This window comes from Mobula hypostoma, chromosome 22 (assembly GCF_963921235.1).
Source record: "Mobula hypostoma chromosome 22, sMobHyp1.1, whole genome shotgun sequence".
In the NCBI taxonomy this organism is placed as follows: Eukaryota; Metazoa; Chordata; class Chondrichthyes; order Myliobatiformes; family Myliobatidae; genus Mobula; species Mobula hypostoma.
In genome coordinates, this window is record NC_086118.1 from 59,652,195 (window position 1) to 59,796,373 (window position 144,179).

Here is a 144,179-nt window from a genome sequence, read left to right on the forward strand (position 1 = left end):
GGGCTGCTTTGTTCTGGGCAATGTTAATCTTGCCGAGCTGCTGACACTACATTCACCCCGGCCAGTGCAGTGAGACACTGAGTGCAATGAACTGCAGCCTCCCGTGTCAATGACCAACAGCCCGAGGACTGTGCTGAGGGCAGCCCGCAATTGTCGTCGTGCTTCCAGCACCGACATAGCATACTCACAACTCACCAACCCGAACCTGTACGTGCTTGGAGTGTGGGAGGGAACCAGAGTACTGTACCAGGAGGAAACCCACAAGGTCGCAGGGAGAACCTACCAATTCATTAAGATACAGAGGCTGGGATAGGCTTTGTTCGCACTGGAATGAGTCAAGTACATTTATTGTCAAAGAACCTTGAGATTTGCTTGCTCACGGCTAGTCACAAAGCAAGAAACCCAAAAGAAGCCAGTTAGAGAAAAAAAATAAAAGACCAACACTCATTGCACAAGAAAAAGAAAAAAAAACAAATTATGCAAACTATTGAAGTGAACAACATGTGGTTTTACCTACATCCTTAGGCTGTGTTGGTAGATAATGCAAATGATGCATTTCACTGTATGTTTTCATGTACAGGGGATAAATAAATTATTTTTGAATCTGATCATTGACACTGTAAAGTGTTACACTAAATACTACACGTGCCCTGTGGATGGTGGAAAGAACTTGGGGTTTCTGGAGGGGGTTATGCACTGTAGGACCCTAAGCCTCTGACCCATTCATGTGGCTGTTCTGGTTGAGTTTCTGGTTACAGGTGATTCCCAGCGTGTTGATGGTGCAGACTTGAGAATGATAATGGCAGGTGGCTAGACCATCTCTTGTTGCAGCTAATTATTGCATGGCATTTCATGGCAGGAATGTCATCTTGCTATTTATCAGTTCTTATGTGAATGTCTCTGGGACTCGCTGCGAGCAGCAGGGGTTGCTACATCTGCTGAGGTGTGAATGGAACTCAACACTGAACATCCCCAGAGCCAAGAGGTTGCTGTTGAACACCCAGACCTTGGGGTACAAGTACATTATTCACCAGTGAAGAAAGCTGCCTCGCAGGCTGGCCTTGTTTGGACTAGGCACTGTGTATAGGAGTTGGGATGTTACTTTATTCTATATCCATCCTTCAGCCTCTAACTTTATTAGATTTTATATATACAGTAATTCTTTATTTTTATATAATGCTTTTTCTTTATAATTATTGAACATTATTTTTCGTTGCATGACAGAAGTTTGTGTAGGGAACAACTAGTGATCACAATGCCATTAGTTTCAAAGTAAATATGCAAAAAGGTAGGTCTGGTCTATGGGTTGACATTCTAAAGTGGAGAAAGACCAATATTGATGGTATCAGAAATGATCCGGCAAGTGTGGATTGGGACAGAAAAAGTACAGTTGACGTTTCAGGCCAAAACCCTTCGGCAGGACTTTTTTCCATAGATGCTGCCTGGCCTGCTGAGTTCCTCCAGCATTTTGTGTGTGTTGCTTGGATTTCTAGCATCTGCAGATTTTCTCTTACTTGTGGATTGGGACAGGCTGTTTTCTGGCAAAGGTATACTTGGTTAGTGACAGGCCTTCAAACGTGAAATTTTAGAAGCAGAAGTAGGCCATTCAGCCCATCAAGTCTGCTCAGCCTTTCAATCATGGGCTGATCCAATTCTTCCAGTCATCCCCACTCCCCTGCCTTCTCCCCATACCTTTTGATTCCCTGGCTAATCAAGAACCTATCTATCTCTGCCTTAAATACACCCAATGACTTGTCTCCACAGCCACTTGCAACAAATTCCACAGATTTACCACCCTCTGACTAAAGTAATTTCTCCGCATCTCTGTTCTAAATGGACGTGCTTCAATCCTGAAGTCGTGCCCTCTAGTCCTAGACTCCCCTACCATGGGAAATAACTTTGCCATATCTGATCTGTTCAGGTCTTTTAACATTCAGAATGTTTCTATGAGATCCCCCCTCATTCTCCTGAACTCCAGGGAATACAGCCCAGGAGCTGCCAGACTTTCCTCATATGGTAACCCTTTCATTCCTGGAATCATTCTCGTGAATCTTCTCTGAACCCTCTCCAATGTCAATATATCCTGTCTAAAATAAGGAGCCCAAAACTGCACACAATACTCCAAGTGTGGTCTCCTGAATGCCTTATAGAGCCTCAACATCACATCCCTGTGCTTATATTCTATACCTCTAGAAATGAATGCCAACATTGCATTCACCTTCTTCACAACCGACTCAACCTGGAGGTTAACCTTTAGGGTATCTTGCACAAGGACTCCCAAGTCTCTTTGCATTTCTGCATTTTGAATTCTCTCCCCATCTAGTCTGCCTGTTTATTTCTTCCACCAAAATGCATGACCATACACTTTCCAACATTGTATTTCATTTAACACTTCTTTGCCCATTTCCCTAAACTACTTAAGTCTCTCTGCAGACTCTCTGTTTCCTCAACAGTACCCTCTCCTCCACCTTTTGAGAGTCCAAAGCTTATATGTGCCTTTCAGAATGAAAGGTAAGGATAACAGATGTAGGGAAGCTTGGTTTTCCAGAGACAATGAGGTCTTGGTTAACTAAAAAGAGGTGCATTGCAGGTACAGGCAGGTAGGAGCAAATGAGGTGCTTATGGGGAAATGCACGAGAATACTTAGACTGACCATGATGAAATCGTAGAGTAGACTCGATGGACCAAATATCATCCAAATTTGCAGGTGATACTAAGATTGGGGGTGTATTGGACAGCAATGAAGGTTATCATGGCTTGCAGTGGGATCTAGATCAGGTGGAAAAATAGGCTAAAAAATGGCAGATGGAATTTAATGCAGACAAGTGAGATGTTACACTTCGACAGGACCAACCAGGGTAGGTCTTGCACAGTGAGTGGTAGGACACTGAGGATTGTGGTAGAACAAAGGAATCTGTGAATTCATAATTTATTGAAAGTGGCATCAAAGGTAGATTGGGTCATAAAGAAAGCTTCTGGCACATTGGCCTTCATAAATCGAAGTATTGAGTACAGGAAACACACATAAAAGTTGCTGGTGAATGCAGCAGGCCAGGCAGCATCTATAGGAAGAGGTACAGTCGAGGTTTCGGGCCGAGACCTTTCATCAAAACTGGTGGAAAGAAGATGAGGAATCAGAGTGAGAATGTGGGGGGAGGGGAGGAAGAAACACAAGGAGATAGTTGAAACCAGGAGGGGGAGGGAGGGGTGAAGTAAAGAGCTGGAAAGTTGATTGGTGAAAGGGATACAAGGCTGGAGAAAGGGATACAAGGCTGGAGAAAGGGGATTCTGGAAGACTTCAGCTTCTCTCACTTCCTTCAAACAGAAGGTGTAGCTATGGGCCCTCACATTGGTCCCAATTAGGCCTGTCAGCTCCATGGAACAGTCTGTGTTCCAAGCCTACGATGGTATCACTCCTCAACATTTCCTATGCTACATTAATGACTGCATTGGTGCTGCTTCCTGCACCCATGCTGAGTTTGTCGACTTCGCATCAACTTTGCCTCCAACTTCCACCCTGTCCTCAAATTTACTTTGTTCATTTCCAACACCTCCCTCCCCTTTCTCAGTCTCTGGAGACAGCTTATCTACTGATGTCTATTACAAACCCACGGACTCTCACAGCTACTTGGACTATACCTCCTCCCACCCTGTTACTTGTAAAAACGCCATTCCCTTCTCTCAATTCTTCCATCTCTGCCGCATCTGCTCTCAGATTTCTCTTTTCATTCTAGAACGAAGGAGTTCACAAGATCACAAGACAAAGGAGCAGAAGTAGGCCATTTGAACCATCGAATCTGCTCCGCCACTCCACCATGAGCTAAACTATTCTCCCATCTGGTTCCAAATTCCAATTTTTTCCCCATATCCCTTGGTACCCTGACCAATTAGATACCTATCAATCTCCTCCTTAAACACCCTCAATGATTGGGCCTCCACAGCAGTATGTGGCAATGAATTCCATAAATCCACGACCCTCTGGCTAAAAAAATTTCTCCTCATCTCTGTTTCAAATGGGTACCCTCTAATTCTAAGACTGTGGCCTCTTGTCCTGGACTCACCCACCAAGGGAAACAGCCTTTCCACATCTACCCTGTCCAACCCTTTCAACATTTGGAATGTTTCTATGAGATCCCCTCTCATTCTTCTACACTCTAATGAATACAGTCCAAGAGCCGACAAATGCTCCTCATGTTAGCCCCTCGATTCCAGGAATCATCCTCGTAAACCTTCTCTGAACTCTCTCCGACATCAGTACCTCTCTTCTAAGATATGGGGCCCAAAACTGCACATACAGATGACCCTCCTGCTTCAAAGAAAGGGGCTTCCCTTCCTCCACCATCAATGCTACCCTCAACCACATCTCTTCCATTTTGTGCACGTCTACCCTTACACCATCAATCTCATCACCCCAGCGGGGGTAAGGTTCTTCTGGTCCTCACCTACCACCCTACCAGCCCCCATGTCAGCACGTAATTCTCTACAACTTCTGCCATCTCCAACAGGATCCCACCACCAAGCACATCTCTCCCCCACCCCACCTTGCTGCTTTCTGCAGGGATTGTTCCCTATGTGCTTCCCTTGTCCATTTATCCTGCCCTATTGCTCTATCTCCTGGCACTCATCAATGCAAGTGGAACAAGTACTGCACCTGCTCATATACCTCCTCCCTCACTACCATCCAGGGCCCTAAATAGTCGTCCTAGGTGAGGCAACACTTCACCTGTGAGTCTGTTGGGGGTCATCTACTGTATCCAGTCTTCGGTGTGTCCTCATATATATCTGTGAGACCTGATGTAGATCGGGAGACTGCTTTGCCGAGCACCTAAGCTCCGTCCACCGGAAAAATGTGGGTCACTCATTTTAATTGTAATTCCCATTTCCATTCTGACATGTCAGTCCATGGGCTCCTCTACTATCACGACAAGGCCATAATCAGGTTGGAGGAGCAACACCTTGTATTCCGTCTGGGTAGCCTCTGACCTGATGACATGAACATCAATTTCTTGAACTTCTGGTAATGCTCCCCCTTCACCATTCCCATTGCCCTCCCTCACCTTCTCTCCTTGCCTGCCCATCACTTCTCTCTGGTACTTGTCCCCCTTTCTTTCTTCCATGGACTTCTGTACTCTTCTATCAGACTCCCCTTCTCCAGCCCTGTATCTCTTTCACCAATCAACGTCCCAGCTCTGTACTTCACCCGCGCCCCCCCCCCCGGTTTCACCTATCCCCTTGTGTTTCTTCCTCCCCTTCCCCCACATTCTTACACTGACCCCTCATCTTTTTTTTCTGCAGTCCTGATGAAGGGTTTCCGTCCGAAATGCTGACTATACTGTTTTCCATAGATGCTGCGTGTCCTGCTGAGTTCCTCCAGCATTTTACACGTGTTGCTTGGATTTCCAGCATCTGCAGATTTTCCTTTGTTGGTGATAGAAGACAGGATGTTATGTTGAAGCTGTATAAGACATTGGTTAGGCCAAATTTGAAGTGTTTGGTCACCTACCTACAGGAAAGTTGTAAACAAAGTTGAAAGAGTAAGAAAATTTACAAGGATGTTGCTGGGTCTGGAGGACCTGAGTTATAAGGAAAGTTTGAATAGGCTAGGACTTTATTCTTTGGAGCGTAGTAGATTGAAAAGAGATTTGATAAAAGTATACAAAATTATGAAGGGTATAGTTAGGGTAAGTGCAAGCAGGCTTTCCCCTCTGAGTTTGGGTAGAACTACAACTAGAGTTCATGGGTTAAGGGTGAAAGGTGAAGTTTAAGGGGAACATGAGGGATCCCACACCTAAACATAAACAGAACAATATTGTATATGCTATCCAGTGCAATGAGAACTGCACAGGTCTGTATATTGGCGAGACAAACAACCACCTCACAAACGGACGGGCCAACACAGGAGGGCTAACACCTCAGGTCAAGACCCAGCTGTAATTCTACCCCTAAAGGACAATGGACACTACTTTGATAACAATGTGCACATTTTGGACAGGGAGGACAGGTGATTTGAAAGAGGGGTTAAAGAAGCATTCTTAATCAAATGGGAAAACCTATCCCTGAACAGAGGGGGTGGGGTACGACAGCACTGATCAGCTACTTACAATATAGTTCTTAAATCTTTACCCAAGTGTCTCCACAACAGTTCACACCTTCATTCATGCAAAGATAAGACTAATGACCCTTGCATCATCTCTACAACTGTTAACAACCTCATGTGATTGCTATACCTTTAAACAACTCACAGACTTTATAAACCGGAAACTACCCACCATGTATTAGAATTGAAGAAGCCTCTCAGATGAGTGGAGAAATGTCTTGTAGACAACACAGGAAGTCCAGTTGCTTTGATTTACTACCGCTTGATATGAGGGAAAACTTCTTCACTCAGAGGGTCATGAAAGTATGGAACGAGCTGCCAGCATAAGTGGTGCATGCGAGCTCAACTTCAATGTTTAAGAGAAGATTGAATAGGTACATGGATGGTAGTGGTATGAAGGGCTATGGTTGCAGTGTAGGTCAATTGGAGTAGGCAGTTTAAATGGTTCGGCACAGACTCGATGGGCTGAAGGGCTTGATTCTGTGTTGTACTTTTCTATGACCCTCTATTGCACCCTGACCAACACATTACAGTAGATTCCTAACACATGTCAATGTATAAGGGAAATAAAGTTGGTCCTTGTACAAAGCATTGATACGACTGCACTTGGAGGAAAGTGCAGAGTTTTCGTTGCCACAGTATAGGAATGACATGACTGAGCAGGGGGGTGGGGGGGCAACAAGAATGTTGCCTGATTTAGAAAGCTGGAATTATCAGGAAAGATTGGACAGACTGGGATATTTTATCCCTGCTGTGAAGGAGGTCAAGAGTTGACATGGCATCCTCCATGTCTGGGGTATCATGCCTGCATTATCTCGGCTTTCTCTCAATCTACTGCCCATTAGGGTGTGCTGTGGCAGGAGTTATAAAGCTAACAGCACTTACTTGTTCTGTGCCTATATAATCCTGCAAAGTTCAGAAAATACAAATACACAAAATGTATTTTTTAAGTCAGCTGCAGTCTGTTTTATTGAGATACACTATGTGTACGTAGAAAATATGCAACACATTCGCAGTAAAAGGCAGACGATATTGATTCCTTACACATTACACAGACCTACAATGGGAGTTCAATAATGGCATGAATATGAATTAAACTTACAACCCAGCATTGAAGCAGAGAGTTTAACATTTCTGAGCCATAGCAGAGAGCACTGCCACAGGCACACACCCTCTCTATCAGTGGTTTGATCATAATGCAGTTCAGTTAAAACATTAGCAGTGCAGTTTCAAGTACAGTGGACCATCTCTGGTCAGAATTGTCCACATTGCATCAATATTAGAGCATGCCAGGGGATCTTGTTTTCTAAATGGCAGCTGTGGGACTTAAGGCTGCTGTCACCCTCCAATGTCACAGAATGATTGCACAGAATTTCAACTTAACACTTGTCTGAAGCAGGAGCTTACCTTTGCCGAATGGGCCTCCCTGGTAAGCCCCATGTGCACAGTACCTGCAATACAAGGTGTGCAAACACTCCACGTTCACAGTTTCACCCACCACCTTTAAGCTACGAGTCCCATTGTCCCAAATGTTCCCAAACCAGCCTTCCAAATTCACATAGGGACCTGAGAAGCCCAGTCAACCAGCAATCCAGGGCACGCTGATGTAAAAGCCTGTATACAGCAGAGGTTTTTAGCTAGTCTATGACTGAGCCACAGGAACTAGTTAAGTATAGAAAATGTACACATACCGACACAGCATACTGTACATAGACACCAGGTCCAGCAGTCATTGTAAACTCAGTAATCATTTCACAGTTTATGATCACAGCAGCTGGATCAGGAATATAAAATCAGAATACCCTGTCCATAAAACATTGGCATACACCAATCTATACCAAATAAACCACAAATCTGTACACACAATCCTGATTAAAATAAGAAAACTGTTCAGAAGCCAGCATCTCAGAAACATCACAAGCTCACTTGCAAGCCCTCCTTTTCCTCCATGTATGACCAATGTTGTGAGGATCCCTAACAGCAGTTAGTGAACCTGTGCCCAGCAAGCACTCGTGGATTGAACCTTGTGCAGTAGCTTCCCATTTCCACTAGACAGCAATGGATAGAAAAAATCCATTCCCTCCCCCTGGCTTGGAAAGCACACACAAAAGGCAGTGATTCACTATGTCTGAAGATACATGGCACACGCACACACACAGACACGCATGCACACACTCTCTCAAACATAGACACGTGTGCAAACGCACACTCATGGACACAAAAATGTGTACATGCACACACACTCCCTCAAACACAAAGACACATGCACACACACACACAAAGATGTGTACACACGCGCGCGCACGCACGCACACACACACACGCACACACACACTCACACTCACGGACTCATATAAAGACACATGCAGCAGATTGAACTGGCATCAGGGCATGTGACAAGGGGGTCGAGGTGATACCGCTGGGGTCGCAGAGCTGAATCTAGGCACCTTTAGAGGTACTTCTACCTAGTGTGTTCCATTACTTGCATCCTCTTTTGTAGCCGACGGTTTCTGAATGAAAATACCCTGTTCTCTCGCTTGGTCCGTATTTCCCAGGCTAATTCCCTGGGTTTACCTTGTGTGCTCCATCATTTGGTGATGACCAGGGTGACTTTGGAAAATAATGTAAAGACTAATGATTCCTCCACTCTATCAACAGGGCTAGATTCCACTCCCACCTCAACAGAGCAAACCCCTGCTGAAGTGCCACTGCCCATACCCCCTTGAGCGAAATACCCCATTAAATTCCTTACTCCCTCCCAGCACCTAGTAGAGTAGGGATCCTTTCTGTAATTCGAGTTGTATGAGCTTAGTAATTTCACTTAGCGAGCAGAGTTTGTTAAAAAATACCATCTAGATTTCAGTTTTGACAAAAAAGCACCTTTGAAATCTAAACAAAACCATTGAGGTATTTGATGCAGCACACAGAGCCAGTGTAACAGAGACACATACAGGTTCACACTCTGCTGGTTGGACTCACCAAGTGAGAAGCTGATTCACAAACCCTCACCCCACTCCCTCTAAACAATACCAACTGAGGACAGGTAGCAAAGTCTGCAATTCAGATGATGTTGTAAGGGAAAAACAAGAGACTCTGCAGATGTTGAAAGTCCAGAGCAACACACACAAGATGCTGGAGGATCGCAACAGGTCAGGCAGCATCAATAGAGGGGAATAAACAGTCGACATTTTGGGCTTGATGAAGGGTCTTGGCCCGAAATGTCGACTGTTTTTTCCACTCCATAGATGCTGCCTAACCTGCTGAGTTCCTCCAGCATTGTGTTTGTGTTGATGTTGTAAGGGTTTCCCCACTGCAGGGTGAATGATGACCAGATTTTTATCTCCTTTGGTAACACTCCTGGCATGCGCCTGAACTGGTCTCACACCTTCCATAGCACAGTGAAGGTTGTGAGTTGAGCTGCAGCCTGTATTAGGATGAGGAAGAAATTGTTCAATGACAATTAGACTGAGCTCTGCAGTCAGCCCAGAATAACTTGCCTACCTAACTTGCTGCAATTAAGAAAGAGCCACTTTCCAAAAATCTGTTGGCTGCCTATAAAAACATACTTTCATACTGTTGGGAAAAGTTTTCACAAAATGTAAACCATTTATTATTTAAGTTTAGTTCACTCTTTCAGTTGATGTGGTAGGAAAATCAAGTTCTAATGCCCAGCTTAGTGTACAAAGCCGAAAAGTGTGGTGGAACCCACAGGAGACAGCCAGAGAGAACAGGCTGCTGCTCAGTTACAAAAATGAGGTAAATCAGAATCTCTCCTGATCAACAGTCTGATGACAGCTTCAGTTAACCCACTGCCTTGGTAGCAGAGATCTGCAGAAACGTGGCTAAACAGCTTCCACATATGAGAGTGGCTTGCTGCCTGTCATCTTGCAAAGAATCATCAATCAGAACAAAAGTGCTTTTGTTGTGTTCCTCATTGCCAGCCTGTCGCTGGAACCGAGAGAACCCAATTTACAATACTGTTCATGCACACTACACAACCCTGATGGAGATTCTCAAAAATCCACCCCCTTCAGCAGCCCATGCTGCTCCCAGAAATATAGTATCAATTAGTCTGTCAGCAGCGAACATATTGTAAAGAACAGCTCACCCAAAGCCCTTCCCCAACAACTGAGCAAGTCTAAGGTTTTCCAATGAAAACCGAGGTATAAAATGCCACACTAAACTGGAATGTATCAGTTTGATTTTCAGTGGAGGTTTGAGTCAAACTGTATAATGCCCACAAGACCACAAGTCACTTAGTTATTTATAAAAAGGATACCCTGCAGAATTGTTTGTGTTCATTTCAGCCCTCGCATTATTCACTGCGCTTCACTTTCCAAATACAAAATTCCACAGAGCACAGTGAAACCTAGTCAATTGTGTCCATGTCCACATCGTTGAGGAAAGCTGATATCTTCAAGCTCCATTACATTGGTGGGGGAGAAAGTAAATTGCGAAAACAAATGTGAAGAGCAAACCGAGAGGATCCCTACCTACCCAACAACCACTGCCACTCACTGCCCATCAGCCTCCAGGCAACAAGTTTGTGTTCACTTGAAGCTGGAGGTTGTTTGAACATTTGTGGCAGCTCCTCTCAGCCTGCTGCCACGAAGGGATGTTTGCACCCAATGTCTAATTCACCAGTTAGCTCCGAAAGCACACGGGCTAGAAGTCCTTCCAGATGGGCGATGCAGGGCTGCGGTACAGGTATCTCCAGATGGCGTAATAGTGCACTGCTGCAGCCAGAGCCACAAAGATGTGCCAGATGGCGTGGGCAAAAGGAATGATCCCATCACTCTTGAAAAACACCACTCCCAGGCAGTACAGCATGCCGCCCCACATCAGTTCCTGGATCCCCTCGGTGTTGGGCTGCACAAGAAAGACATGTCATTAAACCCACCTTTATACATAGCACGTACTAGATCCATCAAGTACGCATAGATTGACAAGGTGCGTAAGGTAGTATATGGAATATTGGCCTTCGTTAGCCGGGGGATTGAATTCAAAAGTTGCGGGAGGGAAGGGTTAGGTTGATCTTGGAATAGGTTATAAGTTTGGCACAATATTGTAGGCCAAAGGGCCTGGGCTGCACCATTCAATGTTCTTCATTCATATGCCATTGTGGTCATCAACTGATGAAATAAGACCATAAGACATAGGAGCAGAATGAGGCCATTCAGCCCAACAAGTCTGCTCCACCATTCCATCATGGCTGATTCCAGATCCCACTCAACCCCATACACCTGCCATCTCGCCATATCTTTTGATGCTCTGACCGATGAGGAACCTATCCACCTTCACATTCTGTGGCAAAGCATTCCACAGATTCACAACTCTCTGACTAAACAAATTCTTGCTCATTTCTGTTCTAAAAGTGGTATGAGAGAGGAGTTGGCCAAAGTAAATTGGAAGGAGCTACTGGCAGGGATGTCAGCAGAGCTGCAATGGCGTGCATTTCTGGGAAAAATGAGGAAGGTGCAGGACATGTGTATTCCAAAAATGAAGAAATACTCAAATGGCAAAATAGTACAATCGTGGCTGACAAGGGAAGCCAAAGCTAATGTAAAAACAAAGCAAAAATTAGTGGGAAGATAGAGGATTGGGAAGTTTTTAAAAACCTACAGAGAGCAACTAAAAGAATCATTAGAAGGAAAAGGAAGTATGAAGGCAAGCTAGCAAGTAATATCAAAGTGGTAGTGAAAGCTTTTTCGAGTATATAAAAAAATAAAAGAGAGATGAGAGTGGATATAGGACTGCTAGAAAATGATGCAGGAGAAATAATAACAGGGGACAAGGAGATAGCAGATGAAATAAATGAGTATTTTGCATCACTGTGGAAGACACTAGCAATGTGCCAGATGTTGTAGTGTGTGAAGGAAGAGAAGTGGGTGCAGTTACTATTACAAGGGAGAAGGAGCTCAAAAAGCTGAAAGACCTGAAAGTACGTAAGTCACCCGGACCAGATGAACTGCACCCTAGGGTTCTGAAAGAGGTAGCGTCACTCCACACTTTAAGAATGGAGGAAAGCAGCAGAAAGGGAATTATAAACCAGTTAGCCTGACCTCAGTGGTTGGGAAGATGTTAGTGAATTTTTAAGGATGAGGAGATGGAGTGCTTGGTGACACAGGACAAGATAGGACAAAATTAGCATGGTTTCCTTAAGGGAGAATCCTGCCTGACGAACCTGTTGGAATTCTTTGAGGAGTTTACAAGTAGGGTAGATAAAGGGGATGCAGTGGATGTTGTATATTTGGACTTCCAGAAGGCCTTTGACAAGATGCCACACACGAGGCTGCTTACTAAGTTAAGAGCCCATGGTATTACAGGAGAGTTACTCAGATGATTAGAGCATTGGCTGACTGGTAGGAGGCAGCGAGTGGGAATAAAAGGATCCTTTTCTGGTTGGCTGCCAGTGACTAGTGGTGTTCCACAGGGGTCGGTTTTGGGACCACTTCTTTTTATACTGTATATAAATGATTTAGATGATGAAAGATATGGCTTTGTTGCCAAGTTTGCAGATAATATGAAAATTGGTGGAGGGGGAGGTAATGGTGAGAAAACAGGTAGGCTGCAGAAGGACTTAGACAGATTAGGAGAATGGGCCAGAAAGTGGCAAATGAAATACAGTGTTGGTAAATGCATGGTCAAGCACTTTGGTAGTAGAAATAAATGTGTGGACTATTTTCTAAAAGGGGAGAAAATCCAAAAATCAGAGATGCAAAGGGACTTGGAAGTCCTTGTGCAGAACATCCTAAAGGTTAACTTGCAGGTTGAGTCAGTGGTGAGGAAGGCAAATGCAATGTTAGCATTCATTTCAAGAGGTCTGGAATGCAAGAATAGGGATGTGATGCTGAGGCTTTAGAAGGCACTGGTGAAGCCTCACATTGAGTATTGTGTACTGTTTTAGGCTGGCACTGGAGAGGGTTCAGGGAGGTTCACAAGGCTGATTCCAGAAATGAAAGGGTTATACAAGGAACGTTTGAAGGCTCTGGGTTTGTACTTGCTGGAATTTAGAAGGATGAGGGGGCTCTCATTGAAACCTTTTGAATGTTGAAAGGCCTAGGCAGAGTAGATGTGGAAAGGATGATTTCTATGGTGGGAGAGTTTAGGACAATAAGACACAACCTCAGGATAGAGAGGCATCCTTTCAAAACAGAGGCGGAGAAATTTCTTTAGCCAGAGGGTGGTGAATTTGTGGGATCTGTTGCCACGTGCAGCTGGGGAGGCCAGGTCATTGGGTGTATTTAAGGCAGAGATTGATTGGTTCTTGATTGGGCATGGCATCAGAAGTTACGGGCAGAAGACCAGGAAATGGATGGGTTGAGGAGGAGAAAAAAAAAGGATCAGCGATAATTGAATGTCGGAGCAGATTCGATGGGCCAGATGGCCTTATTCTTCTCCTATGTCTTATGGTCTTAAAATGGTGCCCCTCAATTTTGAGGCTGTGCTCTCTCGTTCTGGATACCCCCACCAGAGGAAACATCCTCTCCACATGCACCTTATCTAGTCCTTTCAGCATCCTGTAGGTTTCAAAGAGATCCCCATGCATTCTTCTGAATTTCAGTGAGGACAGGCCCAAAGCTGCCAAACACCCCTCATATGTTAACCCCTTCATTCCTGGAATCATCCTTGTGAACCTCTTCTGGACTCTCTCCAATGTCAGCACATCCTTTTTGAGATATGGGGCCCAAATCTGTTGGCAATACTCCAAGTGTGGCCTGAATAGTGTCCCGTAAAGCCTCAGCATTATCTCCTTGCTTTTGTTGGAACATAGAAAACACACAGCACAATACAGGCCCTTCGGCCCACAAAGCTGTGCCAAGCATGTCCTTACCTGAGAAATTACCTAGGGTGACCTATAGCCCTCTATTTTTCTAAGCTCCATATACCAGTCCAGGAGTCTCTTAAAAGACTCTATCGTATCTGCCTCCACCACTGTCGCCAGCAGCTCATTCCATGCACTCACCGCTTTCTGCATTAAAAAAAAACTTACCCCTGTATCTCCTCTGTACCTATTTCCAAGCACCTTAAAACTGTGCCTTCTTGTGCTTGCCATTTCAGCCCTGGGAAAAAGCCTCTGACTTTCCACATGATCAATGTCTCTCATCATCTTATACACCTCTATCAGCTCACCTCTCATCATCTGTTGCTCCAAGGTCCTATAGAGCTGCAACATTACCTCTCGGCTCCTAAACTGAGTCCACGATTGATGAAGGTCAATGCACCATATGCTTTTTTAACCACAGAGGCAACCTGCATAGCAGCCTTGAGTGTCCTATGGACTCAGACTCCAAGATCCCTCTGATCCTCCACACTGCCAAGCGTCTTGCCATTAATACTATTATTTTCTATTCCCCTTAAAATAAAGGCCAACATTGCAGTTGCCTTCTTTACCACAGACTCAACTTGTAAATTAACATGCTGGGAATCTTGCACGAGGATTCCAAATCCCTTTGTAATTCTAACATTTGAACCTTCTCTCCATTTAGATATTAGACTTTTACCAAAATGCATTATCATACATTTCCAAGCATTGTATTCCACTTGCTACTTCTTTGCCCACTCTTTCAGTTTGTCCAAGTCCACAAGACCATGAGATATAGGAGCAGAAATAGGCCATTTTGCCTATCGAGTCTGCTCTGCCATTCAATCATGGGCTGATCCAATTCTTTCAGTCATCCCTTCACCCCATACGCTTTGATGCCTTGGCTAATCAAGAACCTATCTATCTCTGCCTTAAATACAGCCAATGACTTGTCCTCCACAGCCACTCGTGGCAACAAATTCCACAGATTTACCACCACACCTCTGACTAAAGTAATTTCTCCGCGCCTCACTTCTAAATGGACGTCCTTCAATCCTGAAGTCGTCCCTCTCGTCCTAGAATCCCCTACCATGTGAAATAACTTTGCCATATCTAATCTGTTCAGGCCTTTTAACATTCAGAATGTTCCTATGAGATCCCCCCTCATTCTCCTGAACTCCAGGGAATACAGCCCAAGAGCTGCCAGACTTTCCTCATATGGTAACCCTTTCATTCCTGGAATCATTCTCGTGAAGCTTCTCTGAATCCTCTCCAACGTCAGTATATCCTTTCTAAAATAAGGAGCCCAAAACTGCACACAATACTCCAAGTGTGGTCTTGTGAATGCCTTATAGAGCCTCAACATTACATCCCTGCTGTTATATTCTATACCTCTAGAAACGAATGCCAACATTGCATTTGCCTTCTTCACCACTGACTCAAGCTGGAAGTTAACATTTAGGGTATCTTGCACAAGGACTCCCAAGTCCCTTTGCATCTCTACATTTTGAATTCTCTCCCCATCTAAATAATAGTCTGCCCATTTATTTCTTCCACTAAAGTGCATGACCATACACTTTCCAACATTGTATTTCATTTCCCACTTCCCTTTGCCCATTCCCCTAAACTATCTTAAGTCTCTCTTCAGGCTCTGTTTCCTCAACACTACCCACTCCTCCACCTATCTTTGTATCATCGCAAATTTAGCCACAAATCCATGAATACCATAGTCCAAATCATTGACATTGCTTCCCCAGCACTACCTACTCCCCACCTATCTTTGTATCATCTGCAATCTTTGCCACAAAGCCATCAATTTCATTATCTAAATCATTGACAAACAATGTGAAAAGTAGCGGTCCCAATATTGACCCCCTGATGAACACCACTAGTCACTGGTAGCCAACCAGAAAGGGCCCCTTTTATTCCCACTCGCTGCCTCCAGCCTGTCAGCCATTCCTCTATCCATGCCAGTGTCTCTCCTGTAATGCCATAGGATTTTATCTTGTTAAGCAGCCTCATGTGTGACACCTTGTCAAGTGCCTTCTGAAAATCCAAGTAATTGACATCCATTGCCTCTTTTTTTGTCCACCCTGCTTGTAACTTCCTCAAAGAACTCTTAACAGATTTGTCAGGCAAGACTTCCCTTTACAGAAACCATGCTGACTTCGACTTACTTCATCATTAGTCTCCAAGTACTCCGAAATCTCATCCTTAATGGTGGACTCCAACACTTTCCAACCACTGAGGTTAGGCTAACTGGCTTATAATTTCCTTCTTTTGCCTTCCTCCTTTCTTAAAGAGTGGAGTGACATTTGCAATCTTCCAGTCAGCGGGTTGAGAGGGTGAACAACTTTAAGTTCCTTGGCATACACATCACCGAGGATCTGATATGGTCTATACATAACGGCTGCGTGGTGAAAAAAAGCACAACAGCACCTCTTTCACCTTAGACGGTTAAAGTAGTTTGGTATGGGCTCCAAATCCTTTCTACAGGGGCACAATTGAGAGCATCCTGACTGGCTGATTTCTCATAAAAGCTGCCGGTGAACGCAGCAGGCCAGGCAGCATCTCTAGGAAGAGGTACAGTTGACGTTTTGGGCCAAGACCCTTCGTCAGGACTAACTGAAAGAAGAGCTAGTAAGAGATTTGAAAGTGGGAGGGGGAGGGGAAGATCTGAAATGATAGGAGAAGACAGGAGGGGGAGGGATGGAGCCAAGAGCTGGACAGGTGATTGGCAAAGGGGATATGAGAGGATCATGGGACAGGAGGCCGAGGGAGAAAGAAAAGGGAGGGGGGAACCCAGAGGATGGGCAAGGGGTATACTGAGAGGGACAGAGGGAGAAAAAAGGAGAGAGAGATATAAATAAATAACGGATGGGGTACAAGGGGGAGGTGGGGCATTAGCAGAAGTTTGAGAAGTCAATGTTCATGCCATCAGGTTGGAAGCCACCCAGACGGAATATAAGGTGTTGCTTGAATTTCCAGCATCTGCAGATTTCCTCGTGGCTGCATTACTGCCTGGTATGGGAACTGTACTTCCCTGAACTGCAGGACTCTGCAGAGAGTGGTGTGGACACCAGGTCATCAGACTGATTAATTCATGCTGACACAATTGTATGTCTATGTTATATTGACTGTCCTGTTGTACATACTATTGATTATAAATTACTATAAATTACACATTGCACATTTAGACAGAAACGAAACGTAAAGATTTTTACTCCTCGTGTGTATGAAGGATGTACATAATAAAGTCAAATCAATTCAGTTCCCCAGGAATCATGCCAGATCAAGTGATTCTTGAAAGATCATGACCAATGCATCCGTTATCTCTTCAGCAACCACTCTCAGGACTCTGGGATGTAGTCCATCTGGTCCAGGTGACTTATCCACCTTAAGACCTTTGAGTTTACCTAGCACTTTTTCCTCACTCCAGAGAGCACTCAGTCCTGTTCTCTGACACTCACGGACCTCTGGCACACTGCTAGTGTCTTCCACAGGCGAAGACTGATGCAAAGTGCTTATTAAGTTCATCTACCATTTCTTTGTCCCCATTACTACCTCACCTGCATCATCTTCAGGTGGTCCAATATCAACTCTCACCCCTCTTTTACTCCTTATATAACTGGAAAAAAAGTTAGTACCCTGCTGTAGATCATTGGCTAGTTTGTTCTCATACTTAATCTTTTCCCTTCTTGTAGCTTCTTAGTTGCCTTTTGTTGGATTTAAAAGCTTCCCAATCATCCAACATCCCACTCACTTTTGCTACCTTAAATGCCCTTTCCTCGGTGGTTCTTAACTTATCTTGACAGCCACGGTTGCCTATCCCTGCCATTTGAGAACTACTTCTTCTGTGGGACATGTATCCACAAACTCAGATGTAACCCGTCCCTTTTGTACAGGTCCCATCTGCCCCAGAAGAGGTCCCAATTGTCCAGAAATCTGAATCCCTGCTCCCTGTTCCAATTCTTCAGCCAAACATTTATCTGCCACCTCATTCTATTCCTATCCTCATTGTCACGCGGCACAGGCAGCAACTCTGCAATCACTACCCTTCAGGCCCTGCTTCTCAGCTTCCTTCCTAACTCCCTATATTCTTTTTTCAGGACCTCCTGCCTTTTTCTACCTATGTCATTAGTACCAATATGAACATTACTTTTAGCTGCTCACCCTCCCTTTTCAGGATATTGTGGACGCGTTCAGAAACATCGCGGACCCTGGCACCTGAGACGCAAACTACCATCGTGTTTCCTTTTCCTAGCCACAGAATCACCTAATATGGAACACTAGGTGACGAATAGTGATCGGAGGGGGACAGGGAGGAAATTGACAAGAGACCTTGGTCCAATAAACAATGCAATGGTAAGGAGTTAAGAAAAGATTTCAAATCAGGTGAGGAAATCATCAAGATACGAGTCACCCACCAGGTAAATGTACAGAATTAATGTACAAAATGTATATTCAGCAACATGGAAGTTCACTAAAGGAATCTGTATAGGATGTAATCATAAGGCAGTTAAGGAGGTTCATATGAATTTTTAGAAATATACTGTTTCTGAAAGAATCTAATGTTTTATGTACATGGATGTTATTTAATGCTGAACTACCTGAGCTGGAGAATTACACTTAGGGAATGAGATAGAATTATTTGGGACACTTACCATTGATGCTACGACCACAGCTGGAGAAAATCCCATTGTCAAGTAAAACAACAGTTCAATAATCTTGTACCTGTGCAAAAGAAACACAAATGCACCTGTAAAAGATACAGCTGCAAGAAAAAGTTTATGAATCCTTTGCAATTACCTAGTTTTCTGCATTAATTACTCATAAAATGTGGTCTGATTTTAATGAGTCACAATAATAGACAAACACAATCTGCCTAAACTAATAACGCAAAAACAATTGTACTTTTCATGTCTTTATTGAACATATTGTTTAATCATTCTCAGTCCAGGCTGGAAAAAGTATGTGAACCCTTGTATTTAATAACTGGTAGAACCTCCTTTTGCAGCAATAACCTCCAAACTTTTCCTGTACTTGCTGATCAGACTTGCACAACGGCGAGGAGGAACTCTAGACCATTCCTCCACACAAAAGTGTTTCAGTTCATGAATATTTTTAGGATACCTTGCATAAATAGCTCTCTTCAGGTCATGCCACAGCATCTCAGTTGAGTTAAGGACTGTACTCTGACTTGGTCATTCTAAAACATAAACTTTCTTTTTAAATCATTCTGTTGTTGATTTACTCCTGTGTTTTGGATCATTGTCTCATTGCATCATCCAACTTCCATTAAGCTTCAGGTGACGGACTGCTACCCTGATATTCTCCTGTAAAATGTCTTGGTACAATTTTGAATTCATTGTCCCCTCAACAACTGTAAGCTGTCCAGGCTCGGAAGCAGCAAAACACCCTCAAACCATGATGCTCCTTCCATCACGCTTCACAGTTGGGATGAGGTTTTGATGTTGGTGTACAGTGCCCTTTTCCCGCCAAACAAAGTGGTGTACATTTCTGCCAAAAAATTCAACTTTTGTCTCATCTGTCTACAGAACACTGTTCCAGAAGTGTTGTGGACCATCCAGGTGGTCTTTTGCAAACTTGAGACTTGTAGCAATTTTTTTTTTGGAGAGCAGTGGTTTCCTATGTGGTGTCCTTCCATGAACACTATTCTTGTTTAGCGATTTTCTTAAAGTGGACACATGAACAGAGATTTTAGCAAGTTCTAGACATTTCTGCAGGTGTTTTGCTGTTATCCTTGGGTTCTTTTGTTTTTACCTTCTTCAGTATTGCACATGTTGTGCTCTTGGGTGGGATCTTTACAGGATGCCCACTCCTGAATTTCCATCATTTGGAGACAATTTTTCTTACTGTGGACTGATGAATACTTAGGTCCTTTGGTATGGGAGCTTATCTTGTTAAGCAGCCTCATGTTGTGGCACCTTATCAAATGCCTTCTGAAAATCCAAGTAAATGACATCTACAACCTCTCCTTTGTCCACCCTGTTTTTTTGTTACTTCTTCAAAGAACTCTAACAGATTGTCAGGCAAGATTTCCCTTTAAAGAAACCATATTAACTTTGACTTATTTTATCATTAGTCTCCAAGTACCATGAAAGCTCATCCTTTAATAATAGACTTCAAAACTTTCCCAACCACTAGGAAGAGCAGGCCCTGTCAGTAACCTGACTTTGTGTGTCTTTTTATAGGGCAGGGCACCTCTACAACCTGGACCTCCAATCTCATCTCATTGTTGGAAGACTTGACTCCAAATAGTTTTTGTAGAAGGCATTACCCCAGAGGTTCACATACTTTTTTGAACTTCGACTGTGATTGTTTAAAGGACGTACTCAGTATTGATGAGAAGAAATACAATTGTTTGTGTGTTAATAGTTTAGGTAGTTTGTCTACTATTGTGACTCAGATGAAACTCAGACCACATTTTATGAGTAATTAATGCAGAAAACCAGGTAATTGCAAAAGGTTCAAATACTTTTTCTTGCAACAGTACTTCAATCATGCATCAAATGAAATCAGATCAGCGAGGATTGTGCTGGGCAGATTACATATATTACCATGCCTCCGGCGCCAACACAGCATGCCCACAACCTATGAACAATAACCCTTACATCTCTGAAACATGGTTGGAAACCAGAGCACCTGAAAGAAATCCACTTGGTCACAGACAGAAACTACTAATCCCTTACAGGCAGCGGTGGAAATGAATCCCAATTGGCGATTGGTGGCACTGTAATCCTGTTACGCTATCCGTTATGCTACTGTGCAACCCTGTTTTCTTTAAATGCCTATTCTCTGCATGAGTATTGTTGGCAGGACCAGGATTTATTCCACCGACAAAAGCAGATCATTACAGATGCTAGAAATCTGAAATTAAAAACACAAAATGCTCAGCTGGTCAGGCAGCAGCAATAGAATTAGATTTCAGTCAATGAGTGTTTATCTCTGCAGCTGCAGGCTGATTTGTTGAACTTTTCTGCTATATTCCATTTTTATTTATTGTCTATCAATAATTGCGATCGGGAATGCGATTGTGAGCTGTTTCCTTGAATCACCAAAATGCAGTTGATTAAGTTACTCCTGGTGTACTTAGTAGTTAATTCCAGGATTTCGATCTAGCAACTATGAAGGGATTGTAAGGATGGAGTGAGACTTGGAGGGGATTGAAACTGATACTACTCTCTCCCACTCCCTGTACTTGAACTTGTAGTGACAGGGGTCTGAGATTCTGCTGCAGGACCTGCCAAGTTATTGCAACCCTGCAACCTTGGAGTACTGAAGAGACACCAAACGTTCAAGCTGACCACTTTGCCCTAGTTGGAGATAACTTTACTCAGAAGCTGCTTACTGTTCATGGTATAAAAAGACGTAGATGGTGCCAGCAGCTGCCATAATCCAAATGAACCAACGCATGTGAGATGCCAGGGGCCCAAGCTCTCGGAGATTTAACCTGCAAAGGATATGACAGGGAATTGTAAACAGAATATGGTCAATGATGGGGTTCACGGTTCCTCTCTCCATTTGAAAGCAAAATCTGTTGAGTTATTGTAGTTATTATAGACCTTTAATACTTTACAATGGTGACAATTCTTCACCCATTAACTTCAATAGCACCTAATGTCTGCAGGGGAAAATCAGAGTTAAGCTGCTTCCAAGTCTCTCTGGATGTAGCCGCAGTGTGGTACTTGGACTGCGCGTGCAGCTGACTGGATGTAGCTGCAGTGTGGTACTTGGACTGCGCGTGCAGCTGACTGGATGTAGCCGCAGTGTGGTACTTGGACTGCGCGTGCAGCTGACTGGATGTAGCCGCAGTGTGGTACTTGGACTGCGCGTGCAGCTGACTGGATGTAGCCGCAGTGTGGTACTTGGACTGCGCGTGCAGCTGACTGGATGTAGCCGCAGTGTGGTACTTGGACTGCGCGTGCAGCTGACTGGATGTAGCAGCAGTGTGGTACTTGGACTGCGCGTGCAGCTGACTGGATGTAGCCGCAGTGTGGTACTTGGACTGCACGTGCAGCTGACTGGATGTAGCCGCAGTGTGGTACTTGGACTGCGCGTGCAGCTGACTGGATGTAGCCGCAGTGTGGTACTTGGACTGCGCGTGCAGCTGACTGGATGTAGCCGCAGTGTGGTACTTGGACTGCGCGTGCAGCTGACTGGATGTAGCCGCAGTGTGGTACTTGGACTGCACGTGCAGCTGACTCAGAACCAAGTGCATATGGCACTGACAGCTTTCTCCTTCAGTCACCCATGTCTAAACACTTCACGTGTACCACCTCAGCTGACAAACTTTGTTGCGGCCTGTTGACATACACCAAATGTCAGCAAAGAGAAGTCAAACTAAAGGTTATGTTGTGAATTTCAATTCTCCAGTTACACATACAAATTAATTTTACACTGCTGTGTTAAATTGTACCAGCCAGAGGTGGCACAGTAACGTGCTGCATCTTCAGTTACCTCTCACAGCTAGCAGGAGGCCTCCATCATCCCTTAAACTACCAGTTCGTTCAGCTCCATTACGGTTAATTGTGATCTAGGTCTCTATATTGTTAACGAACAAATTGGTTCTGTGCTCTCTTCAAGGTCCAATGGACGGAAAGATGCTTTAAACACTCACCATGGTGCATAGGAAGATGCGATGAAGAAATAGATGACAATTCTGTCACACATGTGGAAGCACTGTTCCATCGTTCTGTCAACAGGACAAAAAAATGGTCACTAATAATCTAATCCAGTCAATTCACACACACATCAGGCAGAACTGTCAGCAGGGGACAATGCCACACACGAGTACAATTTCACACACACATTAGGTGGGTCAGTGGTGTACAATGTCACAGACACGTCGGACAGGTCAGTAATGTACAATATCACAGACGCGTCGGACAGGTCAGTGGTGTACAATGTCACACACACATTAGGCGGGTCAGTGGTGTACAATGTCACAGACACGTCGGACAGGTCAGTAATGTACAATGTCACACACACATTAGGCGGGTCAGTGGTGTACAATGTCACAGACACGTCGGACAGGTCAGTGGCGTACAATGTCACAGACACGTCGGACAGGTCAGTGGTGTACAATGTCACAGACATGTCGGGCAGGTCAGTGGCGTACAATGTCACAGACACGTCGGGCAGGTCAGTGGCGTACAATGTCACACACACGTCGGACAGGTCAGTGGCGTGCAATGTCACAGACACGTCGGACAGGTCAGTGGCGTACAATGTCACACACACGTCGGGCAGGTCAGTGGCGTACAATGTCACACACACGTCGGACAGGTCAGTAATGTACAATGTCACACACACGTCGGGCAGGTCAGTGGTGTGCAATGTCACAGACACGTCGGGCAGGTCAGTGGAGTGCAATGTCACAGACACGTCGGACAGGTCAGTGGTGTACAATGTCACACACACATTGGGCAGGTCAGTGGCGTACAATGTCACAGGCATGTCGGACAGGTCAGTAATGTACAATGTCACAGACACGTCGGACAGGTCAGTGGCGTACAATGTCACACACACGTCGGACAGGTCAGTAATGTACAATATCACAGACACGTCGGACAGGTCAGTGGTGTACAATGTCACACACAGTAGGCGGGTCAGTGGTGTACAATGTCACAGACACGTCGGACAGGTCAGTGGTGTACAATGTCACACACACATTAGGCGGGTCAGTGGTGTACAATGTCACAGACACGTCGGACAGGTCAGTGGCGTACAATGTCACACACACGTCGGACAGGTCAGTAATGTACAATATCACAGACACGTCGGACAGGTCAGTGGTGTACAATGTCACACACACAGTAGGCGGGTCAGTGGTGTACAATGTCACAGACACGTCGGACAGGTCAGTGGCGTACAATGTCACAGACACGTCGGACAGGTCAGTGGCGTACAATGTCACAGACACGTCGGACAGGTCAGTGGCGTACAATGTCACACACACGTCGGGCAGGTCAGTGGCGTACAATGTCACACACACGTCGGACAGGTCAGTAATGTACAATGTCACACACACGTCGGGCAGGTCAGTGGTGTGCAATGTCACAGACACGTCGGGCAGGTCAGTGGAGTGCAATGTCACAGACACGTCGGACAGGTCAGTGGTGTACAATGTCACACACACATTGGGCAGGTCAGTGGCGTACAATGTCACAGGCATGTCGGACAGGTCAGTAATGTACAATGTCACAGACACGTCGGACAGGTCAGTGGCGTACAATGTCACACACACGTCGGACAGGTCAGTAATGTACAATCTCACAGACACGTCGGACAGGTCAGTGGTGTACAATGTCACACACAGTAGGCGGGTCAGTGGTGTACAATGTCACAGACACGTCGGACAGGTCAGTGGTGTACAATGTCACACACACATTAGGCGGGTCAGTGGTGTACAATGTCACAGACACGTCGGACAGGTCAGTGGCGTACAATGTCACACACACGTCGGACAGGTCAGTAATGTACAATATCACAGACACGTCGGACAGGTCAGTGGTGTACAATGTCACACACACAGTAGGCGGGTCAGTGGTGTACAATGTCACAGACACGTCGGACAGGTCAGTGGCGTACAATGTCACAGACACGTCGGACAGGTCAGTGGCGTACAATGTCACAGACACGTCGGACAGGTCAGTGGCGTACAATGTCACACACACGTCAGACAGGTCAGTGGTGTGCAATGTCACAGACACGTTGGGTAGGTCAGTGGCGTGCAATGTCACAGACACGTCGGGCAGGTCAGTGGCGTACAATGTCACAGGCACGTCGGACAGGTCAGTAATGTACAATGTCACAGACACGTCGGGCAGGTCAGTGGCGTGCAATGTCACAGACACGTCGGGCAGGTCAGTGGCGTACAATGTCACAGACACGTCGGACAGGTCAGTGGTGTATAATGTCACACACACGTCGGACAGGTCAGTGGCGTACAATGTCACACAAACGTCGGGCAGGTCAGTGGCGTGCAATGTCACAGACACGTCGGGCAGGTCAGTGGCGTACAATGTCACACACACGTCGGGCAGGTCAGTGGCGTGCAATGTCACAGACACGTCGGGCAGGTCTGTGGCGTGCAATGTCACAGACACGTCGGACAGGTCAGTGGTGTACAATGTCACACACACGTCGGGTAGGTCAGTGGCGTACAATTGTCACAGACACGTCGGGCAGGTCAGTGGCGTACAATGTCACACACATGTCGGACAGGTCAGTGGCGTACAATGTCACACACACATTGGGCAGGTCAGTGGCGTACAATGTCACAGGCATGTCGGACAGGTCAGTAATGTACAATGTCACAGACACGTCGGGCAGGTCAGTGGTGTACAATGTCACACATAGTAGGCGGGTCAGTGGTGTACAATGTCACAGACACGTCGGACAGGTCAGTGGTGTACAATGTCACAGGCATGTCGGACAGGTCAGTAATGTACAATGTCACAGACACGTCGGGCAGGTCAGTGGTGTACAATGTCACACACACAGTAGGCGGGTCAGTGGTGTACAATGTCACAGACACGTCGGACAGGTCAGTGGTGTACAATGTCACAGACACGTCGGACAGGTCAGTGGCGTACAATGTCACAGACACGTCGGACAGGTCAGTGGCGTACAATGTCACACACACGTCGGACAGGTCAGTAATATACAATATCACAGACACGTCGGACAGGTCAGTGGTGTACAATGTCACACACACAGTAGGCGGGTCAGTGGTGTACAATGTCACAGACACGTCGGACAGGTCAGTGGTGTACAATGTCACAGACACGTCGGACAGGTCAGTGGCGTACAATGTCACAGACACGTCGGACAGGTCAGTGGCGTACAATGTCACACAAACGTCGGGCAGGTCAGTGGTGTACAATGTCACACACACGTCAGACAGGTCAGTGGTGTGCAATGTCACAGACACGTCGGGCAGGTCAGTGGCGTGCAATGTCACAGACACGTCGGGCAGGTCAGTGGCGTACAATGTCACAGGCACATCGGACAGGTCAGTAATGTACAATGTCACAGACACGTCGGGCAGGTCAGTGGTGTGCAATGTCACAGACACGTCGGACAGGTCAGTGGTGTACAATGTCACACACACGTCGGACAGGTCAGTGGCGTACAATGTCACACAAACGTCGGGCAGGTCAGTGGCGTGCAATGTCACAGACACGTCGGGCAGGTCAGTGGCGTACAATGTCACACACACGTCGGGCAGGTCAGTGGCGTACAATGTCACAGACACGTCGGGCAGGTCAGTGGCGTGCAATGTCACAGACACGTCGGACAGGTCAGTGGTGTACAATGTCACACACACGTCGGGTAGGTCAGTGGCGTACAATTGTCACAGACACGTCGGGCAGGTCAGTGGCGTACAATGTCACACACATGTCGGACAGGTCAGTGGCGTACAATGTCACACACACGTCGGACAGGTCAGTAATGTACAATATCACAGACACGTCGGGCAGGTCAGTGGTGTACAATGTCACACACACGTCGGACAGGTCAGCGGTGTACAATGTCACACACACGTCGGGCAGGTCAGTGGTGTACAATGTCACACACACGTCGGACAGGTCAGTGGCGTACAATGTCACACAAACGTCGGGCAGGTCAGTGGCGTACAATGTCACAGACACGTCGGGCAGGTCAGTGGCGTGCAATGTCACAGACACGTCGGGCAGGTCAGTGGCGTACAATGTCACACACACGTCGGACAGGTCAGTGGTGTACAATGTCACACACACGTCGGGTAGGTCAGTGGCGTACAATTGTCACAGACACGTCGGGCAGGTCAGTGGCGTACAATGTCACACACATGTCGGACAGGTCAGTGGCGTACAATGTCACACACACGTCGGGCAGGTCAGTGGCGTACAATGTCACACACACGTCGGGCAGGTCAGTGGCGTGCAATGTCACAGACACGTCGGGCAGGTCAGTGGCGTGCAATGTCACAGACACGTCGGGCAGGTCAGTGGCGTACAATTGTCACAGACACGTCGGACAGGTCAGTGGCGTACAATGTCACACAAACATTGGACAGGTCAGTGGCGTACAATGTCACAGACACGTTGGACGGGTCAGTGGTGTACAATTGTCACACACACGTCGGGCAGTTCAGTGGCGTACAATGTCACACACACATCGGACAGGTCAGTGATGTACAATGTCACAGACACGTCGGACAGGTCAGTGATGTACAATGTCACAGACACGTCGGGCAGGTCAGTGGCGTACAATGTCACACACACGTCGGGCAGGTCAGTGGTGTACAATGTCACAGACACGTCGGACAGGTCAGTTGTGTACAATGTCACACACACGTCGGACAGGTCAGCGGTGTACAATGTCACACACACGTTGGGCAGGTCAGTGGTGTACAATTGTCACAGACACGTCGGGCAGGTCAGTGGTGTACAATGTCACACACACGTCAGACAGGTCAGTGGTGTACAATGTCACACACACGTCGGGCAGGTCAGTGGCGTACAATGTCACACACACGTCGGACAGGTCAGTGGCGTACAATGTCACACACACATCGGGCAGCTCAGTGGCGTACAATGTCACAGACACGTCGGACAGGTCAGTGATGTACAATGTCACAGACACGTCGGACAGGTCAGTGGCGTACAATGTCACAGACACGTCGGGCAGGTCAGTGGCGTACAATGTCACACACACGTCGGACAGGTCAGTAATGTACAATGTCACAGACACGTCGGACAGGTCAGTGGCGTACAATGTCACAGACACGTCGGGCAGGTCAGTGGCGTACAATGTCACAGTCACGTCGGGCAGGTCGGTGGCGTACAATGTCACAGACACGTCGGGCAGGTCAGTGGCGTACAATGTCACACACACGTCGGACAGGTCAGTAATGTACAATGTCACAGACACGTCGGGCAGGTCAGTGGCGTACAATGTCACACACACGTCGGACAGGTCAGTAATGTACAATGTCACAGACACGTCGGACAGGTCAGTGGCGTACAATGTCACAGACACGTCGGGCAGGTCAGTGGCGTACAATGTCACAGACACGTCGGGCAGGTCAGTGGCGTACAATGTCACACACACATTGGACAGGTCAGCGGTGTACAATGTCACACACACGTCGGGCAGGTCAGTGGTGTACAATGTCACACAAAAATTGCAGATGGTTTTGCTTTAGTTCTGCCCTGTCCTCAAGGTTTCTTATTCAGGCAAGTGGGCATTATTGCATCAATTTTCCCACTTGTGCCTTATAGATGCTATAAAGCACAGTGATGTAACTCGCTGCAGAATACTCAGCCTCTCATCTGCATTTGAAGCTATGGCATTCATCTTGCTGGTGAAGTTGAGTGTCTCGTCAATGGTGAACTTCTGGGTGCTGACAATGGATGTTTGTTAAAAATAATGGCACTGACTGTCAAGGGTAGGACCCTTTTTGAAGATGGCCATTGTCTGGCACGGTTGTGTCAGCATTGTTACCTGCCCCCTTTCAGCCCATGCCTCAATGTTGTCCAGGTCATGCTGCATGCTGAGAAATTGTGAATGGAAATGGACATTGCGCAATCAGCACACATTCCCTCTCCTGACCTTCTAATGGAAAGATCAGAAATGAAGATGAAATAATGGATGAATCTAGGACAGCAACTTCAGGAACTCCTCTGGGTCCAGGGGCTGGGATGACTGATCTCCAACAAGCGCAACTGAGTGGAAGTGTGAGAAGAGGCGAATGAGATCGGAGGTTAAGTTGGGCATGCAGAAGAACTGAAGTTACATGGAAGCCAACTCACAGAATGAGAAATTAGTGCATTGTTTAGAGATGGTATTTGAGTGTTTTAATCACTAAACAGGATTACTACAGCGAACAACATACACCAAATGCTGGAGGAGCTCAGCAGGTCAGGCAGCATCTATGGAAAAGAGTAAACAGTTGACGAGTTGGGCCAAGACTCTTCTTCGGGACTGAGAAGAAGAGGGAAGATGCTGAATTAAAAGGTGGGTGGAGGGGAAAGAGGTTAGCTGAAAGGTGATAGATGAAGCTAGGTGGGTGAGGAAGGTCAAGGGCTGGAGAAGAAAGAATATGATAGGAGAGAAGTGTGGATAATAGGAGAAAAGGAAAGAGCCGGGGGTGGGGGACCCAGAGAGAAGTAATAGGCAGGTAAGAAGAAGTAAAAGGAACATATCATTTGTTCATCTGGTTGTAAAGGAATTAGTTATCACACTTTCAACATCAAATTTATCCTCAACTCAAAAAAAAAGCTTGGTTGATTCATGGTACCCTTATTCAAGAAGAGCAGCTGGGATAATTCAGGCAATTACACACGTACTGTATCTGTCTATCAATGGTAGGGCAATTACAGATAAAAATCCAAGACAGAATCTATACTGGAGATAGTTAGTATGGAAGATCCTATCTGACTACTTTGACTGAATTTTTTTTAAAGGTAACCAATGTACCAATGGAAGCAGTGTGGATATTGTGGTGTACAAGGACAACATGGTAGTGTAACGCTTTACAACACCAGCTGTAAGATTGTGGTTCAATTCCTGTCACCGTTTGTAAGGTTATATGTTCTTCCCGTGACCGTGTGGGTTTCCTACTGGTGCTCCGGTTTGCTCCCACATCCCAAAGACGTACGGACTAAGGTCAGTGAGTTGTGGGCATGCTACGTTAGCACCAGAAGCATGGTGACTCATGCATGCTGTCCAACATAATCCTCACTGATTTGATTTGATGTGAACAATGCACTTACTAAATGTTACTATGTACTGTACATGTCACAAATAAAGCTAATCTTTATCTTTACGTGGAATTCATTAAGCCCTTTGACAAAGTTTCATGTGGTCCCAATGTCCCATGGCATGTTGATAAACTGGATCCACAACTGGCTTGGTGAAAGGAGGCAAAGTGCGATGGTGAAGGGTTGATTTTGTGACTGGAGGACTGTGACAAGTGCCATACCACAGGGTCTGATGCTAGAACCTTTACTGTTTGTCGTCTACATTAATGATTTGGAGCTGTGATTAGTAAATATGCCAATGACACAAAAAAAGTGTTGATTTTGAAAAGATTGGTATAAGATTCAGGATGGCAATGACCAGTTGGTAATGTGGGCATTGCAATCACAGGTGGAAGTTAAGGTTTAAAAATGTGATGTAATATACTTTCGGAAGACAAATAAAGGTAAGAGTACAGACTGAGGAATCTAGGCAAGTACTAGAGCTGGCCAGGCTGCAAACCAAATGGGAGTAATATATGTGAATCTTGCCATCGATATGGTGGCCTTTTTTATTTGCTGTATGACTCCCCTGGATCTATTATAATGACCATCCTAATTTGTTCTGAAAATGCTAAGCAGGTCCACTGATCTCTCTAGCAACACAGACAGAATGCTGGAGGAACTCAGCAAGTGTACGGAGGGGAATAAGGAGTCGACGTTGGTGTTTATGGTTGATGTTCTCCTTGCTGATTTAGGGCAGGTCAGTCATAGTGTCATCATGATGCCAAAGAAAAAGGAGACCACCTGGAATTCCCACTATCACTGTGACGATCACACGAGGATAGGATCTGCTTAGGTGATCGTTTACAGGCAATGTAGCAGAGTGGTGTGTGGCTCCTGTAACCAGTAGATGTACAAGCAAATACTGACCCCATTGAGAAACTGGAGAATGTTAGCAAACACTACCTCAAGTGACTCTTCTTCCATGCAATTATGTGGAAGAAAGTGGAGACGATGAACAATGCACATAGCCCCACACCGTACATCCAGGCAGTAATCTTCTCCCACCGGTCATCTGATAGCCTATGAAGCAATGTGCTGCCAACAATTGCTGGAACAATGAGAAACTGGGAAGAAAAGATAAACCAATTCAGCAGTTTATACACTTTCTCACTTCTCTGATGGCTACCTTTGCTATTGGGGCAGGTTTCTTTTACCTCCCTGGGAGGTGGATTTCTGATTCCGCTAAATGGAGTCTGGTGACTTCACCTGGACACTGCAATGCTTGTGTGTGAGACGAAGATAGCACTGGGTTCAGCTCAAATCAATTGGATTGTTTCCTCCAGATGCTGAGGTTGAGGGAGACCTGACAGGTTTATAAAGTAATGAGAGGCATAGACAGCCAAAATCTTTTCCCCAGTGTAGAAATGTTGAATACTAGAGAAGTGAAGGATGTAAAAGGGACCCATGGGGAAGCTTCTTCATGTGGGGGCTGGTATATCTAGGGAATGAGCTGTACAAAAAGGTGCTTGAGACAGGTTCCATATCAACATCCAAAAGCTTTTTGGATGAGTACATGCATGGGAGGTGTTCAGAGCGTATGGGCCAAGGCAATTAGGACTAACTTGGTGTGCACCACAGTCAGCATGGAAGAGTTGGGCCCACTTTGGCTATAATAGGATGAAAGGGAAATGTATCAGGAGATAGTGTAGACTCCTCAATCCTGTACTGGCATTCAATATTGTGATTGATCTTTCTCTCAACTCTCCTTTCCCTCCTGATCTCTACATCCTTCAATTCCCCTCATATTCACAGGCCCATGGATCTCTGTGTGAATAGACTCAATTACTGAGCCTTCTGAAGGAGAATGTTCCAAGCATTTACAAAGTCTCTGAGTGAAGGATTTTTAAAAATCTCAGACCTTGATGCTGACTCTTTGCGATACAACAATACCCCTTCGTTCTGGAGCTTGTTGCCTGAGGAAATGTACAAACAGAATCTTCGAAGTATAGAGAGCGATAAGGATTTCCTGTCAGAGAATTCCAGGATTACTCTCTGCATCAGGGTGGGCTGCACACATGGAACTGTAATCTGAGGCTTTCCTCAAACAGAAGGGGATATAAAGATGGCTATTCTTTTGATCTCAGATAGAAATGCCCGGAAATCTCATCTTATTCCTGAGAGACTCCTCTTCCATCTCTTTTTCCCCCAAGGAAAAGCCCTGGCAGAAAAGGAAATACTTACTGCGTGTGTATAACAGTTTGCAGCATGTTCATAGGCAGTGGGCTGGTACCGGGAATTAGCCGGAGGTCTGTTATTCATAAACCTATAAAGAAAAGAGCTAATTAAATCAGTGAGAGTTTACTGTGCTAAAATTGGCTGTCATATTCCATACATTTCAATATTGATTACACTTCAAAAGCACTTCACTAGCTGAACAGTGCTTTGCAAAACTGTGAAAGGCCATGAATCAATTCAGCTTGTTTTTTAAAGAGTGAGCTTTTTTCAGTGGCTAGTATTTCAAGGCAAAGACAGTCAGAAGCAACAAAACTTTACCTGTGTCAATTCAAAGTTCAAAGTAAATTTATTATCAAAGTACATATATGTCACCATATACAACCCTGTGCAAATACAAAAGGAAAGAATCATAATATTAAATAAATAATCAATATATATCGAGAACATGAGATGAAGAGTCCTTAAAAGTAAGTCCATAGGTTGGGAACATTTCAAAGAAGGGGGCAAGGGAAGATGAGTGAAGTTATCCCCTTTGGTTCAAGAGCCTGATGGTTGAGGGGTAATAACTGTTCTTTGTAATTCAAACATTACTAATTTCAAAAAAAAAAATTAGCTGTCAAATATGATTCCAGCAGCCTGGAGGATTCTCTTCCTATTAGGCAGTCTTTCAGAATCAAGGATTTCTGTGGGTCTTGATGGAGTTGGAATGCCTTAAACAGGATCAGAATCAGGTTGATTATCACTGGCATATGTCATGAAATTTGTTGTTTTGCAGCAGCGATACATTGCAATACATAATTTTAAAAACTATAAATTACAGTAAGTATGTATACGGAAAACAGATAAGTAGTCCAAAAAGAGAGGGAGGTGATGTTCATGCATTCATTGAACACACACAAAGTGCTGGAGGAACTCAGAAGGCCAGGCAGCATCTATGGAAAAGAGCAAACAGTCAACGTTTCCGGATGAGACCCTTCATCATGATGAATTCATGGATTCATAGTCTGTTCAGAAATCTAATGGCGGAGGGAAGAAACTGTTTCTGCAACATTGAGCATGTGCCTTCAGGCAACCTGATGGCAGCAATGAGAAGAGGGCATGTCCAGGGTGATAGTTGTCCTTAATGATGGATGCCACCTTCTTGAGGCATTGCTCCCTGAAGATATCTTGGGTGCTGGGGAGGCTAGTGCCCATAATGGAACTGGCTGAGTTTACAACTTTCAGCAGCTGTTTACAACTCTGCAGTGGCTCCTCAACACCAGACCATGATGCAACCAGTTAGAATGCTCTCCATGGTACATCTGTAGAAATTTGCAAGCGTCTTTGGTGACAAACCAAGACTCAATAAGACCAGAAAACAAAGGAGCAGAAGTAGGCCATTCGGCCCATCGAGTCTGTTCCGCCATTTTATCATGAGCTGATCCATTTTATCCTATTTAGTCCCACTGCCCCGCCTTCTCTCCATAACCTTTGATGCCCTGGCTACTCAGATACCTATCAATCTCTGCCTTAAATACGCCCAATGACTTGGTCTCCACTGCTGCCCGTGGCAACAAATTCCATAGATTCACCACCCTCTGACTAAAAAAATTTCTTTGCATTTCTGTTCTGAAAGGGCACCCTTCAATCCTGAAGTCATGCCCTCTCGTACTAGACTCCCCCATCATGGGAAACAACTTTGCCACATCCACTCTGTCCATGCCTTTTAACATTCGAAATGTTTCTATGAGGTCTCCCCTCATTCTTCTAAACTCCAAGGAATACAGTCCAAGAGCGGACAAACGTTCCTCATCTGTTAACCCTCTCATTCCCGGAATCATTCTAGTGAATCTTCTCTGTACCCTCTCCAACGTCAGCACATCCTTTCTTAAATAAGGAGACCAAAACTGCCCACAGTACTCCAAGTGAGGTCTCACCAGCGCCTTATAGAGCCTCAACATCACATCCCTGCTCCTATACTCTATTCCTCTAGAAATGAATGCCAACATTACATTCGCCTTCTTCACTACCGACTCAACCTGGAGGTTAACTTTAAGGGAATCCTGTACGAGGACTCCCAAGTCCCGTTGCATCTCAGAACTTTGAATTCTTTCCCCATCAGATTCCTAATGAGATATAGCCACTGTTGTGCCTTCTTTGTAATTGCATCAATATGTTAGGCCCAGGATAGACCTTCAGAGATGTTGACACCCAGAAACTTGAAATTGCTTACCCTTTTTACTGCTGGTCCCTCAATGAGGACTAGTGTATATTCCCTTGACTTCCTCTTCCTGATGGCCAAAATCAATTCTTTGGTCTTACTGATGTTGAGTGCAAGGTTGTTGTTGTGACACGACTCAACCAGCTGAACTACCTTGCTCCAGTACGCCTCCTCATTATCATCTGAAATTCTGCCAGCAATAGATGTGTTGTCAGCAGATTTGTAGATTATATAGCTGCGCCTAGACACACAGTTGTGGGTGTAGAGAGAGAGTAGAGCAGTGGGCTCAGCACACATCTTTGAGGTGCACCAGTGTTGATTGTCAGCTAGTAAGATTCGTCATTTCCGATCCACACAGACTGTGGTCTCCCAATGAGGAACTCAAGGATACAGTTGCAGAGGAAGGTACAGAGGCCCAGGTTTTGGAGCTTGTTGATTCGATCTGAGGGTATGATTGTGTTGAATTCTGAGCTGTAATCAATAAACAGCAGTCTGATGTAGGTATTACTATTGTCTAGGTGATCCAAGACCCAATGGACAGCCAGTGAGACTGCATCTGCTATACACCTATTGTGGCGAGAGGAAAGTTGCAGCAGGTCCAGATCCTTGCTTAGGCAGGAGTTGACCAGTCTCTCAAAGCGTTTCATCATAGCAGATGTGAGCAAAACTGAGTGAGTCATTGAAGCAGCTCACCCTGCTCTTGAGCATTGGTATGATTATTGTCCTTTTGAAGCAAGTGGGAACCTCTGACTGCAGCAGTGAGAGATTGAAGATGCCCTTGAACATTCCCGCCATTTGGTTGGCACAAGTTTTCAGAGCCCTACCAGGTACATCCTCAGGGCACCATCATTGGAGTACATCTCCAAGATTAGGGACATAGATGGGTGAATGCGCACAATCTTTCCCTCCCAGAGTTGGGGAATCAAGGAGCAAAGGACATAGCTTTTTCCACCTACAAGGTCCATATCTGAGCTGTCAGAGGAAGTGGCTGAGGTAGGTACATTAACAAAGCATACATGAATAGGAGAGGTTTAGAGAGGGATTTGCCCCTAATCGGGCAGATGGGGATACCTTGTTTGGCATAGATCAATTGGGCCAAAGAACCTATAACTGCTATATGAATCTAAAGGTATCATTAAGGAAATAACAAGCAGGCTAGACAAAGGAGTGTCAGTGGATGTTGTGTATCTGGATTTCCAGAAGGCCATTGACAAGGTGCCACACATGAGATAGCTTAACAAAATTAGGGCCCATAGGATTACAGGAAAGATATAGATAGAAAATTGGCTGACTAGCAGGAGGCAAAGAGTGGGAATAAAGGGGGCTTATTCTGGTTGGCTGCTGGTGTCCAGTGATGTTTCCCAGAGGTCTGTGTTGGGACTGCTTCTTTTCATGTTATATATCAATGATTTGGATAACAGGATTGATGGCTTTGTGGCCAAGTGTGTGGATGATACGAAGACAGGTAGAGGGGAACATAGAACAGAAATCTACGGCACATTACATGTCCTACAGCCCAAAATGCTGTGTTGACCCATGTAACCTACTCTAAAAACTGCCTAGAACCCTACCTCATAGCCCTCTATTTTTCTAAGATCCATGTAACTACCTAAGAGACCCTATTGTATCTGCCTCCACCACTGTCGCTGGCAGTGCATTCCACACCCATCACTCTCTGTATAAAAAACTTAACCCTGACATCCCCTCTGTACCTACTTCCAAGCACCTTAAAACTATGCCTCATTGTGTTAGCCATTTCAGCCCTGGGAAAAAGCCTCTGGCTATCCACACAATCAATGTCTCTCATCATCTTATTCACCTCTATCAGGTCACCTCTCATCCTCCGTTGCTCCAAGAAGAAAAGGCAAAGTTCACTCAAGCTATTCTCATAAGGCACGCTTTCCAATCCAGGCAACATCCTTGTAAATCTCCTCTGCATTCTTTCTATAGTATCCTCATCCTTCCTGTAGTGAGGTGACCAGAAATGAACACAGTATTCCAAGTGAGGTCTGACTAAGCTCTTATGTAGCTGCAACATCACCTCATGGCTATTGAATTCAATCACACGGTTGATGAATGATGAAAGCCAACACACCATATGCCTTCTTAACAATACTGTTAACCTTTGTAGTAGCTTTGAGAGTCCAAGATCTCAATGATGAACTGTGAGTCGTACAACTAATACTATATTCTGTCTTCAAATTTGACCTACCAAAATGAACCAATTCACACTTATCTGGGTTGAACTCCATCTGCCAGTTCTGCATCCTATCAATGTCCCACTGTAACCTCTAAAAACCCTCCTGCCTATCCACAACACCCCCCCACCACAACCTTTGTGTCATCAGCAAACTTACTAACCCACCCTTCTACTTCTTTATCCAGGTCATTTATAAAAATCACAAAGAGGAGGGGTCCCAGAACAGATCCCTGCAGAACACCACTGGTCATTGACCTCCATACAGAATATGAACCATCTACAGGCAAGCCAATTCTGGATCCAAAAATCAAAGTCTCCTTGGATCCCATGCATCCTTACTTTTTGAATGAGCTTGGCATGAGCTTATCATATGCCTTACTGAAATCCATATACACTACATCCACTGCTCTACCTTCATCAATGTGTTTTGTTACATCCTCAAAGGAAGATAATGTTGAGGAAGCAGGGGCTCTGCAGAAGGACTTGGACAGATTTGAAGAATGGGCAAAGTGATGGCAAATGGAATATGGGAAGTGTATGGTTATGCACTTTAGAAGAAGGAATAAAGGAGTAGACTATTTTCTAAATAAGGAGAAAATTCAAAAATTAGAGATGCAAAGGAACTTGGGAGTCCTTATGCAGGATTCCCTAAAGGTTAACTGGCAGGTTGAATTGGTGGGAAGGAAGGCAAATGCATTCATCTCCAGAGGACTAGAATATAAGAGCAAGGATGTAATGCTGGAGCTTTAAGGCATTGATTAGACCGTATGGAGTATTGTTTGCAGTTTTGGGTCCTTTATCTAAAAAAAGATGTGTTGGCATTGGAGAGGGTCCAGAGAAAGTTCATGAGAATGATTCCAGGAAGGAAAGGGTTAATGTATGAGGAGCTTTTGGCGGCTCTGGGCCTGTACTCGTTGGAGTTTAGAAGAATGAGGGTGAATCACATTGAAACGTACTGATATTGAAAGGCCTAGATAGAGTGGATGTGGAGAGGACGTTTCCTTTGGTAGGGGAGTCTAGGACCAGAGGGCACAACCTCAGAATTGAGAGATGTTCTTTTAAAACAAAGATGAGGAGGAGTTTCTTTAGCCATGCGGTAGTGAATCTTTGGAATTCATTGCTATAAAGGCTGCAGAGACCAAGTCAATGGGTATATTTAAAGCGGAGGTTGATGGGTTCTTGATTAGGCAGGGCGTCAATGGTTCTGGGGAGAAGGTAAAAGAATGGGCTGAGAGTGAAAATGGATCAGCCACAATGAAATGGCAGAGCAGACTATATGGACTGAATGGCCTAATTCTGCTCCTTTGTCCTATGGTCTTATGCTGCCTAAGTTACTGAGTTCCACCATCATTTTGTGTGTTGGAATCTAACCAAGTTCTTTGTGAGGTGTTTGTATCAAATTAATAGCTGTTCAGTGGGTAAGCCCTGCCTACCTCATTCTGTTAGACATGTTATTCAATGGGTCACTGTACCACATTCTTACTGGCAATAGGAGGTGATTTCAGATTTGGAAGCTACTTAAATGCCACAAAGACTGCGTGACTGCATGAGGTAATATCTTGTGAAACTTAGGGCAACACCTGAGGTATACTCACAGCAACAAGTCCAGGCACTCAAACACTAGTTGTGTCACCAGTCTAACATGAAACAGAGATGTTCACAAAAATATCCAATTGCCTGCAACAAAACACTAATTTAAATTCCCATCAGGTGCCTTTAGTGATACCCAAGAAAATTTCAGGACATTCAAGAAAATACTCAGGGAGTCAAGTATAAATATCTCAGTCATGAAATCAAGTCAGAAAATGCCAGGAAGACCCCAGTTCAAATCCCCTTTTCACCTGCCATAACAAATCTCAGCTGGGAGAGTAAATGGATTGTACAACTAAAGGAGGGACAATAAAGAGTGGAGGCAAGCTGAAAATCAAACAAAACCGCAGATGCCTAAAATCTTAAATTTAATGAAAAATTGCTGGAACAATCAGCATTCTGTGCAAAGAGCAACAGTTAATATTATAGGAGCAAGATCATTTTGTCAAATCCTGGGAAAAAAGCAAACAGGTTAGTTTTCAGTAGCAAGGAAGATGTGGAAGGAATGGATAGAAGAAAGGGAATTTGTACTGGAAAACCATGGCCTAATTAGTGACAGTCCTCAGCTTTGTGTGGGGCAAGTCATGTCTTATTAAATTATAAGATTTTCAAGTCGGTGATGAAAGTGATTAATGAAGGTGGGGCCATGGATGTTGACTACATGGATTTCAGGAAGGTGTTTAACAAGGTCTCACATGGTAGGCTCATTCAGAAGATTAAAATGTCTTGGCTGTTTGGATTCAGAATTGGGTGCTGGTGGGACTTATTCTGGTTGAGGTCCGTGATTAGTGATGTTCTGCAGAGATCTGTATTGAGACCAATGATGACTTGGAAGAAAATGTAGCTAGCTCCGTTAGTAAGTTCACAGAGCATATAAACATAGAAACATAGAAAATAGGTGCAGGAGTAGGCCATTCGGCCCTTCAAGCCTGCACCGCCATTCAGTATGATCATGGCTGATCATCCAACTCAGAACCCTGTACCAGCCTTCCCCCCATACCCCCGATCCCTTTAGCCACAAGGGCCATATCTAACTCCCTCTTAAATATAGCCAATGAACTAGCCTCAACTGTTTCCTGTGGCAGAGAATTCCAGATTCACCACTCTCTGTGTGAAGATTTTCCTCATCTCGGTCCTAAAAGGCTTCCCTTTTATCCTTTAGCTGTGACCCCTTGTTCTGAACTTCACCAACATCGGGATCAATCTTCCTGCATCTAGCCAGTCCAATCCCTATAGGATTTTATACGTTTCAATAAGATCCCCCCTCAATCTTCTAAATTCCAGCGAGTATAAGCCTAGTCGATTCAGTCTTTCTTCATATGAAAGTCCTGCCATCCCAGGAATCAATCTGGTGAACCTTCTTTGTACTCCCTCTATGGTAAAAATGTCTTTCCTCAGATTAGGGGACCAAGACTGCACACAATACTCCAGGTATGGTCTCACCTAGGCCTTGTACAACTGTAGTAGAACCTCCCTGATCTTGTACTCGAATCCGCTTGCTATGAATGTCAGCATACCATTCGCCTTTTTCACCGCCTGCTGCATGCCCACTTACAATGACTGGTGTACAATGACACCCAGGTCTCGTTGCACCTCCCCTTTTCCTAATCGGCCACCATTCAGATAATAATCTGTTTTCCTGTTCTTGCCACCAAAGTGGATAACCTCACATTTATCCACATTAAATTGCATCTGCCATGAATCTGCCCACTCACCTAACCTATCCAAGTCACCCTGCATCCTCTTAGCATCCTCCTCACAGCTAACACTGCCACCCAGCTTCGTGTCATCCGCAAACTTGGAGGTGCTGTATTTAATTCCATCATCTAAGTCATTAATATATATTGTAAACAACTGGGGTCCCAGCACTGAGCCTTGCGGTACCCCACTAGTCACTGCCTGCCATTCTAAAAAAGTCCCGTTTATTCCCACTCTTTGCTTCCTGTCTGCCAACCAATTCTCCATCCACATCAATACCTTACCCCCAATACCATATGCTTTAAGTATGCACACTAATCTCCTGTGTGAGACCTTGTCAAAAGCCTTTTGAAAATCCAAGTATACCACATCCACTGGTTCTCCCCTATCCATCCTACTAGTTACATCCTCAAAAAATTCTATGATATTCGTCAGACATGATTTTCCTTTCACAAATCCATGCTGACTTTGTCCGATGATTTCACCGCTTTCCAAATGTGCTGTTATCACATCTTTGATAACTGACTCTAGCATTTTCCCCACCACCGATGTCAGGCTAACCGGTCCATAATTCCCTGGTTTCTCTCTCCCTCCTTTTTTAAAAAGCGGGGTTACATTAGCCACCCTCCAATCCTCAGGAACTAATCCAGAATCTAAAGAGTTTTGAAAAATTATCACTAATGCATCCACTATTTCTTGGGCTACTTCCTTAAGCACTCTGGGATGCAGACCATCTGGCCCTGGGGATTTATCTGCCTTTAATCCCTTCAATTTACCTAACACCACTTCCCTACTAACATATATTTCCCTCAGTTCCTCCATCTCACTAGACCCTTGAGATATAAAGATTGGTGGCATCGTGGATAGTGTAGAAGACTGTCAAAAGTTACAACGTCTTCAGTAAAAGTGTGACTATGGGGAGACTACATACTCTTAAAGATCATCAGGGCCGCCTACGTGTGGAGCCATGGGTGTCGGTCTTGATTTTTAATTTCTCTTTCTCCTTGAAGAGCATTAAGGTGGGCAAATCCCTAAATCCTGATCAAGTGCACTTCCAGACCTTAAGGGAAGCCAGGCTAGAAATCTTGGATGCCCTTGTAGAAAAATCAGCTTCGTTGTTAGCCACTGGTGAAGTTCCATAAGGCTTCAGAGTGGCTAATATTGTTCCATTGTTCAAGAAGGGTAGCAAGGACAGACCAGGGAACCACAGGCTGGTAAATCTGACTTCACTTGTATGGAAGTTTACTGGAAAGAATTTTGAAGTCAAGGGCTAAATCAGGAATAGCCAATATAGTTTATTTTGCGTGGGATGTCAAACCTGATGAATCTTTTGGAGTTTTTTTTTGCCTCTGCTGTCGGCCTATTGTGGAAGTAGACAAAATGCAGAGGGTCGAACCCTTGCTTAGTCAGAGTTAATTTTAGCCATGACCAACCTTTCAAAGCACTTTATCACAGTAGATGTGAATGCAATGTACTAATAATCATTGAGGCAGCTCACCCTGTTCTTCTTGGGCATTGGTATGATTGAAGCCATTTTGAAGCAGGTGGGAATCTCCAACTGCAGCAATGTGAGACTGAAGATGTCCTTGAACACTCCAGCCAATTAATTGGCACAGGTTTTCAGTGCCCTACCAGATACACCATCAGGGCCTGTAGCCTTCCAAGGGTTCATCCTCTTGAAAATTGATTTGATGTCAGACTCTGAGACAGATATCACAGTATTAAATGAGCAAATACTAAATGTTGTAGGAATTTGTATAGGTGTAGAAGGTTCTCCCTTTCTAAGCACGGATAAAAGGTGTTGAACTCCTCTGAGAGTGAAGCATCACTGTAGCCCTCAGCAGACTATGAACCTCACAGTTCATCCACAGCTACTGATTTGGGTATGTCCGGTATGTTCTCAAAGGCACACACACATCCACACAGCTCTTGATGATGTCAGTGACAACTGTGACAGATTCATTCAGATTTGAAGATGAATCCCTGAATATGGTCCAGTCCACTGATTCAAATCAGTCCTGTAAGCGCTCCTTTGCCCCCTTTGACCATACTTTATGGTTCTCACCACAGGTGCTGTGGTCTTTAGTCTCTGCATAAAAGCCAGGTGTAGAAGGTGGGCCAAGTGATTGGACTTGCCAAAGTACGGAAATGGGGTGGTGCAGTAAGTACTCCTGATGGTGGTCGAGTGAGGCGGCTCCCTTGGTTCCACAGGTGAGACGTTGGTTGGTGATAGTTGGTCAGAGACTTCTTCAGGCTGGCCTGGTTGAAGTCCCCCACAAAGATCTGGAAGGCACCAGGGTGAACCATGGCAGAAAACCCGTGAGAGTTCTTAGAAAATGACAGGCATAGATATTGTAGATAATCAGACTCTTTTTTCCGGGATGGCAATGTTAAATAATATAGCACAAGGTGAGAGAAGAAAATGTAAAGGAAATTTACCAGGTAATATTTTTTAAAAACAGAGTGGTAGACATGTGAATGGAGAGATATCAAAGATCCAGACAGTGAGATTAGTTTAAATTGGCATAATTTTTAACACAGATATTATAGGCTGAATACTCTGTTCCCATGCTGTAACTGTTCTATGAGTGAAAATGATGATAGGAAGAAATAGTAAAAATCAGAAACAGGTTCAATATCACCGGCATATGTCATGAACTTTGTTATCGTTATGGCAGCAGTACAATGAAACACATGATATATAAATGTAATGCTCTGTAAGGTTTCCCTGCTAATGTAATGGTTTCTCTGTAGCAGCAGTGTTTGGGTTATGACTAGAGATAACGGGGCTTTGGAATGTGCGGTCTCTTGTTCGGTGGAAGATGGAGAGAGAAGATGCTAGAATGGACAGGTCGTAGACTGCAGGACTGAGTGGATGTGGAACGGGGTCAGGAGTCAACTGCGCCTGGGGGAAATCATAGAACATAGAAATCGAAGGAGAACAAACGGACAAGAAAGCCGTGAGCTCCAACGTGCCCATTAGACTGTTTCATTAAAATGGGCCCTTTTCTTTTTGTTTTCTTTACTAACCCTCTAGTCAAATTAAGGAGTATAAAGCTAAATCATTTAATTGCACATGGTGTATTGTTTGTTATTTCGTGGTACTGATTTGTAACAGGAGAAAACATCACGCAGCATCTACACAAACGAGATTTCATAAGTTTGGCGGAGAGTGTCTTTCCCTAGACTAACACAGCCCACCAAACCTGGGGTTACGTAAATATAGAGAAAAACACTGAATTTCAGCAAGTATATGTCTATTAAGTAGTAAAGTTAAAATAAGTGGTGCAAACAACAAAACAGAAATACAAAAGTAGTGAGGTAGTGTTCATGGGTCCAATGTCCATTTAGAAATTGGATGGCAGAGGGGAAGAAGCCAATCCTGAATCGCTAAGTGCGTGCCTTCAGGTTTCTGCACCTCCTTCCCTACGGTAATGAGAAGAGGGCATGTCCTGGGTGGTGGGGGTCCTTAATAATGGATGCGAAGACAGACACTAGCAGATTGAGCGGATGAGACCAATGGAAGGTCCGATGGTCAAGAAGGCGGTCTTTGCAAGCGTTGTGGAACGTGTAAAGCAGGACAAGACACAGAAGACATCCTGGTCATCCACTGCACCTAGTCCCATCTCCAGCTGTCTCGACTCTGTCTTGCCACTGGATCCAGATGGGAATTGGGAAGAGAAAGTGAGGCTGATGCTGCACAACTCTCCTTCACTTAAATCCAAATCACGCGCTAGTCTCGGCACCATCTGGTGTCGAGGTCCTCATCGATGTCGACGATGGACGAACAACAATGATGGATGACACGTTCTTAAGGCACTGCCCCTTGAAGATGTCTTGGATAATACAGAGGCTAGTACCCATGATAGAGCTGACTAATTTTACAAGTTTCTGCAACTTACTTTGATCTTGTGCGGTAGCCACCGCCCCCACACCAGATGGTGATACAGCCAGTCAAAATGCTCTCCATGGTACATTTGTAGAAGTTTCCGAGTGTTTTAGTTGACAAACCAAATCTTCTCAAACTCCTAATGAAATATAGCCACTGTCTCAAATTTGAGGAGAAGCTAAAGTCAGATGTATCAGTATTACAGTGGAATAAAGCAAATTACAGAAGCTTGAGAGAGGAATTAGCCAGAATTGATTGGAAAAGAACACTGGCAGAAATGACAGCACAGCAGCAATGATGGGAATTTCTGGAAGCAATTCGGAAGGCACAGGATATATACATCCCACAGAGAAACAAGTATTCTAAAAGGCAATTTAACACGACCGTGGCTAACGAGGGAAGTCAAAGCCAACATAAAAGCCAAAGAGAGGGCATATAATAGAGCAAACATTCGTGGAAGTTAGAGGAGAGGGAAGCTTTTAAAAACCAACAGAAAGCAACTAAAAAAGTCATTAAGGTAAGGATGGAATACAAAAGTAAGCTACCCAATAATATTAAAGAGGATACTATAAGTTTCTTCAGATAAATAAAGTATAAAAGAAAGGCGACAGTGGATATCAGACTGCTGGAAAAAGATGCTGGAGAGGTAGTATTGGGGACAAGGAAATGGGGGAAGAACTCAACAAGTATTTTGTATCAGTCTTCACTCTGGAAAACACTTGCCGTATGATGGAAATTCCAGATGTCGGGGGCATGAAGTGTGTGAAGTTACCATTAGTAGGGAGAAGGTTCTTGGGAAACTAAAAGGTCTAAAGATAGACAAGTCACCTGGACGAGTTGGTGTACACCCCAGGGTTCTGAAAAAGGAGGATGAAGAGATTGTAAACAACAGGAATTCTGCAGATGCTGGAAATTCAAGCAACACACATCAAAGTTGCTGGTGAACGCAGAAGGCCAGGCAGCATCTGTAGGAAGAGGTGCAGTCGACGTTTCAGGCCGAGACCCTTCGTCAGGACTAACTGAAGGAAGAGTGAGTAAGGGATTTGAAAGTTGGAGGGGGAGGGGGAGATCCAAAATGATAGGAGAAGACAGGAGGGGGAGGGATAGAGCCAAGAGCTGGACAGGTGAAAGGCAAAAGGGGATACGAGAGGATCATGGGACAGGAGGTCTGGGAAGAAAGACAAGGGGGGGGGGAACCCAGAGGATGGGCAAGAGGTATATTCAGAGGGACAGAGGGAGAAAAAGGAGAGTGAGAGAAAGAATGTGTGCATAAAAATAAGTAACAGATGGGGTACGAGGGGGAGGTGGAGCCTTAGCGGAAGTTAGAGAAGTCGATGTTCATGCCATCAGGTTGGAGGCTACCCAGACGGAATATAAGGTGTTGTTCCTCCAACCTGAGTGTGGCTTCATCTTGATAGTAGAGGAGGCCGTGGATAGACATGTCAGAATGGGAGTGGGATGTGGAATTAAAATGTGTGGCTACTGGGAGATCCTGCTTTCTCTGGCGGACAGAGCGTAGATGTTCAGCAAAGTGGTCTCCCAGTCTGCGTCGGGTCTCGCCAATATATAAAAGGCCACATCGGGAGCACCGGACGCAGTATATCACCCCAGTCGACTCACAGGTGAAGTGTTGCCTCACCTGGAAGGACTGTTTGGGGCCCTGAATGGTGGTAAGGGAGGAAGTGTAAGGGCATGTGTAGCACTTGTTCCGCTTACACGTTTAAGTGCCAGGAGGGAGATCAGTGGGGAGGGATGGGGGGGACGAATGGACAAGAGAGTTGCGTAGGGAGCGATCCCTGCGGAATGCGGGGGGGGGGGGGAGGGAAAGATGTGCTTAGTGGTGGGATCCCGTTGGAGGTGGCGGAAGTTACAGAGAATAATATGTTGGACCCGGAGGCTGGTGGGGTGGTAGGTGAGGACCAGGGGAACCCTATTCCTAGTGGGGTGGTGGGAGGATGGAGTGAGAGCAGATGTACGTGAAATGGGGGAGATGCGTTTAAGAGCAGAGTTGATAGTGGAGGAAGGGAAGCCCCTTTCTTTAAAAAAGGAAGACATCTCCCTCGTCCTAGAATGAAAAGCCTCATCCTGAGAGCAGATGCGGCGGAGACGGAGGAATTGCGAGAAGGGGATGGTGTTTTTGCAAGAGACAGGGTGAGAAGAGGAATAGTCCAGATAGCTGTGAGAGTCAGTAGGCTTATAGTAGACATCAGTGGATAAGCTATCTCCAGAGACAGAGACAGAAAGATCTAGAAAGGGGAGGAAGGTGTCGGAAATGGACCAGGTAAACTTGAGGGCAGGGTGAAAGTTGGAGGCAAAGTTAATAAAGTCAATGAGTTCTGCATGCGTGCAGGAAGCAGCGCCAATGCAGTCATCGATGTAGCGAAGGAAAAGTGGGGGACAGATACCAGAATAGGCACGGAACATAGATTGTTCCACAAACCCAACAAAAAGGCAGGCATAGCTACACCTTTAGTTTGGAGGAAGTGGGAGGAGCCAAAGGAGAAATTATTAAGAGTAAGGACTAATTCCGCTAGACGGAGCAGAGTGGTGGTAGAGGGGAACTGATTAGGTCTGGAATCCAAAAAGAAGCGTAGAGCTTTGAGACCTTCCTGATGGGGGATGGAAGTATATAAGGACTGGACATCCATGGATGAAGAGATTGTGGAGGCATTAGTAATGATCTTTCAGGAATCATTAGATTCTGGAAAGGCTCCAGAAGACTGGAAAATTGCAAATGTCACTCCACACTTCAAGAAGGGAGAGATGCAGAAGAAAGGAAATTATAGGCCAGTTAGTCTTACCTCAGTGGTTAGGAAGATGTTGGGGTCGATTATTCCACAGAGGTCTGTGTTGGGACTGATTCATTTTACGCTATATGTCATTGATTTGAATGATGGAATCGATGGCTTTGTTGCAAAGTTTGCAGACGATATAAAGATAGGGGCAGGTAGTATTGAGAAAATAGAGAGGCTACAGAAGGACTTAGATTGATTAGGAGAATAGGTAAAGAAGTGGCAGATGGAATACGGTGTTGGGAAGTGTATGGTCATGCACTTTGGTAGAAGAAATGAAAGTGTTAAATAGAACACAGAATAGTACAGCGCAATACAGGCCCTTCGGCCCACTATGTTGTGCCGACCCTTAAACCCTGCCTCCCATATAACTCCGCACCTTAAATTCCTCCATATGTCTAGTCGTCTCTTAAATTTCACTAGTGTATCTGCCTCCACCACTGACTCAGGCAGTGCATTCCACGCACCAACCACTCTCTGAGTAAAAAACCTTCCTCTAATATCCCCCTTGAACTTCCCACCCCTTACCTTAAAGCCATGTCCTCTTGTATTGAGCAGTGGTGCCCTGGGGAAGAGGCACTGGCTATCCACTCTATCTATTCTTCTTATTATCTTGTACACCGCTATCATGTCTCCTCTCATCCTCCTCCTCTCCAAAGAGTAAAGCCCTTGCTCCCTTAATCTCTGATCATAATCCATACTCTCTAAACCAGGGAGCATCCTGGTAAATCTCCTCTGTACCCTTTACAATGCTTCCACATCCTTTCTATAGTGAGGCGACCAGAACTGGACACAGTACTCCAAGTGTGGCCTAACCAGAGTTTCATAGAGCTGCATCATTACCTCGCGACTCTTAAACTCTATCCCTCGACTTATGAAAGCTAACACCCCATAAGCTTTCTTAACTACCCTATCTACCTGTGAGGCAACTTTCAGGGATCTGTGGACATGTACCCTCAGATCCCTTTGCTCCTCCACACTACCAAGTATCCTGCCATTTACTTTGTACTCTGCCTTGGAGTTTGTCCTTCTAAAGTGTACCACCTCACACTTCTCTGGGTTGAACTCCATCCGCCACTTCTCAGCCCACTCCTGCATCCTATCAATGTCTCTCTGCAATCTTCAACAATCCTCTACTCTATCCACAACACCACCAATCTTTGTGTTGTCTGCAAACTTGCCAACCTATCCTTCTACCCCACATCCAGGTCGTTAATAAAAATCACGAAAATATTTTCTAAATGGAGAGAAAATACAAAAAACTGATCTTGAGATCAATTGAAAAGGATCTTGGGAGACTTTGTGCAGGATTCCCTAAAGGTTATTTTCTGTTGGAGTCTGTGGTGCAGAAGGCAAATCCAATGTTAGCATTCATTTGAAGAGGACTGGAATATAAAAGCAAGGATGTAATGCTGAGATTTTAAAAAGCACTGGTGAGGACTCATAGAAACATAGAAAACCGACAGCACAATATAGGCCCTTCGGCCCACAAAGCTGTGCCGAACATATCCTTACTTTAGAAATTACCTAGGCTTACCCATAGCCCTCTATTTTTCTGAGCTCCATGTACCTGTCCAGGAGTCTCTTAAAAGACCCTATCGTATCCACCTCCACCACCGTCTCCGGCAGTCCATTCCACGCACTCACCACTCTCTGCATAAAAAACTTAGCCCTGACATCTCCTCTGTACCTACTTCCAAGCAACTTAAAACTGTGTCCTCTCGTGCTAGTCATTCCAGCCCTGGGTAAAAAGCCTCCGACTACCCACACGATCAATTTTTTGGGCCCCTTAGAAAGGACATGCTGAAACTAGAGAGAGTTCAAGGGATTGAACAGCTTGTCACATGAAGAGCATTTGATGGCTCTGGGCCTGTACTCACTAGAATTCAGAAGAATGAGAAGTAACCTAATTGAAACCAATAAAATGGTGAAAGGCCTTGATAGAGTGGATGTGGAGAGGATGTTTCCTATGGTGAGAAAGTCTAAGACTAAAGACATAGCCTCAGAATAGAGAGCCGTCCTTTTAGAATGGAGATGAGGAATTTCTTTAGCTACAGAGTGGTGAATCCGTGGAATTTGTTGCCACAGGCAGTTGTGGAGGCCAAGTCTTTATGTATATTTAAGGCAGATGTTGATAAATTTTTGATTTGTCAGGACATGAAGGGATATGGGAGGGAGGGGGTGAGGAAGGCAGGAGATTAGGACTGAGAGGGAAAATGAATCAGCTATGATGAAATGCTGGAGCAGACTCGATGGCCAAATAGCCTAATTCTGCTACTAAGTCTTATGGTCTTGCCTTCTTTATAGCTGCATCAATATGTTGCATCCAGGTTAGGTCCTCAGTGATATTAACTTCTTATATAAACAGAAAGAGGGATATATTAAGAAATAAAGAACAGTTGTATGCAAAACATAGAGGGAAAACTAGAAGACAAACAACCTGGGATTATGAGAAGTGCAATCTTCAGCACTTCAATTAGATACAAAAGAATAAAAGCTGCAAGTTCTGAAATCTGAAAATAAAAGCAGAGAATGTTGTAAATGTTTAGCAGGTCAGATAGTATCTTTGGAAAGAAAAATATGACCTGAAACTCCTTGACCTGCTGAGCATTCTCTGTTTAGACTGTCACTTCCATCTACCAAGAAACAACAATCATTAACTATCAGTATCATTTTTAAACATTTCTCTTTGCAGTACTTTCAACTTGCAATGTATTTTGAATTGAATTTAACTCATTAGTTCAAATTCCAGGTGCAATGTACATAATAAAATAGCATACCTTTGAAACAATCAATATACAAGTCAGTAGAATTATAAAGCATTGCAACGGCAAGGCAAAGGGCTGCATATAGGCAGGAAGCTCTCTTCTTGCTTTGGTCTTGATTTTAATGAAGGAAAGGCTAAATTTGAAACAGGTTTCAATCTTACTAACTTTTTTTTCTAGTCATCTTCAATTTCAAGGCCGGTTATGAATTAAAATTAAGAAGTGCCTTATCTTGGAGTTACTGAGAATTATCATTAATTATAAAAAGTACCAAGCAAATTATTTCATAATTTAAAGGATATTGCTAATTTCATATAGATTTCATCATATACCTGGAATGACATAGAGCCCAGAAGTTCCATGCTGCTTGCCAGGAGAACAGTTTCATTAGTCACATTCCCCTTCCCCCACCATTTTCTACACCTTATATTCTGCCTGAGTAACCTACAAATCTGCAGCACGAACAATGAGTTCACCAACTTTTAGTAAAGTACCTCCCCTCTATCCCTTTCCTCTCTCTTCCAGATCCATCTGTCAATCACACACACTCCTCCCACTGGTTCCCCACATTCACTACTCCCACCTACTCCTTGATTCCATACTCCACCTTCCTTCAGATTCAATCATCCTCGGTCCTATATCACATCTCTCAGTTTGGATCTACATTCTCTCCCCTCCCAGCCCATCACCTGGATCCATCTATCAGCTATCAGCTCTTGCGCCACCCCTTCCTTCCACCTTTTTATTGGCTACCTCCCTCCTATCTTTCAGTCCAAATGAAGGTTTTTGTCCCAAAATGTGTTCATTTCTCTCCACAGAGCTACCTGACCTGCTGGGTTCCTACAGCATCTAAGTGTTGGTCCAGATTCCAGCATCTGCAACCTTTTGTGATTCCTTATGTTCTTGTACCACTATTCTCTCTCTCACACGCACATACAAACATCAAAACACTTTGATTGATTTTACCATTAATCTACACTATTGGGTAGCTCAGAATCAATAGTTATACTAGCAGTGCATACTCTACAAGGACAGCACTTGAAATCAGGATTAAACCTAGAACCATGGAGATGTGAGGCAGCTGTACCAACCACTAGTTCCCTGTGACACCCATATATATGGTTTCTGATATTACAGTAGATAAGATGTACCCATTCATCTGAACGCACCCACCTTATATGATGTGGATGCAAGACTTCGAGAGCAAAGAGGATGAGAAGAGACAAAGCAACAAATGAAAAGAGTGGATAATGACAGATGATAGTGAAGAGCAAGAGGATAAGACATGAGAGAATGGGACCAATCAAGTGTGACAATGGAAAAGTGTGTAGGAAGTAGTGGAGGTACTTAATGAATACTTTGCTGGAAAAGGACCTTGGCGATTGTAGGGATGACTTGCAGTGGACTGAAAAGCTTGAGAATCTAGATGTTAAGCAAAGTGATGTACTGGAGCTTTTGGAAAGCATCAAGTTGGATAAGTTACCCAGACCGGACAGGATGTACCCCAGGCTACTGTGGGAAGCGAGGGAGGAGATCGCTAAGCCTCTGGCGATGATCTTTGCATCATCGAAGACAGGAGAGGTTCCGGAGGATTGGAAGGTTGCAGATATTGTTCCCTTATTCAAGAAAGGGAGTAGAGATAACCCAGGAAATTATAGACCAGTGAGTCTTACTTCAGTGGTTGGTAAGTTGATGGAGAAGATCCTGAGAGGCAGGATTTATGAACATTTGGAGAGGCATAATATGATCAGGAATAGTCAGCATGGCTTTGTCAAAGGCAGGTTGTGCCTTACGAGCCTGATTGAATTTTTTGAGGATGTGACTAAGCACATTGATGAAGGTAGAGCTGTAGATGTAGTGTATATAGACTTTAGCAAGGCACTTGATAAGGTACCCCATGCAAGGCTTATTGAGAAAGTAAGGAGGCATGGGATCCAAGGGGACATTGCTTTGTGGATCAAGAACTGGCTTGCCCACAGAAGGCAAAGAGTGGTTGTAGACAGGTCATATTCTGCATGGAGGCTGGAGACCAGTGGTGTGCCTCAGGGATCTGTTCTGGGACCCCTACTCTTTGTGATTTTTATAAATGACCTGGATGAGGAAGTGGAGGGATGGGTTAGTAAATTAGCTGATGACACAAACATTGGGGGTGTTGTGGATAGTGTGGAGGGCTGTCAGAGGTTACAGCAGGACACTGATAGGATGCAAAACTGGGCTGAGAAATGGCAGATGGAGTTCAACCCAGATAAGGGTGAGGTGGTTCATTTTGGTAGGTCAAATATGATGGCAGAAATAGCATTAATGGTAAGACTCTTGACAGTGTGGAGAATCAGAGGGATCTTGGGGTCCGAGTCCATAGGACACTCAAAGCTGCTACACAGGTTGACTCTGTGGTTAAGAAGGCATACGGTGCATTGGCCTTCATCAATCGTGGGATTGAATTTAAGAGCCGAGAGGTAATGTTGCAGCTATATAGGACGCTGGTCAGACCCCACTTGGAGTACTGTGCTCAATTCTGGTCACCTCACTATAAGGAGGACATGGAAACCACAGAAAGGGTGCAGAGGAGATTTACAAGGATGTTGCTTGGATTGGGGAGCATGCCTTATGAGAATAGATTGAGTGAACTCGGTCTTTTCTCCTTGGAGCGACAGAGGATGAGAGGTGACTTGATAGAGGTGTACAAGATAATGAGAGGCATTTGATCGTGTGGATAGTCAGAGGATTTTTCCCAGGGCTGAAATGGCTAGCACGAGAGGGCATAGTATTAAGGTGCTTGAAAGTAGGTACAGAGGAGATGGCGGGGTAAGTTTTTTTTTTAATATACTCAGAGAGTTGTGGGTGCGTGGAATGGGCTGCCGGCAGCGGTGGTGGAGGCGGAAACAATTGGGTCTTTTAAGAGACTCCTGGATGGGTACATGGAGCTTAGAAAAATAGAGGGTTATGGGTAAAGCCTAGGTAGTTCTAAGGTAGGGCCATGTTCAGCACAGCTTTGTGGGCCGAAGGGCCTGTATTGTGCTGTATGTTTTTCTGTGTTTCTATGATACAAACAAATTGCAATTTTCTTTGTCTGCATGCATGGTGACAACAATGTTAGACCATAAGATATAGGAGCAGAAGTAGGCCATTTGGCCCATCGAATCTGCTCTGCCATTCAATCATGGGCTGATCCAAATCTTCCTGTCATCCCCACTCCCCTGCCTTCTCCCCATATCCTTTGTATCAGCACAATGCACTGTAGTAAGATGCCCTTGCTAATCCAACAGCACCTTCAAATCCCACCATTACTACCATCAAGAAGGGTAGCAACACACACAAAGTGCTGGAGGAACTCAGCATGTCAGGCAGCATCTATAGAGGGAATTAAACAGTCAACATTTCAAGCTGTGACCCTTCCTCAGTCCTGACTTGCTGAATTCCTCCAGTATTTTGCGTGTGTTGCTCAAGATTTCCGGCATTTGTAGAATCTCTTGTATTTAGGACAGTGTCTAAGAACACCACCCCCAAGCTGCAAACAAGCCAACCTTGGAAATATCTCGTTCTTCCTTCAATCGGCTGGTTCTAAATCCTGGAAATGTGTAAAACAAAAGCACAGTGGACCATCAGTCTTCATGATGAGAACTACAGTAATTCAACATCACCTTAAAGGGAATTAGGGTGGGGTATAAATATTAGTCTTGCCAGTAATACCTGTTTTTCAAAATATGAAGTTATTTTGTATAGAATAAAAGTACGAACTTTTGCTACTTAGGAAGCTGGGTGACATCAGATGGCAGGTGTGACATGGACATAAAAGAAGAATAGGGATGGAAAAAGATACCTTTACGAGAATGAAGAGTATACTGACCAACACTAAACTAGGCATGACAACCTGCCTCAGAGCACTGAAATGTTACGTTTATCCAGTTATATTATATGGCTCAGAATGTTGGACATTATCTAGTAACATGAGGAAATGAATTGAAGCAGCAGAGATATGGTTTTTGAGGAGGATGCAAAGAATATCATGGACAAAACGAATATCTAACGAGGACGTCATGAACAGAGCAAGCTCAAAAAGAGAAATAATGTATGAGATCATGAAAAGGCAACGTGACTTCATTGGACATGTGATTAGCAAAGAGGAGTTAGAATGCACGGTAATTATGGGAAAGATTGAAGGGAAGAAAGCAAGAGGAAGGCAAAGACAAAGGATGATGGAGACCGCAGCCAGAGAACTGGAAATGAATACCGATGAATTGATCCACTTGACCCGAAACAGGAGTGTGTGGGCCATGGCAGTCAAAGCTTAAACTGGGCATGGCACCTGATGATGATGATGATGAAGTTATTTTCTCTCCCAGAACCAAAGAGCAATAAAAGCCCAGAGAGACTTTGGAAACAAATCTGTGTGCAAATAATTAATGGTGCAATTTCAAATAGTGAATAGAGGACCATCTATTCATCAGCTGAGGCCTACCTGATTGGTACCAAGCCAGGCCAGGCAGAGAGAAATGTGTAAAATGTGTAAAACAAAAGCACAGTGGACCATCAGTCTTCATGATGAGCAGCACTGTACTGGAGTGTTATCCTAGCTTCTCAGGGTCTTTGGACATGGATATGCAGAGATGTTCCCTCTTATGCAAGAATCTAGAATCAGGGATGAGTGTTTAAACATCGAAAGGAGGTTTGAGTGTCCTTGAAACTTTTTCTCCCTTGAATCATAGTGGAAAGAGTATCTTTAAATAGCTTTGAGAAAGAGGTAGGTAAGTCTTTGATTGGCATTGTGAGGGAAGAGGTAGGCAAAAAGCAGTGAGATCACAAACAGATCAGCCATCTTAGTGAATGATAGAGCTGGTTCATAGGGCTGAATGTTTTCTTCTTCTTAATTCTTACAATCTTCTGATGTTTTTGCATTTGCGCCTCTGGAACAAGACTTAATCCCAGAGCTATCTAACAAAAGGTTAAGTGTGTTACAATTTGAAACAGGGCCAAGACCCAAATTACCAGAGCAATCATTTGTATTGATACATCCCCTTTAGTAGATCAAATGTCCCAAGGGCCATCCGAAGAACAACACTAGAATAATTAGATTTCTTGAGACATATTTAGATTATTACCAATGGCTTTTCAAAGGGGTAAATGTTAAAATGGAAAAAAATAAAGCCTTGTGGTTTGACAGACAGAGCAAAAACTGGCTTGCACTGTACTGTGTCTAGTGAAAACACAAATAACCAGCAGCACTTGGCAATGGCACCTTAGAAAGCAATGCTCAGCCTAAACCAGTCTAATTTAGAGTACTGAGAAGATTTCTCCTTAGAGGGGAGAGCAACTGTATGTAATACTTGCATGAAACAGCGATGTACTCGATGGCACTGCCTACCCTATTTACCATTTACTGAAAAAAATATTAAACAAAAAAAACACTTTGACTCACTAATTTGGATCTAGAAATAGTGAAGTTTACACACCAGGTTTGTTACTTTTCTCAGTGAAACACTGCAATGAACTGACATTGTTGGTTTCGGCACAGTTCCATATTGATCTACAACAGGCTTTCAATGTTTTCAGCATCGGATATCCTACCATACAGGACAAACTCTTACAGCTATTGTGTGACTGGAAGCTGCAATGATGGGAGAATTCAGTTAACTTTGACCTTGGAGACCAAAGGGATCTGAGTAGCCTCGTGGTAGAAATTCCATGGAGACTTTCCAAGGCTGGTGCTCAGCACTCTTGCCAGGAGTTGGTCAGGTACATCTCTGTAAGGACATTTAGTCTTGGTACGCTTGCACCTGGAGGAAACATGTGGCACAGATCAGAAGAAATTGCTGGGAATAATCATGAGGTTAGGAACTCAAGAATGATTCCAGTCTTGACCTCCAAGGGCAAAGAATTTGGATCATGCACAAATTTGTATTTAAAGGTGTTGGTGGTCAGAGATCTCAATGACAATCAGGAATACATTGAGTGTTGGAAAGTTAAATCACATTTTAATCAGAAACAAGCTTAGGAACAATATTTTTCTGTGAGTATATAAAAACATTTTCTTTTGCAAACCAGTGAGATGGCTTAATATCTCATGACACAATGTGCATAATGTTTTCTCAGAAAACAACCCAAGTTTTCCTCTCAAAACTAACCAAAAAGCTTCAACATTTTGGCCTCAATACCTCCTTGTGTATTTTGAACCTCGATTTCTTCACTTGCAGAGCCCAACCAGTTTGGATTGGCAAAAACAGCTCCTCCACGATCTCCATTAGCACCACAAGGCTCTGTGCTTTAGCCCCGTGCTCTACTCACTTTATGCTTATGACTGCAAGGCTAAGCACAGCTCCAGAGCCATACTTAAGTTTGTTGACAACACCGCTATTGTAGGCTGAATCAAAGGCTGCGATGAATCAGCAGATAGGAGGGAGAATGAAAATCTGGCTGAGTGGTGTCACAACAACAACCTCTTACTCAATGTCAGCAACACCAAGGAGATGATTATTGACTTCAGGAGGAGGAAACAAGAGGTCCATGAGCCAGTCATCATCAGGAGATCAAACAGAAATAGTCAGCAACTTTAAATTCCTTGGTGTTAATCATTTCAGAGTATCTACCCTCAGCCCGGTGAGTGCCATTATGAAGAAAGCAAAACAGAACCTCTATTTCCTCGGAAGTTTGCAAAGGTTCGGCATGATATCTAAAACTTTGACAAACTTCTATAGATGTGTAGTGGAGATTATATTGACTGGCTGCATCACAACCTAGTACAGAAACACCAATGCCTTTGAACAGAAAATCCTACAAAAAGTAGTGGATACAGCCCAGTCCATCATGGGTAAAGCCCTCCCCACCACTTAGCACACCTATACGAGTGTTGTCGTAGGAAAGCATCATTCATCATCAGGGTACCCACCATCCAGGCCATGCTCTCTTCTCGGTGCTGCCATTAGGAAGAAGGCACAGGAGCCTCAGGACCCACACCACCAGGTTCGGGAACAGTTATTACCCCTCAACTATCAGGCTCTTGAACCAGAGGGGTTAACTTTGCTCAACTTGGGGCGTGGTGCCCATGGGACCGCAAGGTGCAACACTTCACAGTACCAGCAACCCAGGTTCAAGTCCCACTGCTGCCTGTAAAGAGTTTGTACATTCTCCCTGTGACTGTGTGGGTTTCCTCGGGGTGCTCCGGTTTCTTCTCACAGTCCAAAGACGTACCAGTTGGCAGGTTAATTGGTCATTGTAAATTCTCCCGTGATTAGGCTTGGGTTAGATCGGGGTTACCGGGCAGCATGGCTCGAAGGGCCGCAAGGGCTTACTTCATGCCGTATCTCAATAAATAATGTATAAATAACTGAACTGTTCCTACAACCTATGGACTCACTTTCAAGGATTCTTCATCTCATGTTCTCGATATTTATTGCTTGTTTATTTTTTTTCTTTCTTTTTGCATTGTACAGTTTGTTCGTCCTGTTGGGTGTGGTCTTACATTGATTCTATTGTGTTTCTTGGATATACTATGTATGCCTGCAAGAAAATGAATCTCACGGTTGTATATGTTGACATATGTGTACTTTGATAATACATTTACTGTGAAGTTTGAAGTTTGCTCAACCTGTCCTTACAGCATATGCCCTGTAATCCAGGCAGCATCCTAGTGAACTTCCGCACCTTCTACATCCTTCCTATGAAGGCAAGGGGAATTAGAACTGAATGTAATACTCTCACACAGCTTTCCTATCTCCCTTTTTCTTAGCTTCTTAAATTTTGCATATGCTTCCTTTTCCTTCTTAACTAAATTCACCACCTCTCTTGACATCCAAGGTTCGCTGACCTTGCTATGCTAGTCATTTCTACTTACTGCAACACACCCGTCTTTACTCTGAGCAGTTGATCTTTAAACACCCCTCACCACATGTCAGATGTGGATTTGCTCATAAACAGCTGTTTCCAAATAACTCTTCATAGTTCCTGCCTAATACTTTAGTAATTTGTCCTGCTTCAATTTAGTACTCTCCTGTAAGGTCCATACTTACCCTTATCTATAGCTTTCTTAAAACTTAGAGTTATGGTCTCTGTTCCCTAACTGTTCTCACACTGAAAGGTCAGTAACCCGGCTCATTACCCGACACTAGACCCAGTTGGACTATCTACATATTGACTTAAGAAACTCTCCTGAATGCTTCTATCAAATCCTCTCCCTCCTTAAAGCAAACCTCGTGCTTTAAGGAGGTTCCAGTCTATATTAGAGAAATTGAAGTCACCCATTACCTTTCATAATCTGCCTGAATTCAGTTCCTCAATGTTCTAAAGGCTATGGAGGCCTGTAGTATAACCCCATCAGTGATTGCATTCTTCTTATTTTTGAGTTTTACCCATATAGACTATTTGGATGAGCCCTCCATCATGGCCCTCTGAGTGCAGTTGTGAAATTGTCCTTGATTAATAGAACAACTATAACCCCTCTTTTACCCCTTCTCTATCTTTTCTAAAATATCAAAGCCTGGAACATTAGACACCCATTCCAGTCCCTCTCTCAACCTTTTTATTATTTTTCTTAAAGAGAAACAATCAATTGCCATGAAGTTACACTTAACATTTCCAATACATCAATCAGACTAGGCATCCATCCACTGGCACTGTCACTTTACTTATTGATCAATATGAATCGCTGTTAACTCAACTTCAACATCCTCCAGTCACCTCAGAGCATTTCTGCCCTTCCCTTTTTAGTGGATTTATTTCTCAGCCAATTTAATCCAAGCTTGCTCAATTCACAATAGTACCAGAAGTCATTAGTAGTGCTAATGAAAAAAAAATGCAGAGTTAAACAAATGCAGGAATAGGAACTCTTTCAAATGATAATGAATGTATGCTTCTCAAATCATTCAGTTAAAAATGTACTTTAACCCAAATTATAGCTGACCTGGAAGTGTTTGATCTACAACAGTTTTCCTTTCCATTTAACCTTTGCTTTACCTATCTCGAACTCTGCATAGATGGTCCCAAGACCGGCTGCAAGAGGAGGGTTAGGCATGGGGCTAGCAACCCCATCCCATAAGAACACAGAGCTACAGAAACGCCAACAGAAGCACAAAAGACCTCAACCCTGGGAGAGGAAGGATCTTTGAGAAGATGGGCTACACCTGGGGACAACTTGAAAGACTGGTTCAGGATTGAGGACTCTAGAAAGCTGCTGGTAGCGGCTCAGTAGGGGTGAGGGGCTTAAGTAAGTACCTATCTCGGAAAGCAGCTGGCTGGTGGCGTAGTGGCATCAGTGCCGGACTTCGGAGAGAAGGCTCCCGAGTTCGAATCCAACTGGCTCCCTTGCACGCTTTCCATCCGTGCTGGGTTGAGCGTTGAGCTAGCAACTTGGCCTCGTAAAGATAAGAAAGCCTGCAAAAACAAAAAAAACGCCGTCATGACGGCGTCCCGATGACTCCACTCGGAGTTAAGGGCTTTCTTTTTTTTTCCTATCTTGGAAAGTATCTGATGGGACAATGTCAAGAACACAAGAGATTCTGCAGATTCTGGAAATTCAGAGTAACTGCGTTCACCAGCAACTTTTATGCGTGTTGCTTGAAATTCCAGCATCTGCAGATTTCCTTGTGTTTGCACACACACAAAATGCTGGAGGAACTCAGTAGGTCAGGCAGCATCCATGGAGAGGAATAAAGAGCTGACATTTCAGGCTGAGACCCTTCTTCAGTAGGGGAGCTCAACTTTGCTGTAGGAGTCCCGAGCTGTACCCACTCAGGGAGTATTTGGCAAGATAATATTGATTGAATCTTATTCTGAATCTAACTTGGGCAATGTGGAATCGCTCCGCTCCTTCAATGTTCATACTATTCTGCTCATTGAGACTACGTATAGGGAGTTACAGCAACTTCTTTGCACCTCGTCAATAGTAGCTCTCTGTGTGATTTGTGTGCGAGACATAGACCATGCAGTAATTAATAAATTGTCCCTCCAGCACTAATGAAGCTTACTTGTTGACAGAAACAAGCTATGCACAAGGGATTCACTGTCATTATATAAAAGAAACACCAACAGTAACATTTAAAAACCTGTCTATTAAGTAGTTGTGAAATTGCTCACCAATATTGATTACTGAATATTTTTTTTTGAAGATAGTCCAGTCTTCTTTTAAAGTCAAGTAATTAATTATACAATGTGTTGGTGCTTGGCCAAGTGGTTAAGGCGTTCGTCTAGTGATTTGAAGGTCGCTAGTTCAAGCTTTGGCTGAGGCAGTGTGTGTGTACTTGAGCAAGGCCCTCCAAGCTGTATGGGTCCTAGTGCCCTTCCCTTGGACAACATTGGTGGCATGGAGAGGGGAGACTTGCAGCATGGGTAACTGCTGGTCTTCCATACAACCTTGCCCAGGCCTGCTCCCTGGAAACCTTACATGGTCTCATGAGACTAACGGATGCCTATAAATTATATAATAATTTTCTTGGATTTAAAATTTTAACCCTGACACAAGACTCCAATGGTTTTCCCCCTAATTAGCCTGACATCATGATAGCAACAATGTGCAGCCTCACGCGCCTTGGTCTTGATGTCCAAAAACGCAGGAGGTGAACAGAGAACAATCCGGTCATTCATATGGTTTCATCAGAGAGCCCGCACAGTTTATCACTTGCCAAGTATGGGTGGGAGTGAGAATATGAGAGAGGAAAGGGTCTTGTTTTGTTGTACTTTGTTGTGTTCTGAGTGGTTCTGCCAAGCATGATGGGCATGCTATGTTGGCAGCAGAATGTGTGGCAACACTTGTGGGCTGTCCCCAGCACAACCTTTAGGTGTGTTGGTAATCAACACAACCACATTCCACTGTACATTTCAATGTAAATGTGATAAATCTGAATCTAATTTGAGGTCAAGGGGAAAATGTACAAACTCCTCACAAGCACTGGCAAGAATTGAACCCCAAAATTACAGCTGGTGCCGTAAGCATTGTGCTAACCACTAAATACCATTCCACCCTGGATTACAGATCTACGAGCCTAACATCAGCAGTAGCCTAGCTAATCGGAGGAAAAACTTTGAGGGACAGGATTACTGACTACTTGGGAAGCCAGGGACTAATCAGATATAACTAGTATGGCTTTGTCAAGGCATACAGTATCTACTCTGACCAATCTGAATGAATTTTTTGAGTAAGTAACAAAGTATATTGATGAGAGCCAAGGAGCAGATGTTTATTACATGGATTTCTGTAAGGCTTTTGACACGGTCCCAATAGGGAGACTGGTCCAAACAGTCCATGGAATGAATCCAAAATTAGCAACAGGAGACAGAAGGTTATAATAGAGGGTTGTTTTTGTGATTGGCTGTGAGGGACCTGTGGTGATCTATGGGTATTGGTGCTAAGATCCCTGATGTTTGGAATATATGCCAATGCAGATGTTAGCAGGTTCACAGATGAAACAAAATTGAGCAAAGTTGACAACAGTGTAAAAGTGCTCTTATTGTCTTTGTTAGAAAGCTGATCATTAGTTTTTTTTATAATTGATTTCTGTATCTCTCTGCATAACTCTTTCCAGTTTGGTGTATTTCGTGGTCCTTCTTCCTATGGACCAAATATCTTCCAATTTCCCTTCACTGAATAGCTTGTTACAGTTTTGCCTGTTTGCTTAATTTATCAATGCCGCTCAACAATTCTCTGTTCAAATCTACATTATCTACTGTGCTGCATAACTTTTTATTCCAGCTCCAATGACAAGCTATTTCATTAGCCTTTATGAGTACTTCAAACATGTTTGAATTTTGTATGTTTTGTATCAACATAATGAATTGAATAACCTTGTAAAGTGATAGCCAAAACGGAAGAACAAGAAACCACCTTAAGGGATTTCCCCTTTGCTGATGACTGTATACTCAATGCAGGAAACTTGGGCAAGTTTGCTAATGCCTGACATAACTTTAGCCTCACAATTATCACGAAGAAAATGGTAGTCATCCACTAACCTGTAGCAAACACCCCAGACATAGAACAAAACATCTAGTGAATACGCAGAGGCTTTCAGCAGTGGTCAAGTTCACATACCTTAACAGCACTCGATCAAGATCAATCAACATTGATGATGAAGTCAACAACAGGGCAGCAAAAGCCAGCTCTACTTTTAGAAGAGGAATCAGCCCACCACAGACCAAACTGAAGGTGTATTGTGCTGTTATCACATGCACTTTTAAACAGCAGCCTGTTGTAGGTACTACTATTGTCCAGGTGATCCAAGATCATGTGGACCGCCAATGAGATTTCATCTGCTGTAGACCTATCGTGGCATTAGGCAAATTGCAGCAGGTCCGTGTCCTTGTGTATTGATTACAGCTCAGTGCTTAACACAATCATACTCTGAGTTCTAATTAATAAGCTACAAAACATGGGCCTCTGTACCACCATTTGCAAATGAATCCTTGACTTCCTCATTGGGAGACCACAGTCTGTGTGGATCAGAAACAACATCTCCACTTCGCTGACAATCAACACTGGAGCACCTCAAGGATATGTGATTAGCCCACTACTCTACTCTCTCCAAACCCAATGCTGTGTGGCTAGGTACAACTCAAATGCCATCTATAAATTTACTGATGACACAACTATTGTTGGCAGAATTTCAGATGGTGATGAGGAGGCGTACAGGAGCAAGGTAGATCAGCTGGTTGAGCAGTGGCAGAACAACACCCTTGCACTCAATATCAGTAAGACCAAGGAATTGATTGTGGACTTCAGGAAGGGGAAATTGAGGGAACACACACCATTCCTCATCAAGGGTTCAGCAGTGGAAAGGGTGAGCAGTTTCAAGTTCCTGGGTGTCATTATGTCTGAAGATCTATCCTGAGCCCAACATATTGATTACAAAGAAAGCACAACGCCGGTTATGTTTCATTAGGGGTTTGAGGAGCCTTGGTAAGTCATCAAAGACTCTCACAGATTTCTACAGATGTACTGTGGAGAGATTCTAACTGATTGCATCACTGTCTGGTATGGAGAGAACAATGCAGAGGATCTGAAAAAAACTGCAGAGGGCTGTAAACTCAGACAGCTCCACCATGGGCATTAGCCTCTCCAGCAATGAGGACACCTTCAAAAGCGATGCCTCAAGAAAGTTGTATCCATCATTAAGGACACACATCATCCACGACATGTCATCTTCGCATTGCTAGAATCAAGGAGCTTAAAGGCACACACTCAACATTTCAGGAACAGCTTCTTCCCTCCGCCACCAGACTTGCAAATGGACAATAGTCCCAGGAACACCACCTCACTATTCTTTCGCTTTCTTTTGGCAAAACTTACTTGATTTAATTTTATTTTAATTTATAGCTTTAAAAATATATATTGCAAGGTACTGCTGCTGCAAAAGAACAAATTGCACGACATATGCCCGTGATATTAAATCTGATTCTAATTCGTGGCTAGGATTAACTCCTGTCTGAGAAGGGACCTGGACCCAATGCAATTTCCCATATCGCCACAGGAAGTCTACAGCACACGCAATCTCACTGACTCTCCAATAGGCTTTAAAGCATCTGTACAACTGCAAAACAGATGTTAGGCTACAATATCTTTAAAGAATTCCAACAGATTTGTCAGGCAAAATTTTCCCTTAAAGAAACCATGTTGACTTTGACCTATTTTATCATGTGCCTCCAAGTACCCCGAAACATCTCAGACTCCGCAATCATGAAGGTGGCACACCAGCATCTCTATTTCATGAGGAGTTTGAGGAGGTATGGTATGTCACCAAAGATTCTTGCTCATTTTTATAGATGTACTGTGGAGAGCATTCTGACTGATTGCTTCACAGATTGGCATGGAGCCTCCAAAGCACTGGATCACTAGAGGCTGCAGAGGCTTATAAATTCAGCTGCTTGTCACATGCACAACCCTCTCAGACATTGAGGGCATTGTCAAGAGGCGGGCCTTAAGATGACAGCATCCATCATTAAAGACCCTCACCGTCCAGGACATACTCCCATCAGGGGCTTCAAGTTACTCCCATCAGGGAGGAGGTACAGTAGTCTGAAGACGCACACTCAACACTTTAAGAACAGCTCCTTCTCCTTTGCCATCATTTTTCTGAATGCTCCATAAACCCATGAATGTGGACTCATTTGTCTTCTGCACTATTTATTATTGTAACCGACAGTAGTTGTTCTGTGTTGCGCTGCACAGCTACCGCAAAACAACACATTTCATCACATCTGTCAGTGATACTAAACCTGTTTCTGATTCTGAAAATGGGCAAATGTTTGCTCTCTCATACATGGTCACATTATCAATAATAAATGCACTGTGCTCAGTCTGAGGTAACAACCAAACATCATACTCAAAAGGATGTGCTTACATTGGAAGTAGAGCAGAAAAAGTTCACAAGGTTGATTGCTGGGATGAAGTGATGATGTAAGACAGCGGCCATACTTTATTAGAAGTTTGAAGCGATTTGGCATGTCAACAAATACACTCAAAAACTTCTATAGCTGTACCGAGGAGAGCATTCTGACAGGCTGCATAACTGTCTGGTATGGAGGGGCTACTGCACAGGACCGAAAGAAGCTGCAGAAGGTTGTAAATCTAGTCAGCTCCATCTTGGGTACTAGCCTACAAAGTACCCAGGACATCTTTAGGGAGTGGTGTCTCAGAAAGGCAGCATCCATTATTAGAGACCTCCAGCACCAAGGGCATGCCCTTTTCTCACTGTTACCATCAGGTAGGAGACACAGAAGCCTGAAGGCGCACACTCAGCGTTTCAGGAACAGCTTCTTCCCCTCTGCCATCCGATTCCTAAATGGACATTGAAGCTTTGGACACTACCTCACTTTTCTTTAATATACAGTATTTGTTTTTGCATGTTTTTAAAAAATCTATTCAACATATGTAATTGATTTACTTGTTTATTAAGTTTTATTTATTATTATTTTTTCTCTCTGCTAGATTATGCATTGCATTGAACTGCTGCTGCTAAGTTAACAAATTTCACGTCACTTGCCGGTGATAATAGACCTGATTCCGATTCTGATTCTGATGAAGAAGGGTTGAGAAGATTAGACCTTTACGATTCGAGGTGATTTTATTGAACTATTAGGTTCTGAGAGGGATTGGCAAGTGAATGCTGGGAAGTTATTTTCCTCAGTGGAGGTATCTATAGGGGACAGAGTCTCAGAATAAGGGGTTGCCCACTTCTGAAAGAAACAGGGATGTCAGAAGATTGTGATTATTTAGAATTCCCAGCTCCAGTGAGCTGTGGAAGTAGAGTCACTAAACATGACTTTTAAAGATAGACATTTAAAGCTACAACAGAATCAAGGGATTACGGAAAGAGGAAAGTGGTTTTGAAACAAGAATAGGTAAGAAGGCAGAACAGACTTGACAGTCAAATTGGTCTTTTCTGCAACTTGTTTCTTGTATTATTACCACTCAGATAATGTGAAAACAATCAGAAAGTTGGAAACCAGACATAAAACAAGTTAGCCTAGAAACACAGCAGTGAACTATAAACAAATAGTTTCAGTGCAAAACATCTTTCACAAGCTGCCACGTCTGCATTGTTAAATGCTAATGAAGTGATCAATTACAGTCCAAGGTACTCTCAGCATTTTATTATCCAATTGCCTCCTCTTTGTCCAGGTCTTTATCACTAAATCATCACAATATCCAACACACCTCAAATCAGATTTCTCCTATCCGGATATCCCCATTACAATCCAAAGTTCAAAGTAAATTTATTATTAAAGTACATATATGGTACCACATTCAGTCCTGAGTTTCATTTTCTTGCGGGCATTCAGAGAAGTATAAGAAACACACCAGAACCAATGAAAAACCACACCCAGCAGTGCGAACAAACAACCAGTGTGCAAAAGACAACAAACTGTGCAAATACAAAAATAATAAAAATAAATATTGAGAACATGAGATGAAAAGTCCTTGAAAGTGAGTCCACAGATTATGGGAACAGTTCAGTGATGGGAAGAGTGAAGTTATCATCTTAGGTTCAAAAGCCTGATGGCTGAGGGAATCAGATTCCGGTTTAATATCACTGGCATATGTGGTGAAATGTGTTGTTCTGTGGCAACAGTACATAACAATACATAATAATAAAAAATGATTGATTGCTATGTATATATGAATTAAATTAAATAAGCAGTGCAAAAAGAGAGGAAAAAATACTGAGGTAGTGTTCATGGGTTCATTGTTTATTCAGAAATCTGATGGTGGAAGTGAGGAAGCTGTCCCTGACAGGTTGGGTGTGTGTCTTCAGGCTCCTGTAGCTCCTCCTAGATGATAATAATGAGAAGAGGACATGTCCAGGATGACGGGGTTAACGATGGATGCCACCTTTTTGAGGCATCGCCCTTTGAAGATGTCCTCAATGCGGGGCAGGCCAGTGCCCATGATGGAGCTGGCCCCGTTTACAAATTACTGCAGCTTTTTCCAGTCCTGTACCTCCTTCCTGATGGCAGCATTGAGAACAGAGCTAGGCCTGGATATTGGGCGTCCTTGATAATGGACGCTACTCAACCTCACCCATGAATCAGTCTTCTCCACCCCACAGTTCACTCTCGCTACCCCTTCTCCTTGCAGATACCTCCCCTCCCCACCATCTCCTACAGATCACCCTCCCCTCCTCTCCCCCATAGATCACACCTCCCCTCAGCTACCGAGATCACACTCTCCCTCCTCACCCCCACAGATCTCCCCCTCCCTCCCCCACAGATCTCACCCTCCATCCCCTCCCTCAGAGATCTCCCCCTCCCTCCTCACCCCCACAGATCTCCCCTTCCCTCCCCCACAGATCTCCCCCTCCCTCCTCTCCCCCATAGATCCCCCCTCCTTCCCCTCCCCAGATCTCCCCCTCCCTCCTCCTCTCCCCCACAGATCTCCCCCTCCTCCTCTCCCCCTCTCTGCATCTCTCCCCCACAGATCTCCCCTCCCTCCACCTCTCCCCCACAGATCACCCCCTCATTCCTCTCTCCCCATAGATCTCCCCCTCCCTCCTCTCCCCACAGATCACCCCCTCATTCCTCTTCTCAGAGATCATCCACCCTCCTCTCCTCCACAGATCTCCCCCTCCCTCCTCTCCCCACAGATCACCCCCTCTTTCCTCTTCTCAGAGATTATCCTCCCTCCTCTCCTCCACAGATCACTCCCCTTCCTTTCCTCCCACGGATTCCCACCTCCCCTGTACAAAGCCATTAAAGATTCTGCTGGGCATACTGGCAACCAAGAAATGAAGATCTTTATGGCCGGGATGGCCCCCACCTGATCTGTGACATCGGGTTGAAGTAGCCCATAGCGGTCGGTGGCAGCCCAGTCACCCCGTCCAAGCCGCTGCTGCCGAGAGTTCACAGCCTCCCGGCTCTCGTCCGGCAGCACTCTGCCTCAACACTGCGCATGTCTGCTGCAATGAGCCGGGCGCGCCTGCGCGGGGGGCGGCAGGGAGCGTGCGCAATGCGAGTAACGGCGAGGCGGCTTCCCGCCATGGGGATACGAGAGGCTTTCACTTACTGACCCGCTGCTTTGATCGTCTCGCCACATACAAGTACCAATGATCTATAACTTCAGGTGCATCAATTTCCACTTTCGACTCTACTTATGCTAATATAAGCCATGACATTTTGACCAGCGTACCTTTCTGTCTTAATTATTTCAAAGTGTGGTGAAAGCAGGTTCAGAGGCAACTTTAATTGAGAGGATAGCTTTATTTGGCTGTGGTGAGAGTGTGTGAATTATGGAGAGCTACAGGACCGCCCACACCTACAATAAACCCCCTTTGATGCTTTGTGATTCCAGCTTGAAGCCACTGAAAGTGAAGGTGCAGTAACACCAAGCTGCTATGAATACTTATTAAATTTTAGCCTTTATTGCAATTGAACGAGTGTATTAAGGCAGTGATGCTTTCCTGCAGATATAATGGCTCTGGTGAGAATCCACAAAGAATGAAGAGAAAAGAGACTATAATGGTAGAATCTATAACAAAAATAGAAAGCTCGAAGAACCCTGCTGGTCAAGTGGCATCTGGGGACGCAGAAGTTTCAGGTCCAGAGCCTGAATCAGGATTAACCAGGAATAATTAATGCAATTTGGTCTTGCCCTAGGCAGGACACATTTATAATAGAAAGGTTAGAAAATTTGTTAGATTGAATAAGCTTTGCACCACAAGAATCATTAAGGAGAGTTTTAGTAGAATTGGCTATATTAAAGCAAATATTTGTAGAAATCAAAGTAAGGAACTTGTAGACAATAGAGGTTAAAAAGTATAGAAAATGAAGAGTGATTGCATTGCAACTTGTAAAATGTTTGGTAGGGCTGACTAGCTACCTCCTTGAAAGAGTGTTGAGTTTTGACTACATGGTGAAGGAGGATAATTCTGTGGAATTGAACACAAATTATTGACTTGGTCAGGAAGTTGGCAGAACAGTATTAGTCCATGTACCCGGAGCTTCTGGCTACCCATCACTTTAATTCTCCATCCCAATTCCATTTGGATTTTTCTGCTTGTGACATCCTGCACCATTACAGCAAAGCCCAGCAGAAGTTTAAGGAATAATGCCTCACCTTCCTCTGGGTGCATTGAATTCACCTGGATTCAAAGTTGAAATTTTCAATTTGGGATAATTTGTTCTTTCTGTCTGTGTCAGGACTGGTATTTTTTTTGCCAGTCTTTGCTCTCCACTTTTGGCTTAGCAGTTTTATCTCCATCAATGTAGCATGAGCTGTTGGGGATGTTCCATAGGCCTGCTGTTTGCAACACATAACACAAACACAGAAACACAATCTGATTGACCTGGCATCACCCTATCATTAATACTATCACCATCCCCCTGGCCTCCTTGACTGCAACTTAAAATTAATTTTATTAATCTCTCTTTGCAAGTTCTGATGAAAGGTTGAACCATTAACTCTGTTTCTCTTTCCACAGATGCTGCCTGATTTGCTGAGTGAGAGTTTTTATTTCACATTTCAAAGTCAGCAACTTTTAAAAATAATTCACATCTCCCCTGCTAAGTATAGTGCTCTAAGTGAAATGCTCTGTCAAACAGACCTCAAGTAGACTGATCCAAAATGGGATTCCAGTTACCATACCATCATGAGATTTCAATAGATCACCCTTTAAGATTAACTGGCCAGAAATGCCAGAAAAAAATTGCAAAAGAAAGGGGTTCCATGTTCATCAGATAAGGATTTTTTTTTAATTGGCAAAATATATTGCCTAATTTAATTGGCAAAAAATATTATCCTGATTGTGGACTTCAGGAAGGGTAAGACGAAGGAACACATACCAATCCTCATAGAGGGATCAGAAGTGGAGAGAGCGAGCAGCTTCAAGTTCCTGGGTGTCAAGATCTCTGAGGATCTAACCTGGTCCCAACATATTGATGTAGTCATAAAGAAGGCAAGACAGTGGCTATACTTTATTAGGAGTTTGAAGAGATTTGGCATGTCAACAAATACACTCAAAAACTTCTATAGTTGTACCGTGAAAAGCACTCTGACAGGCTGCATCACTGTCTGGTATGGAGGGGCTACTGCAAAGGACCGAAAGAAGCTACAGAAGGTTGTAAATCTAGTCAGCTCCATCTTGGGCACTAGCCTACAAAGTACCCAGGACATCTTTAGGGAGCGGTGTCTCAGAAAGGCAGCGTCCATTATTAAAGACCTCCAGCACCCAGGGCATGCCCTTTTCTCACTGTTACCATCAGGTAGAAGATACAGAAGCCTGAAGATTCACACTCAGCAATTCAGGAACAGCTTCTTCCCCTCTGCCATCCCATTCCTAAATGGACATTGAAGCTTTGGACACTACCTCACTTTTTTTAATATACAGTATTTGCACATATTTTAATAATCTATTGAAAATACGTAATTGATTTACTAGTTTATTTATCATTATATTTTGTTTTATTTTTTTTTCTCTCTGTGCTAGATTATGTATTGCATTGAACTGCCCCTGCTAAGTTAACAAATTTCACGTCACATGCCAGTGATAATAAACCTGATTCTGATTCTGATTCATAACAGGTGATACTTGTAGCAGAAAGGATCAGAACAAATGTCTGCAGTCCTATCTTCTCTTGTGCAAAGATGGTGCACAATTAAACAGCCAACTGGAGGAAGTTCCTTGCTCATTCCCATTTTTGACAACATGCACTAAACGGTACAATCAGTTAGTTCATAGCTTGCTCGCCGGTGTTCAGTTTGGGTTTTGCCCAAGCTGCTGGGTACTTGATCTCATTACAGCATTAATCTATACATAAATAAAAGTGCTAAATTCCATATATAAGGTTCGTCCATCGTCATCGATGAAGACCTCAACACCATTAGTACTTTTTACGAGGTCGAGTTGCTAGCTCGACACTCAACCTGGCACAGATGGAAAGTGGCCCGACTGGATTCGAACTTGGGAACCTTCGCTCTGGAGTCTGGTGCTGATGTCACTGCGTCACCAGCCGGTTGTATGATGGTGCTGAGACTAGCGCTTGATTTGGATTTAAGTGAGGGAGAGTTGCGCAGCGTCAGCCTCACTCTCTCTTCCCAAATCCCATCTGGATCCAGTGGCAAGACAAGAGTCCATGTACGCACAACAGTAAGGCAGCATTTGAGTGCATACAACATCTTGGAACTGGAGTAAAACTGAAGCCTTTGAACATCAGAGGAATAATCTTCAATGTATGGAGCCATATCTAGCACAAAGGAAGATGGTGTTTGTTGTTGTTGGAGGCCAGTCAGCTCAGCAAAAGCAGATCAATGCAGAGGCTACTTAGGATAATGTATCAGCCCATCCGCTTTCAGCTGTTTTATCAAAGCCGTGCTATTACAACTCAGGGTGTTGGAGTTCAGTTCCAGCACTGTCTGTAAGAAGTCTGTACATTCTTCCCATGACCACGAGGGTGGGTTTACACTGGGTGCCTTGGTTTCCTCCCACAATCGAAAGATGTACTGGTTAGCAGGTTAATTGGTCATTGTAAATTGTCCCGTGATTAAATAGGTGGGTTGCTGGGCTGGAAGGTCCTGTTCCATGCTGTATATCTAAAAAAAATGCAATCATGGGTTGGCATAGAAACATAGAAAATAGGTGCAGGAGTAGGCCATTCGGCCCTTCGAGCCTGCACCGCCATTCAGTATGATCATGGCTGATATCCAACTCAGAACCCTGTACCAGCCTTCCCTCCATACCCCCTGATCCCTTTAGCCACGTGGGCCGTATCTAACTCCCTCTTAAATATAGCAAATGAACTGGCCTCAACTGTTTCCTGTGGCAGAGAATTCCACAGATTCACCACTCTCTGTGTGAAGAAGTTTTTCCTAATCTCGGTCCTAAAAGGCTTCCCCTTTATCCTCAAACTGTGACCCCTCGTTCTGGACTTCCCCAACATCGGGAACAATCTTCCTGCATCTAGCCTGTCCAATCCCTTTAGGATTTTATACGTTTCAATAAGATCCCCCTCGCAATCTTCTAAATTCCAGAGAGTATAAGCCTAGTTGATCCAGTCTTTCATCATATGAAAGTCCTGCCATCCCAGGAATCAATCTGGTGAACCTTCTTTGTACTCCCTCTATGGCAAGGATGTCTTTCCTCAGATTAGGGGACCAAAACTGCACACAATACTCCAGGTGTGGTCTCACCTAGGCCTTGTACAACTGCAGTAGTACCTCCCTGCTCCTGTACTTGAATCCTCTTGCTATGAATGCCAGCATACCATTCGCTGGCATGGACAAATAGCATTTAGACAATGTAAGGGGCAGGTAAAGGCCAGTTCCAATAAGAGATTCCAACCACTTCCTGTTGATATTTAATGATCTGTCTATTCATTGAATGTCCTTGAGCCACGTAATATGAGTAGGTCAAAACTAGGTATCCTACAGTGATTAATTCACCAACTTCTTCCCCATGAAGAGGATGGTGGAATATTCACCACAAATGAATTCAGAGCCAACATTCCAAATCCTCGTCACAAACAGGATAAAGCAATCTGCTTGAACAGTTCCCATTCAACAGTGTTTCCTCACTCTGTAGCTGATCCTACGATTCATAACCAATGCTTACATAAGAACATAAGAAATAGGAGCAGGAGTAGGCCATATGGTCCATCGAGCCTACTCCGCCATTCAATAAGATCACGGCTGATCTCACCTCCACCTACCTGCCTTTTCCCCATAAACCTTAATTCCCTTACTATGCAAAAATCTATCCAACCTTGTCTTAAATATATTTACTGAGGTAGTGTCCATTGCTTCATTGGGCAGAGAATTCCACAGATTCACCACTCTTTGGGAAAAGCAGTTCCTCTTCATCTCCATCCTAAATTTACTCCCTTGAATTTTGAGTTCTAGTCTCACCTACCAGTGGAAACGCCTTTCCTGCCTCTATCTTATCTATCACTTTCATAATTTTATATGTTTCTATAAGATCTCCTCTCATCCTTCTGAATTTCAGCAAATGCAGTCCCAGGTGACTCAATTTCTCCTCATAGCCTAACCCTCTCACCTCTGGAATAAACCGGGTGAACCTTCTCTGCACCGCCTCCAAAGCACAGTACTCCAGATGCGACCTCACCAGTACTCTGTATAGTTGCAGCATAACCTCCCTGCTCTTAAATTCAATCCCTCCTTAAGATGCACTACAGCAGTACACTGTTGTTGACAATCCTTCCCAATCTCCAACTTCTACCATTTGGTAAATGAAGGGCAATAGGAACCTTCAGGAACCAACCCTGATTTAACCCTAACCTAACCACAGGATAATTTACTATGACCAATTAACCTACCCGGTACGTCTTTGGACTGTGGGAAGAAACCGGAGCACCTGAGGAAAACCCACACATTCCACGAGGAGGGCATACAGAGTCTCTTTAGAGAGGATACTGGAATTGAACTCCAAGCTCCGACGCCCTGAAGTGTAATAACTTCACACAAATTGCTATGCTACTGCGATGCTCAAGTCTTCTGACCCAATTAAGTGTCATTGTGTCCCAAATAAACAAAAGGAATCCCAGCTATTTTCTCAATTAGTTTTTGGTCTTTAAGAGTTGTCCCAAATAAGTGGCTGCCCTGATTAATCGATGGCCCAATTGCTTGGATTCCACTGTATACCCAATGACTTGGCCTCCACAGCTGTCTGTGGCAATGAATTCCACAGACTCACCGCCCTCTGGCTAAAGAAATTCCTCCTCATCTCTGTTCTAAAGGGACTTCCTTTTGTTCTGAGGCCATGTCCTTTGGTCATAGACGCCTCTACTATATATGATGTGCCTTGGGACTTATTTCTACATTAAAGACACTATACGGATGCAGCTTTCATTGATTGAATTAATGTAAGCAAGGTCTGAATAATTGCCTATCCTTAATAGTCCTTAAAAAGTTGATGGATGCTTACCTTCCTGAATCAGTGTAGTTTATTGGTGAGAGTACTCCCATAGTGCATGTTAGGTAGGAAGCTCCAGGATTTTAAACCTGTCACAGTGAAGGAGCATAGGGTCATTATAATAGAAAGGAAAGCTTTGAATCTATTATTTCTGTGCCAGTTCTTTATTGAACAGTTCAGGCTATCGTATTTCATAAACAAAAGAGACTGCAGATACTGGAAATCCAGAGCAACACACAAAAAATTGCTGGAGAAACTCAGCAGGTGGGGCAGCGTCAATGGAACTGAATAAACACATATGTTTTGGGCCGAGAGCCTTTGGATCAAAGATTGCTTTTGGAGCGAAAAGTGGAACAATTTTTTTAACCAGATTTCTCTGTATAAGGATAATAACCCAGGTTATTTACTTTACTCCCTTAATTGAAATACTTAAGCCCTAGAACCTTTTCTAGAAAATCTTTATTCATCTCCTTCAGAAACTTGAACATCTGTCTTAAAACATGGTAACAGAATTCTTGCCATATTCTGATTGTGAGCTAAGTAATGTTTTACAGAAGTTCAGCATAACCTGACACTATTGTGTTGCCAATAGGCTGGTCCTGGACTTATTTTCCACCTGGCATAGTTTGCATTTTGTTGTTTGATTGTTTGTGGTTTTTGTATTGCTATATTTATGTTCTATTCCTGGTTGGTGCGGCTGTAACGAAACCCAATTTCTCTTGGGATCAATAAAATATATCTATCTATCTATCTGTTTTGTGCCACTACTTACGTAATATAGCATCACATTGTTAAACATTTTCTGTGGTGCTTTCAAAGACTTACATTTACAGCCTGATGCATCAGTATATAAACTCCATTTAAACTGAACTTTTGCTGTATATATTCTCCTTGTTCTTGAAGACAAAATGATTCCTATATGCTGAAGACTGTGGAGTAGATTTTAAACCCATGTCTTAGCTCAGAGAGAGGGAGAGAGAGCCAACTGTAGTTGATCCAAGGCTGATATCTGACACCAGATGCAAATGCTTTCTCACAAATTTGAGTTGAAGCAGAGCCCATTGGCTTTTTATTGGAAGGGAATTAGATAATTGCTTAGAAAGTGACCTATTGCAAAGCATAGGTGATAGGGGGAGTGGGGAGAGAGCAAGAAAATGGTATTAGACTTGGAGAACCCCTATGCCAAATGGATTGACTGAATAGCTTGTATCTATGCTGTAACTTGCATGAAACCCCTCTGGGAGGGATCATTAAGCAATTGTAGGAAGTCTGTTTAGTGATCAGCTTTCCCCTGTGTAACTGTAGAATGCCACAAAGAACTCGAGGGGATTGAAGAGCTCAGCTGGTATTTAGTTATTTAAATTCCAGATTCCAAAAGAGTAAACTGTCCCTGTCACACAGGAGACAGTCTGTTAATTCTACAGATTCATATTTTGTGCCCCAAAGATATTATGTTAGTCCTTAGCCTTCTGAATAGATTCAAGATTATTTATCGTCATTTTTCGGTACGAGTGTAAATTAGAACAAGATGATTGTTACTCCGGATCCGATGCAGTATAAAAAACATATTAAGCATAAGGAACACAATAAAAAAACAAAAAAGCACAATAAGTACCAATATAAAAGCAATTCTATAAAACACAATGTAAAGTAACTGTTTGAGCGTGGCTGTAAGATTAGTTTATATACATAGATGGATTGAATGTATGTAAATTGAGACTAGGTGCAGAAGTATCTGTACGTAAGGTGACTAACAGGAAATGATAATGTGACAAAGTGACTCCCCAGGTATATGAAAACACGAGGATGGTGACTGTGTCAGTGTGGGTAAGAGGTGTGGAGTGTAAGTGTGAAGTGGCACTGCATGGGGTTTGAAGGGTGCTGAGGCTGAATAAACACCAGATTTCCATATCTACATTGTTAACTTCATCCTGCTAGCCAACAATAAAAACTCACCATACTTACCACTTTCCTGTTCCTTTTCATCCCTGAGCTCACTGCATTATTTCCTGTTATTTATTAATATTATTTTTAGTTTTACCTAATCTGCCAGATGGCAATAGGCTGGGTTTAGATTGGGCCTCCATTTTTCACCTACCTAGTTTAACTTTCTATTGAAGCCAAACTTTTATGCCTCTTCCTCAGCATCCTACATGCTCACAACCCATGGACAAAATTAAAATCAATGTTATATTTCTCAATATCTAAATTTCAAATTCCCTGTTTCTTTTCTGACCTCGCACATCATGAAGACCCTAGAAGGACTCACCTGGCTCACCACTGAGCCTTGGTCAGATCTCGATCCTCTGCAGTTTGCCTATCAAGAGCACACTGGAGAGGACAATGCTGTCATCTACCTGCTGAACAGAGCCTACTCCCATTTGGATAAGCAGGCCAGCACTGTGAGGATCATGTTTTTTTTTGATTTCTCAAGTGCCTTCAATACCATACAACTCTTATTGCTGGGGAAAATGCAGGTTAGCACTTCCATTGTATCCTGGATAATAGACTACCTGACTGACAGACCACAGTTTGCGGCTTCAGAGCTGTGTGTCAGACATGGCTATAGGCAGCACTGGGGCCCCGCAGGGGACTGTATTGGCTCCCTTCCTCTTTACCCTGTACACCTCGGACTTTAGATACAACACTGAGTTCTGCCATCTGCAGAAATTCTCTGATGACTCAGCAATAGTTGGGTGTGTAAAGGGAGGACAGGAGGATGAATACAGGGCCCTGGTGGAAGACTTTATTAAATAGTGCAAGCTGAATCATCTGCAGCTCAGCATCAGTAAGACAAAGGAGATAGTGATAGACTTTAGGATGACTAAGCCTGCACTGATCCCTGTTACTATTGATGGCGAGGACCTACAAGTACCTGGGGTGCACCTGGATGACAGACTTAAGACAGAGGCTGGGCACAAGAAGGGCCAGAGTCACCTCTACTTCCTGAGGAGACTGGGGTCCTTTGGAGTATGTGGGACTCTCCTTCACATTTCCATCAGTCTGTTGTTGCCAGTACAATCTTCTATGCGGTGGTGTGCTGGACATTGGCATCAACATGGTGATGCCAACAGGCTCAATAAACTGATTAGGAAGGCTGGCTCTGTTATGTGAGTCAAAATTGACAAACTGCAAGCTGTGGTAGAACAAAGGACCCTCTGACCCTCCAGAAAATCCTGGCAACTCTGGACAATGTTTCTCACCCATCATGCCATCTTGGTTAATCAGAGGAGCACTTCTGGTAATAGACTAAATCAACTGCTGTCCTCCAAAGAGTGTGATATGAGGTCATTCTTACCCTTGGCCATTAGGCTCTATAATGAGTCAACCTATAGCCAGGAAGTGATCACCCCCCCCCACCCCGTTAGACTCTTATCAACCTCTGGTAAAGCTTTGTTTATCTCTGTTTACCACACCCTGTGCAATACTGTGCAATATTATGATAATTCTTGCACTACTATCAGTGTGACCTTGGAAATCTTGTCATCTTTGACTTGTAAATCTTATGCATCTCATTTTTAAGGTAATTTATTTTTTATTCTTGCTTACCTCTCTTCTAAAAATTGTATATCTGTGCACTTGTGAAGCTACTGTGATACTGTAATTTTCTTTGGGATCAATAAAGTAACTATCTATCTTTTGACCTTAATACTTCCCTGCCGTTGGCAGACATCCCGCCTCTCCCGGAAGTTTCGGGAGTCTCCCACATATTGATAACGGCTCCTTGATGTCTGCAAATTATATACAATATCTCGGAAATCAAATTTTTTTGAGAGCAAGCGAGCGGGGGGGTGGGGGGGAGAGAAAGAAAAGGAGCTCTTTGGAGGAAGTGATCATTGGTTAGGGAACTTAAGGTAAAGGAAATCTTAGGAGGAAGTGATCCTTTCAGTGGAGCTTAAGAGGATGATGGCACCTAACAGTGACCCCTTTGCTTGCATCTTCAGAAACAGCTCTATTTCTCTCTTTGATATCTCTTTTTTTCCCTTTCAAGGTTCTTTTGAAGACCCTGACCTGGAGTAACATGCTGACTTCAGTTCTTTGCAGAAATGAGACCCGCTCTCGGAGCCTCATGACTGGCCGCTTTTTGATATGACAAGGACATGGCCTAGAAGATTAGTGCGTATTCAGGGTGCTGGATTTTCGTGGCTCTGGAGGCAGGCGGATTCAAGGTTGATACCGCTGCCTGATGTGTCATGGGAGTACATGGAATATCGAAAGCAGCTGGCTGCTGGCTGTGTGCCCAGGGACCTGGGTTATTTGGGCATAGAGCTCAGAAAAAGCAATGCCACAGACTTTTAACACCATAAATCAGTGAGTTATTTTGTTATGTCTCCCCTCTCGATGTGAAACAGGGAGACCTCTTTTTCCCTTATGAGGGAGAGAGAGAGACCCTGTGGTATGTCGAATTAGCAGGTGAACGAGTAGTGTTTGGGGCACTGCAAGTCTGTGTTTTTATAGATGTTTTGCTGCATGCTTGAGTGCTCAGTGGAGGGTGCTGATGCATTTTTGATGGTGGGCGGGGGGGTTGTTGCTTTGCTGCTGCTTATGCATGGGAGGGGGGCGCTGGGGGGCGGCTTTGGGGTTCTAACATTTAACTGTTATTCATTCTTTGGGGCACTCCTCTGTTTTTGTGGATGTTTGCAAAGAAAATGAATTTCAGAATGTATATTGTATACATATCTCTGACATTAAATGTACCTATTGACCTATTAATGTGATAGAATTTACCCTGCAATTTTGGAAGAAGTTAAATCAGCTGTATCAGTATCGTAGTTGAGGAAGGCTGCCTACTGAGGTGTGGGAGAGAGCTTGGAAAAAGTGGATTGGAAGGGACCCTAGCAGGGATGACGGTAGAGCAGCATGGCAGTAGTTTCTGGGAGTAATTTGGAAGATGCAGACCAGGACCAATGCAGCTGACAAAGAAAGTCAAATACAGCATGCAAGCAAAAGAGAGGGCCTACAATATTGCAGGAAAGAGGATTGGAAAGCTTTTATAAACTGATAGAAAACAATAATAAAAGTAATGAGGGGAGAAAAGATGAAATATGAAGGTAAGCTAGCCAACAATATAAATGAAGATACTAGAAGTTTTTTTTAAGATATATAAAGAGTAAAGTAAAGGCAAGATTGGACATCAGACTGGAAAATGATGCTGGAGAAGTAGTATGGGGAACAAAGAAGTGGTGGATGAACTGAATAGTATTTAATGTTAGACATCACTGTGGAAGATACAAGCAACAAGCCAGAAATTCGAGAGAGTCAGGCGGCAGAAGTGAGTGTAGTCGTTATCATTAAGGCGGAGGTGTTTAGGAAGTTGAAAAGTCTGAAGGTGGATAATTCTCCTGGACCAGATGGACTGGACTTGCCGGAGTTTAGAAAGATGAAGGGGGATGTCAGTGAAACCTATGAATATTGAAGGGTTGGATAAAGTGGAAGTGGAGAGGATGTTTCTAATAGAGGGTGAATCTTGAACCAGAGAGCATAGCATCTGAATAAAGTAGAATTTAGAACAGGGATGAGGAGGATTTGAGGGTGGTGAAGCTGTGGAATTCATTGTCAAAGATTCAAAGTATATTTATTATTAAAGTATGTATAAATTATACAACCCTGAGATTTGTTTACCCACAGGCAGCCATCTTAAACCAGTAGGTAGCCATGGAGGCCAAGTTATTGGGTATATTTAAAGCAAAAGTTCATAGGTTCTTGATTTGTAAGGATGTCAAAGGTTAAGGGGAGAAGGCAGGAGAATCGGGTTGAGAGAGAATAATAAATTGGGCATAATTGAATGAATAGTGGAGCATACTCAATGGGCTGAATGGTCTAATTCTGCTCCTATGACTTATGGTCTTATTTTTTTAGTAAGCTTTGGAAATTTTTTATGTAAATGGCACAGTGAAAAGAAGATTACTCTTTGTAGTAGAAATCTTCCCATCAAATTTACCTTTCCCCTCTCCTCTGAAAGTAGAGGCTCAAACTGCTTGGGTGGATCACAGTAAGAATCTTAGGAACGTTGGAAACGGGTTAAACCTTTTCTTGCTGCATTCTACAGTTAGATGAGAATATAGTCATAACTCTATTCCATTCACCAATCTTTGTATCATCTGCAAACTTGGCAACAAAGCCATCATCTAAATCATTGATATACAGCATAAGTAGAAGCGGTCCCAACACCGACCCCTGCGGAACACCACTAGTCACTGGCAGCCAACCAGAAAAGGATCCTTTTAATCCCACTCGCTGCCTCCTACCAATCAGCCAATGCTCTAACCATGCAAGTAACTTTCATGTAATATCATGAGCTCTTAACTTTGTAAGCACTTCATGTGTGGAACCTCGAAAAAGGACTTCTGAAAGTCCAAATATACAACATCCACTGCATCCCCTTTATCTATACTACTTGTAATCTCCTCAAAGAATTCCAACAGGTTCATCAGGCGAGATTTTCCCTTAAGGAAACCATACTGACCATATCTTGTCTTCTGTCACCAAGTTTTCCATAACCTCATCCTTAACAATTGACTCCAACATCTTCCCAACCACTGAGGTCAGGCTAACTGGTCTATAATTTCCATTCTGCTGCTGCCTTCCTCCTTCCTTAAAGATTGGAGTGACAGCTGCAATTTTCCAGTCCTCTGGCACCATGCCAGAGTCCAATGATTTTTGAAGGATCATTACTAATGCCTCCACAATCTCTACCACTACCTCTTTCAAGACCCTAGGGTGTAGTTCATCAGGTTTGGTTGACTTACGTACCCTTAGGTCTTTCAGCTTTTTGAGCACTTCTCCCTTGTAGTAATAACTGCACTCACTTCTCTTCCCTTACACCCTTCAACATTTGGCACACTGCTAGTGTCTTCCATGGTGAAGACTGATGCAAAATACTCATTGAGTTCATCTGCCATCTCCTTCTCCCCTGTTATTATTTCTCTGGCCTCATTTTCTAGTGATCCTGTATCCACTCTTATCTCTGTTTTATTTTTTACCTACTTAAAAAAGCTTTTACTATCCACTTTAATATTGTTTGCTAGCTTGCTTTCATATTTCATCTTTTCCCTTCTAATGATTCTTTTAGTTGCTCTCAGTAAGCTTTTAAAAGCTTCCCAATGCCCAAACTTTTTACTAATATTTGCTTTTTAGTATGCCCTCTCTTTTGCTTTTACATTAGCTTTGCTTTCCTTGTCAGTCACAGTTGTACTATTTTGCCATTTGAGTATTTCTTTCTTCTATGGAATACATCTATCCTGCACCTTCCTCATTTTCCCCAGAAACTCATGTCTTGCTGCTCTTCTGTCATCCCTGCCAGCATCTCCTTCTAATTTGCTTTGGCCAACTCCTCTCATACCATTGTAATTTCTCTTACTCCACTGAAATACTACTACACCAGACTTTACTGATGTAAAGTCTACCCTATCAAATTTCAAGTTGAACTCAGTTATATTGTGATCACTGCCTCCTAAGGGTTCTTTTACCTTAAGCTCCCTAATCACCTCTAGTTCATTACATAACACCCAATTCAGTATAGCTGATCCCCTACCAGGCTCAATGACAAACTGCTGTAAAAGGCCATCTTGTAGGCATTCAACAAACTCATACTCTTGAGATCCATTACCAACTGGATTTTCCCAATTGATGTGCATGTTGAAATCTCCCATGACTATCATAACATTGCCTTTTTGACATACCTTTTCTATTTCCCGTGTGTAAAAAGGGCTCAAAGGATCATTGAAGACCTGAGTCACCCCAACCACAAACTGTTTCACCTGCCGCCATCCGGGAAATGGTACTACAACATAAAGGCCAGGACCAACAGGCTACAGGACAGCTTCTTGCACTGGGCCATCAGACTGGTTAATTCATGCTGACGCATATTGACTATCCTGTTGTACATAATATTTGTTATAAATTACTATAAATTGCACATTTAGATGGAGACGTAACATTAAGATTTTTACTCCTCATGTATATGAAGGATGTAAGTAATGAAGTCAATCCAATTCAATCTGTGGTCCACATCTCAGCTAGTGTTGGGAGGTTTGTACATAACTGCCATCAGGGTCCTTTTACTCTTTCAGTTTCTTAACTCAACCCACAAGGATTCTGCATCTTCTGATCCCATGTCTCATCTTTCTACTGATTTGATGCCATTCATTACCAGCAGAGCCATGCCACCCCCTCTGCCTCTCTTCCTATCCCTCCGATACAACATGTAACCTTGGACATTCAGCTCCCAAATGCAACCATTCTTCAGGCACAAATCAGTGATGGCCACAACACCATACCTGACAATCTGTAGTAGTGTAACAAGCTCATCCACTTTATTTCTTATACTCTGTGCATTGGGATGCAACACTTTGAGTACTGTATTTGCTACCCTTTTTGATTCTGCATCCCCAATGCACTGATAATCTCCCTACCGGCTGCAATTTTGTCCTATCATCTGCCTGCCCTTCCTAACAGTTTGACTGCACGCTACCTTTGCTTTTTTACCATCTGTCCTATCCTGAGTCCCTTCACTCTGGTTCCCAACCCCTGCCAAATTAGTTTAAGCCCTTCCCAACAGCTCCAACAAACCTGCCCACAAGAATATTGGTCCTCCTCAGGTTCAGATGCAACCCATCACTTTTGTACAGGTCATACCTCCCCCAGGAGAGATCCCAATGATCCAAGCACCAGAATACCTGTCCCCTACACCACCTTTTCAGCCACACATTAATTTGCCAAATCATTCTATTTCTACCCTCATTGGCGCATGGCACAGGCAACAATCTAGAAATTACGACCCTGATGGTCCTGCTTCTTAACTTTCTGCCTAGCTCTCTAAATACTCTCTTCAGGACCCCTTTGCTTTTCCTTCTTATGTCATTGGTACCAATATGTACCAAAACATCTGGCTGTTCTCCTTTCCCCCCAAAATGTTGTGGACGCAATCTGAGATGTCCCTGACTGTGGCACCTGGGAGGCAACATACCTTCCGGGTGTCCGGTTCACATCCCTTTTCTTCCTCTTTCTCTTCTGCATCACGGACTTATGCTTAGTGCCAGTAACATTCCCCTGGAGGTCATCCCTCACAACAGTATCCAAAACGGAATGGCCACGGTGTGCTCTGTGCTAACTGCCTGTTCACATTTCCATTTCTCCTGACAGTCCCCCAGCTGCTCGCCTCCTGCAACTTAGGGGTGACTACTTCCCTGTAACTCTGATCGATTATCTCCTCACTCTCCTGTGCAAGCCAAAGGTCATCCAGCTGTTGCTCCAGATTCCCAACATGGTCTTCAAGGAGCTGCAGCTGGATGCACTTCATGTAGATGTAGTTCCCTGGGAGACTCTGGGTCTCCCAGGACTCCAACACCTAGCGTGAAGAACAGACAACAACCATTTACTAGACTAGCTACAGTAAGAGAGAAAAAAAAGGTACCTTAACAGAAACTTACCCAGAGCCAATGCCTCATTTGAGCTGAAGCCTGACACTCCTACTTTCACCACTGGCCTACCCCTAACAATGGCTGCCTGCTTCTCCCTTCTGTACTTTTAAGTAAGCGTCGCCGACCTGCGAGAAACCTCCTCACTGTGCTCTGCTCCTGCTGCTGACTGGGCCATGAGAATGAGCATGAACGCCTGTGAAGCTTTCCTTTTAAACAAACGTCACTGACCTGCGAGGAACCTCCTCGCTGTGCTCTGATCCTGCTGCTGACTGGGCAACCAGAGTATTAGTAGGTGACAGGCCAGTGAGCCTGACATCATTGATGGGTAAGTTACTGGGGGGTATTTTACGGGACAGGATCTCACTATAGGAAGGATGTGGAAGAGTTGTAAAGGGTACAGAGGAGGTTTACCAGGATGCTGCCTGGTTTAGAGAGTATGCATTATGATCAGAGATTAAGGGAGCTAGGGCTTTACTCTTTGGAGAGAAGGAGGATGAGAGGAGACATGATAGAGGTATACAAGATAGTAAGAGGAATAGATGGAGTGGATAGCCAGCGCCTCTTCCCCAGGGTACCACTGCTCAACACAAGAGGACATGGCTTTAAGGTAAGGGGTGGGAAGTTCAAGGGGGATATTAGAGGAAGGTTTTTTACTCAGAGAGTGGTTGGTGCGTGGAATGCACTGCCGGAGTCAGTGGTGGAGGCAGATACACTCGTGAAATTTAAGAGACTACTAGACAGGTATATGGAGGAATTTAAGGTGGGGGCTTATATGGGAGGCAGGGTTTGAGGGTCAGCACAACATTGTGGGCCGAAGGGCCTGTGCTGTGCTGTAATATTCTATGTTCTGTGTTCTATCTGCCAGTGTTTGGCTAGACAAGGACTGATTAGGGATAGTCAGCAAGGCTTTGCATTTGGGAAGTTGCTTCTCACAAATTTAGTCAAGGATTTTGAAGAGGGAACCAAGAGCATTGATGCGGACAGGACAGTGGGCATTATCTATATGGACTTTAACTTTGCCTTTGACAAAGTCTCACATGGAAGAATGGTCTGGAAGGTGAGATTGCATAGGAGAGCTGCCTACAGTAATTGGCTTGTTGATAGGGAGCAGATAGTGATGGTGGAAGATTGTTTTTCAGACTGGAGTCCTGTGACTAGTACTGTGCCACAGGGTTTGGTGTGGGCCCATTGTAGTTCATTGTTCGATTTGTATGAAAATGTGTAAGAAATAAGTAAGTACAAGAGTTAGTAAGTTTACAGACAACACTAAAATAGGTGGTCTAGTAGACAGTGAAGGAGGTTATCAAAAATTATAGGGAGATCTTGATTAGCTCGGTAAGTGGGACAGGGAATGGAAAATGGCACTCAATTTAGAAACATGCCAAGTGCCGCATTTTGGGAAGTTAAGCTATGGTAGGATTTCTACAGTGAACAGCAGGGCCCGCGGAGTGTTATAGAACAGGGGGACCCAGGAGTACAAGTACATAGTTCCCTGAAAACATACCCAACCAAAACTTTTCCATGAAGGGCTTCCAGACTGTTCGGGCTGACCGGAAGTGCACTGAGAGCGGTAAACGTAAAGGAGTTGGGGGCTTGCTGTTCTGGTTAACAACGGATGGTGCAATCCTGGTCATATTACGATCGAGGAACGTGGATGTAGCCCGGATATTGAACTTTTTGCTGTTGGACTCCGGCCATATTCCACTGTGATACAACACTGGGCGTTATGGGAGGTTGTTCCTGCCTGTGGCCATCGAACTTTGCAGCTCCTCCCATGGAGGGTCAGACACCCTGAGCCAATAGGCTGGTCCTGGACTTATTTCCGTCTGGCATAGTTTGCATATTGTTGTTTGATTGTTTGTGGTTTTTGTATTTCTATATTTATACTCTATTCTTGGTTGGTGCAGCTGTAACGAAACTCAATTTCCCTTGGGATCAATAAAGTATGTCTATGTCTATGTCTATGTCTAAAATGGTGTCACAGCAGACAGGGTGATGAAGGAGGCATTTATCATCTGTCAGGACACCGGGTAGAGAAGTTAGGATGTCATGTTGCAGTTGTACAAGACATTTGTGAGACTGCATTGTGAGTATTGTGTACGATGTTGTTATCCTGTTATAATAAAGACATCATTAATCTGGAAAGAATGCAAAGGAGATTTACAGGAATGTTGCCTGGGTGATGGTGAAATGTTGTACTTCATTCCTTTGCATGTAGAAGACTGATGGGTGACCTTTTAGTTGTATGTAAAATCATCAGGGGTATAGAAAGAGTAAATACACAGGGTCTTTTCCCAGGGAAAAGCAATCAGAACTAGAGGTCATTAGTTTAAGGTAAGAGAGGAAAGATTTAAAAGGGACCTGAGCAGTAACTTTTTTATGCAACGGGATGTATAAGGAATGAGCTGCTGGGGTATGTAGTTGACACAGGTATAACAATATTTAAAAGCCAGTTGAACAGGTACATTGATAGGAATGGTTTAAAAGAATGTGGGCCAAATGCAGGTAAAGTGGACTAGCTTACACGGGCATCTTAGTTGGCATGGAAGAGTTGGGCTGAAGGGTGTCTCTCCATGCTGTGTCACAGTGACTTTGTGATTGCTGTATATACGTACACTCATCAGACAGAAGAGGTAATGCAGTTTCTGGTATAAATCAGGGAATTAGAGCACTTGTAACAGAGATACAGGCTGTCCCCAGATTAAAAAAGCCCAAATTATTGACACCTCAACATATGATCTAGCTGTATAATGTAAAATTCAGAAATCCATTGTATGTACATGTGTTTTTGTTCAAAAAATATCAAGACTACTTTCTTCTCTCTCCTCTTGTAGTAATTACACTTTCTTTCCAGTCTTAAATGCTTTTAGTCCCAAACATTACAGTTCAGTATATTGAGTGAATTTTGTATATTCTTTGACTTATGGATGTCTATAAAAGTGGAACTTGTTCATCACCTGGGAATGTTCATAAAACATAGAGCAATACAACACAGAAACATGCTTTTCGGTCCATGCTGAATTAATTAAGCTAATAATTACTCATCCTTTTGTTTGCACATAAGACCATAAAAACATAAGATATAGGAGAAGAATCAGGCCATTTGGCCCACTGAGTCTGCTCCGCCATTTCAGCATGCTGATCCAATTTTCCTCTCAGCCCCAATCTCCTGCCTTCTCCCCATATCCCTTCATGTCCTGACCAATCAAGAATCTATCAACGTTTGCTTTAAATATACATAAAGATATGGCCTCCACAGCTGCCTGTGGCAAATAATTCCACAGATTCACCACTCTCTGGCTAAAGGAATTCCTCCTCATCTCTGTTCTGAAAGGATGTCCCTCTATTCTGAGGCTGTGTCCTCTGGTCTTAGACTCTACCACCATAGGAAACATCCTCTCCACATCCACTCTATTAAGGCCCATCACCATTCGATAGGTTTCAATGAGGTCACGCCTCATTCTTTTGAATTCCAGTGAATACAGGCCCAGCGCCATCAAACGCTCTTCATACGACAAGATATTCAACTGTAGAATAATTTTCGTGAACCTCCTTTGAACCCTCTCCAGTCCTAGCACTTTTGTAACTATATGTTTAATTATGTGGTTTTGTAAGTTTTAGTCTTGGTTTGTCCTGTGTTTTTCTTGTGATATCATTCTGGAGGAACGTTGTATCATTTTTTAATGCATGCATTTCTAAATGACAATAAATGAGGACTAAGTGTCCTCATAATCTAATCTAATCTAATCAGGTATGTAAGGATGGTGTGAGCTCTACATACCATCCTTACACACCTGGAAAGGAGGGATGCTTATGTGAGAATGTTGTTCTTGGACTACAGTTCAGCATTCAACACCATAATTCCATCCAGGCTTGACCAGAAGCTCAGAGACCTCGACCTTCATCCTGCCTTGTGCAGCTGGATCCTGGACTTCCTGTCAGATCACCGGCATGTGTAAAGAGTGGGCTTCCTCACCTCTGACCCTCAACACAGAAGTCCCTCAGGGCTGTGTCCTAAGCCCCCTCCTTTACTCTCTGTATACCCATGACTGTGTCGCCACCCAGAGCTCCAATCTGCTAATTCAATTTACAGATGATACTACATTGATTGGCCTTATCTCAAATAATAACGAGGCAGCCTACAGAGAAGAAGTCATCACCCTGATAGTGTGGTGTCAAGAAAATAACCTCTCCCTCAATGTTGCAAAAACAAAGGAGCTGGTTGTGGACTACAGGAGGAACAGAGACAGGCTCACCCCTATTGACGTCAATGGATCTGGGGTTGAGAGGGTGAACAGCTTCAAGTTCCTCAGTGTACACATCACCAAGGATCTCACTTGGTCTGTACATACCGGCTATGTGGTGAAAAAAGCACAACAGCGTCTCTTTCACCTCAGACAGTTGAAGAAGTTTGGCATGAGTTCCCAAATCCTGAGGACTTTCTATAGGGGCATAATTGAGAGCATCTTGACTGGCTGTATCACTGCCTGTATCGCAGGTCTCTGCAGAGAGTGGTCTGGACAGCCCAGCGCATCTGTAGATGTGTACTTCCCATTATTCAGGACATTTACAGTGACAGGTATGTAAAAAGGGCCCGAAGGATCATTGGAGACCCGAGTCACCCCAACCAAAAGCTGTTCCAACTGCTATCATTCAGGAAACAGTACTGCACCATAAAAGCCAGGACCAACAGGTTCCTGGACAGCTTCTTCCACCAGGCCATCAGTCTGATTAATTCACGCTGACACAAATGTATTTCTGGGGGGTGCTATTGAGCCATGAGCAAGTAGGATGCACCCTCCTGTAGCTCCAGCAGATTTGTTATTAAAACTTCATTTGCACAAAGTCAATTTGAGGTTTTGGGTGGCAAACAAAGGGGAGGTGCTCTTCAATACATACCAGAAGGAGAAAGAGTGAAGGAGTGTGCTACAAAATGCCGAGAAGAGGAACGGCTAAGGCAGAGATGAACGAAGAAACAGGCTCAATTGACACTGCGGAGCTCACGAGTGAGGGCCACATGGAGCCACGTGCACAGAGTATGGACAACAATGCGGTATTGGTGGCCATAGTGTCGCTACATGCAGAGCTAACTACGATGAAGTCAGACATCTGTAAAAAAATTGAAGAAAAAGTTGCAGAGGTAGTGGTCTCTTTGAGAAGTGAAATTGCTTCGTTGAAAGCGGAATATGACGCTGCGATTACCGCATTGAAAGCCCAGTTGAATACACAAGATGAAACTCTGAAAGAGATAGCAGAGTCGGCTAATGGAGCTTCGGACATAGTTGTGGAGCTGGAAGGCAAGTTGAAACGACTTTGTGGGCAAGTTGAACAACCTTCTGAAAAATGCCTGGATTTAGAGGGACGTTTGAAACGACAGAATCTGAGAATTGCGGGCCTAGGAGAGGGGAAGGAAAACGGGCAGAAGACAAGAGATTTTGCGGCACAGATGCTAAAACAAGCTCTAAACCTGGAAGAAGCTCTGGTGATAGACCAAGCACATAGAGCACTTCAGAAGCATGCAGGGGACGACAAGCCGCCGCGACACCTGATTGTGAGAATCCATTATTGCCATGTATTTGAAGATATAATGCAGAAGTCGATAGGTACCAAGAATCTACAATATCAAGGACAAAGAATTCAGATCTTCAGAAACCTTCCATCCACGGTGACTAAATGATGTGCGGCTTTCACACCAGTCAGGAGGTTGCTGCGGGATAAACCTGGAGTCAAGTTTGGCCTCCTCTATCCCGTGAAGCTACAAGTGACAATTAATGGAACCGAGGGAGTGTTTACAGATCCAGAAGAAGCTTGCCGGTATGCAGAATGTCATTTGGGAAATGCTGAGAAGTGACTGTGCACAGTGAGAAGAAATCCCTTACAGAATGAAGATGCCCCAAGTAAAACTCCGCGTAGGAAATTGTGCACATTTTGAACATTAATGAGGCTCTGCCTCTCATCCCTGTAGAAAACAGGACTCTTTGAGTTATATTTGGATTGTACTATGTCGGATTAAGGCCCTATGAGTGCACAGATAGTAATAAGAGTTGGTCTAAACTGGTGTTGTATGAGGAGTATGTTGTTAATGATGCTAGACTTTCTAGTGCTAGAGTAAATTACAGTTTTGAGAATCACACTTACTTTAACATCTTGATAATCTCTGTTTGCTAGTTTTTCTCGTTTTTTTCATTCCAATGCCAGATTTGGCTTTGTGACCATCTGTATAACTGGGGAGCTACTAAATTGGCTCAGAGAAGTGTTAGAGATCAAGAAGTTAACCATATGACCACATAAAAACAACAGGAATTCTGAAGATGCTGGAAATTCAAGCAACACACATCAAAGTTGCTGGTGAACGCAGCAGGCCAGGCAGCATCTGTAGGAAGAGGTGCAGTCGACGTTTCAGGCCGAGACCCTTCGTCAGGACTAACTGAAGGAAGAGTGAGTAAGGGATTTGAAAGTTGGAGGGGGAGGGGGGAGATCCAAAATGATAGGAGAAGACAGGAGGGGGAGGGATAGAGCCGAGAGCTGGACAGGTGATAGGCAAAAGGGGATACGAGATGATCATGGGACAGGAGGTCCGGGAAGAAAGACAAGGGGGGGGGGACCCAGAGGATGGGCAAGAGGTATATTCAGAGGGACAGAGGGAGAAAAAGGAGAGTGAGAGAATGTGTGCATAAAAATAAGTAACAGATGGGGTACGAGGGGGAGGTGGGGCCTTAGCGGAAGTTAGAGAAGTCAATGTTCTTTCTGTCTCTGTCTCTGGAGACAGCTTATCCACTGATGTCTACTATAAGCCTACTGACTCTCACAGCTATATGGACTATTCCTCTTCTCACCCTGTCTCTTGCAAAAACGACATCCCCTTCTCGCAATTCCTCCGTCTCCGCCGCATCTGCTCTCAGGATGAGGCTTTTCATTCTAGGACGAGGGAGATGTCTTCCTTTTTTAAAGAAAGGGGCTTCCTTTCCTCCACTATCAACTCTGCTCTTAAACGCATCTCCCCCATTTCACGTACATCTGCTCTCACTCCATCCTCCCGCCACCCCACTAGGAATAGGGTTCCCCTGGTCCTCACCTACCACCCCACCAGCCTCCGGGTCCAACATATTATTCTCCGTAACTTCCGCCACCTCCAACGGGATCCCACCACTAAGCACATCTTTCCCTCCCCCCCCCCTGCATTCCGCAGGGATCGCTCCCTACGCAACTCCCTTGTCCATTCGTCCCCCCCATCCCTCCCCACTGATCTCCCTCCTGGCACTTATCCGTGTAAGCGGAACAAGTGCTACACATGCCCTTACACTTCCTCCCTTACCACCATTCAGGGCCCCAAACAGTCCTTCCAGGTGAGGCAACACTTCACCTGTGAGTCGACTGGGGTGATATACTGCATCCGGTGCTCCCGATGTGGCCTTTTATATATTGGCGAGACCCGACGCAAACTGGGAGACCGCTTTGCTGAACATCTACGCTCTGTCCGCCAGAGAAAGCAGGATCTCCCAGTAGCCACACATTTTAATTCCACATCCCATTCCCATTCTGACATGTCTATCCACGGCCTCCTCTACTGTAAAGATGAAGCCACACTCAGGTTGGAGGAACAACACCTTATATTCCGTCTGGGTAGCCTCCAACCTGATGGCATGAACATCGACTTCTCTAACTTCCGCTAAGGCCCCACCCCCCCCTCGTACCCCATCTGTTACTTATTTTTATGCACACATTCTTTCTCTCACTCTCCTTTTTCTCCCTCTGTCCCCCTGAATATACCTCTTGCCCATTCTCTGGGCCCCCCCCCCTTGTCTTTCTTCCCGGACCTCCTGTCCCATGATCCTCTCGTATCCCCTTTTGCCTATCACCTGTCCAGCTCTTGGCTCTATCCCTCCCCCTCCTGTCTTCTCCTATCATTTTGGATCTCCCCCTCCCCCTCCAACTTTCAAATCCCTTACTCACTCTTCCTTCAGTCGGTCCTGACGAAGGGTCTCGGCCTGAAACGTTGACTGCACCTCTTCCTACAGATGCTACCTGGCCTGCTGTGTTCACCAGCAACTTTGATGTGTGTCATATGACCATATAACAATTACAGCATGGAAACAGGCCATCTTGGCCCTTCTAGTCTGTGCCGAACTCTTACTCTCACCTAGTCCCACCAACCTGCACTCAGCCCATAACCCTCCATTCCTTTCCTGTCCATATCTCGATCCAATTTAACTTTAAATGACAACATCGAACCTGCCTCAACCACTTCTGCTGGAAGATATTCCTAGAGTTTTGACTAGGTATATTTGTGTATGGGGATATAGTTTTTTTTATTGGTTATTTTGAGCTTTCAGGGGTGATGGGAGTTGTGGGGGGAGGGAGGGACAGGGGTAAGGGAGTGCTGTTTAGGATCCATTCCTTTCTAATGACCGATAGATTTGCAAGGTCCAGAACAGATCAAAAACATTATCATACAGGTGTTAAATACTGAGATGGTAGGAGGTCAGGGGACAAGTAATTGCATTACTTTTTGTTCCTGGAATGTAAATGGATTAATGAGCCGGTGAAAAGGGGTAAAGTGCTGTCTCACCTAAAATCGCTACAGGCCAATGTGATCTTCTTGCAGGAAACACATTTGAAGAATGAAGCTTACTGTAAAATTAGGGGCAAGTGGATAGGCCGAATATATTCCTCAAAGTTTCCAATGAAATCTAGGGGTGTGGCAATAATAATTCGCAGAAACGTTCCATTTTGTCACCTAACAACAATAGCGGCAAGGATGGGAGAAACGTTATAGTTACTGGGGAAATACAATCTCTGCCAGTTACCTTACTGAATATCTACGGACCAATCTGGGATACCCAGAATTTTTTAGATGAGTTCTAGGATTGATACCAGAGGTCTCCAGCACTAACCTGTTTATTGGAGGGGATTTTAGTTTCGTTCTGGACTTAGACAGATCTTCCAATCAGAGGACATTACCATCAAAGACAAGTAACCTGCTGAAAACATATATAGACAATATTAGTCTGTGTGAGATATGGAGACTATTCAACCCAACAGGGAGAGAGTACTCATTCCACTCTAGAGTTCATAATGTATATACTAGGATTGACTATTTCCTCCTTGATGGCAAAACACTGCCACAAGTCAGTAACATAAGATATCATAATATCGTCATCTCAGACCACAGCCCTGTTACTTTTTCACTGGAGCTGGGTGAATCGATGCAAATACATAGAAATTGGAGGTTTAATCCTCAACTACTTACAAACCCAAAATTTTGTGAGTATTTAGAATCTCAAATTTTATTGTTTTTTGAGAAAAATGATAATAGTGAAACACCCCCAGGACTACTATGGGAAACATTTAAAGCTTATGTTAGAGGATGTATAATTTCTTTTCAGTCTTCCCTAAAGAAACGTAGTAGAGCAGAACAAATAGAACTAGAAGAACAAATACGTAAACTAGACACGGAGAATGAGCGACAATCATCCGCTGAAAAATACAAAAGAATTTCAGCATTAAAACACAAACTTAACCAAATACTCTCAGAAAGGACTGCAGAGCCTTTATGTTTACAAAACAGAACTTCTTTGAATTTGGTGATTGACCACACAAATTGCTGGCAAGACGGCTATGCAAATTTGAAAGTGATCGGGCCATTCATAAAATTACATCAGACTCGGGCGCTCCGTTGATGTCACACAAAGACATTAATCAAAGATTCCATCAGTATTATGAAAAGTTATATGCGTCTCAAATCTAATGTACCGACGGGAAGCGTGCACACATTTCTGGACGCTTGTAGGCTACCTTCACTCAATCTGACGGAGTGTCAGGCTTTGGAAGCAGAGATTACAAATGACGAAATAGTAAGAACAATAAGGTCCCTGAAAAATGGCAAGAGTCCAGGTTCGGAAGTTTAGTGACTTATTAGCACCTTGTATGGTAAGGATGTACAGGAAGTCATTTGAAACTGGCAGGTTACCTCAAACCCTGAACGAGGCCATTATCACGCTTATTCCGAAGAAGGACAAAGACCCAGAGGAGGTAGGATCTTATAGGCTGATTTCACTGCTAAATTTGGATCAGAAAATTTTGGCTAAAATGCTGGCAAGGAGACTCCGTCAGCAGATAAATAAATTGGTACACTCAGATCAAACAGGGTTTATCCCTAAAAGGAATTCTTTCCATAACATCAGGCGCCTTCTTAATATAATGCATTCCCCAAGACATCCTAAGGAAGACCTTATAATATTAAGTTTAGATGCTGAGAAAGCATTCGATCAAGTGGAATGGCAATACCCCTATGAGGTGTTGAAAAAATTTGGAATGGTAGACAAATTTACAACTTGGATTAAACTACTGTATCGTAACCCTAGTGCTAAAATACTAACTAATCAGACCTTCTCGGAACCATTCAGTTTGCATAGGGGCACAAGACAGGGCTGTGCATTAAGTCCCTTGTTGTTTGCGTTGGCCCTGGAACCACTGGTGGAGACTATAAGTTCTCACCCCGAAACTTATGGGTACAGTACAGAATATACTATCAACAAAATTTCCCTTTATGCAGACGATGTTTTGTTGTTTGTAATGAAGCCATATATTACTATTACAGTTTTGCTGGAAATAGTCCATTTATTTGGCACTTTCTCGGGGTATAAGATTAATTGGGGGAAAAGTGAATTATTCCTGGTCCGAGTAGAAGGAGGGGCTTAAACAATTTCCATTCAAAATAACCCTTGAGAAGTTTACTTACCTTGGAATTGCAATAACCAAAAAGTATAGTTCTCTATTTGAAGCAAATTTTATCCCTCTAATTGAAAAGATTAAAAAGAAAATAGAATTTTGGAAGACACTCCCAATTTCTTTAGTGGGTAGAGTAAATGCAGTCAAGATGATCTTTCTTCCCCAAATGCTCTATCTATTTCAGATCCTGCCCCTCTATCTTACCAAAACCTTTTTTAAAGGATTAGATTCGATTAATCTACCTTTTGTATGGAATTATAAAGCCCATCGATTTAGGAAAGAACATCTCTGCAAGAATAAGACTAGTGGGGGGCTGGCACTACCCAACTTTATTTTTTTATCACTGGGCTGCTCACGTTAGCCATATAGCATACTGGATAGATGATACAGTTGTATTTCCCGAATGGTTGGAGATGGAACGTGAGGATTGCCTATCATATTCCATAGGGGCAATCATTATGTCCCCTATTCGGTTAAATAAAGACTGTTATAGAGGCAATCCCATTATCCATAGCACCATACAGATGTAGAGACAAATGGGGAAGCATTTGAAACTCAGAACATTATCTTTTCTCGTACCTGTATCAGTGAACCCCTCTTTTATCCCCTCATGTATAGTTGGGGCCTTTGATGCATGGCGAGAATTAGGGATATGCAGTGTTGGAGACTTATGCATACAAGGGGTTTTTGTGTTATTTCAGCAGCTCCAGGACAAATTCGGATTGCAAAAGAGTAATTTTTTCAGGTATCCCCAGCTAAGACACTATATAAGATCACACCTTTCTGGTTTTGAGAAGGCAGAACCAGATAAATTAGATAATCATTTAAGATCATGTTTAGGGATAGAACAGATCATCGCCTATCTGTATGATGCCATATAACAATGGATAATATTAAAAAGGAGTGGGAAAAGGAGTTGGGTACAGAGATAGAGGAGGTTATATGGAGTGAGGCTTTGGAGTATGTTAACTCCTGTTCCATCAATGCCAGGCATTGTTTAATACAATTTAAAATCCTACATAGATTACATTACTCAGAAGTAAGGATTCATAAAATATTCCCAGAGGTATCCCCAATGTGTGAGAAATGCAAGTCCTCGGTGGCAAATTTTTTACATAGTTATGCTTTATGTCCCAGGATACAGGTGTATTGGAAGCAAATATTTGAGGTCCTATCGAAGGTGCTAAAGGTTCAGATAATACCAGACCCCATTTTAATAATTTTTGGAACTTTTGCGAGGTCAAATAAATTCCAGGCTACCCAGCAACAACTCCTGACCTATGGCATACTTAATGGAAAGAAACTCATACTGATGTTCTGGAAAAAGGAGGAAACTCCATCACCCAGACAATGGCTGGCTGCATTAATGGATACTCTGCATCTAGAAAGGATAAGATACGTTATCAAGGACAGACTCAAGGAATTTGAAAAAACCTGGCAACCATTACTGTTGTATTTAGAAGAGACCGACAGCTGAACTAAGTGTGGGGGGCGGTAGGACCTAAACAGCACATACAGGAGGGGTGAGGGGAGAGTAGGGCTGGGAAGGGGAAAGGAGATGGGGTGGTAGGGTTTCCTTTGCTTTTTGCTTGTTTACTATCCATACATTCATTTGACTTGCATTATGTTGTTATAAGAAAGAAAAGAAAAAAGAAGCGTTGTACTTTAGGACATTGTCAGTTGTGGTTAAGTTGATGTTGCTTCACAATAAAAACATTTGAAAACAATTGTATTTCTAAGCTATATTGACTGTTCTGTTGTATATCTTACTGTACATACTATTTATTACAAATTACTATGATTTGCACATTGCATATTCAGACAGAGAAATAACGTAAAGATTTTTATTCCTCATGTATATGAAGGATGTAAGAAATAAAGTCAATTCAATCCATTCAAATCCTTTCTAAGGTAAGGGCTCAAAACTGCTCACAATTCTCCAAGTGAGGCCTCGCTAGTGCTTTATAAAGTCTCAACATTACATCCTTGCTTTTATATTCTAGTCCTCTTGAAATGAATGCTAACATCGCACAAGGACTCCCAAATCCCTTTGCACCTCAGATTTTTGTATTTTGTCTCCATTTAGAAAACAGTCACCCCTTTCATTTCTTTTACCAAAGTGCAAGACCATACACTGTATTCCATCTGCCATTTCTTTGCCCATTCTCCTAATCTGCCTAAGTCCTTCTGTAGCCTCTCTACTTCCCAAAAACTACCTGCCCTTATCTTCATATTGTCTGCAAACTTTGCAACAAAGGCATCAATTCCATCATCCAAATCATTGACATATAACGTAAAAAGAATCAATCCTAACACAGAACCCTGTTGAACACCACTACACACCAGCAGCCAACCAGAATAGGCCCCCTTTATTCCCAGTCTTTGCCTCCTGCCAATCAGCCACTGCTTTATCTATGCTAGAATCTTTCTTGTAATATTATTGGCTCATAGCTTGTTAAGCAGTCTCATTGTGGCACCTTGTCAAAAGCCTTCTGAAAATTCAACTACACAACATCAACCAATTCTCTTTTGTCTATCCTGCATGTTGCTTCTTCAAAGAATTCCAATAGATTTGTTAGGCAAGATTTTCCTTGAGGAAACCATGCTGACTTAAGGCCTATTTTACATGTGCCTCCAAGTATCCTAAAACCTCATCCTTAATAATTGACTGACTCCAGCATCTTCCCAGCCACTGAGGCCAGATTAACTGGCCAATAGTTTCCTTTCTTCTGCCACTCTCCCTTCCTGGAGAATGGAGTGACATTTGCAATTTTCTGGAACCATTCCAGAATCTAGTGATCCTTTGACGATCATTACTAATGCCTCCACAATCTCTTCATCCACCTCCTTCAGAATCCTGTGGTTTATATAATCTGGTCCAGGTGACTTCTCTTCCTTCAGACATATCAGCTTCCCAAGAAACTTCTCCCTAGTAATAGTAACTTCACACACTTCATGCCCTATGACAGCTGGAACTTCCACTGTACTGCTAGTGTCTTCCACAGTGAAAACTGTTGCAAAATGCTTATTCAGTTTGTCTGCCATTTCCTTGTCCCCCATTACTACCTCTTCAGCATTGTTTTCCAGCAGTCTGATATCCACTCTCGCCTCTCTTTTACATTTATGTATTTGAATAAACTTGTGGTATCCTCTTTAATAAGACAGGCTAGCTTACTTCCATATTCCATCTTTACCTTCTTAGTGACTTTTTTTTTAGTTGCCTTCTGTTGGTTTTTAAAAGCTTCCCAGTCCTCTAAACTTCCCACTAATTTTTGCTGTATTACATGTTCTCTCTTTGGCTTTTATGTTGGCTTTGACTTCCCTTGTTAGCCATGTTTGTGTCATCTTGCCTTTCGAATACTTCTTCATTTTTGGGATGTATATATCCTGTGCCTTCCAGATTGCTTCCAGATATTTCAGCCATTGCAGCTCTGCCATCATCCCTGCCAGTGATCTTTTCCAATCAACTCTGGCCAACTGCTGTCTCATCCCTCTGTAATTCCCTTTACTCCACTGTAATACTGATACATCTGACTTTAGCTTCCCCTTCTCAGATTTCAGGGTGAATTTGAACATATTATGATCACTTGCCCCTAAGTGTTCTTTTACCTTAAGTGCTCTAATCAATTCCAGTTCATTGCACAACACCCAATCCAGAATTGGGGTCTGAATCCATAGGACACTCAAAGCTGCTGCGCAGGTTGACTCTGTGGTTAAGAAGGCATACGGTGCATTGGCCTTCATCCATTGTGGGATTGAGTTTAAGAGCCGAGAGGTAATGTTACAGCTATATAGGGCCCTGGTCAGACCCCACTTGTGCTCAGTTCTGGTCACCTCACTACAGGAAGGATGTGGAAACCATAGAAAGGGTGCAGAGGAGATTTACAAGGATGTTGCCTGGATTGGGGAGCATGCCTTATGAGGATAGGTTGAGTGAACTCGGCCTTTTCTCCTTGGAGCGACAGAGGATGACAGGTGACTTGATAGAGGTGTACAAGATAATGAGAGGCATTGATCATGTGGATAGTCAGAGGCTTTTTGCCAGGGATGAAATGGCTAGCATGAGAGGGCACAGTTTTAAGGTTCTTGAAAGTAGGTACAGAGGAGATGGCAGGGGTAAGTTTTTTTACGCAGAGATTGGTGAGTGCGTGGAATGGGCTGCTGGCGGCGGTGGTGGAGGCGGAAACAATAGGTCTTTTAAGAGACTCCTGGATGATACATGGAGCTTAGAAAAATAGAGGGCTATGGGTAAGCTAGGTAGTTCTAAGGTAAGGACATGTTCGACACAGCTTTGTGGGCCAAAAGGCCTGTATTGTGCTGTAGGTTTTCTATGTCTCTAATAGGTGATCCACATCCCTCCATTTCCTGCATATTCATGTGGCTGTCTAAACATCTCTTAAACACCTCAAAGCACCAACACCCAGGCCGCACATTCCAGGCACCCATTACTCTGTGTAAAAAAAAATCACCAGCCCTACCCATCTGCTCTGAACTCCCCCACCCCCAACTTTATATGCATGCCTTTGAGTATTAAACAACTTGTTCCTGGCATTGATGATAAAAGGGAGCATTTTTCTTCTTAGTCAGTCCCTTAGATCAAAACTGATTTCCAGTCCATTTTTGTGGACTTTGAAGAGTCTGATGAGGCCATTTGACTCTACTGGTCATGCCACATCATCCACGGACTCTTCCACAGATGGTGTAGGTGGTGGCAAGTGCAAGCAGATGAGATGATTTAGTTCTTCCAACATTTACATGGGGTGCTTGTGAGCTCCCAATGCAAAGACAAAGTTCTCATTACCATCCTGAAGTTCCATATGTCACTAGGGGTGTTGCATTTCTTCAAGGTGGTTCTAAGCATATTCTCAAACCATTTTTTCTGTCCACCTGGCAATCTCTTCCCATGATAGAACTTGGAATAGAAGATCTTGGAATCAGAATTAGAGTGGAATTTATTGTCACTAACTTGAATAGAGTGAAATTTCTTGTCTTGTGGCAGCAGTACAGTGCAGATAATAAATATTGCAAGATAAAAGGAATAATGAAGTAATATTCATGGGTTCATAGATAGTTCAGAAATCTGATGGAAGGAAGCTGTTTATGAGTCACTTGACTGTGGATCTTCTGGCTCCCGTTCCTCCTCTCCAATGGTAGTAACGAGAAGAGGGCTTGACCTGGATGGTGAGGATTTTTAATGATGAGTGTCCATGTAAATGATGGAAGGAATGAACCACCTAACAAGCTATCACTACAACCATCTGCCCCATCCGTGCAAATGTCTGTGAATGACGTGGTATGATCAGTAACAGCAATTGAGTATAACTAAGGCCTTAGTAAACAGTATATTAGCCTGGCAGAGGACACCAGCCTCAGCTAATGTGTCCTTCAAGTGATTTTGGAGGAATTAGACCATAAGACCATAAGACATATGAGCAGAATTAGGCTATTAGGATTAATGGAAGCATTTTTAGTATTTCAACATGCCTCCTATAAATTGACCTGGCCAGGTAAGTATAAATGAGGGCAGGGATCACTCTCCCCAGTACACTGGGTTTTGTGCCAGGTTGAGGTCTGGCCTTGATGAGTTCTGAAATGTTCTCAATTCTCAGACTTCCTGTTTTTTTTTTTGCACAGCAGTTCATTTTCCTTTGATCTAAAACTGTAACTTCTCCTGTCAGAAAGGCTGGATCACTTTTCCTGTACCATAGTGCTGCCCAGAAGGATCAGTTTGTCTCCCATTGCAATGTGGTCTCAGTCAGAGTAGAAATCCTACTTATCTAATGCTTGAAGAGTTAGAGTATTGCACCACCATATCATTTGCTGGTTTCATGATAAGAGTGAACTGAAAGCTGAAAAGACATTTGCTAATTCTGCAGAGTAAGGTGCTGAGATGTCAGTCTAGCTTATTCCTGATGTTGAGCTCACTCTATTCTTTTCTGCTCTCCGACTTTGTATGCTTCCAATGAAACACACATTAGCTTGAGAGCAGCATTCATCTCTCAGATGGCATGTTGCCATTAGACCATAAGATAGAGGATCAGAATTAGGCCATTTGGTCTATTGCGTCTGCTCCACCATTTCATCGCAGCTGATCCAGTTTTTCTCTCACCCCACTCTTCTGTCTTCCTCCCCCTCCCCCCCCATATCCCTTCATACTCTGACCAATCAAGAACCTATCACCTCTGCCTTAAATAAAGACTTGATCTCCACAGCTGCCTGTGGCAAAGAATTCCACAGATTCACTACTCTCTGGCTAAAGAAATTCCTTCTCTTCTCTATTCTAAAAGGCTGCCCCTCTACTCAGAGGCTGTGTCCTCTGGTCTGAAATACACCCACCATAGGAAACATATTCTTGACATCCACTCTATTACGAGGGGTGATTGATAAGTTCATGGCCTAAGGTAGAAGGAGTCAATTTTAGAAACCTAGCACATTTATTTTTCAACGTAGTCCCCTCCTACATTTACACACTTAGTCCAGCGGTCGTGGAGCATATGGATCCCTTCTTTGTAGAAGTCGGCATCTTGGACCTCCAGAAAGTGGTCCACAGCAGGGGTGATTAATAAGTTTGTGGCCTAAGGTAGAAGGAGATGAGTTATACAGCTTTCATTACATGCACGTGCAGTTCAACTCTGAGTGATTATGCAGAAAGTTTGAAGTTAATAACTCATCTCTGCCCAGCTCTGCATCCTGCCTATATTTTGTTGTAACCTATGACAATCTTTACACTATCCAGAACGCCATCAACCTTCATATCATCTGCAAACTTACTAACCCACCCTTCCACTTCCTCATCCACGTCATTTATAAAAATCACAAAGAGTTAAGGTCCTAGAACAGATATTTGTGGAACTCCACTAGTCACCAACCTTCAGGCAGAATGGAATTAGGGTGGGCTCGTGGGCTTGAAGTGTAGAAAATTGCTACAGCCAGATGAAATCATGAGAGACATGGATAGTGGAGATAATTAGAAATTTGGATGGAAAGGATGTGTCAAAATGTTTAAGCTGTGAGAAAGAAGATTTAAAAGAAATTTCAGGGGATATTTTTCTATACAGAGAGAGACTGATAATTATCTGGATTATAATCTGGAACCCACTGGCAGATAAAGTGGTGGAGGCAGATATAATCACTAAGTTTAAGAGACATTTAGACAGCCTCTTGAAAAAAGACAACAAGGCATCAAAGGATTGCTAATGTAGGCAAATCTGATTAGCATGGATAGACAAAATAATCAGCATGGATGTATGGGTTAAAGTACCTGTTTTTTAAACTTTATTGTTTTATGACTACTGTGTTGCTAATAGCAGAGCTGTTGGACAAACTCAGCAGGTCCAAAAAAAAGTCAAAGTTCAAAAGTTCAAAGTAAATTTATTATCAAAGTACATATATGTCACCATATACAACCATGAGATTCATTGTCTTGCAGGCAAACTCAGTAAATCTATAGAATAATAACCATAACATAATTAATGAAAAAAATGGCCACTTGGACGTGCAACCTGATTGCAGAAGACAACAAACTGTGCAAATGCTTAAATAATATAATAATAATAATGAATAAATAAGCAATAAATATCGAGAACTTGAGATGAAGAGTCCTTGAAAGTGAGTCCTTTGGTTGTGCGACCATTTCAAAGGTGGGGCAAGTGAATTTGAGTGAAGTTAAACCTGATGGTTGAAAGGTATTAACTGTTCCCGAACCTGGTGGTGTGAGCCTGAGGCTCTTGTATCATACTTCTTCCTGGTTGCAGCAGTGAAAAGAGAGCATGTCCTGGGTAGTGGAGGTTTGTGATGATGGATACTGCTTTCCTGTGACAGGGGTTCATGTAGATGGTAGTGGTGCTTTACCCGTGATGAACTGGGCTGTATCCACTACTTTTTGTAGGGCTTTCCATTCAAGGGCATTAGTGTTTCCTTACCAGGTTGTGATGCAGCCAGTCAATATAATCTCCACTACAGACCTACAGAAATTTGTCAAACTTTTAGATGTCATTCTGAATCTCCGCAGACCGAAGTAGAGACATTGCTGTGCATTCTTCGTTATTATGAGGCCCAGGACAGGTCCTCTGAAAAAATATCAGAGGATTTTAAAGTTGCTAACCCTCTCCAGCTCTGATCCTCCAATGAGAACTGGCTCATGGACCTCTGGTTTCCTCCTCCTGAAGTCAATAATCAGCTCCATGGTCTTCCTGACATTGAGTAAGAGATTGTTGTTATGGTACCACTGAGCCAGATTTTGAATCTCCCTCCTATATGCTGATTAATCACCACCTTTGATTCAGCCAATGACCTGTTGTCAGCAAACTTGAATATGGCATTGGAGCGGTGCTTAGCCACACAATCATAAGTGTAAGGTGAGTATAATAGGGGGCTAAGCACACAGCCTTGTGGTGCACCTTTGCTGACGGAGATTGTGGAGGAGATGTTGTTGGCATTGAGTCCATGGTCTTGGAGCCTATTGATAGTTTTGAGGGGATGATGGTATCAAATGCTGAGCTGTAGTCAATAAAGAGCATCCTGATGTATGCATCTTTGCTGTCCAGATGCTCCAGGGTTGAGTGAAGAGCCAATGAGATGGAGTCTGCTGAGGATCTGTTCCCCAATTGGCAAATTGGAGCAGATCTAAGTCACTTCTCAGACAGGAGTTGGTCTTTTATCAGCAACCTCTCAAAACACTTCATCACTGTGGACGTAAGTGCTACTGGGTGATAGTTATTGAGGCAGGTCTTCTTGGGTGCCAATATAATTTGTCTGCTTGAAGCAGGTGGGTGCCTCAGACTGCCTAAGTGAAAGGTTAAAGATCTCAGTGAACACTCCAGCCAATTGACCTGCACAGGTCTTTGGTACTTGGCAACTGGAAATAGAGAAGGCTTGTCAGAAGGGCAGTGTTATGATAATTGTGGGGGATTTTAACATGCGAGTAGATTGGAAAAATCAGGTCGGCACTGGATCTCAAGAGAGGGAATTTGTAGAATGTCTGCGAGATGGCTTTTTAGAACAGCTTGTTGTTGAGCCCACTAGGGGATCGGCTGTACTGGATTGGGTATTGTGTAATGAACCGGAGGTGATTGGAGAAATTGAGGTGAAGGAACCCTTAGGAGGCAGTGATCATAACATGATTGAGTTCACTGTGAAATTAGAACAAGAGAAGCCGAAATCTGATTTGTCGGTGTTTCAATGGAGTAAAGGAAATTACAGTGGCATGAGAGAGGAACTGGCCAAAGTTGACTGGAAAGAGACACTGGCGGGAAAGACGGCAGAGCAGCAGTGGCTGGAGTTTATGCGAGAAATGAGGAATGTGCAAGACAGATATATTCCAAAAAAGAAGAAATTTTCGAGTGGAAAAAGGATGCAACTGTGGTTGACAAGAGAAGTCAAAGCCAAAGTTAAAGCTAAGGAGAGGGCATACAAGGAAGCAAAAATTAGTGGGAAGACAGAGGATTGGGAAGTCTTTAAAACCTTACAAAAGGAAACCAAGAAGGTCATTAAGAGAGAAAAGATTAACTATGAAAGGAAGCTAGCAAATAATATTGAAGAGGATACTAAAAGCTTTTTCAAGTATATAAAGAGTAAAAGACAGGTGAGAGTAGATATAGGTCTGATAGAAAATGATGCTGGAGAAATTGTAATGGGAGATGAGGAGATGGCAGAGGAACTGAACAAGTATTTTGCATCAGTCTTCACTGAGGAAGACATCAGCAGTATACCGGACACTCAAGAGTGGCAGGGAAGAGAAGTGTGCGCAGTCACAATTACGACAGAGAAAGTACTCAGGAAGCTGAATAGTCTAAAGGTAGGTAAATCTCCTGGACCAGATGGAATGCACCCTTGTGTTCTGAAGAAAGTAGCTGTGGAGATTGCGGAGGCATTAGCGATGATCTTTCAAAAGTCGATAGACTCTGGCATGGTTCCGGAGGACTAGAAGATTGCAAATGTCACTCTGCTATTTAAGAAGGGGGCAAGGAAGCAAAAAGGAAATTATAGACCTGTTAGCTTGACATCAGTGGTTGGGAAGTTGTTGGAGTCGATTGTCAAGGATGAGGTTACAGAGTACCTGGAGGCATATGACAAGATAGGCAGAACTCAGCATGGATTCCTTAAAGGAAAATCCTGCCTGACAAACCTGTTACAATTTTTTGAGGAAATTACCAGTAGGCTAGACAAGGGAGATGCAGTGGATGTTGTATATTTGGATTTTCAGAAGGCCTTTGACAAGGTGTCACACATGAGGCTGCTTAACAAGATAAGAGCCCATGGAATTACAGGAAAGTTACATACGTGGATAGAGCATCGGCTGATTGGCGGGAAACAGAGAGTGGGAATAGAGGGATCCTATTCTGGTTGGCTGCCGGTTACCAGTGGTGTTCCACAGGGATCAGTGTTGGGGCCGCTTCTTTTTACATTGTACATCAACGATTTGGATTATGGAATAGATGGCTTTGTGGCTAAGTTTGCTGACGATACGAAGATAGGTGGAGGGGCCGGTAGTGCTGAGGAAACGGAGAGTCTGCAGAGAGACTTGGATAGATTAGAAGAATGGGCAGAGAAGTGGCAAATGAAGTACAATGTTGGAAAGTGTATGGTTATGCACTTCGGCAGAAAAAATAAATGGGCAGACTATTATTTAAATGGGGAAACAATCCAAAGTTCTGAGATGCAACAGGACTTGGGAGTCCTTGTACAGGATTCCCTTAAAGTTAACCTCCAGGTTGAGTCGGTAGTGAAGAAGGCGAATGTAATGTTGGCATTCATTTCTAGAGGAATAGAGTATAGGAGCAGGGATGTGATGTTGAGGCTCTATAAGGCGCTGGTGAGACCTCACTTGGAGTACTGTGGGCAGTTTTGGTCTCCTTATTTAAGAAAGGATGTGCTGACGTTGGAGAAGGTACAGAGAAGATTCACTAGAATGATTCCGGGAATGAGAGGGTTAACATATGAGGAACGTTTGTCCGCTCTTGGACTGTATTCCTTGGAGTTTAGAAGAATGAGGGGAGACCTCATAGAAACATTTCGAATGTTAAAAGGCATGGACAGAGTGGATGTGGCAAAGTTGTTTCCCATGATGGGGGAGTCTAGTACGAGAGGGCATGACTTCAGGATTGAAGGGCGCCCTTTCAGAACAGAAATGGGAAAAAATTTTTTTAGTCAGAGGGTGGTGAATCTATGGAATTTGTTGCCACGGGCAGCAGTGGAGGCCAAGTCATTGAGTGTATTTAAGGCAGAGATTGATAGGTATCTGAGTAGCCAGGGCATCAAAGGTTATGGTGAGAAGGCGGGGCAGTGGGACTAAATAGGATAAAATGGATCAGCTCATGATAAAATGGCGGAGCAGACTCGATGGGCCGAATGGCCTACTTCTGCTCCTTTATTTTATGGTCTATGGTCTTATGGTATCCTGTGGGCCGAATGCTTTTCATGGGTTCACTTTCCTGAAGGCTGCTCGTATGTCAGCCTCAGAGACTGATGTCATAGGATCATCGAGGGCTGTGGGAGTTCGTAATGGCTCCTCCATGGTTTGACAATCAAGGTGAGCATAGAAGGCATTGAGCTCATCTGGAAATGAAGCCCTGTTGTTGACTATGTTGCTTAATTTAACTTTATAAGAGGTGATAGTATTCAAGCCCTGCCACAATGTGGAGCATCCTTCATTGATCAAGTTTAGTCTAGAATTGCCACTTCACCCATGAGATGGCTTTCCAGAGGTTGTACTTGAACCTCTTGTAACTTTCTTGGTCACCAGATTTGAATGTCTTTGATCTTGCTCTCTGCAAATTGCAGATCTCACGGTTCATCCAGGGGCTTCTGGTTAGGGAGGACTTAGAATGATTTTGTGCAGACACATTTTTCTATATCTGTTTTAATAACGTTCATTACAACCATGGTATATTCATTCAGATCCACAGGTGAGTCACGAACTCCCACAGCACAGTTCACTGACTGGAAGCAATCCCATAGATTCTCCCCCGCCTCCCATGACTACCTCTTTGTTATCCTAATCTCTGGAGCTTTGCTCTTTAGGACGGGCAATTGATCCTATTTATTGAAATACGGTCTGGGCATGGAATGGTGGGCATTCCTTATCTTAGTATAACAGTGATTCAGTGTGTTGGGACCTCTGCTGCTACAGGTTAGATGCTGATGGTACTTGGGCAGGGTTTTCTGGCATGGTCACAGAGGACTGGAAAATAGCAAATGTTACTCCACTCTTTAAGAAGGGAGGAAGACAAAAGAGAGGAAATTATAGGCCAGTTAGTCTAACCTCAGTGGCTGCAAAGGTGTTGGAGTCCAATATTACGGACAAGGTTTCGGGGCACTTGGAGACTAATGATAAAATAAGTCAAAGTCAGCAGGATTTCTGTAAAGGGACATTTTTCCTGACAAGTCTGTTGTCATTCTTCGAAGAAGTAACAAGCATGGTGGACAAAAGAGAGGTAGCGGATGTCATTTACTTAGATTTTCTGAAAGCATTTTATAAGGTGTCTCACATGAGGCTGCTTAACAGGATAAGATCCTATGGTGTTACAGGTGAGATACTGGCATGGGTAGAGTAATGTCTGACAGGCAGGAGGCAGCAAGAGGGAATAAAAGGGGCCTTTTCTGGTTGGCTGCCAATGACAAGTAGTGTTCCTCAGGGGTCAGTAATGGGACCATTACCTTTCATATTGTTTGTTAATAATTTAGATAATGGAATTGATGGCTTTGAAGCAAAGCTTGCGGATGATACGAAGGTAGGAGGAGGGGTAGGTAGTGCTGAGGAAGCAATGTGATTGCAGCAGGACTTAGACAGATTGGATTTTAGAAGAATGCATGAGATCTCATTGAAACCTACTGAATACTGAAAGGACTAGATAAGGTGAATGTGGAGAGGATGTGTCCTCTGGTGGGGGTATCCAAAGCTAGAGGGCACAGCCTCAAAATTGAGGGGGATCCTTTTAGAACAGAAGTAAGGAGGAATTTTTTTTAGCTAAAGAGTGCTAAATCTGTGGAATGCTCTGTCACAGACTGTCATTGAGGACAAGTCTCTGGATATATTTAAAGTGGAAGTTGATAGATTCCTGATTGGTTGGGGCATCAGAGGATATGGTGTTGAATGGGATTAGGGATCATAAGACTATAAACAATAGGAGCAGAATTAGGCCATTCAGCCCATCGAGTCTGCTTCTTCATTCCATCATGCTTGATCCCCATCCCACTCAACCCTGTACACCTGCCTACTAGCCATATCCTTTGATGCCCTGACCGATCAGGAAATGGTCAACTTCCGCTTTAAATATACCCACAGACTTGGTCTCCACTGCAGTCTGTGGCAGAGAATTCCACAGATTCATTTTTCTCTGGCTAAAAAAGATTCCTTCTTACCTCTGTTCTAAAGGGCCGCCCCTCAATTTTGAGGCTGTGCCCTCTAGTTCTGGATACCCCACCAGAGGGAAAACCTCTCCACTTTCACTTTATCTAGTCCATTTGGTAGGTTTCAAGGAGATCCCTGCATTCTTTTAATTCCAGTGAGTACAGGCCCAAAGCTGTCAATCGCTCCTCATATGTTAATCCCTTCATTCCTGGAATCATCCTCATGAACTACCTCTGGACTCTGTCTAGTGACAACACATCCTTTCTGAGATATGGGGCCCAAAATTGTTGACAATACTCTTAAATGCAGCCTGACTAGTGTCTTATAAAGCCTCAGCATCATCTCCTTGCTTTTATATTCTATTCCCCTTGAAATAAATGCCAACATTTATTTTGCCACTTTTACCACAGACCCAACCTGTAAATTAACCTTCTGGGAGTCTTGCACGAGGACTCCCAAGTCCGCCTGCAACTCTGATGTTTGAACCTTCTCCCCATTTTGATAATAGTGTGCATTATTGTTCCTTTTAGGGTTAGGGTTAATGCAAAATGCATTATCGTACATTTCCCAACACTGTATTCCATCTGCCACTTTTTTGCCCATTCTTCCAATTTATCTAAGTCCTGCTGCAATCACATTGCTTCCTCAGCACTACCTACCCCTCCACTTATCTTCATATCATCCACAAACTTTGCCTCAAAGCCATCAGTTCCATTATCCAAATAATTGACAAACAATGTGAAAAGCAACGGTCCCAATACTGATCCCTGCGGAACAACACTAGTCACCGGCAGCCAACCAGAAAAGACCCCTTTTATTTCCACTCGTTGCCTCCTGCCTGTCAGCCATTCCTCTATCCATGCCAGTACCTTTCCTGTAATGCCATAGGATTTTATCTTGCTAAGCAGCCACAGGTGTGACACCTTATCAAACACCTTCTGAAAATCCAAGTAAATGACATCCACTGCCTTTCCTTTGTCCACCCTGCTTATTACTTCCTTGAAGAACTCTAATAGATTTGTCAGGCAAGATTTCCCTTTACAGAAACCATGCTGACTTTGACTTATTTAATCATTAGTCTTCAAGTACCTCGAAACCTCATCCTTAATAATGGACTTTCCCAATCACTGAGGTTAGGCTAACTGGCCTATAATTTCCTTTCTTTTGCCTTCCTCCCTTCTTAAAGAATGGAGTAACATTTACAATCTTCCACACCTCTGGGACCATGCCAGAATCAAGTGATTCTTGAAAGATCATGACCAATGCATCTGTTATCTCTTCAGCAACTTCTCTCAGGACTCTGGGATGTAGTCCATCTGGTCCAGGTGACTTATCCACCTTAAGACCGTTGAGCTCGCCTAGCACTTTTTTCTTTGTAATAGCAATGGCACTCAGGTATGATGAAATGGCGGAGTGGACTCGATGGGGTGAATGGCCTAATTCTGCTCCTATCCCTTTTGGTCTTGTAGTCATTTCTTCAAACAAGCCTGGTTGAAGTCCTCATCTATGATTTGAAATGCGTCAGGATGGAGTGTTTCTTGTTTGGTAACGGCATCATGCAGTATCTGAAGCGCTTGATTATAGTCGGCCGCTGGTGGTATGTAACCTGTGGTCAGGATTATGGAGGAGAATGTCTGAGGTAAATAGAACCAGTGGCATTTGACCATTAGGTGTTCAAGGTTGGAAGAACACGTGTTCGACAAAACTGCCACATCAGAGCGCCTCCGAGAGTTTATCATGAAACACACACCTCCAGCTTTTGCCTTTTTTGATTCAGCAGTTCGGTCCATTTGGTAAATCAAGGAGCCTTCTAATTGGGAGTCAGCCAAGTTTCACTCAGACATAGAATACAACAGTCCCTCATTTCTCTCCGATACAGCAATCTCAGAATCAGAATCAGAATCAGAATCAGGTTTATTATCACTGGCATGTGACATGAAATTTGTTAACTTAGCAGCAGCAGTTCAATTCAATACATTGAACTGCAATTGCCCTCAGGTCCTCAGTTTCGTTCTCCAGCGACTGCACATTTGTTAACAAAATGCTGCGTAGAGGAAATCTTATCCCTCTGTGTTTCAGCCTGGCTTGGAGCCCTCCCTCCTTCCCCCCCATGGTCCACTAAGACCTTCAGACGATCATGAAATCTGTAGATCATTAAGTTGATTTAAAAGTATATTGCTTAGAAGGAAATTATATACTGCAGATTGCAGTGAGAGTAAATACAAAACAGGTATATTTAAAAATATATTTAGAGGTATTATCCGCAGTCCACAGAAATGGAGCCAATATCATGGGTGGATGGTTTACAGTAGAAATGGCCAATTCTGATACAGACAGAGAAACCGAGTTATCTTACGTCCAGAACTGCAATATGCCCAGACAGGAGGTGAGTTTTGTTCCTCAAGCTTGAATTGGCCCTCATCGTAGTAAGTGCAGGAGGCCAAAAATGATAGATCAGGGTGGGAATGGGATGTGGAATTCAAATATTATGATTGCCACTCACAGACTATTGCTGAAAAAATGCTTGGATGCTGTGGGAGGTCAGATTGGACTGCTCTGTCACATGCTCTCTGCCAATGCCACTCACTGGTTTGTCTGAGTCAGTGAAAAGCTACTTTGGACAACACTGGACACCATGCCAGCATATTCATGGAGAGAAACAAAAATCTTGGTTGTGAGCTGTTAAAGATTTTGATGTGAGATTGTCTGCATGACTCAGTAGGTATTCAGCATTCAACCATCTCAGCATCCTGCTTTCTCCTGATGACACCTGTTGTCATTGTGATGTTTGAGAGTTACTTTCCCACTCATTGAGTCTTCATACAGAGTAGGAATTTCCTCAGTTATAACATATGTAAGTAGATATGAAGAAAAGTTAGCCAAACAGGGATTGTTTTCTTCATAACAGAGGCTTCATTGAGGAATAAAATTACAAACAGCTAAGATGCAGTCAACAAGAATGACCTATTTCCTGTAGCAGAGGGGACAAAAAAGGGGCATCAAAATACTTGGTAGAATGACAAGAGAGAGGAGTCAAAAGATTTTTTTCTTTATGCAAAGGATGGTAGGGCTCATGAACTCCATGTCTGAGAAATGGAGAAACCCTAATCAGATTACCAAAGTACTTGAATGACTGGTTGAAGACCTTTGGTGCTAGAAGTTCGTATTAATCTGGTTCACACAGGTACAATAGGCTAAATGACTTCTTTTTTGCCATAAAATTTCTATGTTGCTATGGTATTTATATAGAACGCAGAGTACAGCACAGGAACAGACACTTCAGTCTACAACAATCTGCCTATACAATGTCCATATCCTTTCATTTTCCTCACATTCATGTGCCTATCTAAACGTCTCTTAAAAGTCTCTAATGCATCTGCTTCTACCACCACCCCAGGCAGTGCATTCCAGGAACCGACCGCTCTCTGTGTAAAATAACTTGCCCCTCGCATTTCCTTTGAAATAACACCCTCTCTCCTTAAATACATACTCTCTGGTTTTAGACAGTTCAACCCTGGGAAAAAGATACTGTCTGTCTAATCCATGCTTCTCATAACTTTATAAACCTCTATCAGATCTCCCCTCAGCCTCTGCCACCAGAGAAAAGAACCCAAGTTTACCCAGTCTCTCGTTACAGTACTGTACATGCCCTCCAATCCAAGAATCATCCTGGTAAACCTCTTCTGCACTCTCTGCAAAGCCGCGCTATTCTTTCTATAATGGAGCAACCAGAACTGTATGCTACACTCCAGGTGCGGCCTAACATTATTTAAAAAATAATGAAATGGTATGATAAATTCAGCCTAGCATATTAGAGGAGCAAGGGTTATTAGGACCAAAGTACAAATATTCTCCATTGCACACATATGTTGTGACTTGGATTAAGTAGAAAATGCTGGCATACGTGGACAGTGAAAGAGCTGGTCCTCTTAATGGAGCTTTAAATTACACTTTGTGTAATGGAAGGCAGTTTAGAATATGGCTACATTGCTGAAGATATTTATAGTATTTAGATTAAAGGCTTATGATACTTAGCCTTTGCACATGGGTGATATCCCTGAGATGACAAGATGCTATCACATTCTGGGTAGCTTCAAACTGGAGCTGAAGATTTTAGTAGTGTCCATTTAGCTGTTTTGTTTCCATGTGCAACAGTATATTCTGCATTCTGTTTTCTTTTTCCTACTCCAATGTATTTTCTGTATGGCATGATCAGTCTAGATGGCATGGAAAACGATCCGATGAACCTTTGTTCCACTCCTTTGTTTACAAATTCTCCTTCCTTAGTTAGTGAGATCAAATCTGCGCAGCATATTGCTAGTTTTGGCTCACAAGGGCACTCTTTGATTAAAACATTGCACATGTACTATTGTACTCAAATCCTCTTGCAATAAAGGCTAATATACCATTTTCTTTCCTCATGGTTTCCTTTATCTGTATATTAACTTCCAGTATTTTGTTTACAACTACATGCCTTTTGAAATTCCACGTTTTTCATTTGTCACTGTTTATTTTGCTCCCCACTTACACTTTTTAATTGAAAAGGATGATTTTACATGATAGTCCATTTGTCATATCATTGCTCATTTACTTAACCAGTTCCCATCTCCTTGAAGCCTCCCTGCATCCTCATGGCCTGCACTGCCACCTAGCTTTGTACATCAGGAAATCTGGATCTGTAACACATGGTCCGTAAATGTTGATTTAGATTGTGAACAGTTGAGGCCATTCACCACAGTCTCCTGATCTGAAAATCATCTGTTTATTCCTACCCTTTTTCCAGGCTTTTTGATGTAGTTTTCTTTGCACTGGCAGTGGGACAGGGTGATGATCCACAAATATCCGTTACACTAATAACCTAGATTTCCGGTAAGATGGTGGCGTGTGCGAACACAGTGGCCTCTCAGAAGCCAACCAAAGGTTTTTTTTCTTTGTAAGATTTGCTTTTTTATGATCCAAAGGCAATTCTACTCCAAGAACTTTGGGCTCCGTAGGGCTACTCCATCAATGAGCTGCTCGTTGATTGGAGGACGTGGACTGGCATCGGTGGTGGAGCTGACCAAGATGCTGGTAAAGGGACTGGTCGGGATGTCAGGAACAGAGCCGGTCAGGATGTCAGATGAAACTATCGGGATGTCGGAGGAGCCGGTTTGGGTACAGAGGAGCTGACCTCACTGCAGACTGTGTTGCTGTCTGCTACTTGGGAGCATCAAAGTTAGTGCGGTATAACCGAGGGAGATTGTCTTGGATATTTCAATTGCGATCACAAGATTCTGTTGGACAGTGATAGTGCCGTGGGCCTGTTACCCTTGGCTTCTGGCAGAATAGTTGACATGGGAGCTGTATAACCTCAGGTATAGCGAGGAATAGGCCTCAAGCCTCGGGCTTGCCTGCTGCTACAGATCAGGTGTGAAGACATGGAAGTGTTACAACATGGCAATCGCGCTCATCTGGGGGCTGGCCTCTTCGGTCGGTGCTGCCCTCCAGTGTTTGAGCGGAGTAATGACAGGCTGGATTGCATGCATCTGCACACCACTGGGTAACTGTACCATCAATTGCCAGACATTGTCGCTTAGCGTCTTGGTCTATATATATATATATATATATATATATATGAATTTTTTTGAGTGAATTTGCTTCTTTGCTCACTATTTTGAATTACGTTACTCGCTATTTTAAATATTACTATTTTGAATGTTTGCTTGCTATTTGGAAAGTTTTGCACCTTGGCCCCAGATGAACACTGCCTTGTTCAGCTGTATCTATGTATGGTTGAATGATAACTAAACTTGATTTGATTTTGATTTAGGCTCTGCAAATCTAAAACATAAATGCTATATTTGCAAATTGGACAGGGTGGGCCATCAATACTGAGGAGCAATGCAACAAATTACAGGAGGACATGAATAAACATCCAGGACTGGCAATTGAGGCTGTGAGGTAGAAACATAGAAACATAGAAAACCTACAGCACATTACAGGCTCTTTGGCCCGCAATGCTGTGCTGAACACTTTAGGAATTACCTCGGGTTACTCATAGCGCTGTATTTTTCTGTGCTCCATGTACCTGTCCAGGAGTCTTTTAAAAGACCCTATCGTATCCACCTCCACCACTGTCACCGGCAGCCCATTCCACACACTCACCACTCTCTGCATAAAAAACTTACCCCTGACATCTCCCCTGAACCTGCTTCCAAGCACCTTAAAACTGTGCCCTCTTGTGTTAGCCATTTCAGCCCTGGGAAAAAAGCCTCTGACTATCCACACGATCATAGGTATTATGTTTTACTGAGCATAATAAAGAGGTCATATTACAACGTGACTATAGATGGAATAGAGGAACACCGGGATCTCAGGATCATGTAAAGTTACACTCTGGCTAGTAAGGTCATTAAAAAAAAACTAAACACCAGTGTTTATAAAGGAAAGAATTAGGAAATAGAGAGTTGTGCTCACACTGTATTGAAACATAGATTACTCTTTTTTGGCCAAAATAAACATTGCTGCATTTGAGAGGGTTCGAGAGGATAGTACCAGAGGCTTGGAGATATACAGTATATATCAGGAGAATACAGAGTCTGGGTCTCCGTAACCTTGAAGAAAAGCGTGACCACAGAGGGATTTAAAAACTGTGAAGGGTTTTGGTAGAGTGAACATAAAGAGAATGTTACCATTTGCGGGGAAGAAGCATAACAGGAATTCATCATCGTAAAATAATAACCAAAAGCAATATTAATTCAGAATGAAGCTAAGCAGAGAATGGAACTCACTCCCACAGGGGATAGTGAAGTGAATAATACACATGATATTAAATGGCAGACTGGACAAGCACATGTGGGAGAAGAGAATAGAGAGTTATACTGATGTTTAAGTGCAGGAAGATGGGAAGATACTCAACTAGAGCCTAAGTGACAGCATGGACTGTGGGTTAAATGTCTTGTTTTTTTGCTCTATACTCAGTATGTTTTAACTGAACGTAGCACACTGTGCTTAATATCGCACACACTTAATATGTGCAGTAATGTGTACATCACATTGCATTTGCAATAGAGTATAATATATGTTTTTGTATTGTTGAAATTGTTACTATATTTTAGGATTTTGAATTGATTTCTAAAAAGTGACATGGCACAGAGGTAGAGCTGCTACCTCACTAATTCAGCAACCTGAGCTTAACCCAACCTCTGGGGCTGTCTTCATGTTCTTTGCACATGGTACTTGTGATGATGGGATTTTGTTCTGAATGCTTCGGTGTTCTCCCATATACCAAATGCCAATCGGCAGGTTAATTTTACTGTTGTAAATTACCATTAGCTTAGGTGAGTGGTAGGAAAATCAGAAGAGTACGAATGTGCATATGAAGGAGAATAGGTTTTGGGGAAATAAGTAGTGGAATAGAATTGTTGGGATTACTCTGAGAACAATGATGAACCAAATGGCCTTTCTATGTTGTAAGGAAATATGAGAGATTCAATCATCCGCATTCAGAATGCAAGACATATTGATTGCAGCTATTATTGATGCTATAAATTGAACTATTCTGTGAAATGATGAGAGCAGATATGGTGTTAGATTTATATCCCTTCACTTCTATCAGAATTTTAAAAAGAACTAATGCTCAACAAGACAACAGTCAAAGTTAGAAATGGAGCATTTCTCCCAGTCATTCATTAACTCTCAGAATATATATCATCCAAAAGCCTAGGTTTCAAACCACAATGCAGAAACCCCCTGGAAATGAGGTAAAATTAAAAGGGGAGACACTTATAAAGCCAAACATACTTTATTCAATATTTATAATTATGGTAGCAAATGAATCGGGGGAACAGAAAAGAAATCTCTCAGAAGTGGTTCACATCAAAACAAATGTTGGAAATATGTGCCCTAAGCTGAAGTAGAATATTGGTGAAATGCAGTAGACTGATTTACTACCTCGTGCCAGCTCTTCTTTTGAGACTGAACGTGTATTTCACTGTGATAGTCATAATGCCCAGTTCTGCCATTAGTTCAAGTCATCTCAGTTTTAATTGAGTCAGAAGGTTGTGGTCTGCAGGACTTACACAAATCAGGGAGACTGACAGTTCAGTTTATTACTGAGGTAAGGTATTGCCAGAGGTTTTGTATTTGCTAAAACTAAGCAGTGGATTTGCTTATGAATCAAGTGAATGAAAAATCTGCAACAGCATTGAAAGAATAAAACAGAATTCCCCTGGACCTCTAACATATTTTCATCCTTTACTCAACACAACAGAATCTATTAACTGATAGAGAAGTCCATTGCATTTTATGACTCTTGTTCTACACAGGGGATGGCTAAACTTGCATGTTAACCTAATTCATTAACTGAAGTCCTAAGAGAAGCATGGAAATGTACAGCACAGATAAACGACATTATGGCTCATCTTGTCCATATCACTATTATCTCTGATGCATAAGAGTAGGCCATCTTCGAAACCTACCTGAGGAGCTGTTTTAAAATAGCTGCTGGCCTTCATCACAGTAAGGTGAAAAATTGGTGGCTGCCATCATGCTGTTCTCTACTGCTCTCTTCTAGACCAAAGTGCTTCGTGAGCCTGGTAGTTGTTTCTTATTTTCGGTGTTGGTAGGTTTATTGTCACTGAGGCGAGCATCCACTGTGTTCTGCATCACCACCAACTGAATTGGAGATTGGACGGGTTTGTCCATTTCAGGACCATACTCCTTACTGGGGTCTTTGCCTCTGCAGTCATACAAAATGCATGAAATAAGGAAAAGCAAAAGCAGAATCACATAACTTGCAACAAGTATTATCAGGTTCAATGTTACAGGGTCTATCTCCAAATAAAACTCCATTTGCTCTCCCTGTATTTCAGTACTTAGTTTGGGAGCATGGTAATCGCAAGTACCTGAACTAGCAGGAGCAGGCTGACTTTATGATAAAATTATCTAATCTCTGACTCAACGTAAACGGAAGGGATTTAAACTGTTCAGTTTAATAACTTAAGTCTTTTCAAAAGAGGATACCATCAGCAAACATAAATCTGATTACTGTGAGCTAAAAAGACAGAATCCATCAGGATAGAGAGATTTTAAACAATCGCAATGAGTATTGTAATGTAATCCAGAGAGAGTGCATCAGCCATTGGTAAAGAGATTACGACCATTTGTTGATGGTGTTTTAGGACTACGGGAAGTGCATGTCCTCTGCTTTTGTAACCTTCAGCAGCTTACTGTAGTGTTTGGTTTTGATGAGTGGTCTGTGGAATGCGAGTGGTAGATAAATAAAGCGAAGAGGGAAACATGGAGGAAACTGAGATGGATTCCACCTTGGGCTCCAGACCTCATTTCATTCATGGTCCAAGGGTGGACAAAAGATCTCATTTATACTGGTGATTTGAGAGTGACAGTTCTTGAAATCAAAGCAGTACTGAGGAGTCCAAGTAAAACTAGGACTCAATGGAAATTGTTCACTGGTAGGATTAATACTTAACACAAAGGAAGTTGGAATTATTGACGAAAATAAAATTGGTTCACTGAGTTCATATCAGCTTACTCAGCCTGAGCAAACCAGTGAACCTCATTCCCAGCTCTTGACTGTATCCCTCCATCTGAATTAGATAACTTGGAATTGGAAAGTCCAAATATAGTTTTAGTTGTTAGAAAGAATTCAGTTCACTTCAGTCCTGGAACATTACTGATTAGGGATTACACCAAGGTAATAGCCTTTGCCTCATCACCTTCAGTTCCTTTGTTGCTGCCTTTCTCTTTACCCTTAGGTTAGAGATGGGGACTTTGGCTGATCGTTGTACCACGTACACTACTCTGCCAGCATCTCCCAAACCTGTGACTTTCCTGAAGGAAAAGGGAAAGGGCAGCAGGGACAAGAGAATACCGCCACCTGCAGCTATCCCTCCAAGTTGAACACAATCCAGACTGGGAAAAATATCAGCGGTTTTTCTCTGTCACCGGATCGGAGTTCTACAACTCCCTCTCAATATCACTGTGGGAGTACATTTACTTGAACCTACAGTGATTTGAAAAGGTGGTTCAAGGATAATTAGGGTTAGGTAATAAATGATGCTTTGATTGCAGAAGATGACTAAGTAAAGAAAAACTAGATCGGACTGTAGAATTACTGAAATGTATGGCTCAGATCTGATCGGAAAATTTTGCCCGGTTCCTGGACAACCTATAAATCAATTCTCTCCTCCAGATGTCCTCACATTCAGGACTCCAACAGCATGTTAATGACTCCCATGGGGAAGAGAGCTGGGAAATGACACTAGATTCTCAAACCAATCTGAGATAATTAGAGAAAGCACCTCCTCCCACTGGAGTATCCTGTCCCACTACACAGGATCTGACTGAGGCTGAATTCAGTTTCCTTTAACTGTGAGGAAAAAAAGTGCAGGAGTGAACAGAAAATACTTGGACTCCTGAATTTATCCAGGATAATTCATCGGAAATATCAGGCAGCCCATCTATGTCCGTATGTGAAGAAAGGATTGAGTGACAGTGTAATTCCTAATTCAGTAAAATAACTCAAAAAGCTTTATTGAAAAGTATAGTATATCAGTGGGTTAATTAGCTAGGAAATAAACTGAAGGTTCTAGACTGCAACAAAGTAACAAGAAGGCAGGCATTAATGGATTTAGGAAAGAGCTGATCTAATTCCTAGATTATGTTTTTTTTGCATTCCTCTGCATTCTTCCAGCTGCTGCTCCTTGCAGTGGATCATAGCTTATTTCACAACTTGCATATTATCTCTGGAGACAGACTATCTACTGATTTTTTTTACGAACCTACTGACTCTCACAGCTATCTTGATTATACCTCTTCCCACCCTGTCATTTGTAAAAATGTTATTTCCTTCCCTTATTTCCTTCCCTGCACTGCATCAGTCATAAGTTCCCACCTGCTTCAAAAGGACAACAATCATACCAGTGCCCAAGAAGAGCAGGGTGAGGTGCCTTAATGATAATCATTCAATCGCACTCACATCTACGGTGATGAAGTGCTTTGAGAGGTTGGGTTATGGCTCAAATCAACTCCTGCCTAAGTAAGGAGCTGAACCCATTGCAATTTGTCTGTCGCTACAATAGGTCTACAGCAGATACAACCTCACTGGCTCTTCACACGGCCTTAGATTACCTGGACAGTACTAATATTTAAGTGAGACTGCTGTTTATTGACTACAGCTCAGCGTTTAACACAATCCTTCCTACGGCTCTGATTTAAAAGCTCCAAAACCTGGGCCTCTGCACCTCCATCTACAACTTGACTTCCTCAGCAGGAGACCAGTCTGTGCATATCTGAAATAACATCTCCACCTTAAGGATGTGTGCTTAACCTACTGCTCTACTCTCTCTACACCCACGACTGTGTGGCTAGGCATAGCTCAAATGCCATCTATAAATTTGCTGATGACACAACTATTGTTGGCAGAATTTCAGATGGTGACGAGGAGGTGTACAGGTGCGAGATATATCAATTGGTTGGTTGTGTGGTGTCACATTAACAACCTTGTACTAAATGATAGTAAGACCAAAGAATTAATTGTGGACTTCAGAAAGGGTAAGTTGATGTCCTCATCTCTGAGGATCTATCCTGGGCCCAACATATTGATGCAGCTGCAAAGGAGGCATGACAGCAGCTATATTTCATTAGGGGTTTGAGGAGATTTTGTATGTCACCAAAAATACTCACAAATTTCTGCAGATGTACTGTGAAAAGCATTCTAACTGGCTGCATCCTGTCTGGTATGGGGTTGGGGGGGGCACTGCACAGGATCGAAAAAAGCTGCAGGAAGTTGTGAACGCAGTTTGCTCCATCTTGCCAGCACCCAGGACATCTTCAAGGAGCGATGCCTCAAAAAGATGCAACCATCAATAAGGACCCCCATCACCCAGGACATGTTGTCTTCGCATTGCTACCTTCAGGGAGGAGGTACAGAAGCCTGAAGGCACAAATTCAATGATTCAGGAACACTTCCTTCCACTCTGCCATCAGATTTCTGAGTGGACAATGAACCCATGAATACTACCTCATTGCTTTTTAAAAATTTCTTCTTACACTACTTAGTTAATTTTAAACTATGTATTTTACTGTAATCTGCAGTTTTTATTATTATATATTGCAATCTGCTGCTGCTGCATAACAACAGATTTCACAACATATGATATTAAACCTGATTCTGACCTGTTCTTATGATGAGCCTTTCAATTCCAGAACATCTGAGATGTCTCCTTTTTTTTTCCAAAGAACTGGGTTTCCCCTCCACAACCATTGTTGCTGTCCTCAAATGAATCTCCAATATTTCCCACACATCTGCCCTCACCACTTCTCCTGCCATTAGAACAGGGATAGAGTTCCCTTTGTCCTTACCTACCACCACACAAGCCTCTCTATCCAGCACATCATTCTTCATAACCTCCCCCATCTCCAATGGGATCCTGCCATTAAGCTCAACTTTTCCTCTCCACCCCATACCACTCTGTATGTGACTCCCTTGTTCCTTCCCAGTGATCTCACTCCTGGCACTGATTCCCAAAAATGAAATAAATTCTGCACCTGCCCCTACACCAGCACCATTCAGAGCCCCAAGCAGTCCTTCCAGGTAAGGTGGCACTTTACCTGAGAGTCTGTTGCGATCATCTATTGTATCTGCCAGTCTGTGGGGGTAATGTCTCTTGGCCCTGCTGCCCTTTCCCTTGACGAAAGTCACAGGTTTGGGAGATGCTATCAGAGTAGTGTAGGTGATATAACAATCAGGCACAAGTCTCTCTGTCAAGCAGAGTGATTCGCCTTGTTAGGAAAATGTTACCCCACAAGAGTAAGAAATACTCCCCACAGTGATTAAATGTTTCAGCCTGAATGAGACTAATTAAAATTTACTGTGCTATGAATGTCTGTGTATACACACATACACACACACAGTTCACCTCCCCTTGGAAGTTTTCATGTTTTATTGTTTTACAACATTGAATCACAGTGGATTTAATTTGGCTGTTTTGGCACTCATCAACAGAAAAGACTCATTTATGTCAAAGTGAAAAGAGATTTCTATAAGGTGATTTAAATTAATTACAAATGTAAAACAGAAAATAATTGATTGAAGTATCATCCACTCCTTTCAAGTCAGTATTTAGTATTCAAGTCAGCTTCGCATATCTGGACACTGCAATTTACCCCCCATTCTTCTTTACAAAACTGCTCAAATTCTGTCAGATTGCATGGGCCGTTTTCGAGTCCAGTCTCAAATTCTAAATTGGATTGAGGTCTGGACTCAGACCTGGCTACTTCAGGACAATAACCTTGTTGTTTTTAAGCCATTCCTTCGGTAGTTTTGGCATTATGCTTGGGGTCATTGTCTTGTTAGAAAAGGCATCTTCTCCCAAGTTGCAGTTTTCTTGCAGACTGCATCAAGTTTTCCTTCAGGATTTCTCTGAATTTTGCTGCATTCATTTTACCCTCTACCTTCACAAGCCTTCCAGGGTCTGCTGCAGTGAAGCATCCCCACAGCGTGATGCAGCCACCACCATGCTTCACGGTAGGGATGGTGTGTTTTGATGATGTGCGGTGTTTGGCTTATGCCAAACATAGCATTTAGCTTGATGGCTAAAATGCTCAAGTTTGGTTTCATTAGACCATAGAACCTCCTTCCAGCTGACTTTAGAGTCTCTCACATGCCTTCTGGCAGACTCTAGCTGAAATTTCAGGTGAGTTTTTTTTTAAAAAGTGGCTTTCTCTTTGCCACACTCCTATAAAGCTGCGACTGATGAAGCACTCGGGCAACAGTTACTGTTTGCGCAGTCTCTCCCATCTCAGCCACTGAAGCTTGTAACTCCTCTGGAGTTGTCATAGGACTCTTGGTGACCTCCCTCTCTAGTCCCCTTCTTGCACAGTCAGTCAATTTTTGAGGACAGCCTGCTATAGGCAGATTTACAGCTGTGTCATATTCTTTCTATTTCTCGATGATTGACTTAACTGTATTCCAAGGGACATTCAATGACTTGGAAATTTGCTTGCATCCATCTCCTGACTTGTGCTTTTCAATAACCTTCTCATGGAGTTGCTTGAAGTGTCCTTTGTCTTCATGGTGTAGTTTTTGCCAGGATACTGACTCACCAGCAGTTGGACCCTCCAGATTCTGGTATATTTTTATGACAATCAATTGAAAACCTTGACTGCACACAGGTGATCGCCATTTAACTGATTATGTGACTTTTAAAACCAATTGGCTGCACCAGTGATGATTGTGTATCATATTAAAGGGGGTGAATACTTATGCAATCAATTATTTTATGTTTTATAATTGTAATTAATTTGAATCACTTCACAGAGATCTGTTTTCACCTTGACATGAAAGAGTCTTTTTCTGTTGATCAGAGTCAAAAAAAGCCAAATTAAATCCACTATGATTCAATATTGTAAAACAATAAAACATGTAAACTTCCAAGGGTGGTGAATACTTTTTATAGGCACTGTATATATAGAAAATGACTAGGGAGCAATATGTTATATATGTGAGTTGAGATACATTCTATACTGAGTTAGAGTTTATAGCTAAACAGGAAGGATTGTTGTGTATTTAATATTTCAGTAATATAGTAAATATGTTGTTTGATTAAGCATTCTTTGTTGTTGCATAATTCATAATGGGATATATGTAAAAATATGTAAATGGCATACATCATTACGCTGCCACATCATATGTACATGCCTTGCAAAAAGTAAAAACCTTAGTGTACATGTAATCCCAGGGCTCCCATGATTTAAAAAAAAATTAGACCATAGGACATAGGAGCAGAATTCAGCCATCTGGCCCATCAAATCTGCTCCGCCATATAATCATGGCTGATCTTTTTTTCCTTCTCCTCAACCCCAGTTCTCGGCCTTCTCCCCATAACCTTTGATGTCATGTCCAATCAAGAACCTATCGATTTCTGCCTTAAGTACACCCAACGACCTGGCCTCCACTGCGGCCTGGTAATAAATTCCACAAATTCACCACCCTCCGGCTAAAGAAATTTCTCCGCATCTCTGTTTTGAATGGACGCCCCTCTATCCTGCGGCTGTGCCCTCTTGTCCTAGACTCTCCCACCATGGGAAACATCCTTTCCACATCTACTCTGTCTAGACCCTTCAACATTTGAAAGATTTCAATGAGATCCCCCCTCATCCTTCTAAATTCCAGTGAGTACAGACCCAGAGCCATCAAACGTTCCTTGTATGATAACCCTTTCATTCCTGGAATCATCCTTGTGAACATCCTCTGGACCCTCTCCAATGCCAGTACATCTGTTCTAAGATGAGGAGCTCAAAACTGTTTACAACACTCAAGGTGAGGCCTCACCAGTGCCTTATAAAGCATCAGCATCACATCCCTGCTGTTGTGTTCTAGACCTCTTGAAATGAACGCTAACATGGCATTTGCCTTCCTCACCACCGACTCTACCTACAAGTTAGCCTTTAGGGTGTTCTGCACAAGGACTCTCAAGTACCTTTGCATCTCAGATTTTTGGACTTTCTCCCTGTTTAGAAGATAGTCTGCAAATTTATTTCTACTACCAAAGTGTATGACCATGCGTTTTCCAATGTTATATTTCACTTGCAACTTTCTTGCCCATTCTCCTAATCTGTCTAAGTCCTTCTGTATCCTACCTGTTTCTTCAACACTACCTGCCCCTCCACCAATCTTTATATTATCTGCAAACTTGGCAACAAAGCCATCTATTCCATCATCTAAATCATTGATATACAGCATAAAAAGAAGTGGTCCCAACACTGACCCCTGCGGAACACCACTAATCACTGGCAGCCAACCAGACAAGGATCCTTTTATTCCCACTCACTACCTTCTTCCAATCAGCCAATGCTCTAATCATCTGTGTAACCTTCCTGCAATACCGTGGCCTCTTAACTTGGTACCTTGTGGCTCCTTGTCAAAGGCCTTCTGAAAGTCCAAATATACAACATCCACTGCATCCCCTTTATCTATCCTTCTTGTAATCTTCTCAAAGAATTCCAACAGATTTGTCAGCCAGGATTTTCCCTGAAGGAAACCATGCTGACTTTGTCCTATCTTGCCCTTTGTTAACAAATACTCTATCACCTTGTCCTTAACAATTGATTCTAACATCTTCCCAACCACTGAGGTCAGGCTAACTGGTCTATAATTTCCTCTCTGCTGCCCTCCTCCTTTCTTAAAGAGTGGAGAGACATTTACAATTTTCCAGACTTCTGTAATTATGTACCTTTAGGTCTTTCAGCTTTTTGAGCACCTTCTCCCTAGTAATAGTAACTGCACTCACTTCTCTTCCTTCACACACATCAGGCATACTGCTAGTATCTTTCACAGTGAAAACTGATACAAAATACCAATTTAGTTCATCTGCCATCTCCTCGTCCCCCAGTATTATTTCTCCTGCCTCATTTTCTAGCAGTCCTGTTTCAGGTCAAGTGGATCAATTCATTGGTATTCATGTCCAGTTCATCTCTCTTTTATTTTTTACATACTTGAAAAAGCTTTTACTACTCAGTTTGGTATTATTTGCAAGCTTGCCCTTATATTTCATCTTTTCCCTTCTAATGATTCTTCTGGTTGCTCTCTGTAGGTTTTTAAATACTTCCCAATCCTCTATCTTCCCACTAATTTTTACTTTGTTTTTACAATAGCTTTGACTTCCCTTGTCAGCCATGGTTGTACTATTTTGCCATTTGTGTATTTATTCATTTTTGGAATACACCTTTCTCATTTTTCCCAGAAATGCAAGCCATGCTGCTCTGCTGTCATCCCTGCCAGCAGCTCCTTCCTTCCTTCGGCCAACTCCTCTCTCATCATCATCAGGTGCTGTGCCCAGTTTGAGCTTAGACTGCCATGGCCACACACTCCTGTTTCAGGTCAAGTGGATCAATTCATTGGTATTCATGTCCAGTTCTCTGGCTTCATTTGTCTTTGTCTTCCTCTTGCTTTCTTCCTTTCAATCTTTCCCATAATTACCATGCATTCTAACTCCTCTTTCCTAATCACATGTCCAATGAAATCACATTGCCTTTTCATGATCTCATACATTATTTCTCTTTTTGTGTTTGCTCTGTTCATGATGTCCTCATTAAATATTCATTTCGTCCATGATATTCTTTGCATCCTCCTCAAAACCACATCTCTGCTGCTCAATTTATTTCCTTATGTTACTAGATATTGTCCAACATTCTGAGCCATATAACATAACTGGATAAACGTAACATTTCAGTACTCTGAGGTGGGTTGTCATGCCTAGTTTTGTATTGGTCGGTATACTCTTCATTCTTGTAAAAGTGTCTTTCGCCATCCCTATTCTTCTTTTGATGTCCATGTCGCACCTGCCATCTGATGTCACCCAGCTTCCTAAGTAGCAAAAGTTCTGTACTTGTTTTATGTCTTCCCCGTTTATTCTCAGCCTGCTGATAGGATTCTCCTTCTTTTTGGATATCACTATACATTCTGTATTTTTGCAATTGATAGATAGACCCATTTTTTCACTTTCTGCAACAACTATATCAATTAAGTTTTGTAGTTTTTACTCTGTACTTGCAATTAACACAGTGTCATCTGCATATCTGAAATTATTGATGTTTTCACTGCCAAATTTGATTCCCAAGATGTCTCTTATTTTTTGTAATATTGTTTCACTGTACACATTAAATAAATCAGGGGAGAAAACACACCCTTGTCCAACGTCTCTCTTGATTTTCGTAAACTGACTCACTTCTCCATCTATTCTTACAGCAGCAGTTTGTTCCCAGTACAGATTTCTGATTAGGCGGAGCTCTTTCGAATCTAGATCTAGAGTTTTCTGTAATATTTCAAATAACTTATTGTGCTTCACTTTATCAAATGCTTTTGTGTAGTTGATAAAACAAACAAACAAATCTTTTTGCCCTTGAATAGCTCGTTCTGATAGTATCCTTAACATCAATATTGTGTTTCTTGTACCTTTGTCTTTCACAAAACCACATTGTTCTTTACCTATTTCAGCTTGGATCTTACTTTTAGATCTTGTCATCAAAATTCTTAGAAGTATCTAGGTGATATGACTCACTAAACTTATGGTCCTATGTAATTCACATTCTATTGCTCCAGGTTTCTTAGGAAGAGTGATAAATACTGATCTTTTCATCTCTTCTGGTATTATTCCGGTCTCATAAATGTCATTGATTAAATCAGTAAGTTTTTCAATTCCATAATCTTCAAGGGCGATAATTTGTTCTATTACTAATTCATCAGGACCTGCTGCCTTTCCTTTCTTCATCTTATTTATTGCATTGTGAACTTCAGATTTAAAAATGCTTGAACCTTCAATGTTTTTCTTAATTTCTGGTTTTTCACCTCGATCGTCTTCAAACAATTCTTGAATATACTCAGTCCATCTGTTCATAATCTCATCTTTTTCCATGATAATGGTACCATCCTTTGCTTTCAAACATCCACTTGAAGAACAGAGGAGCTTTTTACCAGTAATATTCTTGATTTGTTGACGTAACCTTTTTGGATCAGTAATAGGGATTCTTTCTATTTGCTCACATTCCTGGTTTAACCATTCTTCTTTGGCTTTTAGACATAAGCTTTTAACTTTATTATCTAAGGACCTATATTCTATAGGATTTGCTTTCTTCTGTCTCCTTTCTTCCATTTGATTTTTGATTTCATCTGTCATCCATTTATTCTTTGTGCTTTTTTCTTTTCTAGAAATCACTGACTTTGCTGATTCTAACAAGACATCCTTTAGAGAGTTAAATTTCATTTCTACATGATTGCTATCATCTTCAACAGATTGTATTTCTAGACTTTGAAATCTATTCCTTACTTCAACTGTAAATTTTTGTCTTAAGTTTTCTTTTTTAATTAATTGCAAGTAGTCAAGGGATTGTTCAGGTTTTTGCTTCTTTAGTTTTTTAAGTTTTACTTTTACATGACATACTACTGGGTTATGGTCACTATTATGGTCTGCACCTGGATATGTTTTGCATTGAGTCACTGAGTTTCTAAATCTTTGGTTTATAGTAATAATGACAATTTGATTTCTAGTGTTATTACCTGGACTTTTCCAGATCCACAAGCATCTTGGATGGTTTTTAAAGTAGGTATTCATAATGACCGGATTATTCATCTTGCACCATTCTACCCATTTCTCACCTCGTTCATTTCTTTCCTATGGTATTTCCATCAGCACCTTGTCCTACTTTAGCATTTAGATCTCCCATGACAATAACAATATCTTGAGATTTGCATCCATTCTTTGCTTGTTCAAGCTCTTCATAGAATTTATCTATATCCTCATAACATTGTGGGCTGAAGGGCCTGTAATGTGCTGGACTGTTCTATGTTCTATTTGTTCCATCTGTTGTTGGTGCATATAATTGCTAAATCAAATGGTTGTCCTCTGAATCTAACAAGGAGCACTCTTTCTGATGTTGCCTGATGTCCTAAAACACTTTTTGCCATGTTTTCATCCATAAGAATCCCTACTCCATTAGTATGGGATATTCCACAAGAATATATTAGTGTTTTATTTCTATTCTGACATGTTCCAGCACCTATCCAATGAACTTCGCTAATTTCCATAATGTTATTCTTTAGTCTTTCTATTTCATTTATCACATTGTCCAATCTTCCTGCTTGACATAGGTTCTTACATTCCAAGTGGCAATAATTTTCTTTTGTGTTACTTGAATTTTATGAGCAGTAGCTTGATGATGGTCGGGGATCCCCTGCAGACCAGAATCAACCCTACCGAGTGAAGCATCTTCAGAATAGTCTTGAAGATCCTCTCTCATACCACTGTAATTTCCCTTACTCCACTGAAATACTGCTACATCAGACTTTCTTTCTCCCTATCAAATTTCAAGTTGAACTCAATCATATTGTGATCACTGGTTCCTAAGGGTTCTTTTACCTTAAGCTCCCTAACCACCTCCAGTTCATTACACAACACCCAATCCAGTATAGCTGAATCCCTGGTCGGCTCAACAACAAACTGCTCTAAAAAGTCATCTCTTAGGCATTCAACAAACTCACTCTCTTGAGATCCATTACCAACATGATTTTCCAAATCGAACTACATGTTAAAATCTCCCATGACTATAATAACATTTCCCTTTTGACACACCTTTTCTATTTCCTGTTGTAATCTGTGTTCCATCTCCCAGCCACTGTTGGGAGGCCTGTATATAACTGCCTTCAGGATCCTTTTACCCTTGCAGTTTCTTAATTCAATCCACAAGGACCCAACATCTTCCAATCCTACGTCACATCTTTCTCCTGATTTGATGCCATTCTTTACCAGTAGAGCTAATCCACCCCCTCTGCCCACCTTCCTATCCCTCCGATACAATGTGTGACCTTGGACATTCAGCTCCCAACTACAACCATCCTTCAGCCACAATTCAGTGATGGCCACAACATCATACCTGACAATATGTAATAATGCAGCAAGATCATCCACCTTATTAGCTTCTATGTTTCAGACTGACAAAACATAACATACCTCTTCCCTCCTTCCTCCCCCACTTTCTTATTCCAGCTTCTGCCACCTTCTTTTCCAGTCCTGATGAAGAGTCTCAGCCCAAAATGTCGACTGTTTATTCCCCTCCATAGACGATGCCTGACCTGCCGAGTTTCCTCCAATGCTTTGTATGTGCCGCTGAAGATTTCCAGTATCTGCAGAATATTTTGTTCCCTTTTGCATTTTATTTTAACATTAAGCTCTCTATATTCTGGTTGTGTTTGTCAATTTAATGTGAACGATAATATTATTTCTTGCAGTAATACAGTCAAGATGGCTGCAAACATTTAACAGTCTTATTGGCTGCTTAGACCAGTACTGATTGTATTATGCTGTTACTCTTTGTTTGACATGAACATTAAATCGAAGAAGGAATAGAGCAAATCGTCCATTGAAAGCATTTCACCCTTTGGTTAAAAAATGCTAATCTTCTCCTTCAATCACACTTTATTTTCTGATTCCCGTAATTCCTTAATTTCTGTTAAAAGGCCACATTACCTGTTTCTGTTTAATTCTGAATCTAGTAGTAGGCAATGAACCTGGTCAGGTGACAGAACTATCAGTGGGTGCAAGGGTGCAGAGGAGATTTACCAGGATGCTGCCTTATGAGAAACGGTTGAGTGAGCCAGGGCCTTTCTCCTTGGGGAGAAGGAGGATGAGAGGCAACTTGATAGAGAAGTATAGGATTAGGAGTGGCAGTTAGCACCTTTTTCCCCAGTGTGGCAATGGCCAATATCAGAGGACATCCATTGAAGGTGAGTGGAGCAAAGTTTAGGGAGAAGTCAGAGGTAGGAGTGGTAGATACCTAGAACACACTGCTGGGTGTGGTGGTAGTGGCTGATACAATATGGATTTCTAAGAGACTCCTAAATAGGCACGTGGATGAAAGAAAAATAGAAGGCTAAGGGCTGTGTAGGAGGGAAGGGTTAGATTGATTATAGAGTCATTTTTTTTAATAGGACGGCACAACACTATGGCCAAAGGCTTGTACTGTTTTGTGTGTTCTATGTTTTATGTTCTACGACACCAAACAGAGGCTGGGAATGTTGATTTGGGAATATAAGTTTCATTTACATATAAGAATGTAAATACAAATAATGATTTTTAAAAACTGTAGTCCATTAAGGTCATCCTTTGTTTTGAAAAACCAATTACTTCACTATTTTCAGAATGGAATAGATGAATTAACTTCACCTGGTCCAGCAGATCTGGCCTGGTGTCACCAACTCTTCCATACTTGCAATAGGTAGCGTGCATAATCTTTCAGAGCAGATCTCAGGAGGCTGAATAACCTTCTCCTGCTCCTAATCTGTATATTCATATATACTGTATATCAGCATGTATGTTGTATATAAATTTACTTCAGATCTTATTGAATGAACATTGTCTTCCCTCTAACATGTTGTTGGTCTTGCTCAACAGTCACAGCTCAACAAGTGAATTTTAAAAAAGTTTCTCTTTTTAAGACTAAATGGTTACCTCTTATTCTGAGACAGTCTCCACTTATTCTAGCCACTTCAGCCAGAGGAAACAAACCCTCGTAATCAAACCTGTTAGGTCTTCTTTCACAATATTAAACATTTCAATGTGATCACAACATTGTGCCAAACTAGCTAAAAAGCAAATCAAAAGCACCTAATCACTAATCCCTCCTACCTACACCATGTCCATATCCCTCTATTTTCCTTACATCCATGTTCCTATCCAACTGTCTCTTAAGAGCCTCTAATGTATTTACCAGGTTGCGCATTCTGGGCATCCATGACTCTCTGAGTGAAAAACTTACCTCTCACATCCCCCTTGAACCTGCCCTCTCTCACCTCCAATTCATGCCTCTGGTATTAGACATTTCAACCCTGGGAAACAGATACTCTCTGTCCACTCAATATATGCTTCTCATAATCTTGTAAACCTCGATCATATCTCCCCTCAGCCTCCGGCACTCCAGTGAAAACAATCCAGGTTTATCCGGCCTCTCATGATAGCACATGCTCTCTAAACCAGGCAGCATCTTGGTAAACCTCTTCTTCACCCTCTCCAAAGCCTCAACATCCTTCCTCTAGTGGGGCAACCAGAATTATATGCAATTCTCCAGATGTGGCCAAACCAGAGTTTTTTAAAGTTGCAACATAACCGCTTGACAAATAAAAGCAAGCATTCCATAAGTTTTCTTAACCATTTTATCAACCTGTGTAGCCACTTTCAAGGAGCTATGAACTTGGATCCCAAGATCTCTCTGCTCAGAAACACTGTTAATAATCTTGCTGTTAACAGTGTACTGTCTCCTTGCCTTTGCCCTACCAAGGTGCAACCCTTCACATTTATCTGGGTTAAACTCCATCTGCCATTTCTCTGCCCATATCTGCAACTGATCAACATTCATTCTGTATTCTTTGCATGTCTTTTACACTATCCACAAATTTTGGTAACATCTGCAAACTTACAAACCAACTCATCTACATTTTCATCCAGGTCATTTATATATATCACGAACAGCAGTGATCCCAGCACAAATCCCTGCGGAACACTACTAATTACAGACCTCCAGCTCGAATAAGTCTCTTTAACCACTACCCTCTATGGGCTAATCCAAACAGCCAATTCGCCATGAACCCCATGCATCTTAATCTTCAGGATTAGACTCCATGAGAGACTTTGTCAAACGTCTTACTAAAATCCATGTAGACAACATCCACTGCTCTACCCTCATCAATCTCTCTCATCACCTTCCTAAAAGCTAAGTCAAATTGGTAAGGCACGATCTGCCATGCACAAAGCTTTGCTGGCCCTCTCTCCCTAATCAGGCCATGGATTTCCAAATGCTTATATATCCTATCCCTAAGAATTTTCTCAGAAATTACCCTACAACTGACGTGAGACTCACTGGTCTATAGCTTCCAGGGTTTTCCCTTATTCCCTTCTTAAATAGAGGAACAATATTAGCCTCTTGCCAGTCCTCCAGGACCTTGCCTGTGGCTACAGAGGACATTAAGATACCAGTCAAGAGCCCAGCAATCTTGCCTCCTTCAATAACCTGGCGTAAATCCCATCAGGCCCTGTGGGATTATCCACCTTAATACTCATTAGGAGGCTCAGCATTTCTTCTCCTTGACCTCCAAACACCCTAAGGTATTTATACACTCAACACTGATCTCCTGGTCCTCCATATTCTTTTCCTTGGTAAATACTGAAGTAAAGTACCAGTTAAGTACCTCACTCATATCCCCTGCATCCAAACAAATGTTCCCCCCTTTATCCTTGAGAGGTCTCACCCTCCCCCTAGTTATCCTCGTGCTCTCGATATGTGTATAGAATGCCTTGGGATCCACCTTAATCTTACTTGCCAAGGACTTTTCATGGCCCCTCCTGGCTTTCCTCAGACCATTCCTTGGTTCTTTTCTGGTTTCTCATACTCCTCATGTGCTTCATTTGATCTCAACTTCCCAACCTTTTCCTTCTTGATTAAATTCATCACCTCTCTGGACATCCAAGGTTCTCTTACCTTTCCATCCCTGTCCTTCCCTCTGACAGGAACATACCTTTCCTGTACTCTGTACAGTTTGATCTTTAAACACCCTCCACATGTCTGATGCGGACTTGCCAGAGAAAAGGTGTTCACAATTGACACTTAGTTCCTGCCTAATGCTCTCAATATTTGCCCTACTCCAATTTAAAACACTCTCACAAGAACCACGTCTAACCTTATCTATAGCTATCCCGAAAGTTAAGGAGTTGTGGTTACTGTTCCCTAACTGTTCACCACTGAAATCTCAGTCACCTGGCCAGGCTCATTACCCAACACCAGGTCCAGTGCAGGCCCTCCTCTCATTGAACTGTCCTCATATTGATTTAAGAAACCTTCCTGGAGACACTTAACAAATTCTGCCCCGTCTAAACCCCTTACACTAAGAAGGTCCCAGTTTATATTAAGGAAGTTGAAATCTGCCATGATAACCATCCCATAATTTTTACACATTTCCTTAATCTGACTGCAGATCTGTTCCTCAATGTCCTCAAGTGGCTATGAGGGGGTCTGTCCCTACAATCCCATCAGTGTGATTGCACCCTTCCTATTCTTGAGTTCAACCCAAATGGACTCAGTGTCTGACCCCTCCATTATGTCTTCCCTGAGTGCAGCCGTGATATTGTCCCTGATTAGTAGTACAACTCCCCCACCCTTTACTATATTTTCTAAAACTTCAAAAACTTAGTAAATTAATCACCCATTCCTGCCCCTCTTTCAACTACATTTCAGTAATAGCTACAACATCGTAGTTCCATGTACAGATCCATGCTCTAAGTTCTTCACCCTTACCCATAATAATCCTAGCATTAAAATACGCATTCTTCAAACTATCTGACCCATCATACCTGTTATTTTGATTTTGCCTTTCAATACTTTTTCTGACATCTGCCTTCTGGTCCAATCCTTCCCTTACTGACCTGGGGGTCCTGTTCCCAGACCCCTGCAAAACTGGTTTAAACTCTCCCGAATAGCATCAGCAAACCTCCTGACCAGGATATTGGTTCCCCTCCAGTTCAGGTGCAACCTGGTCAGTCAGGTGCTGAAGCTGGGCGTGCTTCCCACAGATGTAGTCATCAGGGAAATTTCTATCCTGAAGAAATTTCAACCCATTCTTATCTTGACCCTTTATTTTGAATCTGTGACCCAAGTTTTAGTCACCCCATAGTTCTGCACCTACCCTATCAGGCCCCATCAAAATTTCATATGATTTGTTGAGCTTACTCAAGATAGGTTTAAGCTGCCAAATCTCCACTGATACAATAAATATTATCATATTAACCAATTTGGTGAACCCTTCCTGCACTTTGTCTACCACAACTTCAGGATTAAAGGACATCCATTTAGAACCTCATGCCTTACAAAGCGCGAAACGAAAGAATGTGTGGTGCGCCACTCCTCACACAGATAGTAGGTGGCTGTTGACTCACAAAGAGTTCATTCACCCTTTGACAGGTTTTGTTTTTAGTCCTGCTGGGTGCCTACACACCCTCCTCCCTGGTTAACCAAAGTGCACCAGGGAGTGTGCTGGCTGAGTCACCGACAACCCAACCCTGGACAGGTAGTACTGGACTACATGGTGCCAGTAGTGAGGCAAGGCCCTGACCTGACAAGGCAAGGCCCCTAGGCCCGAATCAATGTAGTAGTAGTAGGATTAAGAACTGAGGTGCAGAGAAATTAATTTAGTCAGAGAGTGGAAAATCTGTGGAATTTGTTGCCACGAGCGGCTGTGGAGGCCAAGTCATTAGGTGTATTTAAGGCAGAGATAGATAGGTTCTTGATTAGCCAGGGCATTGAAGCGTATGGGGTGAAGGTAGGGGAGTGGGGATGATTGGAAGAATTGGATCAGCGCATGATTGAATGGCGGAGCAGACTCAATGGGCTGAATAGCCTACTTCTGCTCCTATAACTTATGATCTTGTGGTCTTATATCCTTCCTTAATTAGAGAGACCAGCTTTTACCAATTTTCCATTGTGAACCTTCTAATCAGTGCAAAACCACTTCACTCTTATGCTCAAACCCTCCTGCAATCAAGTATAATGTTTAGTTTGGCTTTCTAATTATTTGTACGTGAAAATTAACTTCCACTAGTTTGTGTACAAGGACACCCAAGACTTTCTGAAAGTCAACACCTTTCAGTCTCTCTTCATTTTAAAAATACTCTGCCTTTCTACCAAAGTAGATGACCCTGCATTTCTCTGCACTCTATTTCATTCACCATATCTTTGTCTGTCTGTATCTTGTTTTACGGCAGTTGGCATCCAGCTTAATGGTGCATTACCGCCACCCTCTGCTCCAGAATGTGCACTGGACATACATTCTAAATCCCTTCACCCAATCACACACACACACACACGTATATATATATATATATATATATATATACAAACCTACACTTCACCCTCCCATCTTTGACCATCCTAGTATCCTATTCCTGTTTATTCATCATATTCTATAAAAAACCCCTGTACCCCTTAAAAACGCTAAAAATACCCGGACTTGTGCTCTCTCACCCATGCCCAGCAACCCTTTTAATGTGAATTCCTGCATCCCCAACTCCCTTAATTTATTTCTCATCATCTCTCTCTGTATCCCATACTTCCTACAACACAAAACTACATGTTCTACTGACTCCTCATCCTGACATTCCTCACACAATCCTGTCTGGTGCTTCCCTATCATTTTCAATGTTTTGTTTAATGCACAATACCCTAGCCTTAACCTAGTCCACACCATATCTTTGTCCATTGGCTGAACCTATTTATATCCCCTGAAGCCTTTTTCATTTGCCTAACAGCCAATACTTCCACATAGCTTAACATAATCAGCAAACCTGAGCCTATTGGATTCCTCAGCCAAATCATTGATATAGATTGTAAGCAGCTGGGACCCTGTGCTAACTCCTATGTGACCCCACTGAATGCAGTCTCCCAATATGAAATTAATTGCTTATTCCTATTCTTTGTTTCCTTTCCATTAGCAGTATATTATCTTCAGTATTGTGTGCTCTAATTATAGGGGTTATGAAGTGTGTGAAGTTACCATAACAAGAGAGAAGTTTCTTGTGAAACTGAGAGGTCTGAAGGTAGATAAGTCACCAGGATCAGATGGTGTACACCCCAGAGTTCTGAAAGAAGTGGCTGAAGGGATTATGGAGGCATTAGTAATGATCTTTCAAGAATCACTAGATTCTGGAATGGTTCCAGAAGATTGGAATATTGCAAACATCACTCTACTCTTCAAGAAGGGAGAGAGGCAGAAGAAGGAAAACTATAGGCCAACACGAGGAAATCTGCAGATGCTGGAAATTCAAGCAACACACATCAAAGTTGCTGGTGAATGCAGCAGGCCAGGCAGCATCTCTAGGAAGGGGTATGGATGACGTTTTGGACCGAGACCCTTCGTGAGGACTAACTGAAAGAAGAGCTAGTAAGAGATTTGAAAGTGGGAGGAGGATATCTAAAATGATAGGAGAAGACAGGAGGGGGAGGGATGGAGCCAAGAGCTGGACAGTTGATTGGCAAAAGGGATATGAGAGGATCATGGGACAGGAGGCCTAGGGAGAAAGAAAAGGGGGACGGGGGGGAACCCAGAGGATGGGCAAGGGGTATAGTGAGAGGAACAGAGGGAGAAAAAGGAGAGAGAGAGAGAGAGATAAATAACGGATGGGGTACGAGGGGGAGGTGGGGCATTAGCGGAAGTTTGAGAAGTTAATGTTCATGTCATCAGGTTGGAGGCTACCCAGACGGAATATAAGGTGTTGTTCCTCCAACATGAGTGTGGCTTCATCTTTACAGTAGAGGAGGCCATGGACAGACATATCAGAATAGGAGTGGGACGTGGAATTAAAATGTGTGGCCACTGGGAGATCCTGCTTTGTCTGGCGGACAGAGCGTAGGTGTTCAGCAAAACGATCTCCCAGTCTGCGTCGGGTCTCGCTAATATATAGAAGGCCTCATTGGGAGCACTGGACGCAGTATATCACCCCAGCTGACTCACAGGTGAAGTGTCGCCTCACCTGGAAGGACTGTTTGGGGCCCTGAATGGTGGTAAGGGAGGAAGTGTAAGGGCGTGTGTAGCACTTGTTCCGCTTACAAAGATAAGTGCCAGGAGGAAGATTGGTGGGGAGGGATGGGGGGACGAATGGACAAGGGAGTCGCGTAGGGAGCGATCCTTGCGGAAAGCAGAGAGAGGCAGGGAGGGAAAGATGTGCTTAGTGGTGGGATCCCGTTGGAGGTGGCGGAAGTTACGGAGAATAATACGTTGGACCTGGAGGCTGGTGGGGTGGTAGGTGAGGACAAGGGGAACCCTATTCCTAGTGGTGCGGTGGGAGGCCAGTATAGGCCAGTTACTCTGACCTCAGTGGTTTGAAGATGTTGGAGTCGGTTATTAAGGATGAGGTCTCAGGGTACGCAGAGGTACACGATAAAATAGGCCGTAGTCAGCATGGTTTCCTCAAGGGAAAATCTTGCCTGACAAATCTGTTAAAATTCTTTGAAAAATAATAAGCAGGATCGACAAAGGAGAATTGGTTGATGTTGTGTACTTGGACTTTCAGAAGATCTTTGACAAGGTGCCACACATGAAGCTGTTAACAAGCTATGAGCCCATGGTATTACAGGAAAGATTCTAGCATGGATAAAGCAGTGACTAATTGGCAGGAGGCAAAGAGATGGATTAAAGAGAGTCTTTTCTGATTGGCTGGCGGTGACTAGTGTGTTCCACAGGGGTCTGTGTAGGGACCAATTCTTTTTATGTTATATGTCAATGATTTGAATGATGGAATTAGTGGCTTTATTGCAAAGTTTGCAGACAATATGAAGATAGGTGGAGGGGCAGGTATTTTTGAGGAAGTGGGCTATAGAAGGACTCAGACAGATTAGGAGAATGGGCAAAGAAGTGGCAGATGGAATACAATGCTGGGAATTGTACGGTCATGCACTTTGCTCAAAGAAGTGAAAGCATTAACTATTTTCTAAATGGACAGAAAATACAAAAATCTGATGCGCAGAGGGACTTGGGAGTCCTTGTACAGGTTTCCTGAAAGTTAATTTACAGGTTGAGTCTATGATGAGGAAGGCAAATGAGATGTTTACATTCATTTCAAGAGGATTAAAATGTAAAAGCAAGAATGTGATGCTGAGACTTTATAAAGCACTGGTGAGGCTTCACTTGGAGTCTTATGAGCAGTTTTTAGACACTTACCCTCGAAAGGAGGTGCAGAAACTGGAGAGGGTTTAAAGAGGGTTCATAAAAATTGTTCCAGGATTGAATGGCCTGTGACATGAAGTGCATTTGATAGCTCTGGCTCTGTATTCACTGGTATTCAGTAGAATGAGGGTGACCTAATTGAAACCAATCAAATGGTGAAAGGCCTTGACAGAGTGGATGTGGAGAGGATGTTTCAGATGGTGGTAGTATCTAAGACTGGAGGACACAGCCTCAGAATAGAGAGGCATCCTTTTAGGACGGAGATGAGGAGGAAATTCTTTAGCCAGAGAGTGGTGACTCTGTAGAATTCTTTGCCACAGGCAGCTGTGGAGGCTGTGTAAGGCAGAGGTTGATAGATTCTTGATTTGTCAGGGCACGAAGGGATACAGGGGGAAGGCAGGAGATTGGTGCAGAGAGGAAAAATGGATCAGCCATGATGAAATGGCAGAGCAGACTCGATGGACAGATGGTCGAATTCTGTTCCTATATCTTACGGTCTTTTAGATGGACACGTGAATGTAAAGGTAATGGAGAGATATACAAGAGGAGATTTTGTATACATTAGTATCGATTTCATGGCCAAATGAAATTTCTGTGTTCTAGTTCTTCTGTCTTATAATTACTTTGGTGATGTAGGAAATGTAGGAGCAATTTGATTAGATTAGATTATGAGGACACACAGTCCTCTTTTATTGTCATTTAGTAATGCACGCATTAAGAAAAGATACAATGTTCCTCCAGAATGATATCACAGAAACACAAGACAAATCAAGACTGAAAAACTGACAAAAACCACATAATTATAACATATAGTTACAACAGTGCAAAGCAATACCGTAATTTGATAAAGAGCAGACCGTGGTCATGGTAAAGAAAAGTCTCAAAGTCTCTCGAAAGTCCCATCATCTCATGCAGATGGTAGAAGGAAGAAAAAAAACTCTCCCCGCCATGAACCTCCAGTGCCACAAACTTGCCGATGCAGCACCCTGGAAGCACCCAACCACAGCCGACTCTTGAGTTCGTCCGAAAACTTCGAGCCTCCAACCAGCCCTCCAACACTGAGCACCGAACACCATCTCTGCCGGGCGCTTCGACCCCGGCTCCGGCAACAGGCAATAGGCAAAGCCAAGGATTTGGGGTCTTCCCCTCCGGAGATTCTCGATTGCACAGTAGCAGGGGCAGTGAAGCAGGCATTTCAGAAGTTTCTCCAGATATTCCTCTGTACTTCTCATGTCTGTCTCCATCAAATCAGGATTGTGCATGGCCCCTACTTAACAAATACGATATCATTTCGGAGCGTCCGTGCACGTTGCGTCGCGCCTCCATCTTCTCCTTCCCTCTAGATTTGGATAGCAAATGTTAATGAAATACATATCCAGGTCATCCATTTTGTAGTTGTTAATTGTAGGATTAATGGTAGTCATAATTCATGTACTTCAAACAATACAATGGGAACTTTAATGTCACTTCTGATGGGAGCAAACTCCGATTTACAGTCTGATATAAAAGACATTGTCTTTGACAGCTCTCACTCTATTATAGGCTGACATTTCAGCCTAGGTTTTTAGTTTGTCTCCAGAGTAACACTTAAACCATCATCTTTTGACTATGTTAACACTGAGACATGGCTGAAAGTAAATCGTCATTCCACAATTACACCTGACCAGCTGGGGATTGATCCACATAGAACTGAGAGCAGAATTAGGCCATTCATCTCATTGGGTCTGCCCTGCCATTCAATCACAGCTGGTCTTTCCAACCCCATCCAGTGGTTGAAGATAGATAATGGTCAGGTCAGTAGTGCTGAATTGTTTATTAAATCAAAAACAAACTCTTTTAAAATTATTGTCACAAGTAAAGAAAATAAATGTACAGGAAATGTTTGTGCTTTAAAATGTAAACTGTTTTAAAATGTGTTTTTTCAAATCAATTAGTGTATCTGTTGTGTTCTTAGGCTTGTTATTTGAAAATTCCATCTGGTGGTAAGATACTAAATAGCAGATTCATGAAGCTAAACAAAACTCTACTGTTTGTTTGTACTGATTTATGCTTTAGAGGTAAGATAATTGCACATCCCATGTAGAAATTTTTAAAAATTGATGTAAATTTGATGGTTGCAAATCATGAGAAACAGAAATATAAGAATAGGTGGATACAAAACATTATTAATATAATACCCAGAGATAAACCATATTCCTTGCATCTTGGGAACCTAGTGATGGACTGTCTTCAATAATGCCTCTTTACAATATTAACAATCTACCTCATGCATTTCACTGGCCCAATTTTAGATTCCTCTTCACAGATATCCTATTGCCGATGTTTATTAGTTGTCTACAGCTTGCCAGATCAATGCTGAAGTAGTCTGAACTTCAATGTCATGTGTGGGAATGGTATTGGAATGGATCCAACAGCTAAATGTGAAGATTGTTGGGATACTTCAAATTTCTAGTCCACTATTATATACAGGAAGATTTTTACCATAGCAAATCTGTATTATGATATTTTTTATAAAATTCTGCTATCCTCTCCCCTCTACTTTCACTGCCAATCAAGCAAGCTCTTTTTGCTTTGGTGGAATTGATCTCCCTGAATATTGTTGGACCTGTGTTCGCCCAGGCAAGTGGAGAGTGTTCCATCATAGCTGACCTGTAGGTAGCAGTAAGGTTTTGAGGCTAGAGGGGGCTTGGACAGTCAGGACTGATTCACTTGATGTAGGGTTCCTAGCTGCTGCTTTGTCTTTTTTGCCCATTTATTTATACAGTGACTCAGGTAATGATTCTGCTCAGTGGTGACTTTCTGAAACTTGCTGACAAGATGTCCAAAGCTGAGTACATCTTTAGATGTATAGGGGAAGTATTTTGACTTCCTCTTGTTGGAGGTAATGCTTGCTTGTTATTTCTGTGTCCAGAATGTTACCTATAATTTATCAGTCCAAGACTGAGTGTTGCGTAGATTCTCCTGCACTTAACCATGGACTGTTCCATGTTCTGAGGACCTGTGAATGGAACTGTGCTTTGTAATGCTCAGCAAATTACCTTACTTCTGATCTTAAAAGGGAAGGATGATTATTGATCAGGAAGCTGAAGACATACTGTCCTGAAAATTTCCTATCACTTTGTCCTGAAACGAGATGATTGGCCTTCAACAATTACAATTAGCTCCCTTTGAGCAAATTCTAATTCTTGCCAGAGGATCATTTTCCCAGGATTATTATTGATTTTAAGTTTTACTCTGACTCCTTTTGCCAAACTCGGTCAAATATTCTCTTGCTATAAATAGCAGTCATGCACTCTGTTAAACTCTGAGAATTAAATTTTTTGACCATTTTTGAACCAAGACTGTGAAGAGATCTGGAGATGAGTGATCAGTGCAAAATGCAAACAAAGCATTGTGATTATTGGTGGGTGTATCCCACATGATGGCAATGTCAATGACCCTTTCCAGCCTGCTACTGCATGGAGTTGTTGAGGCAAATAGCTTAAGTACATTTAAAGGGAAACAAGATAAATGTGAAGGATGCTGATAGAATGAGATGAAGTAGGGTAGGAGGATCCCAGTTTGGAGCATACACAGTGATATAGGCCAATTGGTTCAAATAACTTGCTTCTGTACTGTAACTTCAATGTGAAGGATGAATACTGTCAATGAGAGATGCTTACCCCCAGATTGTAATTCCTTTAGTTTCTCTGGGAGAGAGAGCAATATTATCAAGGTCAGGAAAAATAGCAGGAAATGACTGCTTTCCTTTCTTATTTACATTTAAATTGCCTATTTGATGACATAAATTGTTACTGTTTCAGTTTAAACATTTGAACCAATGAGATTTTTGCTATGTGACAACTTTGAATTTAATATTTTGTTCTACAAAAGATGTGCCAGGTGTAATACTGTTACAAGTAGTTTTAATGTTTCATTGTGTTGAAGATAACTGAGTGATTGGTGAAACTTTTATGAGACTTCCTAACTGAGTTTCTAAAAGTTAATTAGAAAGGCATTAAGGCAGATGGCTAGCTGCCAGTAGTCTTGCTTCTATCTGCACGGAAATTCTAAATTTAATCTTTGCATTTTATTTTCACATGAATGAGATAATCCCTTATTTCCCAAAGAATTGTCATCTGTTCCCATTATTCTTAAAATCTATTCTTTCTCCAGGGTTTTGCTTCCAAATAATGACTAACAATAGTGTTAATTGCAATCAGAATGGGTTATGAAAGGTTTTAGGAAATAAGAAGTGATACTTTGAAGACACACATACAGAAAATTAGATAATTAAGAAGATTAAATCAGACAGTGCCTAAGAAAGAATATACTTGATCTTATTTATCATGTTAAGCGTTCATAAGAAAGTGTGGTGTAGGTTTATCTGATGATGATTATGAAGACACGTAGTCTTCTTTTATCGTCATTTAGTAATGCATGCATTAAGAAATGAGACAATATTTCCTCCAGTGTGATATCACAAAACACAGGACAGACCAAGACTGAAAAAACTGACAAAGCCACATAATTATAACATATAGTTACAACAGTGCAACAATACCATAACTTGATGAAGAAGTCCATGAGCACAGTAAAGTTCAAAGTTTCTCAAATGTCCCACATCTCACGCAGACGGGAGAAGGAGGAAAAACTCTCCCTGCCATGCCGACCACAATCCGACTCTGAGTCTTCCGAAAACTTCGAGCTCTGATCAGCTCTCTGACACCGAGTACTGAGCGCCATCTCTGTCCAAACGATTCGACCTCCTTCTCGGTTGCCAAAAGCAGGCAAGGCCGGGGATTTTGAGGCCTACCCTCCGAAAGATTCCCGACCACACAGTAACGACAGCAGTGAACGGGCGTTTCAGAAATTTCTCCAGATGTTCCTCTGTGCTTTCACGTCCGTCTCCATCAAATCAGAATTGTCCATGGCACCCTATTTAACAGATACAATATCATTTTTCACTGGAGGGCTGCGCACACGCAGGCGTGCCGCCATCTTCTCCTCCCGATATTCTCCAAGTTTCTGTGAACACAACCAATTTTGTGCTTTGAACTTTCTATGTCACACTGAGTGAGAGAGGGAGTTCTGAGATGCATGACTACCACCTCCTTTGTGAGATGATGGAACAATATGCCAGATGAAAGTCTGATTGAAAAGCTGGTTGAGGGAACAGGAATTCAGGTTTTTAGACCATTGGGGTCTCTTCTGGGGTAGAGGCGACTTGTACAAGAGAGATGGGTTGCATTTGAACTGGAGAGCGACCAATATCCATGTAGGGTAATTAGCTAGTACTACTTAGCAGGATTGAAATGGCAGTTGGGACTCTGAGCAGCGATCATATTTTGTGAAGAAGCAAAGATTGACAGTCGCTGACATTGAGGCCAGAGGAGTGAGTATACCAACTTGCAGAGCAGCACGTTGGGGGTCAGTTTGGATAAAATATTATGACCAATTCTAACTGACCAGACAGACACTCTACAATTGGTACCATTGCCGCTGATTTTCAGAGTGAAGGATCAGGTGAACTTTCTAATTCTGATTACTGGTAAATGCACTTATTGAGTAAGGACAAATAATGAAGCAACCTTTTGTAACCTCCTATCTGGTCACGGGCAAGAAGGGTGAGCAAAGCTTCAGCCAGTGCCAATCATCGCCTTCAGATTAGTTGGAAAAAGATAACCTGTCTCAAATAAATATGTGCTCAATCTTTCCGCAGCAGGTACTTGAATTGTTCCCAATTCTTTGGTTCTGGGATTACTGCCCCTCCCTGACCCACTAAACTAATGAAATGAGAAAGAAACCAGACCCAATGGCAGCATTGTAGCTGTGGCATCTCTCATGATCTCATTCATCTATCTTTTGTGGAAGCAGAATTCTGCTGTTACTCTGAGAAGCTATATTCAGATTTGTCAATGAGAACCATCTTAATTGTTCCCCAAAGATATCTAATGTGCAGTCTGGAGCCTTGGGCCTGAAACTGAACAAACTGCAGTTAAACAATCTCTGTATTTGTGATGTGCAGTGAATGAGAAGCATGTGTCTGTGCCCACGCCCTAACTAGTCACTCCTGTGTTTATTTATTTTGACAGTGATATCATTACTTAGGTAGGATCTCCTTCCTACACATCCTGAACAGGCTGCTGACGACAAGCTTCTGTCACGCAATGTATGTTGGCTCCAATTTCTGTTTTAACTGCCAAAATCTGACCTAGCCTACATTATCTGTGGTTGGTTGAATGACACAAAATTTAACACAATTTTTTAAAATTATACCATTCTAAAAGGCAAATGTCTTTTATTTCAATGTATTTATTTATTTTGATTATTTTATATCCTTAGCAAAATTATTTTTGCTCCACATATGATTATATTTTATCTCAAATGATAAACTTTATTCCTAAAGAATGTATATAAGAAATGCAAAAAAGGGTTGTGTGGGCTTCTTTACCTCCATAGTGTCATCCAGTCCACATTCATAAAGTTATTGTAGTATTATCACATATTGTATGCAAGGCATCATTGCCACTCATGTTGTCTCCATGGTAGATACACACTCCAACTGTCTGGGAGGCTTTATCACAGGATTTAGCCCCTCAATGGCTAGTGGCCATAGGACTTCAGATTGCAGTCCTTCCCCAGGAAACTTCTATATTGGCTACACCAAGCTTCAGAGCATTGTTCAGCATGGACTTCTGCAGCCGGAATTTAACAGGTGGCAGCCTTCCCTTACGCACACGTCTTCTTGTGCTGGAAGACTGTCAAGTTTGCACTAACCACTGAGCTTATACTGAGTGGTGAGAGCTCCTCATGTAGGTTATCAGGACCTGATATGTATCTCAGTGTGCGTTCCTCAGCACAGCTTGTAGAATCAGGGTGTCCTTTGTTATGCGGCTGCTTGGGATGAGCCTTGACAAGGATATACGGTAGACCAGTTGCAAATATGGGCACAGACACAGCAGATGGGGTTTAATCTGGGTAAGTGCAAAGTGTTTCACTTTGGATTGTTAAATGTAAAGAGAATGAATACAGTTAATGGCAGGATTTTTTAGCAGAATTGGTGTACAGAGAGACCTTGGTATCCAAGTCCAGATCACTCTGAAAGTGGGAGTAGGTGAACAGGGTTGTAAAGAAGATCAATAGCATGCTTTCTTTCATTAGTCAAGGCATTGAGATTAAAAGCCAGGAAGTTGTGTTGCAACTGTATAAAACTGTAGTTAGGCCACACTCTGTGCATTTCAAGTTGCCTCATTAAAAGGATGTGAAGATTTTGGAAAGCGTACAGAAGAGGTTTACCATGTTGCTGCCTGAACAAGAGGGCATGAGCTACAGGGAGATTTTAGACAAATTTGGGTCATTTTCTCGAGAGTGTTGGAAGCTGAGGGGAGACAGAGACATTTATACATTTCTGTAAGGCATAGATATTGTGGATAGACAAAGACCTTTTCCCAAAGTGGAAATGTTAAATAATAGTACACATATTTTTAAAATGAGAGAAAGGAAATTTAAGGAGATTTGTAACATAGAAACATAGAAAACCTAGAGCTGTGTCAAACATGTACTTACTTTGGAAATTACCTAGGGTTACCCATAGCCCTCTTTTTTCCTAAGCTCCATGTACCTATCCAGGAGTCTCTTAAAAGACCCTATTGTATCTGCCTCCGCCACCATCACTGGCAGCCCATTCCACGCACTCACCACTCTCTGCGTAAAAAACCTACTCCTGACATCTCCTCTGTACCTACTTCCAAGCATCTTAAAACTGTGCCCTCTCGTGTTAGCCATTCCAGCCCTGGGAAAAGGCCTCTGACTATCCGCACGATCAATGCCTCTCATCATCTTATACACCTCTATCAGGTCACTTCTCATCCTCCACCCCCCCAAGGAGAAAAGGTCGAGTTTCACTCAACCTATTCTCATTAGGAGTGCTCCCCAATCCAGGCAATATCCTTGTATATCTCCTCTGCACCCTTTCTATAGTTTCCACATCCTTCCTGTAGTGAGGTGACCGGAACTGAGCACAGTACTCCAAGTGGGGTCTGACCGGGCTCCTATATAGCTGTAACATTACCTCTCAGTTCTTAAACTCAATCCCATGGTTGATGAAGGCCAATGCACCATATGCCTTCTTAACCACAGAGTCAACCTGCGTAGCAGCTTTGAGTGTCCTATGGACTCAGACCCCCAAAATCCCTCTGATACTCCACACTGCCGAGAGTCTTACCATTAATGTTATATTCTGCCATCATATTTGCCCTACCAAAATGAACCACCTCACACTTATCTGGGTTGAACTCCATCTGCCACTTCTCAGCCTAGTTTTGCATCCTATTGATGTCCCGCTGTAACCTCTGACAGCTCTCCACACTATCCACAACACCCCCAACCTTTGTGTCATCAGCAAATTTACTAACCCATCCCTTCACTTCTTCATCCAGGTCACTTATAAAAATCACGAAGAGAAGGTGTCCCGGAACAGATCCCTGAGGCACACCACTGGTTACTGACCTCCATGCGGAATATGACCTGTCTACAACCACTCTTTGCCTTCTGTGGGCAAGCCAATTCTGGATCCACAAAGCAAGGTCCCCATGGATCCCATGCCTCCTTACTTTCTCAATAAGTCTTGCATGGGGTACTTTATCAAATGCCTTGATGAAATCCATATACACTACATCTACTGCTCTACCTTCATCAATGTGTTTAGTCACATCTGCAAAAGATTCAATCAGGCTTGTAAGGCACGACCTGCCTTTGACAAAGCCATGTTGACTATTCCTAATCATATTATGCCTCTCCAAATGTTCATAAATCCTGCCTCTCAAGTTCTTTTCCATCTACTTACCAACCACTGAAGTAAGAAGGACATGTTTTTTAAACAGAGGATGTTAGGTGCATGAAACAGATTGCCAGGGGTAAAGGTTGATGCAGTTACATTTAAAAGGCTTTTCGATAGACACATGGATATGCAGGGGATGGAGAGATAAGGATCACGTGTAGGCAGAAAAGATTTAGTTTAATTTGGCATGGTTTTCTGCCAAGATATCATGGGCAGAAAGGATTATTCAT

The 144,179-nt window shown here is 43.0% G+C and overlaps 2 protein-coding genes and 1 long non-coding RNA gene across 6 annotated transcripts; 1 reads left to right on the forward strand and 2 right to left on the reverse strand.

Moving 5' to 3' along the window:
- Nucleotides 1-7,053: 7,053 nt before the first annotated feature.
- On the reverse strand, nt 7,054-66,392 carry LOC134336453 (monocyte to macrophage differentiation factor-like). Of its 3 annotated transcripts, none has more exons than XM_063030700.1 (8): nt 66,262-66,386; nt 58,233-58,391; nt 31,901-31,982; nt 30,623-30,783; nt 22,543-22,617; nt 21,274-21,375; nt 18,566-18,635; nt 7,054-10,966 (listed from the first exon to the last, which is right to left on the reverse strand). In XM_063030700.1, the coding sequence occupies exons 1-8, from the start codon at nt 66,291-66,293 to the stop codon at nt 10,763-10,765; spliced, it is 885 nt and encodes a 294-aa protein (XP_062886770.1). In that variant the 5' UTR covers nt 66,294-66,386; the 3' UTR covers nt 7,054-10,762. The 3 variants fall into 3 exon arrangements, with proteins under 3 accessions (XP_062886770.1, XP_062886771.1, XP_062886772.1); XM_063030701.1 differs by lacking the exon at nt 66,262-66,386 and adding an exon at nt 66,217-66,257; XM_063030702.1 differs by lacking the exon at nt 58,233-58,391 and having other exon boundaries at nt 66,262-66,392.
- Nucleotides 66,393-66,461: 69 nt separating this feature from the next.
- On the forward strand, nt 66,462-83,721 carry LOC134336583 (uncharacterized). Of its 2 annotated transcripts, XR_010015834.1 has the most exons (4): nt 66,462-66,564; nt 69,022-69,157; nt 76,356-76,675; nt 83,314-83,721. It is a non-coding gene; the product is annotated as an uncharacterized LOC134336583 (long non-coding RNA). The 2 variants fall into 2 exon arrangements; XR_010015833.1 differs by lacking the exon at nt 83,314-83,721 and having other exon boundaries at nt 76,356-76,843.
- Nucleotides 83,722-114,418: 30,697 nt separating this feature from the next.
- On the reverse strand, nt 114,419-114,700 carry si:ch73-256g18.2 (small integral membrane protein 36). Its single transcript, XM_063074292.1, has one exon. The coding sequence runs from the start codon at nt 114,698-114,700 to the stop codon at nt 114,419-114,421; it is 282 nt and encodes a 93-aa protein (XP_062930362.1).
- Between the last annotated feature and the right edge of the window lie 29,479 nt (nt 114,701-144,179).

What these genes read in the sequence shown, in the direction of transcription:
- LOC134336453 (XM_063030700.1), bottom strand. Translation starts at nt 66,293, where the DNA reads ATGGGCTACTTCAACCCGATGTCACAGATCAG. An exon ending in GCATCTTCCTATGCACCATG is followed by an intron (nt 21,376 to 22,542) that starts GTGAGTGTTTAA and finishes TATCCTTTGCAG; the next exon opens with GTTAAATCTCCGAGAGCTTG. An exon ending in GTCTTTTTATACCATGAACA is followed by an intron (nt 18,636 to 21,273) that starts GTAAGCAGCTTC and finishes TCTTTTGCACAG; the next exon opens with GTACAAGATTATTGAACTGT.
- si:ch73-256g18.2 (XM_063074292.1), bottom strand. Translation starts at nt 114,700, where the DNA reads ATGGAGTTTTATTTGGAGATAGACCCTGTAACATTGAACCTGATAATA.